Here is a 144,179-nt window from a genome sequence, read left to right on the forward strand (position 1 = left end):
ATTCAGAAATGAAGAAACTGTATGAACTTGCCAGACTAACTCACTCCCCTCCAGTACAGCTCTTTTGGGTGTGGCTTCAACTTCTAAACAAAAAAAAAAAATAAAATGAAGTTATCACCTTACAGTTCAAATACATCCCTAGAACCATTAAGTGTTAAAAGAAAACTGAATGGGAAACTATTCAGGATAAAGTCTTTACATTAGTAGCATTCAGTTAGATGCTTTCAACTGGATTTGGTACTTGCGTATTATCGCAACCACATTCCAAATATGTGCAAGTAAATCCGGCAAAATTTGAAACCGCTTCACTTCTTAAGCTATTTTCTTAAGTAAATGTTGATGTGGTGATACAATAATGTAAAAGGATGCTGGCAACAGTAAGAAATGATATTTTGGCTGGGTCACATCAAGTCTACATTGACTGTAATGATGAACTGTGTCCTGACTGCTATCTCCGAATAGATGGCATTTCCCTGCAGATTTAAGCACGTGAAGCGTACACCATTGTATGAAATATTTCTCATACAAATACATTTCAAGTTAAAATCACTTTAGGCAACTTGCAGCGGACAACACTGAGTATATTCAGTCCTCCTGGAGTCATGCTAACCAGGCACAGTATAGGCATAAATGCACCAACACAGTAGAGACTCATATCTGATTTTATGTATTTTTCATGACCACTAAGAACACGAACTGCTGCATAGTCAACGTATGTCGAATTCTTTCAGTCCTGTCAAATTCCTGTGCACCTCTACAGATATACTAGCTGTCACTTGTGAAAATGGAAATGTTTTTGTACTGTGATGTTTCACACGACAGAAATTATTAACCTGCTATGACAGCTTCGGTACGCGATTGCAGACGGTTGGCTTCCCCTTTCATTGAACCGTTTTTAATATACCAGTAAATGTCAAAGGGGACTCATTTGTTGAAACTTAAAAGGGTACTAACATTTTAAAACCGCATCACTGAAAGGGGAACATGACCGTCTGTAATCATGTACTGAAGATATCACATTTGGAATGCGGTTGCGATAATACGCAAGTACCCTGGATTTTATAAACCACAATAAAGGCAGTGAATATTAATTTCATAATGTCATATAAACAGATTATGATCTCAGTAACCATTCAAGCAAGACACATGGTGCCAGCAGGCTTTTCTTCATATAACTGTGAGCTTTCATGAAGCTATGCAGCTCTGTTATTGAATGTCAACATATGAAAATTGTTGCAAGACAAACCGTATACAAATGTTCAATATCCATTTAGCTACATTAGAAAGAGGTCAAATATCAATGCAATTTTGTTTGCCATCATGTATGCTTCAAAATAAAATCTCAAACAGTGTATGTAGCATGGTTTTGGAATTAATGCAAATATGAACAAGCAATATCTGATGCCTAGAGGCACAGAAGAAGTAAACTGCAGAAGAACCTAGAGGTGCACTCAGCTGTGTTGGCAGGCATCCTTTACATTCAAATAGCAAAACCAGTCTCTTCTTGATAATAGAAGGGCTGACTGAAAGGTGAATATGTAAAAACACCTTGCTTGCACTGATGTACAAGCTTCTCAGTTTTTTGGCACCGAAAAGAACCTGTAGTAGTATGAGAATCTTTGCTGCCATGCTGGGATCTCAAGAGATAACAGCTCTTTTCATGAGCGACTGTGCACTCTTCTTCCCAACTTGAAAGGGCAAACAAGTGCTCAAGTGGCTTCACTGTAAAGTGGCCATAACAGACCACCTATCCTTACCAAATATGCCCCAGTTGGGCAGGTGCAAGGATGGTCTTCCACTAACTGCAGTCAGCTCAGGGTTCAAGAGCACTTTTATCCTACCCCAAAGACTACGCAGTCTACCTTTGCCTCTGTGCCAGCAACCTTTCTGGAAACATTTAGGGTAGTCTAGTATCCTATTAATGCTACAGGTAGAGGTAAAATCAAGAAACTTTGTGTTTTAGAAAAAGTCATTAATTAAGGTATAAAATTAGACCCCCCCCAGCTGAAAGGAGTTGCACTTGCATCCTCTTCAGATGCTAATCAACTTCCATATTAAAACAGGAGTAAGGGATGCATAAAAATGTTAATTTAGTATCCTCATAATATTAAAGGCACTGCCAAGGCAGACATAATAGCAATACTTGTTCCTGCCACACATGCAGTGCTTTCCACAGAATTCCAAACCATTTAGAACACAAAAAAAGACTGTAGACAGTGACTGATGTGTGATGTTCACCTTGATAGTCTTTCAGCCCTTAATGGGGACCATCTGCTCTCACAATGTGGTTCACCTCACAACTAAACAGTATGTACACAACTTAAAAGTTGAGGGTGCAAGTCCTCACTTTCTAAAGTGATCGGTTAACCAAGTCAGAGGATGGATCCTGCATACACCTCAGTTTGCCTGCCCATGGCTCCTACAGGTTTACTAAGCAAGCTCTGAAGGGGGTCCTTGCAGCAGAGACTTTCAAGACCGCCACTATGCCTCCCTTCATGTGACCCGAAATACAACTGAAGAGCATGTGTTTATTTAAAGACTACCAGTTTTGCTACTTTTTAGTTACTGTCCTGAAAGATCCTCTTTTGAGCAGCCATCACCTCAAGCAGGAGGGGATCACAATTACAGGACACCAATGTAAAACATCTCTGCACAGTTGTCTAAAAGGTTAAAATGATTACTTGAGGGCCTTATGTCCAAGGTGGCCTCGGAGCTCTTCATGAATCAATCCACAAAGCTTCCTGTCATTTGATTCAAGCCACAGAATAATTCTCATGCAATTATACTACAAGTGTAAAGACTTCATAACTTCAGCATGCCATGATCTGGAAAGACCATAAAAGTAAAACACCTTCTTTAATAACCATAATGTTTAACTGGCCAGGTGAGGGCACTCTTTAAAGGCAGCTTCTGCCAGTACTCCATCTTCAAAAAGCATCTTGAAACGCAGCATTAAGTGGCCACATGGACTTCTATATACACCTTCTCAAAGTGATATAAACAGGATATTTGGTCTTGAACTATGACTGGTTTTGTTTTTCTGTCACAAATGCAAGCTGTAGCTCTCCACAGATCCAGGAGTCCAGGACCATTTCTCATATACAATTACACTACTGCAAAAATCCTCAAGCACACATGGTCAGTGATGTAATAAGAGCTCAATTACCTGCTGCCTCCTTTTCCTTTGGAGATTATCCTGTGTGTGGCACCCTACAAAGAAGTTCTGGTAATATGATGCACATATATATATATTTTGGTGCCCTTCTGTCTTTATGCACCATATTTGGCTGCCAAAGACTTGTGTGGTGGTGCGGGAAGGTAAAATGAGGCATAGTATATTTTTGGTTAGTTTAATAAACAATTATTTTAGATATTGTTCCCCTACTTGAAAAAAAATGCAGGATTTTGTCCTACGTTTAGAGGGCCATTCCTGGTTCTCCTCACCCACAACATCACTGTATTTGGTAGGTTAAATAATGGAAAAGATAGATGAGACAAGTACTTTTATCCAACATATTCTATTCCAAAAGGGCAGCAGTGGTTTGTAAAGCTAACCATCCACAGGCTCACATCTGATGCACTACTTTATCCCAGCATAGCTTTCAACCTTCCATCTCCAAAATGTGAGTGACAAGACAAAATGACCTTTTTGGAGGTGTGGGGTTACCTTTAAATATCTAGTAGGTCTGTATTGTAGATTTATTCTGATGAAGTTCCCAATGTCAGGAACAAAAGTGCTCAAATATCTACATTTGAATTAAAAATTTGTTTGAACACAACTGGATTCTTTGTTGTTACCTGTTGTCCTACTGGCTTCACTGCACAGAATTTATCTGTGTTTTTGGAGTTTGTGAATATTCTGAGAGTTGTTTGATTTTTGTTACAAAATCAGGAAAGAAGCAGCTTAATTAAAAAGCTTACTACATGGTTAAATGTTAATTTATACTTGCAGAAAAGTCTGATAAATAATGAATATGGATTTAGTATTACTCACCATGAATATTTGTTAAAAATATTTGAATTGTGACAGATCATTTCAATATGGAACAGCATGAACTGTTGAACTCAAAAATGAGCAACAGTCCTCATGAGGTAAAATTGAGAGGTTACAAGACAATTGCTCAAGACTTCCTTATGCAGTAGTTTCTGTTAACACCATCCATTCCCATGTTCAGATCATGGTGCTGGACCAAGACAGTTGGGAGCATGGAAATGTCCAACTCCAATCCTGGAGGTGTGCAGTAGTGTGGACCACTGCAACACAAAGGTGGTAATCCAACTGTTGGGAGATGAAAAACCCTGATAAGTTGCCTGGAAATCTGCAACAGACTACTGCCTATGAAGAGCAAATGGGATTGGTCAAGTCAGATGGGCCAACTGTCGGCAGACGAGGGTACAACTTGTAATATCACATCAGTATGTGGTAGTATGATTCTGTGTGTGTGTGTGTGTGTGTGTGTGTGTGTGTGTGTGTGTGTGTGTCTCGGCTTTTCCCGGTTAGGGGTCGCCACAGCGGAACTCCGGTCCACTAATGATTGGTAGTGGATTTTTACACGCACAGTTACCAGCCCTGACACACAGCCCTGACACACAACCTTCAACGAAGGTACGCCCATTCACGCATGTCTCCATGCAGAAGACGCTCTAGCTGAGAATCGAACCGGACAGCATCTTACTGTGAGGCGACAACGCTACCACAGCACCACCACCACTACTATAGTTTATTTGTATCACTGTAAACACAAGCAAACATTAAGAGGATGGTTAAAGCATACTTCAGTTTCTCAGCGTTTATATTTAGTGGGATAGTATATAGTTATGTTTTATCATTATAAAGTCCCTCTCCTGCACTAAACCAGTACATAAATAAAGGGAAAGAGCAATAGACTGGTATATGAAGTTAAGTTATTCATTGGTGGTAGAGAATACCTCAAGCAGTTTTCAATTTTAGTAAATGATCTCAAGTTTTGTACTAAAGCAGACTTCTGTTTGCAGAGCCTAAAGTTAACTTGATTGTCAATCAGAAAGAAACATTTGCTCAAATCTCTCATGGGATAAAGGCTCTTCCTTAGTGCTTGAAATAAAAAGCAATCCGCAGTGACAGTTTAGCTTGCCAAACTGAAGCTTCATCTTAGACAATGCTTTAAATCCAGGGAGAAAGTGAACAGGTCTACAGCCTAATTTATACCCTGCAGTCTTCAAAATCTAGACATCCAGCAAAAAGTTGGGCATCAAGATAATTATAAGTTATGATTAACCTTAATGAGAGTGACTCATTTAGACTAGAAGCTAGTTTAAAAATGAATACATGAACATAGCCTCGTATTAAAATAAAACTGAATTCAGCTGCTCTTGAAACTATGCATTCAGGCCACAGAAATAAGCAAAAGGTGTAATGCAAGATTCTAAATAAAAAGGCACTGGAATAAGGAGTTACCTGAAGATTCAATCCATTAGAACTCTTAAGACTGGTGCACCATTAACAGTTTTTTTTTTTGGGGGGGGGGGGCTTTTCAATTGCACCAGCTCCTTCCTGTGATCTTCCCATGTGTCACTCATTCCTAGTTTCTAAACTCTACTGAAAATGGGCTCCTACACAGACATCCATGGCAATCAAACAAATTACTTAGACAGGGGGATTCACAACCATCTCCAGAACGACTGAGCCGAGGTGACTAGAACAAAATCTGGAAAAAAGGGGTCCTGGAAGTAGTCATGCCTATCCTCTTCAAAGTGAGGATCACCTTAGAATACCCCTCTACAGCTGAAGGCCATAGACAACTGTGCCCTCATCTGGTGCTACCTGTTCATGAGGATCACATTCTAGAAATCCTACTAATCAAGAGGACAACTACAGTACTGAGCTCAGTTGGAATCTAAAACTGTACCCACACTTCCGTCCGATTCAAGTCAGCAGCTCACCTGGAAGGAATCGAATGATTTGGGGTAAGACTTTAGCAAATAAACCTTTACATAGCGAATGTCACGGAAGATTGCTGAGAAAACTATAGAACAGCAGGGAGTCTGCCTATCCACCAAAATTACTTCCAAGGCTGCATGACTGAGCTCAGTTGTGAAGTCTAACCCTCCATGGACAAGTATGCTCCCCATAAGCCTTTGTGCAGAAAACCTTCCTAAGCCATGAGATATAGTAGTGTGGCTTATGACAAGAAAATAAAGGTCAATTTCACAGTGACCCTTGCTGGAATTTAGGGAGGAAAACACCTGGGACCTTGAAGTTGAGAATTTAGGGGTTTGCAGAAGGTATATGGATATCAGCACCTGAGGGAAGAAACGAGTGAAAAGCTGACATAGTAGGGTCAATGCCAAGGTTGCTAGCTACAAATCCCAAGAATGCTCAATAGTGTCCACTGTAGGATTCTGAAGGCAAAGTAAGGATAGTCAGCACACGCGTTGTGCACATCTATGATGCCTGGGGCTGCATAGACTTACATGAGGTTGCATCTCACCAACAGCTGCAAATACTTCTTTCCTCCTCATTTGGGCTACCAGGACAAATGTATCCACATTTATTTCTATTAGCCACACATACCACCTGTGCTGTGAATCAGTCACTGGATCTTTGTACATCTTCAAAATCTTGGTGTTGGTATACTTGCCCACAAACAACTTTGGCTCCTCTTACCTAAAGGAGCTGTGCGCCATAATTCCTGATACAGGCCCTGTGATCAGCCTCCCAGAGAATGCTGATGTCACCACAAGGGCATGCATATAAACTTTGCCATAACAGTGTGTATTGGGCCCAACAGACGTGTAATTTTCATCCTTGGTTGCTAAGAATATGCTCTACATTTGCTTGTTTCTGCAGGTCCTTAACATCTTTCTGAACTACAGTGGTGGGCCTGACCATCTCAAGGTATATGCCTAAGCTCACTCTTACTGTTTTGGTTTCAACTTCACTATGTTGAGGAGGATTCAGGAATTTTACATACTGAAGATATACACACATGCAATGGTTCTGAGAAGATTTTACACTTTCTGGTCCATGTTGTCTTACAACCATCAGCCCCCTTCTTGCAGTCTATGCAGCCTCGTTCCTTCCATGCTCAGCCAGAGTGCCCAACCACTTCATTCCCACAGAATAGAACAGAATGTGAGGCTGTCATCTAGGCAGCTCTTATTCACATTTTATGTCCCAAGCATGCCTATATCATCCAAGTAAAAGGTGTGCAATGGTGGTGCAAGTGTCCCGATCCCACAGACAGCCTGCCTACTTAATTCTGCACTGCATCAGTGGTTGAACAGCACAGCTGTGCCAAGGAAAACACCCATCCCCCCACTTGGGGCAGAAGAGCTGACAAGGCACTCAAGTCTTCCCTCCAACCAGGTTTCTTTAAAGCCTGAGCCATTAAACACACACAAGTCATCAATGCAGCAGTCAGAGATCCATCCTTCTATGCCAAAGAGCCAGGTCCGATTCATTTACACTTATGTTTTAAAACCAAACGCATTTTGTTTTTGCGGTTAGCGTTACTATTCTGTTGCCTTTAGAGGAACATTACCTTCCACTCTTTACACAAGACAGTTTTACTGGGCAGTTGTGTCCAGTTAAAAGAACACAATGGCAAATCTTCTGAAACTTTAGGGAAAAAACGGTTTCCTCTACAGCTGCATTTTTTAATTTGAAGTGCACACACACACACACACACACACACACACACACACACACACACACACACACACACACACACACACACACACACACACTCGCTTTGCCTGGGTCGTGTGGTCTATCCTACAAAATCTTGCATTTCTACACAAATATGCTACTTTGGGTATCTGAAAAATGGCAACCCTAAGCCCTTAATTAGTATAGGGCACTTTTGTGATCCACTTCATTGTCATGAAGGTGCTTTATTACAGATACAAGCACTCCATAGCATACACTGAGAAAGGAAGAAAGCCACCCTGCCTAGCCTTCATGTGGCCCTATCAAGGAAAATAAGGGTGTTTATGTTTCAAAAAGAAGCCAGAAATGTGACAACTGATCACCTCCTTAGGTGACATTAAACCCAAAGGGTCATATCCAGACAATGTTTAGCGATAGACAAGGACCAAATTCCACCGTTTATGAATGCCAAGTTCCAGGCCATAATGGCAAAGTAGTGCACAATAGTGCAGTGGTTAGCTTTGTCACCTCAGACCAGGAGGCTCTTAGTTTTGATTCTCACCTGGGTGCCTTCTGTGCAGTCTGCATGCCCTCCTGCATCTGTGTGGGATTCCTCCAGGTGCTCTGGTTTCCTCCCACATTCCAAAGACATGCGTGTGGAGCGTTTCTCCCCAGGCCTCCAAGAACACATTCCAAAGTGGAATAAAAGGAAATGGCTAGCAGATCCTATTCAGATGTTCTCCTGACAGAAACCAGTCATCTGTCAAGGAGAGAAAGTAAGTCGAAGTGGGACCCTTTCCAATAAGGCCCAAGTGACGGAAAAGGTAGTGCTCCAGAGGCAAAGGGGTGGGACAGTAAGAAAGTTTTAAGCATCGCTAACTTGGAGAGTGCAAGGAAAGAAGAGCATAAGACGCGGACATGTGGCACCCACAGAGGTAAAGAAACTATCGACGAGATTGTTATGGGCAGCAGATGTCAGAAAAATTAGGTAAAAATGTTTCCAATGGAGCGGTTTAGCAAGTATCTAAGACTGACCAGCCTGGATGGGATGACGCACTTGAGCCTTCATGATCCCCACAAAGTGTGCTTGCCGCCAACATTGTACAAGTGACAAAAATGCAAATTGACAGTTGGGGGGGGGGGGCATGAAGACATTCCCAGAGCAAATTCCTGCGTCTTGGGCTGTTGGCAATCGAGCATCTGAACCACTGCAGAGAAGGGCACAAAAAAGGAAAAGAAAAACATGCAGAAACCCAAGCCTCCCTCTAAAAATATAAATGGTAGTCTGGCAAAGCTCCTGAGACCCACTTGTACGCCAGGACAGTGCCAGCACCCTAAAGGAACAAATATGGAGCATTAGCAAGTCCTCCTGCAGTCATCTCTAATCGAATTCAAAGTCACCCAGACAAGTTAAATGACAAACACCCTTTGAAATTGTGGGAAGGCAAAATCCCAGCATTTTGGGGGTAGGGTGCTTCTACCCTGCTCTCAAAAGCTGCAACCACTAAAAAAAGGTCACAGTCCTCAACTGTAGGCAATGACATTTCAGAAACCTTGGAGGATACAAAGGAATACATCAGCTACCCAATGCAGAACAGGTTCCAAGGGAAAGCATGCATTTCCACAGTTCGACTGCCATCCACCTGAACTGCTGTCATACTTCTCACACACACACACACACACACACACACACACACACACACACACACACACACACACACACACACTTGTGCCAACAGTTGTTCACTGGACAGTATTGTACTGCTATAAAGTTAGAACAAATGTAGGATTTTTTTTAATTTAGCTCCGCACAGTTGGTTTCATCCTGAGCATGTTTTTGTGCTGCCTGATGCAAAACTGAAGCTCTGTCAGTGGTTAAACTGTCTCACACTGCTTATTCTTGGGGGGAAGTCATGGTTACTGACTAGCACCGACAGCAGAGAAAGTCAAACACAATCTGTTTTCATATGCAAACATCTGTTTATTTTTTTTTTCTCTGACAAGTTTTAAGTTATACAAATGGCACATACAAAAAAAAGTTTTGCTCAAAAAATGAAGAAAAAAGCAACAGTCTGATCATTAATGCCAAACAGGGGGCAGAAGCTTCGCTAACAGTGCAACAGCAGACATTTGGGGCTTACAGTTCTCATACGCCAAAAATAAACCCACATACTACCAAGACAACAGTATCTGGGTTGGGGGACAGAGTACATAGGGTATGAAGAGTCTCAAAAATCCAGTTTGCTTCACTGTCGCACTTAATCATGGCCTGCATTACAGATGAGGATTATACTAGAACCTGCAACATATTTGGGGGTGGGGAAAAGGGGGAGCAGAACACAAAAGTCAGGGATTCCAGTTTTCTAACAGGTTCCTAACAAAGTGGTTGGCACAGTACCCCTTTGAGGTTACTCCACTTAAATTCTACAGAAAGAATTTCACAATGTCTACAGTCCAACTAATCCCACCCATGAGACTTCCACAAGTGTGCTACTGTGACCCTGGACAGAGCTTAACAATGGCCATTGCTGCCATGTACCCTGAGGGTCAATAACCCCCCAAAAAATCTCATGGCTACAGTTTTACCAATTAGCAGGTACCAATTTACACAAAGCCACTGCATACATGCCAAAAGTTCAGGAGCAACAACCAGAGCATAATACTGGCTGTTCTGATTCCCCCCTCAAAAAATAAAATTAAAAAGTGAATACAGAGAAAGGTTTACTCCCAAGAACTTCTGTGAAGTAGAACCAAATTAGCAAGCCATGGAGCCTTTAAATCACAAAGGGTACGGCCTGCCTTACGTAGGCACATCCCACCACGAGAAATATCTAAAATCTGTGCAAATCCTCCAGAAGAGGACAGGATAAGGATATCCACTAGCCCAGCTAGTATAAAAATTCAAAAAATGGTAACATCTCAACAAAATATGGTTAACATCCCAAACTGCAAACACAGAGGAGTCGCACAGGCTCACTGTGTCCCCCAACATTCAGAAAGTATAGGGTCTCTGATAATATTGCATCTAGGTTGTTAAATACTCCCATTTCCCAGTTCATTTTCTTCCACGGGTCACTTCTGTAACAGAACTGCCGACTCAGCACTATACAAACGCACATTTGCATATGTACATACTACACTGGTATACAAGCCTGCAGTTAAAGTGTGGTTATTTGCTGCACCAGTTTTCTTGCAGAAAAGGAAAAAAAACTGTCAAACACAATGAATGAACTCAAGTCTGAACCAACACTTTTGTTCACATTAAGTACTTTTAAAACAGACAAGCTCAATGCAATGGTTACCCTCACAGGGGTCATTTTTTGGCCATGTTCCCCTAATAAATGCACATTACCCAGTCTTTGCCAATACACTGCCTAGAAAATTCCATTACAGCATATTTGTATGCAAACACCCCTGCCATGAAAAAACATTTTTCATTTGGTCCCGATGTCTATATTATTAATCTTTACACCAAACACCCTTTACAACCATGTCTTTATGACATTATGGTCCCAAATTTCTACATGTAGAAGTTTACCTTCAGACAGAAATGAGATACAGTAAACAAAACCAATATACACCCATCTGATGAGCAAATCGTCAACCACAACCCTTTTCTAACCCTGCAATGTTATCACAAAACAAGAGGAAAAGATGTGCAGCATTGACATGAAGCAGCAATAAACTACACAGAGTTACTGTATGAATGTGTTCAATACAAGAGAGCAAACAGTCGAGCAATAAAAACTATTAACTGCTTCTACAGAAGTAAAGGCACAGCACAAGAAATGCAGTGCCTACTACGTTAACTATGATTTGGCAAGTATTGTCTTTGGCGACTTTATGAAAGCACCCTGAAGTTAGGCAACTTAACACTGCATTTATGCCCCCCCCCCCTCTTATTTTTGTGTAGACTTTGCAACATGGGCCAGATAAGCCTTTTGACAATACAGTTGCTTCCAACACACGAGTTCTTAATACTGCTTCTTAAAAGAACATTGCAGATATGATCAAATAAAATTTAGACTATGAAGTGCAACATATATTACCCCCCCAACCATTTCCACCATTGTGGGGTATTTCCTCTATGCATTCAGTACAAGCTGCAGTGTTAACACTTAACACAAACCTGGAGACATTAAGAAACCAATCAAACTAGCATTTCTGACGCTACAGACTCTTGGTCAAAAAGGAATTTAGGTACAACCTAAAGAGGTACTGCTCCTTTATAGAGGATGTTAACACTACTACACATTTTAAGGGAATATATATGTGCCATTAAAACAGGCCAGCATAATGTTCTGTTAATTTGCAGGAACTACTACAGCTAGAATTTGGCACCAGTCTAACTCTCCACTAAAAGGAAACAGACTGGGTATGAACATTCATATATTTCTGGTTAACTTGTTTTAAAATTGTGAGCACTGGTCAGAAGACTAGAGCCATAAAGACAAACATTGCTGACATCTGACAACAACTTTTGTAACAGTCTATTTTTTCAACAAGGCAAAACTTCAAAAAACAATTACATCCTCCAAGATGAATCTGCGCTCAATTTAAAACAGAAAGTCTAACCAGATTTTGTTTCACAAAATTCCAGGGCTTAACTGGCAGCTGTGCAAAGGTGACCCCAAAATGGTCCTCAACTCCACAAACAAAAAACATTTGACTTTTTAGATGACAGTGGCACACTTTGAGCTTTGTTATTTACTTTAAGAGGTATAGACATTCACAGGCCAGAAGTCCTACTGTCCATGGCAGGCATGTACCCAATGGCAGATTATTTTCTTTCTTATGCCTAAAGAAATTAACAGCTGGAAAAGACAAAAAGTGCATTAATATTCCCAGAGTGTGGAGCTATCCATGTCATCAGCAGAGGCTTTCAGCACGCCAGCGTGGTCACCCTTCAGGTATTTTCCATTGACTTTAATTGCTACTTTATTGTAATCACAGAATTCCAAGAAGAAATCGACTGGTGTGGAGCTGCTGCTCGTCACAGAGGAGTCATTCCCTACCATCCAGTACTTGCCTGTGGAATCTGAGGGAAGAAAAAAAGCAGCAAGTTACTTCATCTCAGAGGGTCACTTAACTGCTAGGTAATGTACGAGCCTGCCATAACTAAACAAAAAAACTTCACACACGACCTTGGGATAGCCGGAGCCAACACACACACAGCCTTGGGACAGCTGGCGCCAACACAGCCTTGGGACAGCTGGCGCCAACACAGCCTTGGGACAGCTGGCGCCAACACAGCCTTGGGACAGCTGGCGCCAACACAGCCTTGGGACAGCTGGCGCCAACACAGCCTTGGGACAGCTGGCGCCAACACAGCCTTGGGACAGCTGGCGCCACACACATACACACACACACACACACACACACACACACACACCCACCCTTGGGACAGCTGGAGCCAGCGCACACACACACAACCTTGGGACAGCTGGAGCCAGCGCGCGCACACACACAACCTTGGGACAGCTGGAGCCAGCGCACACACACACAACCTTGGGACAGCTGGAGCCAGCGCGCGCACACACACAACCTTGGGACAGCTGGAGCCAGCGCGCGCACACACACAACCTTGGGACAGCTGGAGCCAGCGCACACACACACAACCTTGGGACAGCTGGAGCCAACACACACACACACAACCTTGGGACAGCTGGAGGCAACACACACACACAACCTTGGGACAGCTGGAGGCAACACACACACACAACCTTGGGACAGCTGGAGGCAACACACACACACAACCTTGGGACAGCTGGAGGCAACACACACACACACAACCTTGGGACAGCTGGAGGCAACACACACACACACAACCTTGGGACAGCTGGAGGCAACACACACACACAACCTTGGGACAGCTGGAGCCAACACACACACACACACACACACACACACACACACACACACACACACAACCTTGGGACAGCTGGAGCCAACACACACACACAACCTTGGGACAGCTGGAGCCAACACACACACACACACACACACACACACACACACACACACACACACACACACACACACAACCTTGGGACAGCTGGAGGCAACACACACACACAACCTTGGGACAGCTGGAGGCAACACACACACACAACCTTGGGACAGCTGGAGCCAACACACACACACAACCTTGGGACAGCTGGAGCCAACACACACACACACACACACAACCTTGGGACAGCTGGAGCCAACACACACACACACACAACCTTGGGACAGCTGGAGCCAACACACACACACAACCTTGGGACAGCTGGAGCCAACACACACACACACACACACAACCTTGGGACAGCTGGAGCCAACACACACACACACAACCTTGGGACAGCTGGAGCCAACACACACACACACAACCTTGGGACAGCTGGAGCCAACACACACACACACAACCTTGGGACAGCTGGAGCCAACACACACACACACAACCTTGGGACAGCTGGAGCCAACACACACACAACCTTGGGACAGCTGGAGCCAACACACACACACACACACACAACCTTGGGACAGCTGGAGCCAACACACACACACACACACATACACACACACAACCTTGGGACAGCTGGAGCCAACACACACACACACACACACACACACACACACACACACACACACACACACACAACCTTGGGACAGCTGGAGCCAACACACACACACACACACACACACACACACACAGCTGGAGCCACACACACACACACAACCTTGGGACAGCTGGAGCCAACACACACACACACAACCTTGGGACAGCTGGAGCCAACACACACACAACCTTGGGACAGCTGGAGCCAACACACACACAACCTTGGGACAGCTGGAGCCAACACACACACACAACCTTGGGACAGCTGGAGCTAACACACACGCACACAACCTTGGGACAGCTGGAGCTAACACACACACACACACGCAACCTTGGGACAGCTGGAGCTAACACACACAACCTTGGGACAGCTGGAGCCAACACACGCACACAACCTTGGGACAGCTGGAGCTAACACACACACACACACAACCTTGGGACAGCTGGAGCCAACACACGCACACAACCTTGGGACAGCTGGAGCCAACACACGCACAGAACCTTGGGACAGCTGGAGCTAACGCACACACACAACCTTGGGACAGCTGGAGCTAGCAAAGTATACGAAACAGCAAGAGTTAAGTACGCAAAGTATGCAATTCCAGTGATACTGCTCTTAGGACATTCTGGTTTGACATTAATAGACTACCAGGTGACTTTTTAATTGTCTAGACACTCTTAAATGCATCTAAAATTGCTACAATTGCTTATTCCCTTTGATACAAAGTCCAAGCTACAGCAGTTTTAACACTGCATACCCTCTCTTACAAAGTTGTTTCACAGATGTGAACCACTTGGGCACAGGAATTAAAAGTTCTCCTGTGAGCAATGACCAAAGGAAAAAAAAAATCTAGCATCTGGAAATGGGGTTAGAGGGTCCACTAGATATAGCAGACTTTGTGGCCAACTACACCCAAGACCACTGGGCTGCAGCTGATGACTGAACAGGCATATTTTTCATGGGATGGGTCAGTCCCCTCCACTTTCTAAGGTAAGATGCATCACTATCAGTTGACCGGTCACAAATGACCAGGCTTCAGCATGTCTGCCTGCAACTGATCAGACATGAGGTCAACCATCCAAATTAACTGCCCACAGTGCAGAGAACTTACCAGAAGTGCGTCATGCTCTGGTACAATGCAGTACCATGAAATAAATAAAAACGTGTTTTTAATGTGCTGTTCCATCTTCAACTGCCTTTGCTCCAAAACCGTATCATTCACAAGTAGTCATAACAGCCAACTTGAGTTATGGTGGTAACACATGAATCCACACAGGCTGTAGGCACTACATAGCTTTAAAGGTGACTAACTCTAAACAGGAGACAGGACACCCCTGCCCCTTTTATTTAGTCTAATTTCTTCATTGCAGAAAATGCTGCATAAGGTGACAAAACCAGGTCTGAAATGCATTTTAGTCAGAGACTTATTGCAATAGTAGAATATGTACATTTTGGTGGTGGGAAACCTCTTCCAAAACAAATGAGATTTCATTAAAGTGGCTCTGGCAAAAAAGACTTAAAAGTAGCAAATAATGTACAACTCCCCACCATAGCTCTCAACCAGAGTGGAAGAAATCTGGACAAAGCTTGACAAAATGGGAGAACAAAGGCTCAAAAATACAGACCTATTTTAAATATTGCTCTTCTAAACTTAGAAAGTTGATAGAGCAACAGGGGTTCTCTGTTAACATGCATTCTTCTGAAGGATTTGATGTCCGAAACGTAATGTATGTTAGTGACTTCAATCCTGAAATCTTCCCAGTGATTTACCAGAAAACCACAAATTTTGAGGAACAGACCAAAAATAGGAGGCAAAAATCTGGGCAGTTGAGAGGCATGCTCCACCACCCAATATACAAGTGAGGCAAGTAATCACAGCTCAAAGTTTTAGTCAACTGAATTCAAATACTAGAAGCTTTCACAAGCAGTCTGTGGACTTCTGTTCCATGGCTATGTGGTGGAAGTTAGAATGTGGTTCAGGACACAAATTTTGTTACCAGCTGGCACTAGAGTTGGACTGCTAGTCATACGGCTACTTTCCACAACGTGAATAGGTAACATGCAGATTTGCTTGTTGCACTTGACACAAGACTATTATAGGTTCAGTTGTCAAGCTCATGTCTTGCTGACATTTTCTATTTGGTTAAGAAAATTAGGACTGACCTGACCAGAAGGTAATGCCAAAATCCAGGAAAAAATTATGCAGTTTGTCCCTTTCTCTTACGGACATTTACTTCACTCCCCTAGCACTGTACTTATTACGTTTTCAAAAGGAACTGATCATAAAATGCCTTTACAGGCCAGACGCAAGTCTACTGTACGTACCTTATAAACAAAACAGGACCACTCCTGTAATGCTTGCAAACATTTCAACGTCTTTCAATACTGGGATTTTTCTACACTGATTCAAGTTTTCATGTGGCTTGTTTGAAAGCTAGGTGTACTGCATTCAATACAAATTCAGATCAGTGAGGAATAAACTAGCACAGTGATCTCTCTAGAGAGATTACATATGCCCGATTTCAATGTTAGATAAAAAATTAAGAGGCAAGACGTTACAACAGGTAGTTTAATTTTATTTATGTAAGTCTTGGACAAGTCTTTCCCCTTGACATCCTTATCCAAAGCAATCTTCCAAATTCACACTACTGACCATTCAGTTCCGCCATACCTGCATGGAACTAGCAGCCTTCATCACTCCATATCCGAATCTCCTCTTGGAAGGCAGTATCTTATCCGAGCTATAAGGTATGCTCCAAGAAATCCATCAGAAGTGTTACCACCCATCAGCAGCTTGCTGATCCTCAGCACCATCCACCTGCATCTCAGTCCCAATTTTTTTTTTTTTTTTTTTTTGGGAGAGTGGGATGGATATGCAACAGGTGGCAGACTGATCCTACCCCTCAAACAGGCACATTCCCTAAGCTTTAAAAAATACACCACAGTGCTGGTAAGGTTAATTTTGAGTACCACTATACGGTGCCTTTTTTCTGTGTACCTTATTGTTAGATTTTTTTTTTTTAAATCCACCTTGAATTTACTTACACCTAAGACACATACAGCATCACATAACTCCTCAGATTTATTTGGGGCACTAAGGATATTAGCCTATTTATATAAAGCTTCCACTGGTGAAATTCCAAGGAAAAATGACAAGAGTTGAATCAGACTGTTGTAAAAGATTAAATATAGATGTTAATTATAAAAAAGACAAACCATAGATGCTTCAGAGAAACGACCTAGGTTTGTCAGCACAATAATAATATTGCATTTCCCACTGGGGCTTGTACTATTGTTCCAAACTATTTTGGCCAACATCAGTTAATATTTGGGCATTTTTATTTGCCACAGTAGTTTCCCCAGTCATCTGTGTAGTTGAGCCTTTCAATAAAGCTATTTTGTTCATTGATCTTCGCAGGAACACTTTCGAGCTCTGTAGAGACCACAGTTGGTCTGTAAGATCATGGACTTCATAAACACCTTCAAGTCTTGAACCACCTTCCTAGTTTCTTGCTTTAAGGGGGGGGGGTCTTTTTTTCAAAAAACAGTTGCCACCACCTATCCCAGCAGATCTGCAAAGGATAAACCCTGGAATTTGTGATGTGCATTTTCAGAACTCTAAACCAGTTTTCAGTGGTGGTCCAGATTAGCCACAAAGCAATTTACAAGATCAGCAAGTTCTGTTGAGACTCCAGAGATTAACAAACTTCTGATTTTTTTTCCTAATCTTATTTTTTTTTTCTGAAATTTGAAAAGGTCTTAACACTACAGGAATGGAATGTTCCATTGGCACTTTCATCCCTCATCTAGTAGGCAGGTGAACCCCAATGGGTGAACATCCCTCATCTAGTAGGCAGGTGAACCCCAATGGGTTCACAATCCCATTCCTGTTGGGCATGCACAATATCCCGTTGTCTATTGCAGCTGTCCTTAGCCAATGACTCAATACAAAATTTTGAGTGCCAAATGAAGGTATATGCTTGGATCTCGTTTTCCCTATGCTTGTTAGTTCACATTACAGCTTGAGCATATTCTTATATCAAATGCAAAGTTAAGGGGGTACTAGAATGAGCCAGAGGTGTGGAGGGTGCACTCCTCCCCTCTGTGTATACTTCGGATCTACACCTTTGCCTGACAGTTGTGCATTCAGCGACTTTTGATAAAGATTCTTGAAGCTAAGCATTTGTTGACCATGTTCTGCACTAGTTAAACATATCTAAGCCCATAAATAAATACGTAAATATGTATTACAAGACATCAGTACTCAACCTTCAAGACAGTAGATTCATAGAAAACAACTCAAAAGGTTTTAATCTAGTCCCCATCACTGTACTAGTAATGGAGAATTAGACCTTATTCCATAAAAAGGAATACATTTTCTGCTTATTCCCCTTCAAACATAGCTGCAAAGATCCCCTACAATGTTTATACCAATCTGGTCTCCCTTACAGGGCAACTGAGAGGAGAGGTTGAGTTGTCAGCCAGATAGTGTACCAACATGCTACAAACACAGAAGCATGCATGTGCCCCGGCTTTGGGAGTGTTGCTTGCCTGATTACACCTGACTATCTTTACAAGGCAATAAAAAGCACAACTCTTATTCCCGCATTAGGGAAAAGATCCCCTTCTTCACAGGGCAAGTAGAAATACGCTAGCTTCTTACTATTTTATTCTACATGGTCCATGGTGGTCATCAAGACAGGCTACCACAGTACAGTAGTGGGCAGATCAGTACGCACAGTTCAGTAATTTACTGCAGGCTGATGCATTATCCTCCAGCTTGGCCATTACTCGACACAAAACGTACACTAAAATTATAGCAGCTTATCTCGATCTGTTGCTACAGTTGGGACAAAAAAAAAAGAGTCAGGTACCCAAAACTGGAAACAAAAAGCCGCCACAGGAAACTATACATCTGCTAAGCAGTCTGCACTTTCCTTCAAATTTATTTGCATCCCAAATTAATTCCATCCTTGAAGACTAGTACATGAATTCTCAATCTCCAATGAGCAATGAAATCAAAGTTGCATCACATTCCGATAAAGACCGATTGCTATGATGTAAACCTACTTCATAAAGGAAGGTCATCTCACAGCCCTCTCCAGCACCACAACATAACAAGCATTGCACTGCAAAGTTGCCTTGTGAACATTCTTTGCACACAACCTTTGCTTTGTCAGTTCTCCACAGAAAAGCCACCAGGCCTACACTGTACCATCCTGCACCCTTACAACTTGAAAAATCATTATGGTGTAGTAAATCATGGTGTTCTAAACTTCCTAGTCAAATCTGACGTTTCACTGTGTTCTGCTGACTCCAAAGAAACCTATGTTACTGTGTCACCATAACAAAAGCAAATCTGGAAAATGACAGTGGGTGGTACAGAAAAAAAAATCAGCATAAACAGAAAGCAAGCTACATATCAGAAATCTATTTTGAAAGAAGTTGGAAGAAGGCATTAAATTAAGTCAATAGTCCTGAGGTTTGTGAGAAAATAATTCTGGCAATTCCCTAAACAATTCCCTGAACAAATTAGAAAAGTCTACTGGGCAATGTTTACAGCAAACTGCTGTCAATTAGTTAACAGAAAGAGGTAAGCAACATCTGTCTTACTTTAATGCTACAGTTAATTTTATAAGCTCTGAACTTCTCACACCTGACATCCAACTGACATCTGCAATGCTCAGTGATCAATATGCTAGCATCCATACTATCTGCATCTGGCAATCATCCAGCTGAACAGACTTCAGTCAGTAGGAGAGGTTTCCAAAACCTTAACAGGTATGATGTGTTGAAACACCCAATTTTCAAACTAATAAGGAAAATGTTGCAACACTGATTTAAAGCCTGCAGAGAATGTGTCCTTATGTAATGCAATTAGCTCAACTAAATTAATCTGGGAAAAACTATAATAAACCAGAACATTCATAAGCATACGAGACCTTAGCCAAGCTGGTTACCCACCCATAGATTATGGATCATTCCAGACATACCGAAGGTGCAATTTACATCTTTGGTCTTATTCGGTTACAAATTTAACAAAAATATTAAAAACAGGCATTTCCTAACTACTAGTATAATCTTCATGCTTGTTTCAAGTTAGGTACCTTTACACAGCTGAGATGCTGAATTAGGGCTCTAAAAGAGGAGTGTACATTAACAAAAAATCATATTTAAGCAAACAGGTGTGAAAAAAATGCCCCAATACAGGAAGCTGATCCACACTATATAGTGCAGAGATGGGATCACTTTTACATCACTGGATTGACTAGCTTTGTTCTGTGGCTTGTGTATTGCTGTATGCACTTGTACAACTGTGCAAGTACACAATTGTACTTATGAAGTTATAAAGCTGCATTTATAAAATTAGAATGATGGTTCAGTGGCACACCGATTAGGGGTGCTGGCTCACAGTGTCTGGTTCTCTAGCTCGACTCCCAGCTGGGGAGAGTTCAGGTTTTCTTGTTTTTTATAATCTGTTCCCAGCTGTGACGCCTTCTGGGTAAATTTTGCTAGTACTCAGTGTCCAAGTTTTTCCCACATGCTCTAGTCTCTTTTCACTTTTAGATGTCGGTAGTGGGCTGACAATCCTCATTCACACACAGCCAACCTGCTGCAATATCAAGAACGAGCTATTGTAACTGGGTGAAACCTTAAAATGGTCAGGGAAGATTTACTGGGATAGAACTAAAAAAAAAAAAAAAAATCATACTTTGTGCCTGCACCCTGTCTACAAACTGCCACAACAGGTTACAGGTCATCCCAAGACCCCCATTAATCAGGTAACCTCAGAATTTAAAAGATGGCTACACCTGCCAAAAATCAAAACCAATGTTTGAGAACTATGGCTCAAAGTAAAATGCATCACAGGTAAGGAACATTTGAACAATTTATGAAGATTCCCATCACCACTCATTTTGCTTCCAGCTACAACAGACCATAGGTTACCATTACCACTTTTCCCAAACCATGCATATAAAAAAACAGCTGGGAATGGTGAAACCTGACCACCTTCATACTGCAGTGGTCATAAAACTGCCCCTTTTAACTAATACACTGAACCATCAGTCTCAAGAAATGAGGCTTTCCATGTATGCTTTTATACGCTTGTACTGCCCTTCCAGTTACTACTAGGCTAGGAGGACAGAGCTAGCCCCCCCAATTTAAAAAAAAGAGAGTGTATGTACACACACTCCTATATATTATACATGAATCTATTTGTATGACAATGGCAAGTTCAGTTCCAGCCCAAATTACTTCTAGGAACAACTTAAAAATCATAATGACCATATTGGTGATTAGGCAGAGAAACTTAGCTAAATAAATGGAAAGCACTGGGTGATAAAAAGTTATGTACTCACCATAACATTCCATCAGAGTAGTTCTACTTTATTTGTCTTCAACCTGTGGGTCCTTGGATCCATATCGGATCAGACACGGCTGCATTTTCCAGCTATGGCTCAGAGTGCCATGCTCCTCCCCTTACCCATAATGCCATTCTCCCTTCAGATAGAGTTTGCTGCCTAACAGGCAACAGATACCAGCCCAAACACCTTATCCTCAAACACAATCACCACAAATGAACTTTAACCCTGAAAGAAAGATCTCAGTAATAAATTGTCTGGTACAAAACGAAGTGTCATATCTCAAGGAATAAGGTTTAAGAGAAAGGAGGGGAGGGGGGCGGCGGCGGTTGAAGACCAAGTAGAACTACTCAGATGGAACGTTATGGTGAGTACACAACTTCTTTATCTGAAGTAGTTTACTTCATTTGCTCTTCAACCTGTGGGACAGAGTCCCCAAGCTACCCAACTCTTGGGAGGCCCTCATGGAGGGATATACCGGAGCACTGCAGAGCCAAAGGATGCTCTACTCCTAGAGACCAAATCCAGTTTATAATGAGAAATAAAGGTGTGAGATGAGGTCCAAGTAGCAGCTGAACAGATCTCATCCAAAGAGACCCTAGACCAAAAAGCTGCTGACTTAAGCCATAGAGTGGGTCGAATGAGCCTTCACTATTCCTAGAAGAGACAAGCCTCTATCTGAATAAGCTCGGCCAATGTACTGTGAAATCCATCGAGCAAGTGTCACTTGAGACAGGTTTACCCAAGAAGGGCTTGGCACAAGACACAAAGCTGACAGACTTGCGGAAAGGTTTAGTCCTGTGCAGATAAAACCTCAACCGCCTGTGTACGTCCAGTAAATGTAAATTGTGTTCTCTCTTGTTCTGGTAGTTTATTAATTTACCAGTATTTTTTCCAATCTGATTAATACTGACCTCCGAAGCTACCTTGGGAAGGAAGGATGGGTTTGTGCATAGCAACACGCTATCCTTGTGAAAGATCATGTAAGCGACTTTGATAGAAAGAGCTTGAAGCTCCGACACCTTTCTAGCGGATGTAATGGCAACCAAGAAGGCAGTTTTCCAGGTAAAAAATTGTAGATCGACAGATGCTGCAGGCTCAAAGGGAGGAGAACTCAATGCCTGCAACAAAGTGAGATCCCACAGAGGAATGGGTCCCTTAACCGGGGGGGTCTGAGAAGAAAGGCACCTTTGAGAAAATAAGTTCAGAAGAAGCCAACGAAGACATGTCCACCCAAACATGAAAATAAGAAATGACGGCCAGTTGGACTTTCACCGTTGAGGAACTAGCTCATTGGATGAAAAATGCTAGCTAGAAAATCTGAAAAAACTGCTGAAAGCGGTGCAGTAGAAGGGTCCAAAGACCTCTGAATGGCTCAAATAGAAAAACATTTCTATTTACTGTGATAAACTTTTCTGGTGGATGATTTATGAGCCACTACCAGAATGGATTAACAGGAGATGACAGACTGGGAGTCCTAAGAATCATGGGAACTGGAGCAGCCAAGCAGCGAGCTTCAGACTGCCCAGATCTGGATGAGGAATCCCAGAGGGATGTGAAAGCGGATCCGGGACCGGATCCAAGGTTCCTGGTGGAACAACTAGATGAGACCTGAGCAAGGGAAACCAAACCTGTTGAGGCCAGAATGGGGTAATGAGGATCACAGTGCTCCCCAGCCTTCAGGCCTTCTGCAGAAACTTTGACATGAGTGAAAGAGGAGAATATGCATAGAGACTCCCGAGAGGCCAAGCATGAATCCCATTGTCTCTGGGGGCTTCCCCCGGCAAGGGGGGGGTAACTTGCTGCATTTCACATTGGAAAGATATGTGAAGAGATCACCACAAGGATGATCCCACTCTAGGAAGATCTATTCCACTCCTGAAGACTTCAGAGACCACTCTCAAGGCATCAGGATAGATCTGCTGAGCCTGTCCACTAAGATGTTGGACCGTCTCGGGATGTGAGTTACCACTAGAAAACGGCCAGTGGAGATTGCCCACTCTCACACTCATAGCCTCTCGCCATAAGGGATAAGATCTAATCGCCCCCCCCCCCCAATTTGTTGAGATACAGGACCACTGACATGTTGTCCATCTGAATTGCAATTGTTCCCAGAGGAAGATTAGCATGGAGGGCCTGCAATGTAAGGAGAACTGCTATCATGTCTACAACACCAATGTGCAGATAGGTCTCGGAAGGGGACCACGTGCCTTGGACTGTCTTTCTTGAGCAATGTCCCTGCCCCAAGTAGGGAGGCATCCATGGTTTGGGGTAAAGGAGGTTGAAAAGGACGTCTCTTGAGGAGATCCGGGGACTGAATCCACCACCAAAAGGAGTCCCTGCACACTTTACGTGCCTTGGACTGTCTTTCTTGAGCAATGTCCCTGCCCCAAGTAGGGAGGCATCCATGGTTTGGGGTAAAGGAGGTTGAAAAGGACGTCTCTTGAGGAGATCCGGGGACTGAATCCACCACCAAAAGGAGTCCCTGCACACTTTTGAAATTCACTGGAAAGGACAAAGGGAGGTATAATTGACCACTGAACTGCTAGAGTCAACTGCAGTACCCTCATATGAAGGTGTGCCACATGGAGAAGATTTATTGTGGCCACCATAGAACCTAAAGCTCAACACTGCTTTGGCTGTTGGTAAATGGGTCTGAAGAAAGTGCAGCCTCAAGCTGGGTATCCTGTCTGAGGTGAGGAATATCTTCGATTGTAGTGTGTCCAGCCGTGCCCCAATGAAATCTAGAATCTGAACTGGGTGAAGAGTAGACATTCATATTGACTGTAATGCCCAATTTGTTGGCTAACTATAGGAAGGAGTCCCTGGCCTGACATAGTACATGCTCCAAGGGGGAGGTAAAGAGCCAATCATCCAGGTATGGAAAGACCTGAATGCCATGAAGCCTCAGGTGAGCCGCTACTACTGCCATTACCTTAGTAAACACCCAGGAGGCTGTGGCAAGACCGAAGGGGAAGGCTCGGAATTGGTAATGATTGGCTACCAGCCGGAAGCCAAGGAACCTCCGGGAGCAACTGTGCATCTTCATGTGATAGTATGCATCCTGGAAGTCTATCGAGCACTCAGTCTCTGTCCTGCAGATAAGGCAGAGCAGATTGAATCGTGACCATCCAGAATTTTGTCTTGGTTACTAACAGGTTCAATTGGGACAGATCCAATATTCATAGGAGGTTCCCAGTCTTTTTTGGCACTAAAAAGAACCTGAATAAAGCCTGGATCTGGACTGGTCTGGAAGGACTGGTTGGATTTTCTCAGCAGCGAGTCTACCTGCACTGCTGCTTCCTCCCGCTGCATGGGTGGGATGGCCGGGAGGGTTTTGTTGGAAGGGGGTAGATCCTTGAAGGGGACAAAATATCCTCTGGATAGGACTCGCAGCACCCACTGATCTATAGTGATGAACTCCCATGCTAGTGGTGAAGTGACAGACAATCCCTGACTGCCTCCAGAGATGGACAGCCAGGAAACCCCTCAGGGTTGCTGTCCAGGTTTAATCAGAGAAAGGCTCACAGGACCCGAAATTCCTAGGACCCCATTTGCCCATAAGGTGGCATCTATTGCATCCCCTTCTGCCTCTGGGGGAAGGCAGAGTTCTGAGCATCTCAGGAAAATGCCAGAGACTTGTGAACCACGTCTTTGGGCCTCGCTGGGTCCTGGAAAAGGACCTTTGAGGCAGTGAGAAGTGGACCCCGATGGCAGACTGTGTCTTCGAGTCCTTCTCACTCTGGACCAAAGTCTCCCAACTGTCTTCCCAAAAAGGAAAAAACATCATATGGGGCATTGGTAAAAGATTCCATGAAGGGCTCCGAGAACTGACCTAAGCAGAGCCAGGCATGGTGTCAGATGGCAACACCTGACCCCACCACCAGTGTGGCTCCCTCCGTGGCATTGCAGAGCAAACACATGGAGGTGTTGGCTACAGATTTTAGGGTGACCATTTGTGCATCAAACATCTTCCTGTTCTCTGCAGACATGGACCCTGGTGTAGACTCCGTGGCTTCCTTGACTAGATCTCTCTGGAATCAAATAACGTGCACCATGTAGTTCAGCACACTCATGCAGAAGGTTGCTGAAGCACAGACTTGCTGTCCAAAATGATCCGGGGTCCTCTACTCTCGGTCAGGCGGATGGACCATGGAACTCTCCTGGGTGAGCTCCTTCTTGGTGGCCGCCACCAGCATAGCATCTACAAGGGACCCCTTGTGCCAGTGTAATTTGTCTGCGGGAGAGCTTAAGACCTTGTCCAGGCACTTGGTTATTGGCTCTATGGTGTCCGGCTCCTTCCATAACCTAGATATTGTCAAATTCACAAGTGGACTGGCAGGAGGGGACACCCAAGAGGTAGACTGGCCAAAGCCAAATCCCTCCAGAAACACTAACTCGTCAGAGGTTGGTTTTGGGGTGGACCACCCCCTCTTTGGTAGATTGGGGGAGGGGGGTGATCTTGGGGAACCTTCCCCTTCATCCAGGTCCGTGTCTTCTGTGAGGGACTCTGAAGGAGAGTCAAGGGTCTCCTTTTACATGTATGCTTGTGGGGGGGGTCCTCCAGGGGACTCTGGGGAGGTCTCGCAAGCAGGTTGTTCCAAGGCTGGAACATCCTGGGGCATTACAGCTACAGGTCGTTCCTGAGAGGGCAAGATGGTCGGACTTGGCACTCAAGGCCAGGGGGTCTGGACTTGCTCCAAAGACAAAACAGTCAAGAGGCCGTAACCCTGCGAGAACCCTCTCCACCACGTCGAATGCAGAGGAGGAACGGACCTCCTGGTCTGAACTAGCGGAAATCGCTCCCCCTGATCCGACTGGGGAGTCAAAGCAGAGCCCCTAGGAACAGAGAAGCCGAGGGGGGTGCTTCTCTCTGACAAGTTCAGAGTAGAGAGCACTCCCTCAGATCCAACCCCGAGGCTATGGCTCCAAGAGCTAAGATCTGATCTAGTCTATCAGACACTCAGGGCACTGGCCAGCATCTGGCTACAAGCTACCATCAGCACCAACCCCTTGACTTAGACTGTCCTCTGATCCAACATCTCCAAAACCGCAGGACAGAGAAGGAGTGATAGGTGTAAATACTGGTTGGAAGATGCCTGCTCCGGTGGGAGAAGGCCCTGGCAAGACCCCCATCTGGATTGGAGTGCGGATAAATCTCAGCATCATCTTGTCCATCTCCACTTCAGATAGAGCAGGAGGACGCCGCCGAAGTGGGTTGGGAGAGCTGGTGAGGAGAACTAGGGGGCGACTGGCTAACTAGAACCTCAGGGACCTGAGCAGAGGTGAAACAGGCTTAGCCTTCAGCGGGGGACCGGCCTCCAATGAGCAGTCAGGGGAGCACTTGCAAGGCCAGTCCTTTTGGACCATGTATCCCCATTCCCGTGCCTCTTGGTGGGAGGGCGAGTCCCAGAGGCCAAGGAAGGGGAAGACAAAGCAGCAGCCACTGCTTTCTTAGCGGGGGAAGTTGGGAAGTCCATCCCAGCAGTGGAGGGCAACAGGCCCTTGACAATCAGTTTGGCCCACCTGTGCTTAAGTGTCTGGGGTTAAACCCAGTGCAAACAGGACAGGGGGACTGGAAGTGAGCCACACCCAACAAACCACGCATAATGTGGCCATCTGCCAGGGAAAGCTTATGGCCACACTCTGTGCATCTTTTAAAACCAGGCTTCAGAGCATCCACCCCCCCACCCCACACCCACCCAGAGCTCCACTAGGAATGCCAGTCCAAGGAAAAGAAAGTGTAATAGTACGTCCAGAAGAGAAATGGACCAGGGGTGGAGGGAGTGAATACTGCAACATCGAAGAGAAGGACATCTAGTTATGGCAAGATTTTACACAACTGTACGATGTCCTTCCATCTTACTATTGCAGTATTCATTAGGGAGAGTGCCAAAGCTCAGGAAGACGCTTGGAAGGAGGAAGGACCAGCAGAGCCTTCTAGGAAGCCATGAAGGATGGTCCTAGAAAAAACAGCTCTAGCTCTGGAGATACCATCAGAAGTAGTACTTGGCAAATGTATGCACAGAAGTCCAGGTAGCTGCCTCAAGTATAGAGTTAGTATCCAAACCCTTGAAAAAAATTACCAGAAGAAGCCACAGCCCTAGTAGAATGAACCTTAACAGAATAAATAAGGTTCTTGCCATGAAAGAGCAAAAAGGAATAGCTTTTAAGATCCAAGAAGAAACAGTTTGCTTGGATACAGCTAATTCCAAGGACCTAGGATGAAAGAAGTCAGAGCTGATCAGATTTCCCAACAGTCTTAGCCTTATCCAAATAAAGTCAGAGTTGTCTATGCATATACAATGTGGCAGCACCTTCTCACTGGCAGATTGCGGAGAAGGGGGAAAAAGTGGACAAATGAATAGACTGATTAAGGGACAACTCATTCACCACCTTAGGCATAAAAGGATTAGTATGCAAGGACACCCTGTCTTTTTGAAGCACCAAAAAGAAGAGGACAAGCCATAAGGGCCTGAAGCTCAGACATCCGTCTGGTACAAATAAGGGCTAACAAAATAAGTCTTCCAAGAGCAATGTTGCAAGGAAGCTGAAGCAGCAGACTCCAAAAGGAGCTAGAGTCAGTTTTTCCAAAGATCTCGGGGAGGAGGAACAGGCTTCCTGGAGGGCCTAATATGAAGGACAATTTTTTTAGGACGTTGGCCTCAAATCTAGAGGCTAAGGAGGAGATAAAAGGCAGAAAAACAGAAATATCTGATAAGTGGGCCTTAAAAGAATAAGCCAACCCAGCACGGAGCAATTCACACAGGTAAGAAAACCAAAGAATATCTTCCATTTGGCTAAATGGAATTTTCCTGTATTGAGTTTCCTGGCTTCCTGCAGGACCCTAAGCACATCCTCACAAAAAAGGCGTCAATGTGGAATCAATACCATCACCCAGTGTCAGCTGAACAGTGGACAGGTGGGGACAGATGAGGAATCCCTTATCTTGTGCGAGTAGGTCCACCTCGTGAGATAACTTGTGAGGACTGCCCTTGGCTAAATTCTGAACATGGAGTGAGGGGAAGGGGAGGGAGGGAAAGCATAAAGAAACATCCCCGTCCAAGAAAGGTAGGGCATCCACCTTCCAAAATAGAGGACCTGGGACTCTGGCACAAAATAGAGCAAGTTGGCTCTTCAGAGGGGAGGCAAATAGATCTATTTGAGGAGTACCACCACTAGTAGGCAATGTCAAGAAATGCATCCCTGTGAAGCATCCATACATGGGATTGAGTTAAGGACCTGCTCAGTGTGACTTGAGGGATTGTAAACTGAAGAGCTACTAGATACTAGACAGCAAGATCCCACACTGAGTGCCAACTGGCAAAGATCAGATCGCCCCCCCCCCTTTTACATGTTGCATTATTGTGTTATTGTCTTGTAACTACCTTGAGAGGTCCCGGGGAGGAGAGAGGATGAAAAGCCTAAAGAGCCAGCAAACGAGAGCCCTCATCTCTATGACAACGATGAGCTCTTTGTTGAAGAGGCAGCCACACCCTCTGGACCTTTCGGTAGCCAAAAGCTGCTCCCCATACCACATCTGAAGCTTCTGTGGGCAGCTCCTGAGAGGGAAGAGGAGGATGGAAAAGGAAGCCCTGGATTTAGACACAACTGCTGGATCCACCAGTGAAGTTCCTTCTTGAGACAAGGTAGAAGAGAAACTATAAATTCTAGGGATGCACATGCTGAAGCCAAATTGACTTCAGAAACCACTAGAACTCTCCATGTGGAGTTTGGCCAATGGGAATATAGGGTTGATGGATGCCATGAATCCCACAAGCCCTCAAAACTCCCTGGCTGTAATAGAGGCCAGAGCATGAGTCTGAAGGAAATGAGTGTCAAGGGCTTGGGAGGAGGCAGGGATGCCAGAAAAGGCACAGCATCAATCTTTCACCCCCAGAAATACATGGTCCTAAGAGTTAGAAAAGGCTTTTTGAAATGTATTGTGAATCCCAGACTTTGCAGAAGGGAAATGGCAAAATGAAGATTTTGCAATAGGATTTCTGGAGAGGATGCCTGAAATAGGTCATCCAAGTAAGGAAATAATTCGATCGTCTGAATTCTGCAAAAAGCAAACACTGGAGCAAAGCATTTGATGAATACCCCTGGGGCAGCAAAGGCCAAATGACAAAGCAGAGAAGTGAAAATGTTAGGAAGCAAAAGACACAAACACATCCTGAAAAGGTGACGGAAGGGATATGGAGATAATCATCCTTGAGATCCAGACACACCTTATCAGCCTGAGGAAGTACAAGAGGAAACAAAGCCTGAAGGGACAACATTCAAAAGGAAGGGACCTTCAGAAAAAAAACATTTAGATGACCGGTCTAGAATTGGTCTCCAAGTACCCTCTCTTTCCTGGGTACTAAACATCCTGGAGTAAAACCGCCCTCCCCTTGGAGGCACAAGCACCTCTTGAATAGTACCCAGAGTCAAAAGGTCTCAAAGCATTTCTGGAAAGGAGAGTTGTCCCTGAGGGGGCTGAGGAACACCCATAAAGGGGGGGCTTCCAAACCATGAGATACCCCTGGCAAATAATTGACAGAACCCAGGAATCCCAAGTAATCTGTAGCCAAACAGGAAGAGACAGTTGGCAGGCAAAGAGAAAGAGGCAGGGACTGGATTATCTGGAAAAAGGAGATAAAAGCACTGAAGTCTGATCAGCCTTAGCAGCAGGAGCCCACTTGCCACCCTTTACCCTTTAGGCATGTGAGACTGCCTGCGAAAAAAAGGCTGGCTTATTAGGGTAGTTTCTCTGAAATTTAAAGCACAGGAGAAACATGTTACATGTTTAAGTTGCTTTAAAGCCTTGCCCTTATCCTGAAGGGACTTAAGAACACAGCAGCTTCACCAAACAAGTGTTTATCATCAAGAGTGGCATCTGTTAACTTGGCCTCAATATCATCATCATGCAAAGGCTGAAGCCAAAGCCAAGAATACCTCATCACTGGTGCAAAATCTGCTGCATTATAACACTTCATCTTTATGCCCTATGCACAAATGTAAGGCATACCATACCTTAAAGCAATCTAAAGGCTTTGATATAATGGATGGACATCAGGCCTCCCCTAGCAGGGGATCCCTAATGTAATGAATATTGCAACAGTTAAAACAGAAGGACATCTACTGATTGTATGTCATCTCATTATGCAGTGACAAGAGAGCTATAGCAAATATATGTGGAACACTGACTATCAAGTAGTAATTCGAATGCTTTTGCTAAATCACGGACTATTGCTCCACGCGCCAAGCCATGTTACTTTTAAACTGGAGTTTGTACAGATCTTCCTTTGAAATAGCAGTACATCCACTTTGGAAAATGCTTTGAAAGAGGCTTCATTTATATGATGCAAAATTAAATTGCTGCACTCTTGAATGCGTCATCCTTTGGATGAGATGACAAAGGTCCATCTGCTCGAGTTGGTGTTAGCAATGTTGCCAGACAATTATTTTTAACCACGTACTGAAGTAATGTGCCTTCCTTAAAGATGCAACTGTGTCATTGAATGCAACCTGGTTCAAAATTTGCAAAACTGAAACATTTTAGGGGAACGATTAGTCTCTGCATGTACAATCATATCCATTTTGTTGTCTTCCTAGTATATTAGGGTCTTGTTTTAATCAAGGGAGAGAAGAACTAATACTTTATCTAGGAGAGCTTTCTTGCCATTTGTTTTTTCATACAACCACTAATATCTCCTTTCCATATCTGAAAGTTTCTGAAAAATTTCCTTCCTCTATACTCAAGTTTATACCCACTGTATTGGATTCTCCAGTTTATGTCCTGCAACTTAAATTCCGAGGATAGTCAACTACAAACAGTTTTAATTGGGCTATGGAGGTTAAGATAAAGTGTAGGCATAAACAAAATTACAGGTTGACATCATATTACAGTAAACAAAGCTAGATCTACCTCCTCCACAGACTAAGCACAATAAAACACCCCTCCCAAAAATATAATTTAGCCATGTAATGTCCCAAAAACACTACGCTTAACCCAAGAAACAAAAATACAAGTATAAACACAAAAAACACACACGTCAGTTAAAAAACAGACATTAAAATCCACCATTTGGAGCTCTGGAAAATAAATATTTAGAGTGAGCGAGCGTGCGCAAAATAACCCATTCGGCATATTGTACTGCATCTGACTTGTAAACTTTGCCATGCATTCTATTATTTTTGAATGTGGGGGTAAATACCTTATGCATCCAACACTGAAAACAGACCAAGTGAAATTTAACCTTAGATGCTTGGTTATCACAGTGGTGGGTCAGGAAAACTCTTCAGTACAGGTTAAGGTATGTACAGCCTTGAAATATAAATCACTGTCCCACATCTCTAATAAAACTGTTGCTGTATGCAATGCAGCTCCTGGTAGCTTTCCTATTACAAATCAAAAAGATGAAAAAGATGAAAGAATAATGTGGACGACAATATGGAGGTACTTGAATAAACCTAACAACTGTCCTTATTCTCTATAGTGCAGGGCTTCCTCGGGGGCATTTCTGATGGGGCAGAGCCACATAATACTTAATGTTGAAACTAATACATCAACAGAACACGTATGCAAATCACAACCTACACATCTATGAAACACACTGGCTTATGATGGCAAAGAGTGTAACTTTGCCTTCAAGCAAACCTATACAGAAAAGCATGGAGAATTGCAAATTTCTCCACGATGCAACGGCAACAAAGTTTGTGATAATAGCTTACTTTTCTTTCAAGGTCACCAATGTGACACTAAGAAACCTCGCCACAAAGTATTAACATTTTAACTACTCAGTCAGAATGCTCCATTCTTTTGCACGTACCTTTCAGGTTATAAGCTCCGTCATTGAATTCCAGTCCAAAAACATCGTAGGAGGAGCGGTTAGAATCCAGAGTGCCCGTTACCTTCCTGCACCCAATAAAGCCATGCTCTCCTCTTAGAACAATTATAGGCCTGTTGATCAGTTTCATCAGGAATTGCTCAGTTTCACCTTGAAAATGGACAAGAGAAAAATTAGACTGCAATTCTAATAAGCTAGAAACTACATTTTATCACTTACCACTCCAGTACAGCTGCAATAATGTTAATCTTCAAGTGCAAACCCTTTTATTTCAGACTTTCAAGTGATAATTTCACCCAGTTCCACACAAACTCCTTATACATTTGTGGCTGCTTTATACATACATTACAAATAAGGATTTGTTCTGGGTTATGGAAATGGACTATATAGTATCAGTTTTGGTAAAAAAAAAAAAAATTAAGGCAAACCTAATACTACTATGCTCAACTACCAAACAGGATAAGTTAAATGGAACATGGCAGTTTCATTGGGAGTTTCACAGGGACATAACTTTTACAACCGCATGCACCTGTCCCTACATCACTGGGCCTAGAACGACAGCTCTACTTCCCAAGTACCCCATGCACCTGTCCCTACATCACTGGGCCTAGAACAGCTCTACTTCAAGTAGAGACTCGTTTCAGAGAAGAACATGAACTTGATGTAATTTCCAGTTTTATGGGTGTTCAATTAACAAGCAATACAGTTCACATGCATTCTGTTTTGACTTTTAATATGGTTGATCACAAGTACTAGCCTTGCTACATTTTGTCACTCAGTGTCATCAACTGTTATTTAGAAAATGATACCAGAAGTAAGGTAGAATAATTAAATTATTTCCCCACATCCAGTGATACAAATCTAAGGCTAGGCTACAACTTCTTCACAATCTATGACAAATGCAACTCACTGTGAAAAGCTGCCAAACTCATGACATGTATAGCTATGGCTGTTCTCCATGGTGATTCTATTTTATTACTAGCAAACTAAGCTAGGAGGATTTCAGCTGTAGGACTATATCAACAACAAAGTTAAAGGCCATGTTCTTTGCAGGAAATCGTGCAATAACATTCTCAAACTCTACTTCCAGCTACACACACCCCTTTTCAGTGGTTCAAGAATCCAGCAAAATACTCTACTAAATTACTAAGAATTAATTTACTTGGACATCAAACCTGAGCTGGTTATATTTTTTCAACTACCAACAAAAAAAGCAGGTGGTCTGTATATGGTTGAATCATTTCTCCCAGTGCAAGGTAAACCACTGCAGCAACAGGCTTCCTTTACACTTACTCAGCCTGCTACAATCACTATTAAAGCACAGACCTAGATTTCCAGGGTCGCTACAGGTCACCACAGAATTTTTTTTTTGTCTTTTACTTTGTAGCCTAAACTGGCTTGAATTAATGTATTACTTATTCTATAAGGAGCTTAACTTTGTCCAAAGACTACTAAACTTACACAAACAGCAATACACAGCCAACCCAAAGATGAAAAACTTCCAACAGCACAAAAATCGAATCCCAGGTAAAATGGATAAAGGAATTTAATGTAAAACAATCCACGAAATCCAACTGACAAGATCAGTACAAAACATACAAGAGAACAGGGTTAAGTGCTTTCATCTGGAAATCAGACCATCAGAACCCCGCATAAAATAACTCTGCCCATTATATACACAAATTCATAATTTTTGCACCAAAACTCTTAAAGGGAACTTTTCCAAAATCTAACACATTTGCCTCTACACAAATAAATCTAAAATAATAAATTGACCAATTGGTAAACAAATACATACTGAGATGCACTTAATATAAAAACAAATATATGCATAAATTCATTCCTAAATGTATTGATATTAAATGAAAAATGAAAATACTTCATTGTTTACTCACAAAATCAAACGAATTACATATAAATATATTAATTTACATATATGTATATATTGATTTTAATTTTTAATAATGAACCTTAAATATTATTGGTAAAAATCATCAATAAATATGTTAATAAATATATTACCAATAAATATGATCTTAAATATTATTAATAAACAAAATATAATAAAAATCAAATTAATAAAAATCAAACTTGTAGAAACGGTTTAATACTAATAAAATCATTAATACCTGAGAAACAAGTGGCATTAGTTATAATCTGCCAAATAGCTTCCCTTTTGGCCAAATTGGCTTTCCAGTTCCCACCACTAGGGGAAATTTTGACCCTATCAATTATAATAAACTTAAAAGTGTGGGTATTGTCATAAAGAAAAGTGTGCCTAGCTAAAGCATTCTTTTGATCACCAATTCTAATTTTATACAAATGTTCATAAATGCGCTTTCTGAAAGACCTCTCTGTCTTACCAATATAAAAGACAAAGCATTTAGAACAACAGCAATATACCACACGAAAAGTCTGACAATTGCCACCTTTACTCTTAACATAAACCTTAAGGTCTCCCAACCTAACCCCAATAGTTTCAAAAATGGATGAACATTGCCCACAATGTCCACATTTCTTCGTCATATCAAATGTGAACCTGGGTTTTTTCCTTAACTCAAGTAGGTCCTTAATATTTGGGCCAGTCCTGTACACAAAATTGGGTTGATTACCAAGAGTGTTAACACAGTCGTGGTTGACTTTAAACAACCTCCAACACTCAAAAATAATATTTTTTATGTATTGTACATAAGGGGAAAAAGTCAAAACACACACTCTAGACCCATGATTTGATAGGGTCCCTAGGTCTTTCCTAAGAAGGTCACCTTTTCATAAAATAGGAATGTTTACCCCATTCACATTTAACATATGAAATAACATAATTTAACATGCTATTAGGGTAACCCCTATCCAAAAACAGGGATTTGATGAAATAGAGTTCCTTTAACATAGTAACCTTATTGGATGACATACGGGCAACTCTAATGCATTGCCCTTTAAAAATGTTCTTAAAGGTATGCCGATAGGGGTTACCCTAATAGTATTAAACCATTTCTACAAGTTTGATGATTTTTATTAATTTGATTTTTATTAATTTTTGTTATATTTATTAATATTTAAGATCATATTTATTGGTAATATATTAATAATATTTAAGGTTCATTATTTAAAATCAATATATACATATATGTAAATTAATATATTTATATGTAATTTGTTTGATTTTGTGAGTAAACAATGAAGTATTTTCATTTTTCATTTAATATCAATACATTTAGGAATGAATTTATGCATATATTTGTTTTTATATTAAATGTATCTCAGTATGTATTTGTTTACCAATTGGTCAATTTATTTTAGATTTGTTTGTGTAGAGGCAAATGTATTAGATTTTGGAAAAGTTCCCTTTAAGAGTTTTGGTGCCAGAATTATGAATTTGTGTATATAATGGGCAGAGTTATTTTATTCGGGGTTCTGATGAAGTCTGATTTCCAGATGAAAGCGCTTAACCCTGTTCTCTTGTATGTTTTGTACTGATCTTGTCAGTTGGATTTCGTGGATTGTTTTACATTAAATTCCTTTATCCATTTTACCTGGGATTCGATTTTTGTGCTGTTGGAAGTTTTTCATCTTTAGGTTGGCTGTGTATTGCTGTTTTTTGTCGACTGGTTGCTTGCCACTTTTACAAACTTACACAAATGTTTGGCAAACCCGACACCTGCCTTGACAAGGGCTCCATCATGGAGGTCTAATACATATCCCCCTAGATCCACAAATATGTATGTAGACACATGGAATGTCAACCACAAAGACCAGCTCGATAATGTTACAGTCCAAGGGCCATCTTACAACACGCACTGCATCATTTAACATTTAACCACACCATGGAAATTCAACCAAGTTTTACCAAAACTTACAGCCAACTTAAATCAGCTGGCTATACAACTCAGACTCCCATTAGTAAGAATATAAAAAAACACTTAGTTGCATTTACAGCAGTCCAGATATTGTTGGTTTGTTTGCTAGCAAATATATATGTATGTATGTGTGTGTGAAGTCTGTCAGCTTACTAAACTGCACGCTTTCCTAGATTTGCATATTTTAGTTTATCTGCATATGTACCCGATATGGGCATTTCATGTTAAACTGTGTTCCATTTGCTTTCTATCCAAAAGGTACCGATGAAAATGGACTGTACCACTTGGACACAGATTAAAAGAAAGCCATCTAAAACTGAACACAGCAGTAAGTCTCTGGTAGAAAATGTATTTTACAAGTGCCAATTATCTGGAAGCACCTTTTGCGAAGGATCTTTTTCTCAATGGTATAGAAAAACATGCGTCTGTTCCCCACAGACGCAAGCCCCAAAGACCTAGAACAAAAGACGGTCTCCAACATATGGGGCAACAGAAAAAGCTTATTCAAGGACAGAGACAGCAGGTGAAAGGACAGATACAGCCAAGTCTCAAAAAGTAACCAAGCTTACTCAAAACAAGAACTTGTGTATGCATTCCCACCGCAAAAGGACAATATAAAAAAAATAATTTTATACAAGACTTTGAAATGTTGGAATTCTGCCAAGCTTGACAGCCATCAGAAAATACATTACCAGACTGTCACAAAAAGGCATAATAAATCTCCTCATGCCTCAACATTCAGAGATGCAGAATTAGATTAAAGTGCTGCAAGAGGTGACCAAGCAATTCTGGATCAGCGCAGAGATTACAGCCTAGCAGCTAATGCCCAGAAAATGAGGTGTGGGTATTGCATTGTTGTGGAAGTGGAGGGTTCAAGTAAAGGTTGGCTTGATATTGGAAAAAGGCTTCCTACACCGTGGCAATCTTGCAATTGTGCATATATCTGCAAGAATGTGGGAGTTTGGCATGCACACCCTCCACTTTCACAAACTAAAGCATTGAACCAATTCTACCAAGCAGCCAGTGCAAGTGTGACGCCTTCTGATGTCTGTCCTTTAACACACAGGTGAAGAGATCTTCCCATAAAACAGGAGCACTAATGCACAGTACCCATTTCCTTCTCACCTGAGAAGGGTACATCAGTTCTTCCAATCTGGAAGGGGCTGAAATATGCAAGGCAACAGCAGCTCCTGCATCTTTTATCTATAGAAAGGCTGAACTGCTTTCCTGAGCATGACTGCCCCTTTGCATACTCTCTGGCTGGTTCCCCTAGTGCCTGTGAAGTTAAATCAGTTCCACACCATCTCTGTTGCAGTTTGTGCTTAACCTCTGAGCCATGGAGCCAGCTATGTGCTTAAGTTATTAACTGAAGACTGTGCATACAAGTCACCAGTACTGCAAGGCACAACTGTCAAACTGCCAAGCAGCAGTTGGGCTTAAGCAAAAACCCTACTGTATGCATGAACAGTCTCTCACCTCTAGTACTGATGGGGTGAGTCACACCAAGGACTGGGCACAGCTGCAGACAGATTTAATGTTTAAGCAAAGAGACTAAATCTGTAGAGAAGAATCAGTCTCTGGTCTGTGGGAACTACATACAGTTCGTCCTCCACTTCTTACAAGCTCACTGTGCCCTGTGCAGCGACTGGACCTGTGCAGGCACCTCACTGTGCCCTGTGCAGGCGCCCCATTCCTAAAGTGCACATCAGGGAGGAAGAACACTCACCCTTATGTTTGAAGTTCACTAAACCCAAGACCAAAAGTAGCATCAAACACCACAAGCATGACTACTGTTACCACTCAAGGGATGCTTCTACTGCAGAACCCACATATGCATATTCAACATCAAACCAACCAAATGCAGTAGGTGACCAAAATGTGTTCAGCTGAGTAACAGATTTCACCAGACTAACTGGCTACAGAGTATGGTCATACATGTGACCAACTGAACACCTCTATTTGCCAATAGAGGAGGTGGTCTAAAGGGACATCTAGGACTGTTAATAGACATGCCTAGAGAGCACACAACCACAGCGACACTCGTACAAAGCAGAATCATACAGTTATGGGCTGCAAGCAAAACGCCTGACACTGCAAGTACTTCTGCACTGAAGGACTAAGGAAGGTACACTGTAAATCACGGAAGCACACACTCACTGAAGGTATAGGTTTCTAAGCATACCTCTCAAGTATCCCACAGAGTCAATATTTCTGCCTCATTTTTGCTTTGTTCTTCATAAAATTTGTAGTTTTCTGGCAAATCACCAAGGGCTGAAGCCACGAAATAACATACATTTCCAATGCCCCTATTTATGGTCTTTTGTGCCCCATTATTTCAGGCTGTGTCCAGATTTTTTTCACCAAGGTTGAGAGGTTATGGTTCCAAGTGAAGAACATACCTCATGTCAGGAGGTATACACATCAGCCCTACAAAACAGACTTGATACAAGCTAACATTTCCTAGCTGCTGGAAGCAGCCACTTTCTACTTTAGGCAGTAACACAGTCCTAAGTGGTCCATTGTTCATAGTCTATGGCCAATTCAAATGCCATTTCAACCAGTACTTGGAACACTGAACTGTGGAAGTAAGGGTCAAGGCCCCAACCCTAAGTTGGCATGATCTTTGACAAATTTACAGTAGCAATGTGGGGTGTGATTGTGTAGTTCAGTCCTGTGGTTAAATGTGTTCTAAATTTATGACCTAGGAGTGAGCCTATATATCTGTTCTACAATAAATGCTCCATTAAAGTCTCTGGAGTATCAGCAATCAATAGCACAGGGAGAAGCCACCAACCACAGCAGCATGAAAACTTAACAGCACTGACATTTCCTTATTTCAACACCCAACTGCAGTCTCACACTGCTGCATTACAGCACCACCACAAATTCAAAAAAATAGTCTTAAATAATACTGCTGCAGCAGGTCAAAGTGCCCCCTTGGTCAAGAACTAGATTTGCCCATGAATAAGTTTACACTTCTCCCTCGATTTAATCTCAAAACCTTGCATCTCTGATTTGATCATTTCACTGCTTCTTCACACTTTAATGCAGTTCAGTGGCATATTAATGGAATTTTACAACAAATGGCATCTGTAATTAAACCTATGATAGTTACATCTGAATCAGGAATGTCAAGTTTGAGTCGCACTTGGTACAGTTTTAACTTGCTACATTTTCTAGCTACAGGATCAATGCAGATCCCTCTCCTGCTTCATACTTTCTCTTCCCCAGTGCTCCCATCTATCAACAAGTCTGCTACATTTTAAGCCTGTAAACCAGCACAGAATATGGACTGGGACTGGTGTAGGAATAAAGGGCATCCCAGGGTTTCTCTCTCACCAACTGCTTCTGCGAGGAGGATTGTTTCTGCATTATGATCCAGCCCCTTGAATCTCTTTCCCCTTCCCCCTCTCAGTTTAGAAAACAGAGTTTCATTGCCCTCTTAATGGGACACTTCCCCTCAAGGAGTGCAGAGATGACCCCCCCCCCCCAGGATGACCCCCCCCCCCCCAGGATAGTCATGTCCATCCCTCCCTGATGCTCAGTCACATTCTGCAAGTTCAAACTGTCAACCATTATGCAAAAATGACCATTTACTAGTAGAGTCATTGTGCTTTTAGCAGCAGCAAGCAAGCCTTTTGACATCAGTTATGCAGGGAACATGGGTGCTAAATAAGGGGTGAATTTGCAGTCATTGACGATGCTGTTCTTTAGTTCGAGTAACACTGACTAGCATGCACTAGTGTTGCAGCACAACACCCTGCAGTACATTGGGAGGTGAACACCATGGTACTATTTAGTGCACCCAAGCATTTCCAAACACCTTCCCAGTTAAGTGCCTCATTCAACCAAAAGTCAATAACAGAGCAGTTAATACATTACAATTTCTATGTGAAATACTGGAACAAGCATGCATTAGCAACTACTGATAAATTAAACCTTACCAGGAGTTTCAATTGCAGCAGCCAGCTGTCCATTTTTCTTTGCTGTAACATATTTTCCATTAGCAGCTTTAAGGGTGATTCTTTTGCCAAGCCACTCTATATCAAAATAACAGCTGGCATTCCTTAAAAAAAAAAAAAAAAAAAAAAAAAAAAAAAAAAATTAAAAAAACTGTGCATCTGTATCTGAACAGCTGAATTAGGGAATTAATGACAGTCGTTTACCAGCATCTTTCCTAGAACACAATACCCTTACCCACAGAGATGGCCAAGTACCATGTTTCACAATGTTAATGATCAGCTACTATTTTTCATACTGGACAGGACCCTTTGCCCCCCCCCCCCAGGTCATCAAAATTTACTTTCCCTATTTTGAATAATTCCCCTCCATTCAAAGATGGAACTTCTCATTTTCATCACTGCTTAAGATGCAAGTCACACGTCTTTTTAGTTTCATACTACTTTTTCTGCTGTCACTCTACCTAGGAGGACAGCTACAGTCAGATACAGGTCATGCAAACATGAACACTACGAATACCATACAAGCTTCCTGGTTTATGGTGCATCAGCACAATACAATGGTTGGGGGGGGGGGTGCATTCCAAAGCAACCACTGCTGGAATAAAGTTTGCAAAAAAAAAAAAAGGTGGAGGTTGGAGGATAGACACAAGTTGATCATATACAGCATTTCAGATTGGGAATGGAATTCTTGTTTATACCCTGAAAGACATTCAATAACGCCAACATCCCAGGTCATCCAAACACATCAGAATTCCATAGCATCCCATCATCATGGGTGGAAGACTGAGGTGTACATGGGGAGGGGAAATCTCTTCTCCATTGGGAAGCCTCACCCATAACAATTGCAGGGTTCTACTGGAGAATCTCACCCCCCCACCAATCCCCCGGCATGGCCAACACCTGACTAAAGAGAGCAGAATTTAGACTCCTGCCACACTAGTGCCAATGGACTAAACAGTTATTTCATATGAACACAACAGAGCAAGTTCATCTACTAATATCCACCACTGCTCCCCCTTTCATGCCATCTTATGATCTGCCCTTTGTGTGTGTAGTGTAGTGCATGCCAACTCTGGCTACTCATCAGCTCCCAAAACTATGCTCTATCATACTTACAGAGTGGATGCAGAAGACTGAATGCCTCCATTGGCGGACAGAGTCCAGTACTTCCCATTGCAAGTCCGGAAGGCACACTTCTTGGTATCCCTGTTTATCTCCAACTGGAATGTTTCTTGGTCACTCTCCTCATCCTGATTGGCAGACAAATCCATTCCTAAAAGGAAAAAGGAGATACTGTAAATTATCGGTCATATTTAATCCTATGAAGTGCAACACTCATGGACAGCCAAGTTACCACAGAACCATTGCACTCAAAACCTCTAACACACATGCAACATTACGAACACAAGCAGTTAAAGTCCATGCAAAAAAAAAAAAAAAAAAAAAAAAAGGAAGAGAAACATCCTACTGATCTGCCAGGAACAGTTCCTTATAAAGAATCAACTATAAAAACCTACCTGTTGAAGTGAACACCCTCCCTTAGTCCTTTGCCATTTGATAGACTCTGCAGGCTGAATTTAGAATGACTTTGTGAGAACAGTGTAAAAGTAAAACAGAGCTGCAGATATAAGGGAATGTAAAAGACATATGGGAAACAGCCTGTCTGATGGAGTCCTTTGTAGGAAAAGGATGGTAAGAAATTGCATTACAAATTGTGCAGGATGCTTTTTTTTTTTGCCTTGCATCCATTCAGTGGGGCATACTCCCATGTAAACTTGTACTGCACATCATTACATTAGAAATGTAAATGTTAAATGAATGGAGACGGAAATGCATTAACTAGTACTCTGTTTTGCAGAAAGCAAATGGCCAAGTGTCAAATGACAACAGTTACCAACCAAGATAAGCAACTCTCTTCCATAGGTACTGGGCACTATCTACAGGAACTAGGCCAAATTTGATCCGAATTCCAAATGGCATTTTTGATCCTGGTACTGTGCATTATTGCAGTAGTTAAATTATAAATGCTACCCTTCAACTCAAGGATGAAAATCTGCTTCCATTCTGCTATGCCCCCACGACACAGATGAGAAAGGGGTTGGCTTGCCCAGTTAAAACCCAATTAAAAATTCCCTCAGGACTTCCAGTCTTTAGGATTACAAAAGACCTCATTAAAGCAGACCGCTAGATTAAAATCTCCATGGGCTTTCAAGATGTGCCAATTACATCTAACTGTTCCAAGAAAGAAATCTAGAATATACCCCTGAATTCTACAAATTAAGAAGACAGACAACCCGCAGTGGTGGTGCTGCGGTAGTGTTGTCACCTCACAGTAAGACTCTGTCCAGTTTGATTCTCAGCTAGAGTATCTTCTGCGTGGAGACATGCGTGAATGGGTGTACCTTCGTTGAAGGTTGTAACTCGGCACGTAAAAATCAACTACCAATCATTAGCGGACCAGAGTTCCGCTGTGGCGACCCCTAACCGGGAAAAGCCGAAAGACACAACAACAACATTAAGACAGACAGACAAGTTAAAAGTACAAGACTGAATCCCCCCCAACCTAAAAACCAAATGCACTTTAGCGGTCACCAATACAACAGATGTTCTTCTCTTGGGGTATGGCAAAGGAAAGAGGGGTGATGTTCCCCTTTTCAAGGATGCCATTGCAGCCTGCAAAGGACTAGTTAGTGAACTAAATTCTACTGATTTTGCTAAACAGATATCCCTCAATTACTACAACCATTACCAGCATGGTGTAGAGAAATGCAGCCCTGACCATTACCTAGATGACTCATGTTCAAGTCAAAGAACTTTATCCCCAGAGAGCTGGCTAGGGAGATGGGTGGGGGCAGGTAAAAAAATGCTGCTTGGCCTTATCAAGGGGCAAAGACTAGCCGTACAAGTGGTAATAAATGATGCAGTAGCCTAAAGCCATCTGCATATATCATGTGCACTGCGTACTAAATCATGAGCAGGAAGTTCCAAAAAGCCCATCTGCAGCTATCAGGATGGTACTGTACCAAGACACCCTAATCTTCTTCCACAACTGCTTGCACAAAGCTACTTGTGAAGAAGTAAAATAAGACAACTGTCAAGGAAAGGCAGAGTTGATTGAAGAGGGCTTCAGGATATAGCCGATATACAACTGCTGTGGAACAAAATCATTCACATATTCGTGCCTGCAGGGTGACCAGTCTGCATCCGAATAGTACAACTGCTGTGGAACAAAAACACATTCACATATTCGTAGCTGCAGAGTGACAAGTGTGCATCTGAATAGTACTACAGTATCACCACTATTTGCATCAACTTCCCTCATGCCCCCAGCACTCCGTGCTTTGAGCAAGCACATTTCTCATTTTGTGTGTACGAGTAGAAATGCAGTTAAGAATCCATTTGTGCCATTTCTAAAATTATGTTGTGAAAACTTATGCTACCATTGACCAAAATGATTTCTTCTGTCCTTCTAATTTACACAGAGTGGATGCAAGTTAAGTTTTTGTGGACTGCCTGCTATAATGCACAGCAATGACAGCATCAGGCCCTCTCCTGGCTGCCTTGGACCTTATTGAAAGGAGCAGTTATGGAGATGTCAGACTCCTGAAATCAGGACTGTATCATTCCATTGCAGTCATATAGGCTTGTCTTGAGGGTCGGTCACTGGTTACATTAACTGGCCCACTACTTAACCACCTTTAACCTACTGCAGCTGTGCAAATGGCTTTACAAGACCAGAGTGGTTCCAGAACTTAAGAAGGCTGGGTTTCCGGTCGAAAGCACTTATTAAAGTTGGTTATCCTAAGAACTGTACATTTTTTTTTGTTTTAATGGTTCCAGAAATATCAGGACTGAGGATCAGGGAGAAACAGCCACAGCTGGATACTACATATTTACAACAGTGGTAAATTATTCTCCCCAAAAATAAGTTTGGTTTTAAACTTGCTCTCTAGTAAAACAAAGATTCATCCACAAACAGTTCCACATACTTCATACATCCAATTTCACAATTTCTGAAAAAGTTGCCACCTTTAGACAATATGGCTTGAATCTTCCCCACTGGATTTCAGTCACTGTAATAGGACATTACTATTAGCACTGCTGCCTGATGGCCCTTTATTTTCCTTTATTGACTGGCTTAGTTCCACTAAGCTAAATTGCCTCTTTTCAGGACAGACCCAATGTATTTATACGAAGGGAAACTGGACCAGGGAACTGGGAAGCTCCTATTCATATGTGGTGTTGGATCTTTTACATCCAGATGAGCTAAGCCCCCCCCCCCCCCCCCACGACCAAACTCAAGCAGATGGGGTCTGTTTAAAACGTATAATCCAAGTCTTGGTAGGTTTGCATGTCCTCCTTGGGTTGGTTAGTATTAGATAAAGCTGTTGGGACAGTTGCACCTGGCTAATCTGCTTAATATCTTCTATAAGATGGGTAGTTCCTCATCATGCTGCTGCTTCCACAGCCAATGGGAAGTTCAAGCAATCATTTACATTAATCCACAGTGAAGCTACTGTGCTTTAATAAAGTGGCTTCGAAAAGCTTAAACTGCTACAGGCTTTATCAGCATGGTCCTTTTGACACACAGACACACAGACACACAGACACACAGACACACAGACACACAGACACACAGACACACAGACACACAGACACACAGACACACAGACACACAGACACACAGACACACAGACACACAGACACACAGACACACAGACACACAGACACACAGACACACAGACACACAGACACACAGACACACACTTTTCCAAAAGCTATTGCAGAAATAGATCAAACAGCTTGCAGGAAATCTCTTCATTTACAAGTAGGCACACTCCTTTAAAATATACAAAAAACAGGTCAGAACCAAGAGAACATTGCATATGCTGTAAATTTCTCTACTCAAATGTTCATATTGCTAAACTTCTCTAAACTTTGTCTCCCCAATGCAAAGAGGTTTTGCACCGAAAAACAGCAAAAAAAAAAAAAAAAAACCACACTTTAGTTACCACCTTTTATTCAGTGCCCCTCCCCCCTTAGTTACCACCTTTTATTCAGTGCCCCTCCCCCTTAGAGACAAGAGACTGAAATACCTCTACCAGGATGCTCCAGCCAATTGAAAGCTTTTCTCTTTTTGAAACTTACAAGTTGTTTCAGTAGAGCTACAGTTTATACAGAAATGCATGGAAATGGGCCAGACAGGAAGACTTGGTGGTCCTCATCCGTTAACAGAACCTGCATTTCTATGATCACCGATTACTATTCTAAAGCAAGACAGCACAGCCCTCTAGAAAAATGTGGAGTGTTACTCCTTGCCCTTCTCACTACAAACACCAAATGGAGTTTCATGTTATTCTTCTCAGCTGCCCTAGTTCACAAGTGTATCTTCTGCCTCTCAACCCACCCAACAAAACTTTGTACACCCCTTCTCTATTCTACTACTTATGCCTGTACTGTCATGCATACTCCCTGCATCAATCCTCTTAGTAACTGACCACTTCTTGGTCAGCTCTCCTTGCACATCACTTCACTTGGTTGGCTGTTCTGTTCTTACACACTACTCCCACTGTATCACCTTTACATGCTTACTGCGTTTTGCCTTCAGTCTGGGATCTTCCTTTTCAACTACATTTTCTTTACTCTGAGTCATAGGCAAGTACTATGATAAATGCACTTGCAGGCCATTTTAAGCTTTGCAGTTTTTTTGGTGCTAGAATTAATTCCCATTAGTTTAATATCGGCCTTGTCCATCCCAAGGTTGATAAATTACACCCCCCCCCCCCGTGAAAATAACTGGGATCAAACCACAGATAATTTGAGGGGATACATACAAGCGATAAAGCATTTAGGAGCTGCCTCTGTCCATTTACTAGTCCTGGGGTAAATTTCCTATTGCCCAAACATCCAAGTCGGACTTTAAACAGACTCCCCATCCATATGAAGCTCATTCCCATCCATCTTGTAAACAACTGGGTCAACGTAAATACACAATGTGGTTATCTTAACTTAGTAGTGCAATGTACTAGACAGCTACAGACTCCAAAAGCATCAACTCTACATGATTTATGCTACCACTGCTGTTTGTTGTACTGCTTTTGTTTCACTATACGGAGATATGGTCAGTCTGCAGTTAAATTATAATTTACCTTGCCGAGTAGTGATGCGGTTCAGCATTACTGGTATTACCGTGGACCACCATTACATTTACAGTTATTTAACAAACTGTTGCCTAATATGCTTACTGCAGATTTTAGGGTCCCATGTGTGTTAACATTAACCAAATCACTGTTGTAGCCTTTATTGTAATCTTAAATGTATGTTGCAAACAAGGTCATGAGAATGTTTTATTGCTGCTAACTGCTGGTGTTTTATAAAGAATTACATGTCTAACCCACTTAAGACAAACTCTCCTAAACTACTTTTTGTCTTGCTCTCTAGTCTCTCTGCATACAGAGCGATGGTATCCAGACACGTGAATACAATTGGCTTGGCGGGAACTTGCCCTATCTGCTCTCTGCTAGGTTCTTAATTAATGCAGTGCATGTTATACTATCCATTGGTTTTGATTTTCATAGTTAAAGCTAACCTAGGTGTGTGCACACTAGTTGGGTGCCATAACCTTAGATCCCCCATTATTGCAATCCTTTGTAGCTCTTTGCTCAAACCACTTTCCCCACATACATTACTTTTAAAACGGTTATTAATTTACTGCCTAGTAGACATAACCACTGCTTTCCATCTCCTTCTCAACACGGAAATGGAGCTGGTTTGCACAGGGTTGATTGTGCCGCTGACTCCGTGGCCTCGAGGTTCGACCTGCTCAGTTCTCCCTCCGCTTCACTCTGGACTCACTCTGCTCCCCTACCCCCTCTTTTTTCCACCACATCTACACCATTAACACAAAATTTTCCTCTACACGCTAAACCAAAATCAAACAACTCCATTTCTAAATTGCAATACGAGCCACAAATTGAAATTCTTCACCTCTTGCACTTACCATTCTACTATTCCTACTATCCCAACTCACCACCCCCACACCCAAATTATAGCCTCACTGGACATCTGCAACACCCACCACACCTTTTCAAAGCAAACATCTCATCATCTCTGTTAGTAAGCAGCATCCTATATCTAGCCAAACCCCAACTTTCTCCCACCAATACCAAACTAAACTTACTCACTTTCAGCATATACTTATGATAAAAGCACTCAACTACAAAAACAGTGGTGCATCATTTCCTGGCTTTATCTCAGTGTGGAGATATTCATCCCAATCCTGGCCCAAACTGCCAAAAAACTCAACTCTAAAAATCTGTTCTTCATAACAATTAATGCACAAAACCTCTTAAAATTACTGAATTCCAATCATAGCTAGGTCACCATTCTCCAGATATAGTAGCAATAACTGAAGCCTGGCTAAATCGCATACATCTTGCACAAGAATTCTCCCACCAGGATACAACATTCTTCATAATGACAGACCCTACAAAAAAGGAAGGAGTATAGCCTTAATTTAATAGAGACTCATCAACAATAACAGTCCATCCCAACTTTCAACATCATCGAGGTCCTAGTTACATCCCTCCTCACAAATCCTAGCAAGCAAGCAACTGTATTAACTCACTGCGCTCCTCTAACAAACTTCTAGCTAGTATAACCAAAACTAATAACTTGGCTGGAGATTCCCTGTTTTCTAACACAGTGGGAAAAGACTGGAACCTCCTTCCAAATGAGCTAACACTTTCTTCTTTGCCTCTCTTTAAACAAAGACTAAAAACATACTTTAAAACTCACTGGTTATGTCCATGTTGTAAACCTGACTAACCTTCCCTCTACTAAAGTTACTTCTACACCCTACGAATTTTTCACACATATTTCTTTAATTTCTATGATGAAGAAAGTACAGTTTTGTACCTACCATAAATGTAGATGTTCGAAGATCCACATTGCTGCAGTCCTAACACTTGGGTAGTCCGCTGTCCCTCGGTCAGCCCGAATATCAGAGTATAAGGCTGACGTCGGTCAAGGCGCATTTGACTGACATCAGAACGTCAGGGTACAAATGCGCATGACCGACGTCATATCCTCAGTCTTTTCTTGCCCCAGATGTCAGAAGACCCTAAAAAGAAAGGTCAAAACCCATAGACAACAGCTAAACAACCAACCAGCCCAACACCAAAAATATGTACAATATATACAATATATACAATATACACAAAATACCTCAGATGGATAACCCAACCCACACAACCACCTCAAACTACAGAGGGGAAGGAGGGAGGGATTGGACTGCAGCAATGTGGATCTTGAACATCTACATTTATGGTAGGTACAAAACTGTACTATGTTCTTCATCTCACATTGCTGCAGTCCTAACACTTGGGTAGAATCCCAAAGCAGAGGTAAGGGAGGATGGCTAAACTATAATGAAGCAGGAGCTGCCAAAATGCCCTGCAACACAGCAGTGGCAAAACCAGCCCTAGATTTAGAGTATAATGGAAGGTGGTAATGTCTAGAGAAGGTATGCACTGAACTCCAAGTGGCTGCCTCCAAAATATCCTTAGTTGCCACCCCTCAAAAGCTGTTGAAGTGGCAGTAGCCCTAGTGGAATGAGGCCTAATCCCAGCTGGAATCTCTTTGCCATGATGGGAATAACAGAAAGCAATGCAAAATCCAATCCACTTAGAAATAGTTTGTTTTGACACGGGCTTGCCCTGAGAGCACAAAGCAAAAGAAACTAATAACTGCTGAGATTGTCTGAACCCTTTAGTTCTGTCCAAATAATATCGCAACTGCCTGTGTACATCTAAAGTGTGCAAAATCTTTTCCCCTTTATTTTGGGGATTTGCATAAAAAGTAGGCAAATGAATAGTTTGGTTTAAAGCCACACTAGAAACCACTTTAGGCATAAAGGAAGGATTAGTACGCAAGGCTCAACTGCCATAAGGGCCTGCAATTCAGAAACCCTTCTTGCAGAGGTAATGGCCAACAAAAAAGTAGTCTTCCATGACAAATATTTCAACTCAGCAGTAGCTGCAGGCTCAAAAGGTTGTAGAGTGAGTTTCTCCAACACAAAATTGAGATCCCAAGCAGGAGTAGGAGCCCTTCGTGGGGGTCTTATATTCTTTGCCCCTCTAAGAAATTGCTTGAACAAAGGATGAGAAAACAATGGTGGGTCACAATCGTAATGAGCTGAAATTGCTGCAGCATGAATCTTAATAGAAGAGAAAGACAAACCTTTGTCTAATAACTCAGTAAGATATTGAAGAGCCACACTTAAATCAGGCTCAGAAACATCCAAATCCTTAGCTGCACTCCAAAACAAAAATCTCTTCCATTTATCTGCGTACACTTTCCTTGTACTAGGCCTTCTAGCTTCCAAAATCACATTCAAAACTTGTTGTGGAAGTTGAGACCCTCTATGGTTTAAAACAGAATATGCCAGGCTGTTAGGTGAAGAGAGCGAAGTTTGACATTGAGCAAATGACTGTCCTCCTGGGACAACAGATGTGGAATCAAAGGCAAAGGCCATGGAGGCTTCCGTACCAGACTTCTCAGTAATGGGTACCAGTGCTGTCGAGGCCAATCTGGAGCTATCAAAATCATCCTTGGCTTGTCCTGTCTGACCTTCAGAAGTACCTTTGGGAGGAGAGGCAGAGGTGGAAAGGCATACACATGAAGATTTTTCCAACTGAAAGAAAGAGCATCCACTTTCCAAGCTGTGGGATGAAACCTCTTTGTGCAAAACTTTGGCAGCTGGTGGTTTAGTGGAGAAGCGAACAGATCTATGTCTGGAGTTCCCCAGGACACTGTCAATTTCTGAAATACATGAAGATCCAGTTTCTACTCGTGGGGATCCATGATTTGCCTGCTTAACATATCTGCTAAGGAGTTCTGTGCTCCTGGCAGAAACCTTGCCTGAAGACTTAGTTGTAAACTGAGAGCAGTCTCCCACAAAATCATTGCTTGCCTGCATAGAGGATAAGAATGTGTTCCCCCTTGCTTGTTGATGTACCACATGACAGTTGTGTTGTCTGTTAGAATCAACACCTGCCCTGGAAGAAGTAAATCCTTGAAAGCTATTAATGCAAACTGGACTGCTAACATCTCCTTCAAGTTGATATGTAGATGTTGTAGTCTGACAGGCCACTTGTCTTGTATCCACTTTCCGTTTAGATGAGCTCCCCAAGCTTTGTCCGAGGCATCTGTCGTTAAAATTTGACTCGCCTCTGGCCGGGTCACAGAGAGTCCCTTGTTTAGGTGACATTCCTGAGCCCACCACAAAAATTCCTTTTGAATGCAAGGTATTATTGGAATGACAGTGTCCAGTTCCTGGCAGTGCTGTGTCCATACATTTTTGAGATACCATTGCAACTTCCTCATATGCAGTTTGGCATTGGGAAGCACCAGAATACAAGATGCCATGAACCCTAAGGCTTGAAGGACTGTCCTTGCAGTCAGCCCGGGCTGAAGAGATAGATGATGGAAGTAAAGGGAAAGATTCTTTTGTTTGTCCGGGGTTAGAAAGGCCATCTGGGATGCTGTATTCAGTCTCACACCCAGAAAGCACATGTCTTGAGAGGGTACTAGACTGGACTTTATTTCGTTCACAGAATACCCCAGGCATCTTAGCACTGCTATCACATATTCCAAATGAAGAAGCTCGTCCCTTTCTTGAGCCAGAATCAGGCAATCGTCCAAATAAGGATAGATTTGTATTCCTTTCAGCCTGAAGAAAGCTATCACTGGAGCCAGAACTTTCGTAAATACTCTGGGCGCAGTAGATAAGCCAAAGGGCAATGCAGAGAACTGATAGTGAGAAGTCCCAGTCCGAAAACGCAGATACTTTCTGCAACTTAGTCTGATAGGAACATGAAGGTAAGCCTCCTTGAGATCCAAAGTTACCATCCAGTGATCCTTGCCCAGCAGAGGTAAAAGCTGTTGTAACGTCAACATTTTGAACTTGGGAATGTCCAGATAAGTGTTGAGGATAGATAAATCCAAAATTGGTCTCCACGTGTTCCCCTTTTTTGGCACAAGGAACAGGCGAGAATAAAATCCCAGGCCCCTTTCTGGCATAGGAACCGGCTGTATGGCCCCTATTTGAAGTAACAGAGAAATTTGCTTGTGAGCCTCTATTCTTTGTTGAGGAGGAATGTCTGGCATGCCTTTGAAAGGAGGCAAGGTATGGAAATAAAACTTGTAACCGTGATGAATGATATCCAATACCCATCTGTCTTGGGTAATCAAACTCCAATTTTCTTTGAAAAGTGCCAACCTTCCTCCCAAAGGTGCTGCCAGGCGAGAAGGTTCTGGCAGCTGAAAAGGTAGGTCATTGGGTTTGTTTACGAAAGGACTGACCCCTGCCCTCACCTGAAGACTGTGCAGGAGAACTCCCTGTTCTAGGCCTGAAAGAGCCCTGACCTCTGCCCCTACCACGTCTAGATCTACCCCTAGACTGGGAATCATAAGAAGGATACGTCCACCCCTTAGTAGGCCAATTTCTACTAAACTTTGGAGGCTGAACCTGCAATAATTCTTTAACAGTCTGCATAGACTTAGCCTTGTCTTCCATTTTCTTTAAAACTGCCTCAACAGGGGAACCAAACAAGACATCAGATTGCAAAGGAGCATCCAAAATCCTAGTTTTAACATGGTCAGATAAATTTTGATCCCGCAGCCAGGCATGCCTGCGAAGAACTGACCCAGTGGCAGCCACCCTAGACGAGGCCTGTACAGCATCGAAACCACATTGCAAAGAGTGCTTACCCACTTGTTCAGAAACATGCACTAAATCTTGTAACTCTTTACAATCAATACCTTCCGCCAGAGCATCAACCTTAGATTTCAACTGTGAAAGGAGATAATTTTGATATTTCAACATGTGAAACTGGCAATTCAAAGCTCTCATGGCTAGAGTGGAAGAAGTATAAACTTTCTTTCCCCATCTATCCAAGGCCCTGGCCTCTATCTGCAGGAACCGGATTCTTGACTACAGAAGCCTTAACACCCTTAGGCCCCTGGCTAACAGTTTCTGGGTCGGCCCTAGGACTCTTAAAAAGATACTTATGAGCTTCAGGCATCCTGTAATACCTATCAGGTTTAACAGGAGCAGGAGGCAAAGAATCAGGATTAAGAGAAGCCTCTGCAAACACATCTTCCACCACATTCAGAACAGGAGGTATAGCCAAAGGCCTATGCTGGGGTAAAAACAAAAATTCCCTAAGCCTTTTCCTGGAATCAGAGAAGTCCTGACCTTCCCATTTAAAATGCTCTCTCATGGAGTGAAGGGTCTCTGAAAAAGAAAAATCCTCAGGAGGAGAAGCAGAAGGAGTAGAATCATCCACATCAGAATCAGAATAATGAGCATACTCCTGCAAGTCTTCAGCCGAAGACTCAGACACATCCGAAACCTGCTCCCAATCCCCCAACACTGGTTCAATCCTAGGCCTCTTATCAGGAGGGGGCATAGAGCCTCTAATTAAAGTAATTAAATCTTCTGCCATTTTAAGCATGTGCTTCTTGGGCACAGCACCTGAAGAACTAGGAGTGACACCCACAGAAGCTAAACTAGACCTGCCTCTAGGAGAAGCCTTGGAAGCAGAAAGAGTGGGCCTAGACCCCTTAGGAAGGGAGGGGAGTACAGTTATCTGAGAAGCCCCTACAGCCTGACCTGCCTCCTGGGAGGCCACATCCTGTAAAATCAAAGTTTCTCCCTGGGACTCCAGAGAGGCCTCCATCGGAACCACCGGTTCCACTGACGCCTCTAAAGAACCGGCGTCCGGTTCGGACGACTCCTCTAACCTAGGTTTAACTGCCTTGTCCTTGCGCTTCTTTGAGGAAGCGACGGAGCATCCGACGGCATTTTGTAATTGCACCGCTTCCCAAAGACCAACCTGGCACAATCCAACCTCCGCTTTATAGTGCGTTTATTAAACCTAGCACAAAAGCGGCACCCAACAACGTCGTGCTCAGGTCCCAAACAAGGTATACACAAATTATGGTAATCCCTATGCGGTATCTGTTTCCCACAAGAAATACAGTTATTCACTTTTTCTGACATCCGGTAAACCACTGAGGCAAGAAAAAACCAAAATATTCCCCAACGGGGTACTTAACCAACTCTGACTTCGGTCTGAAACTCCGAATTCGAAAAATTTCAGAACGCCGAACGGCACTCGCAACACTGCTTCTGCATCGGACCATGCGGCAAAAAAGACTGAGGATATGACGTCGGTCATGCGCATTTGTACCCCGACGTTCTGATGTCAGTCAAATGCGCCTTGACCGACGTCAGCCTTATACTCTGATATTCGGGCCGACCGAGGGACAGCGGACTACCCAAGTGTTAGGACTGCAGCAATGTGAGATGAAGAACATCTGAACTGCAGACCACAATGAAACAATTTGGTAGATTCCCATCCTGCTTATTGTTAGTACAACCTAGTACATAATAACACTGTCACTTTTATTGTGTAATCAAATTAATCTCACCATTCTTAATGATTTCTATACTAGTGTAAATATCTTTTTTGATCCCTTTTTTATTATTATTACTGATTTTTTTTTTATACTTATTTGAACTACTTTCATTTATGATGTTTCAACTATGTGTACCATCCTTGTGTACCATCCTTGTTGCTGTATTTTAAGTAATTATCTAACTATTAATGTTGGAGCTTTTCTCCCTGGGCCTCTACTGAAAATTGAAATATATCCAGCTAGACTAGCCCGGTCAACAAATGTAAAATAAATAAATAAAAATAGAATTAATGTCATTTACATTTCCCCAGGTCAAAATATCCCCCACTTGGAAGATTTCCTATGCTGGACAAACCAAAATATCTATGCTGGACAAACCAAAATATCTCAAGAAACTATCATTCAAGGAGACACCAATATTAATTGGCTTAACTTCCAAAGCCTCCACTACCAGCATTAACCTACATAGTTTCACACAGCTCATCACACAGCCCACTTGTGCTTTAAATACCCAAGCTGAATCTACATTAGATTGGATTTTAATATCTCACACCCACTACTTACTCCAACACCAGCACCCCCCAAACACCTTGAGTGACCACCTACCACTCTTTACCCATAGAACCAATACACATCTCCAAACCTCGCTCATACAGAACTTCCAGGAACCTTGCCCACTTCGATCAAAACCAATTCGACAGCATCATACATGCTCAAAACTGGACCCAAAAAAACTTTGCTCTTGGATGCAGCTGTATATTAATGCACTTAGAAAGACAAAATAAACCACTTGGCTCCTCTTCTCACCAAACGAACAAAGTATAATCCTGTCCCCTGGCTAACAAAGAATACTAAAACCCTCCTCTCCAGCGACAGAGCCTGGAAAGAATGGCAGAAATGTAGAACTCTGGCAAATGAACAAAATTATAAACTTCGTAAGACAGGAAAAAAAATGGTCATAACTGATGCTTCTTAATCCACAAAATTAAACAATCCAAAGAAATTCTGGAAATCTGTATCCTCCCTGCTTAATCCAGGAAACATTGAATATCAATTACCATCCCATGACAAAGACCCTCACCAGATTAACACCCATTTCATTGATACCATAAAAACTAATCAAAGATTCATCTACTAATCAGTCTCAAATCCCAAAATACCACACAAAAGGACCCCATATCTACCAGGGCTTCCTCTGACATATCCCATACACTCCCTCCTCGCTTCAACCAGTACCTATAACCCTCATTCTTAAATTGCTAAGCAAAACTCTGCTCACACTCTGCTGATAATTTACCACTTGAATACTTGCATGGTAAGCAATTGCTTTGGTTGCAAGTAAGCCAATTAAAACTGCTTAATTGCGGAATAGATTTTTTTCTATAGTTGGGGGACATACTCCTTTATACAAAGGTGGTACTACACATGATCTCTCAAAACTACCGGCCAATCTCTATACTTTCATCATTAAAAATCTTAGAAAAATGTATTCACCGCATTAATAACCTCCTATCCCCCACTCAACATGGATTCAGTCATGGACATAGCACAATTACAGCTTTACTCTCCTTCACTGATGCTGTGAATAAAGCTCTTGATGCTGGCCTATCAACTTAAGTACTTCTATTTGACCTATCAAAGGCTTTTGTCGCACAGCAAGTTATTACAACGATTAGAAAAACTGGGATGCTCCCAAAGTGTGATAACTTTTCACTTGTTTAGGCAGGTGGAGAACCATCTGTTAAATGGCAAAACCAGAGTATCTAGTCAATAATACAGGTTGCCAGAGTATCTAGTTAATAATACAGGAGTACCACAAGGATTTATTTTAGGGCCCCTACTTTTAACAATTCATAAATGATCTTAATACAGCCTCCCATCAATCTTCACTCATCCAATATGCAGACAATTCAGCTATCATCTCCTTCGCCAACAATTTCTCCAAACTCCAAAAAGATCAAACAAGATGCATTCACAACAGAAACCTGGCCAAATGACGCTCAATTAATGTTGAACTCCAAAAAAACTAAATGGTTACCATTTTCATCTAAAACCTCCAGTTTCAGAATTTAATATTTTTTCAAAAAATAAAGTGAACATGCAACTTCAAACCTTCTAGGAATTACCATTGATAAACACATTCTCAGTACAAAAATCAAACTTGGCAAACTATACAGAAACTCTTACAAAACATGCAAGCACTCTACTTCCCTCTACTTCTCCCCTCCCTCCCATATGGAAGTCTCATTTTCACAAACCTTCATCTCTCAGTAACCAATCACAATCCTGCTACTATAAGACAGCAGGATTTGCCTCCAGCCTGCCCAACTGCTCACACAATTTCAAATTCCTCTTGGCTTGAATTTGGTCAGTCTATTTACACACAAATCAACTCTCACTCAAGTTAATATTTAAAACCTAACAACTGCCCTGCAGTCCATCCCCAACAGAACCCTCCTGTCTACAAATAACTATTAAAATGTAAGCAGACCCAACAAGAGAGCTGGACAATGCCTATATTCCCATTACATTGCCAAAACTATGGAATGCCCTCTCTCCCTCCCTACACTACCCAACTAGAGCTGCTCCAAAAATTCCCCTCATCTAAAAAAAATCCTACCTGCACCTGTGAAACAGTCTAAGCCTCAATTCCTACATATCTCACTTAGATCCTACTCTGAACCAACTTTCCTTTTTTGTATTACTACTCTCCTACATATATACACTCATGTATGCATTATAAATCTATTCTCTGAATGAAAAGTATTTACTTTGTATCTTTACTGTAGGATATCAATACTTCAAACTTCATATTGTACCAACACCCCTGTAGGATATCAATACTTCAAAAACTTCATATTGTACCAACACCCCTGTAGGATATCAATACTTCAAAAACTTCATATTGTACCAACACCCCTGTAGGATATCCAGTGGCGGCTGGTGACTTCAAATCACAGGGGGGCTGCAGGAGACGCTGAATGGGCGGGGTCAAAGGGAAGGGGTGTGGTCAACCATAAAGGGGAGGAGCTATGCACAAAACCACAAAAAAACTAACTTTAATTAAATACGCTGCCCTGGGTGGCAAACCATCATTATGAAAGTCCAATCAAGACAAAAATAAGTGTAGAAGAATAAAAATATTTCAATGCATTGGCTGCATGACAGCTTACTTAATATCTAGATGGAAACAAAAGGTTGTGAGGCATGAAAAAATAAATTACTTTTTAAATACATTACTGGAATGCCAGTCAAAATCAAGTATAAGAAAAACCAGAAGCACTCAACTCAAACTACTTCTCCTTGCACTGCAGTTCTAATTATAATATATTCAGCTTTATTAAAGTACCAAGCAACATGCTGAAAGTAGAAATCTATGTGATGCCCCCACTTGTAAAAATGTTTCTTATCCAAAAAGACCTGCTGCCTGACAACGTTTCATGGGGAAAACATGATAAAAGTAAAAATGAAAAGCAAACAAGAAACAAGCTCAAGATACATTGCTTAAAGGATTACTGTACAGGTTATGGACCACACATGATTGGCATTCTGTTTAGTTTACGGGTAAAGCCTGTAGAGATGACTGGAAGTCTCCAACAAGTGTAATGAGCTTTTTAAAATAATGGAATCCTGTCCTTTAATACCCAAGGCTTATACATTATCTAGTCAAGTATTCTCTGCATGGCAACAACAGAAAGGCTTTCAATGTTGGCAATTCTTTAACAGTATGCTTATTAAAGCTTACTTGCATCTTACGATGTCAGACAAGCTTACCTTATGGTCATTAAAGCATTGCTACTTAAACACAGAGCAACAGGCACTTTGAGTAATAAGCATAAATCAACAGTACAAAAATATGACAGAAACCAGACCATTCTGCAAAATCAAGGACAGATGAAAAGCCACTGTAGTACTTATGCAGTGTGTCCTCCCATCCAAGGTAGATACAACTACTCCTTGCCTTGCTTGGACACATCCAGAGTCACTACATGGGGAGTGGGTGCAACAAGCATGTCACAATTTGAAATCTCTCTGGCTGACTGTGATGGCCCTGACACATTTGTCATACCTCTCAACTTCAAGAGCAAGAAATCTGGACAAAGCCATACACAGAAGTGGGACAAAGGCACAACAAGAAGGACAATTTTTAAATATTGCTCTAATAAACTTAGAAAGATAATAGAATAGGTCTTGCATTAGTATGAATTTTCTGAAGGGTATAAAATCTGAAACTCAAATGTCTGTCATTTTCTAACTTCAGTCTTTAGTGATTTGTCACTAATTTGCCAAAAACACAATTTTATGAAAAATGGACCAAAAATGTGATGCAAAAATATAAAATAGACACACAATACAGCTTCTACCTGTCAAAGAAGGGACACTTTAATATTAGTACTGCTACCTTGAGCAGCTGACAAAATAAAAGAATCTACATGCATTTCAAGTAATCTATAACTTTGATTATTACAGTTATTTCTTAATTGTAAACCCTCCATGTTTTCTTCCAAAATTGCTATTTTATGGAGGGATTATTAGGGGAAGAGCAACATTTTGAGCCAAAATTGGGGACAGTTGAGAGGTTGGCTATGCCTAATTCTATAAAGCAATTTATTTGCATGTACCTCTCAACCTGTTAATGCAGTAAATCTGAACAAGGCCAAATATATTGGGGCACATATAAACAGTACTAAAATTGCTCTTGTATAAATTGAGACAGTTGATAGAACGCTCTTACTTTAACATGCATTTTATGAAGGTTATGAAGTCTGAAACTTATTATTTAGTGACTTCTGGCAAATCATTTAGGAATTAAAACTACAAATTTTATGAACAACAAACCAAAAATAAGAAGCAAAATCTATTCATTCTTTGAAAATCTGGACAGTTGGGAGGTATAGTTCAGCTGGGCCTGTCTGAGTTTGCTGCCCTTCCCCTGACAAAATAATGGTTGAACTGGAGCCTCTGCAGCCATTCCAATTAACCATTACTTGGCTATTTCACTCCATTTACCATAAACACTAATGTGCATACTGCTTTACTTCAATGATTGGACTTCATTTGAAAGTTTTATTTTGTATTTTACAGCACAAACATTAAGTAATCTGTTAAACAAAGCAATGCAGTCTCACAATGAAAACTTAGCATTAAAACTTCTCTGCCCTTGAAACTCACATTCATTGAAACCCACATTCAAAGAAAATACATTTTGCCAGTGGCAGATAAAGATTAATTTTGGGCTGTTTTCGAATCATAGGCCCCTTGCATATGAAACATACATGTGCTCTTTGATACACCTTCCTCATTGTACTAAAATTATATTCCTTGTACAATACAGTACACTTGTTAGAGGGTGTTTTAAATTTGTTTTGAACATTTTTCCAGTAAGCAATGAAACAAAACATATGCACCCATAATGGCAAAACTGCCCAGTTGAGAACATTTATCATAAAAAGTCTACTCAGACTTCCACAGTCCACCATTATTAGTAAATATACACAATTCTACAGTCCACCATTATTAGTAAATATGCACAATTCCACAGTCCACCATTATTAGTAAATATGCACAATTCTACAGTCCACCATTATCAGTAAATATGCAATTCTACAGTGCACCTTTATCAGTAAATATGCACAATTCTACATTCCATATTCAGTGAATTCAGTTCTTGCCATAGCTGTCAACCTTAGCACAAAAACCTGGACGAAGCCAATAATGGGGGAATACAGTCCCAAAAATAGGGACAAATTTAAAATATTCATCTTATAAACTTAGAAAATTGCTAGAAAAAAGGTTGTGCTACTATGTATTCTGAAGAACATGAAGTTTGAAATTCAAATGCCGGTCAATTCTACTGCGGACAGAACAAAAACAATTTTCAGCAGAGACGAGGGATTAAAACTGCAGACACATCTTTGTAAAATGGCAGGGCACCAGAGCAAATCCACACAAACACAGGCAGGAGATGCAGACTCCACACAGAAGCCACCCCAACCAAGAATCAAACCAGAAAACCTATAGCTGTGAGGCAACAATACTACCACTGCACCATCAAATCTGCAAGGAATTAAACATTCAGAAACCTGAAGTCTGAAATTCAAATGCCTGTCAAATTTACTGCGGACAGAACAAAACAATTTTCAGCAGAGACAGGGATTAAAACTGCAGACACATCTTTGTAAAATGGCAGGGCACCAGAGCAAATCCACACAAACACAGGCAGGAGATGCAGACTCCACACAGAAGCCACCCCAACCAAGAATCAAACCAGAAAACCTATAGCTGTGAGGCAACAATACTACCACTGCACCATCAAATACGCAGGGAATTAAACATTCAGAAACCCTTAAGTCTGAAATTCAAATGCCTATCAATTTTATTTAACATTTTTAATCAGGACAGTCTGACTTGGAACAAATAAACAAATTTTCAGCGGAGGCCCAGGAAGAAATAATGCAGACATGTCTTTGTAACATGGGAGGGCACAAAAGCAAACCCACACAAACACAGGGAGAAGATACAGACCCCACAAAGAAGGAACCCCAGCCAAGAATCAAACCCAAGAACCTGCAGCTGTGAGGCAACAATGCTACTACTACACCATCAAATATCAAGCATTACAACATTTACAAACCACAGATATTATGAGGAACAGATCAGATCAAATATGAGGTAAAAATCTGAAATTTTTTTACAAATGGTGGTGGGTAGGGAACTCAAGTCTTTAACACCTGCATACAGGGTACAGGGTTCAAGCCTGAGGCATTCCCTACCACACCACCATAAGCACCTGGGGCATTTTCACACACACACACACACACACACACACACACACACACACACACACACACACACACACACTCCAGTAAAGCACAAGCACCATACACAAACCCAGTAAAGCACAAGCACCATACACAAACTCCAGTAAAGCACAAGCACCATACACAAACTCCAGTAAAGCACAAGCACCATACACAAACTCCAGTAAAGCACAAGCACCATACACAAACTCCAGTAAAGCACAAGCACCATACACAAACTCCAGTAAAGCACAAGCACCATACACAAACTCCAGTAAAGCACAAGCACCATACACAAACTCCAGTAAAGCACAAGCACCATACACAAACTCCAGTAAAGCACAAGCACCATACACAAACTCCAGTAAAGCACAAGCACCATACACAAACTCCAGTAAAGCACAAGCACCATACACAAACTCCAGTAAAGCACAAGCACCATACACAAAGAAAAATAAACATTGTAAATTGAAAGGCACCTTACCTGAATCCTGAATGAATACATCCAGAGTTAACGTCCATAATCCATACATCCTTCCAGCGCAATGCTGAAGACGCGCGAGATCGACATGCTCGTTCCCGACGCCGACGAGATCCGTGAGGCACTGTCCCGAGTCCCTGCTGCTCCTCTTGCAGTCCGGACGCCCCATAATCCTGGCGGGTCTGTGCACTGTAAAGTGCACAGACGCTTCCTGTGTCCCCTATGGGGACGGCTGGAGGCTACCCTGAGCATAGACCGATAAGCGGGACTCGGTCTATGCATGCGCCAAGTCCGCTAATTTTAAAAATATTTTTTTTATTTTTTCATTTCTTTTTCTTTCTTTTTTTCTTTTTGAGGGGGCTGCAGTCCGGCAGCCCTATGCCACGAGCCGCCCCTGAGGATATCAATACTTCAAAAACTTCATATTGTACCAACACCCCTGTAGGATATCAATACTTCAAAAACTTCATATTGTACCAACACCCCTGTCCTGTGTTATGTATATTTTTTGTACTAGTTCTGTATTTTTTGTACGTACTATATTAAATGTATATATTACTTATTAACCTTTTATTTGTTGTATCATTTGTATATTATGGAGCTTTGCTTCCCGGGCCTCCACTGAAAATGGGAGTCAAGCCCAGTGGGATTTGCCAGTCAAATAAATAATTAAATCTTAAAGAGCAGGGGTATCCTCTTTGAAATACCCCGGACCCTCTAAACTGCTGATGTCACAGAAGAGGTTTACGTCCCATTTCCTATACCACTGGACTTTATGTAGTAGGTCCATCAGTACTAGGTCTGAGGAGGCCTTGTAGTAGGTCCATCAGTACTAGGTCTGAGGAGGCCTTGTATGCCAGAGCTAGAGCACCTCTTAGCAGTCTGTAGGATACAGACTATGACAGGACTTGAGCCCATTTGTATTAAAAAAACAGGACTTAGTTTAGGCCTTGTTACCTGTTAGTAAAAGTTATGTTTGTGGGGATTCCAGTTGCAAGTGTCCGAGCAGACATGTCAGAAGGTGCATCATATTCAATGCTAGGCCTAATGGGGGCAGAGTAGAGGGGTACAACTGCATGTCTAGATCTAGAAGCAATCTTTGCTTATAAGCTGCAGAATATAAGGAGAACATGTTGGCTGAAAGTTAAGTCACTGCCTACACAAGTTGACAGATCCTAAATGATTGTAGATTACTTCAAGGATACAGTAATGCATTTCTTGGCATTTAGTTTCAGTCCATGATTCTGGCACCAGTTACTTGTTACAGGGGTATGTGTGAGTAGCTCTCCACACACACACTATTACTACTTCAATTTTCATTTTTTTCTGCCCCCCCCATTTTGCTGAAATGACAATTTGCCTGTATTCACTCTGTTTCATTGAATAATGCATTCAGTTTTACATAAATTGCAGTGTAGTTCCCTAGAACTTTCTTTATATACAAGCAGATTCTGCCCAGGAACTTTCAGTGTTCATTACAGCAGCTTTGTTGACCTGTCCTCTCCAACCTGTCTGCTGATATATTCCATGACTAGTGTAAACAGCAGTGGGCTTTGAGCTAAAGCCTGATGCACACTCCCTGTCACTTTAAATTCTACCAGTATTTCAGGGACTTTGAAACACAGGACTGCCCAAACAGACTTTCTTAGGACCTTGTCAAATGCTTTTTACAAGTCTAGGAATGTCCGGTTGGGCTCTTTCCTCTACCAGCTTATTCGCTCTCTCTCACTGAAAAATAGTTGTGCTGCATCCAGATACAAAATCGGAGCTACTCATCTCCCATCTTAACATTAATATGTGCAGCCTCAACAATAAGCTCCATTACCCAAAAATCTCTCTCCTCTGCAAAAACCTGGCTCAAGAAATCAAACCTTCTTGCAACCAAGAAAACTAAGCCAATTCTTTTTACCTCAACAAAAAAAAAAAAAAAAAAAAAAAAAAAAATTTCATCTGCTTTTACTGTACTTGTGTTTTTACCTACTTCTTTTTACTTTTGCATCATCTTAAAATACTCAATTGTATTTATTACTGCTTGGTGTAACTCATTCTAAGCCTTTTGGTTTAAACACTTGGGCTTCGGACCAGTTAGTTGTTTTGCACTGAGAGGTTTGTGGTCTGCACTGTTGTGGCAGAACAGGTAGCTTACATCCTTCTAGGTTGAGAACTGCTGATTGAGGGCTCAGTGTCTGTTATTCTAAAAGTGTATTAATTCTGGTTTAAGCACTTGGGCTTTCAAGCCAGTTATTTTACATTAAGAGGGTTCGTGGTCTGCACTCTTGTGGGAGGAGAGGCTGGACTCTGCCCTTCTGAGCTGGGAATTTCTGGTTAAAGGCTTATAGTGCATGCATATCTGAACTGTTTCTTACTGAAGTTGGTGCGCCTTGTTTGCCGTGGCATAGACTGGATTCGGGCCTGCTGGATCTAGCTTTGTTTGTGTAACTTGAGCACTAATCCAGACATTCTCTAAAGTATTCAATGGTATTTATTACTGCTTGGTTGTAACTTGATTAAAGTGTAGCTATCATTCAAGTCTTTTGGATTAAGCACTTGGGCTTCAGACCAGTTGTTTTACATTAGGAAGGTTTGTGGCAAGCACTGTGGTGGCAGGACAGGTAGCTTTCATCCTTCTAAGTTGGGAACTGCTGATTGAGAGCCCAGTGTCCAAGTGTATTAGTTCTGGTTTAGGCACTTGGGCTTCAGGCCAGTTATTTTACATTAAGAAGGTTCGTGGACTGCACTCTTGTGGGAGAAGAGGCTGGACTCTGCCCTTCTGAGCTGGGAATTTTCTGGTTAAAGGTTTATAGTGCCTGAATATTTGAACTGTATCTTACTGAAATTGGTTCACCTTGTTTGCTCTATCATAGACTAGATCCAGGCCTACTGAATCTAGCTTTGTTTATATACTTGTTGTTTGTTTGCTTGTTATTTCCTGGAAGCTAATTCACCTAATACGCAACTTCTCAGCTTCTGTGGATCACTAGTGATATCTGCATTGCTTACTGTACTTATTTCCTTGTTTCACTTGAAAGAAAGTTACTGTTTGTCGTTTTGCATTTAGTTACTTGTATCACATTGCACTCAAGTTACCTGGCACTTGCTCACTAAAGCAATTATATAAGTCAGCACTAAAAATTAAAAGCACTACACCCTCACTCCCCACTGGCCCTTGTTTTCAATTAAGGATTTCCCAATATTATTCTAGCATGTCCAAAGGTCAGTTGTCAATCTCCTCTCCGGTCCAGCTGGTGAATCTGGGAATCTTGAGGCAATGTTATAACTGCCTCATGTACACAGACAACCCTCTCCTCCTCCCACATAACACAAATACTTAAGAGAGATGCAGCTATTTAGCCAAACTGGAGGCTGAGCTCTCTCAACTCAGGACTGGCAAGACCAGACAGGAGGAGAAGGCAACTACACACACCACAAAACCAGCCTCACATAATGCTACCACTCCACTGAATCAAACACATAAACACACAAAGACATACTGAGGCTCTGAGTAAAATTTACCTAAACAGCAGAGGCCTCCAAAGCAGACACCCAAACAACTGCTACCTCAAGACACCCCAAAAGCAACACATAAACCACAAAAGCAGTGTGCAAAGCAGTCACAGCCCTTAAGGCCAAATACAACACCAAACATACTTGTCATAGGTGACTCCATAGTCAGACACACTGACGTCCCACTCACCAGGCTGAACAAGGAGAGGGTCACAGTAAGCTGCCTATCGGGCGCTAGAATCCGCCACATAACACAAGCACTGGTCACTCCACAGCAAGTACAAATATGACACAGTCATTGTCCATGCTGGTGTGAACGACCTGAGACGCACCTCCCTGGACTGCATGAAAAGAGACATAGAGGAGCTCTCTGATTATGTAGCCCAGGCAGGTATGACCCTAACCCTGAGCAGTATCCTTCCTTCACCAAGAATGATGCCACAATATAGAGACAAGATGATCAGCTTTAACAATTGGCTTAATGTCTGGTGTCATTCAAAGGGGATCCAGTGTCTGTCTGCCTGGGATGACATGCTTGACAAGCCACGCTGCTTCAAGGGACGGCTTGCACCTGTCACCCTGGGATTCCGGATATTGGCTAAGGCTCTTGCCACCCCATAGTGCCTTTTTAGGCAAGGCTCAAATTCTAAACCTACCACCCTAGAAAACAAAAATGGGAAGAAATTGAGGGTAATGCTGCTCAATGCCAGAAGTCTAAATCTCAAAATGCACGCACTCGAGGCCCTTCTCAGTATGGAGAACATCGATGTCTGTGCTGTAACTGAAACCTGGTTCAAGGCTCCTGAGAGCACCCGGCACTATTAGGTTTTACCTCATATCATGCGTTCCGGCCCCAAAACCCGGACCACTCCACAAAAGGAGGGGTGTATCCATATTCATAAAGGATACTCACACCTCCAGGTTGGTGGCAACGCATGAAGCTTCGGAAACCATCCAGGTGCAACTAACAATAGGCAAAACTGCTCTACAAATTGTAGCATGCTACAGGCCACCCTCTCAAACTCAGGAACCCCACACAGCCTTCCTGAAGACACTGGAGGGTATAAATGTATCTCCAAACACCATCATATTGGGTGACTTCAACTACCCGAATATAGACTGGGAACATTACTCAAGCCCTAACTTTCTAGCCCAACGGTTCCTGGAGTTCATAAATTCAAATGCCATGGAACAGCTAGTCACTGTTCCCACGAGAGGAGAAAATATACTAGATCTCATTGTCACAAACATGGGGACAAAATGCTCCACACCGAAGTATATCCCTCATTGGTGAGATCTGATCATAAACTAATCTCACTGGAAATCCACATCCCGCCCCACCCCAAACAAAAAGACCATAGTGAAGAACTTCTCTAAAGCAAACTTCACACTACTCAAGACTGGTGTGGTATCCTTCAAGGCCCCTGAGTCAGAGGAAACCACAACCCAAGCTGCGGAAGCCCTTACAAATGCCTTCTATGAACACCTCCAGGACTGCATGGATCAGGCAATCCCAAATAAAACCAAGACTCTTTCCACAAAGGGCAAACGTCCAGTCTGGTGGACCCCAGCCATTAACAAACTTTACAATAAGAGGAGAAAGCTATTACATGATAGAACAAAATCCATAAAAGGGAAGTCACCCCTGATCATTATTAGTAAAAATTACGAGCACTCATAAAATCAACTAAGGCCAATTTTGAGAGAAAAATTGCCATGGATTCAAAGGACAATCATAAGGCCTTTTTCAGCTATGTTAGGAACCTGGGTGGAAACTCACAGATATGCTCAGAATTAGTCCAAAATGATACAAAAATCACTGAACCCACAGACATTGCCAACATACTGGCAGACAGGTTCAGTGCAAACTTCACCCCTCTCCCCTAAAGGAGAGATAACTATCCCAGCCGAGTGTAGCCTCCCGGACATCTCAAATGCGCAGGTGAAAGCTGCTCTCTCTAAAGCTAAAAACACAGCATCAATGGGACCGGATGGTGTCCCCGGCTGTGTGCTACACGAGCTAAATGAGGAATTAAACCCGCACATAAGGCAGCTGTTTAATCTCAGCCTTACCACAGGATACGTGCCCAAGCAGTGGCGTACGGCAACTGTGGTCCCACTCCACAAAGGTGGCGCCTCTACGGACCCTGGTAATTACCGCCCCATAAGCTTAACAAGTCTAGTCTGCAAAGCTATGGAGAGGATCATAATGGAGCTCATAAACAAAGATATAGGGGACTTGCAGACATTGGACCCGACCCAGTTTGGCTTTGTCAAGGGAAGATCATGCCTTTTGAACTTGGTCGACTTCTTCGGAATAGTCACCAAGGCCATTGATGAGGGAAAGGCAGTCCATACAGCCTACCTTGACCTTGCAAAGGCTTTCGACACAATACCCCACTCGGGTATTGTAGAAAAACTTACCAGCTTAAATGTAAACCCATATGTCACAAGATGGGTTGCAAACTGGCTTAAGGACAGAACCCACAGGGTTAGAGTTGCTGGCGCTGTGTCAGACTCCAAGCCGGTCACAAGTGGTGTCCCACAGGGCTCGGTCCTTGGCCCCCTATTGTTTGGCATCTACTTCTCAGAAGTACAGGCCAACATGGGAGGACTTTGGCTGACAAAGTTTGCAGATGACTGCAAACTGGGCCATAGTGGAAAGTGCATCGGACACTGATATCCTTCAGAAGGGACTCACGGAAACAGATAGCTGGTGCCAGAGCCATGGCCTGAAGTTAAACGCCAAAAATGTATAGTCATACCCTTCGGGAAAAACAAGGTAACCCCAAGCTACCATATAGGTGGTAATCCACTAAGCACAGAAGAGGTTATCAGGGACCTGGGGACCCAGGTTGACAGTGGCCTTTCTTTGACACTCACATTGCTAAAGTGGTTAGAAAGACCTTCTACATTGCCCACCTGATCATGAAGGGATTCACATCCAGATCTAGTGAGGTCATTGTTCCCCTGTACTCTTCACTTATCAGACCAATGATCGAGTACAATGCCCCATTCGGGATGTATCTCACCCGACATCTGCAGCAATTGGAGAGACCCCAAAAGTTCCTCACCAAAAGGATAAAGGGACTCCAAAATCTGTCATATGCTGCCAGATTGAAGAAACTCCAGCTCTATTCAGTCGCATACCGTCTGCTCAGAGGTGACATGTGCCTGACATACAAGGCCATGTCCAACCCGAATTAATGGACATGCTCCACCTCAAAAATCCAAATCCACCAAAACCACTAGAGCAAGCGACTTAAACCTTAGCACGGATATAAATAGGACGTGCTGGAGGGATAGATTTATCACTCAGAGACTCCCTATGCTGTGGAATAAAATCCCGGTCCATGTGAGGCAGAGCACCTCGCTGACTCTGTTCAAGAGAAATCTAGACCTGTGGATGGGAGATCGTAGGTTTACCCCGGGAATCATCTCTGGGTCACTGCTGGACAGAGGCACAACAAACTAATGGGCACAGTATTTTTTCATATAAGGGGTGGCGTAAGCCACAATAATTTGGGCTAGGCTTATAAATGCCTTAGGGCAGATAGCCTAGTATGAACCTATGAACCTATGAACCTATGAACAATTGCCAAAAATCAATAGCATTTTTTACCATAAAGTCAGCAAATACTGTCACTGAAACCAACTCACACTACACTTCATACACAGTCTGCAATATCACCAGCTTAAACTGCACAGCAGCTTAAACTGCACACCATTACATCTACTCATCAGAAACTAGGCTCCCATTATAGCATCAATGGATTCCTTACAGATACTGCAAAAACAACTAGCCACCACCTTCTTACTGCCCACTCATATGCCGCTCCTACCTTAAACTTAATTACTAAAAGAAACTGGTCTCCTGCTACAATAGCTAAATTTGCCACCAATCTGCCTTACAGGACCCACCACTGTCAGAGCTTAAAGCAATTCAACTGGCTTGAACTACACAAACAACTACAGCTCAAATTCATCATCCAGAAAAGTGCCCTGCACTAATGGACCAACTGTCCAGCAAGGGACCGCCTCGCTAGTAAATTCTTATTACTTGCTCATCTCAAGGTTGAGACTGTGTTCACCGTACATGACACACTCCAAATACTCTCTCGAAGTAGTACACACTCTCTCACTGAAATGAGAATTTTCATACACAACTTCCACCTGTACAAAGTTGCATGTTGGCTTTTTCTTTAGGAACTTCCACGTGTAAAATCTTAATATATAAACTAGACTACCGTCTGTGCATAAATGTAAATAGAAATGTAACTACTGGAACTTAATGCAACTCAGTGTAAGCAAATGGAGCTTTTCTCCCTGGGCTGCCACTGAAAATGGGCATTACCCAGTTGGACTTTAGCTTTCCCTCACACACATTTTGTGTTCTACTTGTGTTATTAATAATGCTTTCCAGGACTTGCATAGTTTGACAGGAGCTTAACTTTGCATTGTCAAATGAACTTTATTTTGGGTTATTCAAGAATTAGCAAACAGGTAATCTGCTCTGGAGTCTGCAAAAATTTGTAGACGCTAACAGTTTATGAAAAATGTATCAGCAGCACAAGTTAGCCTAGGTGTTTTCTAGTTCTAGCAGTGACTTACAGGAAGGATACAAAATCTCTCAGTTCCATTTTGGTAAAAAGTGCAGTGCTCATATGTACAATATCCACAATTATACAATGACTGGCCATTAATATTCTAAAATGAGCACGCTGATTAGCCAGCCCAACCAATGTGCCCGCTGTAAATCAGAGAATATACTAACGGAAAAAGGTCTGGTCGCCTAGACTTTCTTCCGTTGGTATATTCTGTAAGTTTTATTTATTTTTAAACAAAAATCTGTTAGAGAATCAGCATGGAGAAAATACTAGGAAAAATCAGGTATGTTATTTAAAACTAAAGACACGTACCAGATTTTCCTTGCATTTCCTCTATTCCGTCTCTCTCCTACCCCTAAACTGTTAGAATTTTAATTTAAAAAAAAAAAAAAAAAAAAAAAAAAAAAGGAGAAAAATGGAGTGACTGAGACCTTTTCTCTGTTGCTTCCTTTCCAAAGCACTGATGTACTGAGTATGCATGGAAACGCAAGTCCCATACGCATGCATAGTACATCCAAAAAAGGCAGCAGGATATTACCAGCCGCAGACAGACAGTGTGGCGCCAAGACATTTAAGAAAAAAAAAAATCTTTGTAGAATAGCAATAACTGACTCCGTGGTGTTGTATATTAAGATTTACCCACGGTTGGCTTTGTTCAATCACCCGGGCTTCGCTCTTGTGACTAAACCATACCAAAATGTGGGTAAATCTTAATATACCACACAGACCTGGTGTGTTACTGCTTAATTATGCAATATGTCCAGAATTGCAAAGTGGCAACAAATTCCCAACTTCATTAAGGGTTGGAGCATGTGCATATCCCTGGAAAACAGAAATGCATCATTCAAATCTCTCCTGGTCTGTAGAATTAAGTTACTAAATGAGATGAGATGTGACAGCACATCTGAAAGCAGCACAAACTTCTGGAAAAAAAACTGCCCTGTCTAGAAGCTTCCACACACCAGCATTATACAGAGCAATTTTGCCCGCTGAATTACTCGAGATGGAATGCACAGTTCACAGCTTCAGTCATATTTTGAGGATTAACTGTGGAAGGCAACTTGCTGCAACAATCCTGAAATCAGTCATTCAAGACTCAATTAAAACCTGTAGCTCCAAGCCTACAAAAACTAGAAATGCCTGAACTTCAAAACATGGATGGGCATCCTGAAAGCTTTGAATAAAAATTAGTACAAGAGAACATGCGACCTTCAAATATTTCCTTGCCTTTAATAAACTAATGCAATGATCGGTAGCCTGGCTTGGACTGGACTAAGACAGCAAGAGAACTAGAGTCGATTCAATAACCTACCGACAAAAGCATGAGCGGAAGAGGCTCTATGAAAGTTTACACAATGTGCTAGCTCTGGCAACACACTGCTACATCTCTGAACTAGGTTTTAAATTCTAATCTCAGGCTGGGAACAATAATCTGTAAATCTGGTGCTGAGATTACAGTATTAAAGACACTGAATGGAGGGGCTTTCTACTTAACTGTTGCACCCCCCTCCCATGTAGCCACATGAATATAAAAACACAACACATTTCTGGGCTGGTTGAGGCTGCACATGCTTGTTAACTTCTCTCACTTTAGATTAAAAAATATTGCTACAAGTTGTGAACACATTCAGCTAAACGTGGAACTGCTGAGAATCCCAGGTACCACATTAAAACAGCAGCCATCCACAGACTACTGGGTACAACACATTTGGAATTTTTGTTGTCTATTGGCTTTTTCCGGTTAGGGGTTACCACAGTGGAACTCCGGTCCGCTAATGATTGACAGTAGATTTTTACGTGCCGAGCTGCCAGCCCTGACTCACAACCTTCAACGAAGGTACGCTCATTCACGCACATCTCCACACAGAAAATGCTCTAGCTGAGAATCGAACAGGACGTCTTGCTGTGAGGCGACAACGCTACTGCAGCACCAGGTACAATACATTTGGAATATGGATACAAAAAAAACAGCGAGCTACGCAGAACTACTAATGAACTGCTTTTTCAAAAAATGACTTCCTGATCTACAGAACCAGTGAACAGACTTTTACATACTTTTCTGCTGCACATTAAATACAAATTCCAAATCATGCAGCAGTAATACAGACAAAACTTCAGGATATTAGGAGTCAAATGATGCAAGTCTGTGCAGAAAGCAGCATACAAAACTAATTCAAAATGTGTGAATACTTTGCAAAGTCAGCAGCTGCCCGATTTAGCAAGCTGGAAAAGACAGGTTCCCATAAAACAGAAAGTGGGTATATATGGGGGGGGGGGGGGGGTTATTACTACATCTACACAAGGAGGCAGCAACTAAAATTTAAAAATTTCCCCTACCACACTCTGCCCCCACCTCCAAAAGGATACCTTATTTCAAACATGCAGAAAGTCTTCCAGGTCGTGAATACTAACAGATATTCTTACAGTCAAGTTTTCACTGCAGGCAATGAACAACGAACAACCAACCCTCCACCAAATACAGACCCATTTCCTTCCCAAGTAAAATAATGCAGTTTACCACAAGGCGACAAGACTCAATCTTCCTCCAAATGTCCAACTAAGTAAATAGCTGAAATAGGCTTCGGATGATGGGGGGAGGGGGTTGCGTTTTACACCTAAAAACACTAGCTCTCCTTTAAAGTCAGTAGGAAATGAGATGCATTTGTTTTACGAGTGTTCTGTGGAGCTGCAGACAAAAGGCTGCTGATGTTTGTAAGATGGCACACGGCTACTTCCTCAAAGTAAGATTCCAGAAGAGTTAGACAAGGTAAATTGCATAGTGTTGGTTAAACAATTTAATGGCACTGTGCAGACATCCAAGAAAGCTTCTGAACTACTCGTTTCTAACAAGTTTATTAATAAAAAGCATTTTACCGGCAACTAAAATGGATTTGAAAAGCAAGACGCAAATAGCATTTAGAAAGTACACATTCTAAAATTCCAAAAAGCCCCTAGAACAGAATGGCCATTCTGAAAACACCAGCCACATATGTGACTTACTAGACTATTTTAGGCTATAGAAAAGTGAAGACAAGGTTCAGAGTGTGCATGGGTATACTAAAACTGCCCCAACCCATACATCTCGGGCAATATTTCAAGCAGCCATGTGGGAGAGCCACAGGGAAGAAACAGAATAAGCCATGTTTGTGGAACACATGACCGAATAATTGATACAAGAATCTCTGCGTGTAGATCTTTTCCTAGCATTTCTCAAGCTTTACTTTAGGGACAGTTCTATATGCTGTGGTATCTCTGAATAGCAAGGTCTGCAACATTCTCAAACAGGGATGCTCTCTAAAATGCGTTACGACTGGAGTAGACTGCAGGTGACAAAGGCAGCTAATAAAGTGAACTTTCAAGTCTAGAGGAGGGGCAACATTTGGAAATGGAGATATTATTTGAAATGTGTACTTTGTGTTGAAACGTCATCAGGAGTGAAAGCAACAGTACGAAACTTGGAATATAGAACATTTTCTTGCTACACTACTGCTAGCAAGAAGAGTGGCAACATGGTAAAAGCAAGTAAAATAGATCTTAGCAAGTAAAATAGATCTTTACAAGAGATGTTGGGAGCGTGGGCGGCTACCTGGGCCAGACATCAGAAGTAGAAGCGGACTAAAGGATAGTCTGGACAGTAGGGGGGGGGGGGGTCAAAAAACTTTGCAGACTAGAATCACATATGCTAGAATCACATATGCTACAGCTCATATGAGATGGCGAGTTAGACCCGGACATTCAGCTGGCATCTATTGACGAGTACTGGACTGCCTTTTATTTATTTATTTTTTAATAATGGCAACTCCAATAAAATTCGCCCTCTAAAGAGATCAGGAAACCTCACTGAGAAATGCTAAGGTAAGACTCCATAGTTTGGAATAATTTCACTTTTTTTGCTGGATGACAAGTTCTTAATGGCTACTTTTAATTACTTGTTAGAAAAGCACACAGACAATGGACAGTTAGGTGAAAAAAATGCATTTCCTGATGAATAGATGTCCCAAATCTGCTAAGCAAGACACAAGGATGGAGGCCAAATTCCATGGACTCTGATAATGCAGAATGCACAAAGATGATTATAGAGCAACCCAAATCAGAACAGCTAAGGGAGCTCAAAGCCCCAAGGACTGCCAGCCCAGTGACACAGGAATAAATCCCAGGCGATGGTAAGCAACCCAAGTTCCATTAGCAGCTCAGATGACTGATGAGTTTGGCAGGAAGAATGGAGAAAAGTGACTTCTTGGTTGACTTTGCCTGCTGCTTGAGTGGGATGTGAAGGTAGGATGCCGCTTAGGGCTAGGGTCATACCTGCCTAAGACACTTACTCAGAGCTCAATCAGGTTTCTCTTCATACAGTCCAGGGAGGTATGTCATTCACAGCAACAGACAAGTGCATGCATGATGTGACAGATTCTGTCACCAGACAGAACTGACAGTGACCTTCTCCTCGTAGAGCCTGGTGAGGGGGACGTCTGCGTGTCTCAAATGAGTCACCAATGACTTGTATGTTTGGCTTATTGTTATGCCTTGTGGGCTGTGATGGTTTATTGGTTTTGCCTTATGGGCTGTGTTTGAGAGACACTGATGTGTTGTCTGCTGTCATAGAATGTGTGCGTTTTGGAGGTCTCTGCTGTTTAGGTAAGTTTTTATTGAGGACCTCTATATAGGTGGGTATGTGCTGTGCTTGGCTATGTGATGCGAGTGGTCTGGTGTTGTGCTGGCAATCTGTCAGGAGTGCTTACTGTGGAGTGAGCATGGATTCCAGTTTACTGATGCACATGCATTTCTCGCAATTAGAAGAATTATGTGCTAGGAGACTAGGGCTGTCAGAAAACACGAGGCAGTTGCTGCACTGTCTCCATATGCCCATGTTGACCAGGCTGGCAGGAGAAACTGATTGGAATTGTCTAGAGAGAGTGTTCACGAATACTTGGGACAGACTTGTGGAGAGCGGGTTTTGACTTGTCCACAAGAGTGCAGACCACAAAAACCTTCTTAAATGTAAATTCACTAAATTGGTAAAACCGAAACCAAGATGCTTAGAACAGATGAACTGATTAGGCTGTCAACAAGCAGCAATAAATGCAGACTAAAAGCACTTTAACACTAAGAGCACACAGCAAAATAAGGTGATATAGTCGGTAGAACAATTACAGTAAAAGCAGCTGAAGTGTAATTTCGTTTTGTTACTAAGTGGAGGGGAAGGAAACAGAAGATAGTTCAAGATTAAGAAACTAAAGGGGGGATGGCCTTCTCAAATGCTCTCTGTACTCCGTAGACAGAGCTGATGAGATGAGACAAGGGAGGAGTGTCCAAAATCAAAGCAGCAAGGGGGTAGTCCTTCCCAAATGAAATTGTATTCAAGGGGAGCGAGCAAATGAGATGGGAATGGGAGGAGTGGTGCTGCAGTAGCGGTGTCGCCTCACAGTAAGACTGTGTCCGGTTCGACTCTCAGCTAGAGCGTCTTCTGCATGGAGACATGTGTGAATGGTCATTCCTTCGTTGAAGGTCGTGTATCAGGGCCGGCAACCCTGTATGTAAAAATCAACTGCCAATCATTAGCGGACCTTCCACTGTGGCGACCCCTAACCGGGAAAAGCCGAAAGACACAACAACCATCATGGAAGAAACCTGGGGAGAATGGGGACTAGGGCTTACATCTGGTGCACAAGTCACAGGTTTCCAGTAGTGTTAAGCCCCCAACAAGAATTTAGATAAGGATTCCCATTCATTATATAATGCAGAGGGATGCAGAGGGATGCTTAAAATAAGATCTGCAACATTAAAATTTACAGTAGCAGGCCATAGCATTATTAACTACTAAAATTCCGAGTTAACTGTTTATTTCTCTCAATGTTTAGAGTTTAGAATAGATGCCATTCCTGATTCAGGGTAAAAATCAGTATGGATTCAATCTACTTTGCCAGAATCCGCAATGAGCTCAGAACTGCGCCTCTGTAGCTGTATTCTATCAAGTATACAGGATAGTACTTTTAGTCCTGTTAAAAGTCATACTATTGACCTCTAGGTGCCTTTATTGTGCATTGCTCTTATGTATAAGGGGACATGGACAGCTATGGATTTTGGAAAGATGAGAAAGAGGCAAAAGTGACACCTGCAACAGTTTAGAGACCTGGTGGCAAAACACACAGGAAAAGCAAGTGCATTAATTTGATAACTCAGAGATTCAAAGAACAGAGAATTATCAAAAGCAACTTTTCTGTGGGATACACTGCTGCTTGACATTAATAGTGCTACTTCAGAGCTTTACCACTGTAAGCTGTTCCCAAGAGTCTACTTTGCAAATTTTCTTGAGAGCTCCACAAACTCAAGAGAAATGCAATGCTCACAGGGATGCTTTACTACAGGTGTAAAGTAACTACAGAAGTAAAGGACTCACACCCATCCTTGCAGGAGACTTGGGACTCCATACAGCCTTCTGCTCTGCCTCAACAATTCAGGTACCAATCAAAGTAACCTATTTAATAAGCTACATTTCCCCCCAACTATTGAGAATGGAACAAAGGGCTGGGTTTGGGCTGTATTCACCAAGCAATTCTTAGTTTTGATGCAGTATTTCAACAGCACACGTTCTGTGCATCCTAATAAAGACGCTCCATAAGTACATATTGGGGGCGTTTTGAAAGTTAGCTGCAACAACTGCAGTTGTGTTAAACAGAAAACTAAGTTACTTTGTCTATATAAATGTAACGTACATATTCTCTTCTAGTTTTGAAACATTTTAATATTAAACTTCTCAAAACTGATATTGTTGCATGGTAAGTGAGCCAGCAGAACTGTATAATTATAGGCATTATAAAAATAGTCAAGATGCTGCCACAACTAGAATATAAAGTTTATTTCTCCACAAAAGACGGAAACCCACCCTGGACTCTTCTCTGAAGTTACTCTCAGCTATATTTTACTGAAATCATATACAATTACAAAAGTCAGCCAATACTTAAACTGAATGGAAATTCAAGGTCTTCCTGCTGCAGAAAATGGCTTCCAAAGATGTTTGTTTTGACTTTTGGCCCAGACAGGCAGATACACTACATATGAAACCTGAAAAGCAGTTTTATCAAACACAGACACAGTAAGTTAAACAAAGGAGCCAAGTACAGTACTAAGAAAGTAATTTATACTTCATTTAAAGCAGCTATGGCCAGATTTCTTTGTCCCTGCACAGCTCTTGATTGCATAATCAAGGAAAGAAAAAAAGCAATACAACTATTGGAATAGGACCGGGATGACACTGACCCTGTGTCAAGAGTAGTAAAACTATACTAAACAGGTTGAATAGAGGGAGTGTTACAAATCCTTCACATCTGTTAAAAAACAGATCATGCAGTGCCATATTCCTCCACCCAAACTAGTGTTTTTAGAGCAGTTTTTACACAAATACTATAATCAAGCCAGTGGGGCATACTACCAACCTGCCTAGTGTATTATAGCAGTTTTATTTGTTCCTCTATACCATCACCATCAACATTTACAGCCAAATGCACAATCCGCAGACATCTACAACTGCCTGTAGAAACAGGGAAATCAGGTGCACTTAAAAACACAGAAAAGGCAAAAACTGCAACAGTATGCTTTACTGAAGGGGTTGGGTAGCATATTAAGTTTATTGTGGAGTACTTTTGGGCATGGTAAGGTGAAGAGAGACTAGAGAGCCGCTTGACTAACATGCAAGGGATAATGGAAGGGTTCCATGGGATTTTACTTTGAAGGCAGTGGAATATAACTTTCTCATCTGCCTAGTGCAAAACAAAGAAAGTGCTTCCAGTACAGTTTGATGATAGAAAAAGGTTATGAATAATTACCATAATGACAAAGCAATAAGAAGGCAAGGACTTGTGCAGTAGGGCATTAGCAATGATATGACCAACACTCAGGCTGACTTCCAATAGCCTCCTCCATAATGTGCCCAGTGGAAGTCAGATGCCCAAAAAAAGAATGAATACATAATAGGAAAAGATGGATAGAGCAGAGGTCAAGTAGATTACAGAGCAGAGTTAAGTAGATCAAACAGTTTATTATGGCAAGTGTCCAGAGTCCAGTTTTGTATCGGACAGCATCATCTTCAGCAACTTCTGGAAGACAGTTTCTTGCTATTCCTTTTGGTTAGCCACTTGTGGAAAAATGGGTTGCCATTGACAGACGTTATCTAAAGTGGGTCAACAAAATCAGCCACTGTTCTGGTGAACAAGTTGTTGGTGCTGGAAATAAAGTTCTCCAATAAAATATGAAAGTTTACTAAACATCTAGGAACTGCATGCTTAGTTACACTCCGCTCTGCAAAGAGAACAGGAGCCCAGATAAACTGGACTACAAACTAGCTTCTTTTGAGACCTTGTGCACAATGAATGGGTTAAGCCTAAAGAATCACCCACGCCTTACAAAAAAATCAAATAGGAAGGCCTGTCCAATTGAGCCTTGAAATCCTCAACCAAAACAGCAGATAAGAAAAAGGGTTTTCAGGAAATGTTAGCAGAAGCAGGGGGAAGAAAGCCTAATTTTCTCCAGCATAAAGTGATGCAAACATTTCATGGTGGAACAAGATCTTTCAATAGATGGTCCCAATTGCAAAGTCCTTCACAAGGTCTTGTAAGTCTTCAGTGTTACTAAAGGGGAATCTTGTCTTGCTGGAAATCTGGTTTGCAGTTGTACCTTTCACCCTGCTCTAGCTAAGGTACTAGACTTGACACAACCAAACCACAATCATTAATGGAAAGGGAGTTTTGGTAAAGAAATTCACCTCCATGGAACACTCAAAATGCTGAGAAGGGTCTACCACTGACATAATCCTACTGCATTTTGTTACTGCTGAGGTAGCCAAATAGCTCAGAATATAAGCTTAATCTAAAGATCAGAGTTGTTGCCTTAGAGGGGAAGCACTCCAGTAATCATATAAAAGGAATACTATTTTTCTGAAGTACATGTCCAAGGGATACATGCAAGCAATACCTAAACAGGGTTTGCCTGAACATTATTTAACTAGGTCATCACTTCAACACCTTTATATACCAGTGTTCAAACTGCAAAAGGTATACAAGTCCTTGCCTACTTCAGTCCTCACAGCTGCTTTCCAAAAAGAAGTTCAAAAAAATGGGTTGTAGTAGGAGACAACAGGAGCCCCTGCTCTATTTAGGATATTTATCTGGAGTAGCAGGGAAGGCATTTCTGCCAAGAGCATGAAAATAGTTCAGAAAATGAGGTCTACTGCTGAGGTGGTAAATGTGGTGTACACGTTCAGCTAATTTAAGGCTAGTCAGGAGAGAAAGGCCAAGGAGGAGAAACCAACCTAGGAGAACAGCAAGAACGTACCACTATACTAGGCACTGGTGAAGACCTACCTACAACACTGGGGGTACTGCAGTGGATTTACTCAAACTAGTACTATTGTAGAAGTCACAGAAATGAAATCAGTGTGGCATTTCTATACAGACAGCAAATTGCAGACACTAACATGTACTACCTGAAAGACAAAAAACAAATTCTGTAACCAGAGAAATCCTTGGGGCCGATAAGAATAGTTCTTTTTTGCAGGTGCTGCTTAGCAGGAAAACAAATGTAGGTTGTCAGTTGCAGGAGGACCCAGTTTAGGAACAAATCACTTCATGAAAGGGTCATGGGCCCCATGGAGCTTGTGCTAGAGTCATGACGTGCAAGGAGACAGACCAGTCAAGTAAGGGTGGGAACAGCTGAGGACATGTGCATGCACTTTATTGTGCACAAGCGTGTGTGAAAAAACATCAGCTTTCCTGCCTGCTTAACTGGGTTGATAGCACAACTGAAAAAACACAAGATCATATTACTAAACGGGGTTGGGAAAAGCACATTTTGGATCCAAGATGGAAAACTGAAGTAACTGAGTTTACTGGGGTGGAGAATGTTTATTCCCCCCAACCAAAAAAGACCCCTCTCAATGACGAGCAAATAGGCAAAACTGTGGAACACTACCATTAGCATCAACTAGGAAGCAAGACAGCTAAAATGCGTTACTTTATTCATCAAAATAATGGAGTATAATCACCAAGGTCTTCGAAAATACTGATACAGACGTGTGTGAGAGAGCGAGTTAGCAAGAGTGAGTGCGTGACCGATCCTTTCAGTATTCAACTGCACGGAACACCGACATTTCCAGACTCAATGAGGAACATTCCTTGTAATGCAGTACATTTGACAGTTCTCTCTAAACAAGGACACATCAAAATGCAAATTGAACACAGGCTAGCAAGTCAAACTGCAGAGACCTCAGTAACTACTGCCATTCAACCTTGGCATGGCTTTTTTTTTTTTTTTACTGAGCTGAAGTCTTTGATCTTATTCAGAGATGCTGCAGGGAACCCATTCAACAGAAGTGCTTAGTAAAACATTTTAAAGGTGAAGACAAACCCACTGCTGAACAAATTCTCCAAGTGCTACCTTCAGATATTGGCATGGAAGCTGGCAGACATATTAGAAGTCACTCATTCATCTCACTAGAACGGTTGTATTCTCTAGAAAGTACAGTTACCATAAATGTACATATTAGAGTGTATTCACTGTTGCAGTCATCACATGTTGGTTATCCCTGCTGTGGTAGCCCTTGGCTGGCCTGAATACCAAAATCATTTTTTTTTTGTGTCTGCTGCCATCGCCTGTAGTCTTGACGTCAAGTCGTCTCTGCTATAAAGCCAGAGAGCCGACGTCATTACATCAGTTTTTCTTGCCCTAACCAGTCAGAAGCACAAGGAAATAAGGAAAAGTGGTCCTGGTGGCTAAAAGTCACCGTGGGAAGCTTATGCCCCCCTAGGGGAAAATGCTATATGGGGGATGGAGGGAAACCAGGACTAATACACTCAAACATCTACCTTTATGGTAAGTGTACACAACTCTGTTTTTAGTGTTTCACTGTTGCATTCATCACCTGTGGGAGGATTCCCAAAGCTGAGGAGCGGGATGGAAGGATCGGTCCGAGTCCTAGGCATGGGTTAGCAGGCCCTGCAGAACTGCAGAGGCAAACTCTGCCCTAGACTTAGGGGAGGAAAAAAAAAAAAAGGAGGTAGGTGGTAATGCTTTGCAAAGGTATGGACAGAAGCCCAGAAGGCAGCCACCAAGATGGCTCTGGTGGGGACTCTTCTGAGGAAGGCTGTGGAAGTGGAGGATGCCCTAGTGGAATGAGTACTGACAGACTGGGGATTCCCATGTAGTCTGGAACAAAAATGGATACAGCGGGATATCCATTTAGAAATGGTTCGTTTGGAAATGGGCTTCCCCTCTGTCCCAGGGGCAAAGCTGACAAGTTGGCCTGTTTTTGAATGGTTTAGTATGGTCCAGATAGTATCAGAGTTGTCTGTGCACATTTAGCAAGTGTAGAATTCTTTCCCCCTTGTTTTGAGGGTTGGGAAGGTGGGTAGGTGTATGGCCTGGTTGAGGGTCACATCAGATACCACCTTGGGCATAAGGGAGGGGTTAGTCCTCGGGAGACCCCGTCTGCATGGAAAATGAGGAAGGGCTCAACAGCCATGACAGCATGAAATTCTGATACCTCCTGGCTGAGGTGATGCAGCTGGTAGGAAGGCAATCTTCTAGGAGAGGTATTTCAATTCTGTAGAAGCAGCAGGTTTGAAAGAAGGTAAGGTTAGTTTTTCTAGAACATAATTCAGGTCCCAGGGTGGCTTAGGAGGCCTTCTGGGAGGTCTGATACTAGCCCCTCTGAGGAATTGCTTAAATCAAAGGATGAGAGAAGAGGGGTGGGTCCGAATCATAATGGGCAGAAATGGCAGAGGCATGATTTTAATAGAGGAGAAAGAGAGACGCCACTATTGAGCAACTTGGCTAGGTAATCCAAGATAAGAGGGATGGGAAGGATGGGAGGTACTGGCTCCTTTGGACTGGTTCCAGGAGCAGAATCTTTTCCATTTCCCTGCACAGGATTTTCTGGTGCTGGGCCTTTCTGGCCTCTGTGATTATGTCTAGGACCCATTTGCTTAACAGGGACTCCTCATTAGCTTTAAAGGTACAAGTCATGCTGAAAGGTTGAGTGTCCAATTCTGGGTGCAGTATCTTCCCCCTCACCTGGGTCAAGAGGTCTGAGATCAGAGGAAGCTGCACGGGGGGCTGTAAGGTCAGGCTGTACAGTAAGGGGTACCAATGCTGTCAGGGCCAGTCTGGAACAATGAGGATGGCCTTTGGTCTCTCCTCCCTTATTTTGATCAGTACTTTGGGAATAAGGGGCAGAGGAGGGAACACATGCACAAAGAGAGAGCTCCAGGGGAAGGTCAAGGCATCCACCTTCCATGCTAGAAGGTGATACTCCCTGGGTACAGAACTTTTGCAGCTGGTGGTTGAGATGCAAGGCAAAGAGATAGACTTCTGGAGTCTCCCACTCCTTAGTGACTTGCAGAAATATTTCCCTGTGGAGCTGCCATTCGATGGGGTCCAGTAAGTTTCTGCTTAGGTGGTCTGCCAGGGTGTTGACCCCTGGTAGGTAATGGGCAGTTACGTGTAGACCCATGGAGGTAGCTGTAAGCCAGAGGATCATGGCTAACCTGCCCAGGGGGTAAAGATTGGGCCCCCCATTTGTTGATATACCACATTACTGTGGGGTTGTCTTTTTATAAAGGAGAACCCCTGGCATGAGATGGGGTTTGAAAGATGTCAGAGCCTTTTGTACTGCTATCATTTCTGACTGATGTGCAAGTGAAGTTGCTGGGCATCCCAAAGACCTTGGGTGCACCTGCCTGCTAGGTGAGCATCCCAAGCAATTTCTGAGGCATCAGTGGTGATGGTCTTGCTGAAGGGACCCTTGTTCCTGGCACAGGCCTCTGCCCACCAGAGAAGCTCTGCCTTTATACATGCTATCAGAGGGAGAGAGCTCTCTCGGGACTGAATGCTGGCACCAGAGGTTCTTTAAATACTACTGAAGTTCTCATGTGAAGTCTGGTCAGAGGAATGAGAAGGATGCAAGATGTCATGTATCCCAGGGCTTGCAGGAGCTTCCTCACAGTGAGGGGACTTCTGGAAGCCAGCTGGGTAAATTAGAAAGGCAGGAAGCTCTGCTTTTTTGGGGATGGGAAGGCCATTTGGGATGCAATGTCTGGCACAGCTCCCAAGAAAATGATATTCCTGGTGGGGTTTTGCTTTGATTTCTCCCCGATGGTGAACCCTAGGGAAGTTGAGAGCGATTTGACAAAGAAGGTCCTGGAGCAGCTTTTCTTGGACTCTGCCTCAATCGTCCAGGTAAGGGTAAAACTGTATACTCTGTCCGCAGAATGCTATGGCTGGGGCTAAGCATTTGGTGAATAGTTGGGAGCAGTAGAGAAGCCAAAGGGCAGCACAGAGAATTGAATGTGTTGAGAGCCTGCTCTGAAGCACAGGAATTTCCTGCACGATTCCCTGATGGGGACGTGGAGGTAGGCATCTTTTAGGTCTAGGGTCACTAGCCAGGCATTTTGTTAGCATAGGCAGCAGCTGCTGCAAAGTTTGCATTTTGAATCTGGGGACCACCAGGGAGGTGTTCAGAATGGATAGATCCAGGATGGGGCACCAAGTGCCCTCTTTTCTGGGAACAAGGAATAGTCTGGAATAAAAGCCTTTGCCCATTTGATCTGAGGGGATGGGTTCTACTGCCCCCTGGGATATGAGAGTTTGAATCTGTTTCAATGCCTCTGCCCACTGATTTGGAGGCAAGTCTGGGCACCCTCTTGGAATTGGGAGTTCGCTGAAAGAGAATTTGTATCCCTAAAAAATGATCTTTAAGACCCATTGGTCCTTTGTTACAGAAAGCCAATTGTCTGAAGAGGGACAGCCTTCCGCCTAGTTTTTGATGAGTGAAGGGAGGGCAGAGGCGGGAGGAGAGTCATTGTGTTTGCCATAAAAGGTTGGCTTAGAACTCCCTGCCTTAGAGACTGAAGTGGTCCATCGTTTGCTTCTCTGCTGGCCCTGGGATAGGGGCCTGGATGATCTGTATCCACAAACACTAGAAGAAACAGCAATACACCAACACAATCCAAGCACTTAACCAGTTCTTTATTCACGATCTGGTACCTTGGCCTTTCGCCTTCAAAGGATCACAAAAAGTGTATATTATCAAAGGTATATATACACATATATAATTGTATAATGGATTCTAAATTACATAGGCATCTGTAATTAATTAACTAAATACTGAGTTGGTCACATTATTTTAAAGTAACATTCACAATAATTTAGAAGGTAGAAACAGTCAATACAAAAAAAAGTGTCATTAAACAACTAGATGAATAAATACATACTATCATCTACAACGTAGGTAATAATATTAATTTCCAACAAACTAAATGCTCAGTCCTAAATTAAGTCCACCAGGTTTCAGAGTATTATATTTTAAAATCATTTTAGTTTCTAATTCAAGTAGTTTTTGAATATACATCCCCCCACTTTCAAAACAAAAAGGCTTACCCAGAATGCAAAATTTCAAGCTATTTGTGCAACATCAAGCTATTTGTGCAACAGTCACGTTTGTCAAAAAAGTGTTTGGCCACAGGGCTAATTTCATTATGATTTTTAATATCCCTTAGATGTTCCAGGATGCGAATTCGAACCATCCTTTTGGTCTGCCCTATGTACCAAATATTTTTGCATGAGCAACCTAATATGTAAACTACTCCCACTGACCTACAATTAAAATAAAATCTAGGGGAAAACGAAATACCATTAATCCTGTCTAGATTAATGGCCTTCGCACAAATGCTACAGTGACCACAAGGATGTGTACCTACTGGGAGATCTGATCTTTCATCTCCTTTCAAGAAAATATAAGGATGATCTGTCCCTACAGGGCTTAGCTTAGCCCTGTCTACTAGGTGCAGGGAAGGCCCAGTGCTTAGAGGGAAAGTTCCTGCTAAATCTGGGAGGTTAAACCGGAAAGAAATAGTTTACGGTTTAAATAGATGGAAGACAAAGCAAAATCTATGCAAAGCACCTCTTCTGCTTTTTCCCCAAACAAGCACATTAACAAATTTAGACTTTACATGATCAGAGAGGTTGTTCCTTTAGCCATGCATGTCTCCCAACAGATCCTGTCACTGATGCCCTACTACATGATCAGAGAGGTTGTTCCTTTAGCCATGCATGTGTCCCAACAGATCCTGTCACTGATGCCCTACTAGGGTGTCATATCAACATTGTAATGAGTGTTTAGCCACTTGACAAGCACAGTGCAGTAAATCTGCTAACTCTCTTGAATTGACAGTCAGGAAAGGTAGCAATCTTCTGTTTTAGTAGTTCCAAAAGTGTGCTGTTGATATTTTCTTATGAAACTGCAATTGAGTGCTCCGATAGCTAAGGTTACAGAGGTGTATACTTTTTGACCCCATCTGTCCAGAGCTCTGGAGTCCTTGTCAGAAGGAAGAGGATTCTTAGCAGAACTAGTCTTAGCCCTTTTAGATCCCTGTGTAATGACCTCTGGGTCTGCAGCAGGTATTTGTGAGAATCCGGTACTCTGTAGTACCTTGTCAGGTTTACTGGGAGCAGGAGGAAGGGCTTCAGGTCCAGAAATGCTCCAAGTCTTTTCTTAGCCTGTGGGAAGTCCTGAGATTCCCATTGGAAATGTTCCCTGAGGGAGTGAAGGGTTTCCCCAAAGGAAAAAGGTCCTCTGGATGGGAGGCAGAAGGGATGGATTCCTCTGCATATGAATCCTCAAGCAGTTAAGGGATACTGTTCCTCTTCAAAAACAGAGTAGTCAGATTCCTCAGAATCTTGTTCAGTTATAATTTCTGGAGAAGGGTGCCTTTTCCTTTTAGAAGTTGTGGCCTGACTACCCTGGATAAGGGAGAGGAGATCCTCCGCCATTTTAAGCATTTGTGTTTGGGGTGGTGGAGCCAACAAGATGGTGGCTAGAGGCAGATTTCCTAGGAGTGGCATGGCTTCTAGGCCCGAGAGAATCCGGTCTGAGAAACTGTCAGATGCCAAGACATCATTTTTTTGTCTAGATTCAGTAGTGCGAAAGGCCTCCTCGGAAGCCAGTGCCCGCAATGCAGCTCTGGACCCGACAGAGGCAGACTGCACCAAAGGCTCAAAGACTAAGATAATTTCTGTGGCATACTGGACTCCGAAAGGGTCTCAGTAGAGGCCTGCGTGGATATCGAATCGGGCATCAGGGGCTGCGAATCCGCCTCATTGAATAATTGAGAACTGACTACTTGCTTAGCGGCATCAGTCAGAAGGCTTAGCCTTTTGTGGTTTATATTAGCTCTACGTTTTTTTGGAATGTCCACAGATTGTTGGCTGACTGATAGCATATTGGAATAGAAATACAGAACACGAAAATAGCTGTCTACAAAAAAGAGCTCTATGGCAACTGGTTCTTGCATTAAAGAGGGCACAGAACTGGCAATGGGGAGGGGGGGGGTCGTGGTCTGGGCCCCAAACAAGTGACGCGGTAAGAATGAAGTCTTGGTGTGGGACCTGCTTTCCACAGGAGAGACAATTAACTTTTTTGGACATCTGTTAGTGCGAGAAAAAAGGATCCCTAACGGAGTACTTAGCTTTAGACGTTTGCAGCTGAAATTAAACTTCTGTTAGCGACAGACCGGCACTTGTGTGAACTGCTTCTGCTACAGGCTCCACAGCAAGAAAGACTGAATGACATCGGCAAAAAAAAAAAAAAAAACACAAGGACTCTGGTATTCAGGCCGGCTGAGAGAGCTACCACAGGGATAACCCACAGGTGATGACTGCAATAGTGAAACACGAAGAACATCTGTTGTATTCTCTGTTGAAGCGGCACCCCAATGCACAAAATGTAAACTACTGTACCTAGTAGCAATCAGCAAGATACTACTCCTAAATATAAAAATATATCGCACAACATAGCGCTCAAGACTGCTCTGGAGCTTTTTCTGCAAAAACTCCAAAATCTCCAATAACTCCAGAACCACTGCCAACAGGAAGTGGCACATGCTGGTACAAAATATGCTTATTACATCGATATTTATTCCCAAAATAACTTGACAAGCCTATGCATTTCCCCGAGTACAGCACAAACATATACACTACAGTGCTTAAAAGCTGCAGACTGCCAAAATGATGCGATATAGTGCACAGTGCTAAAGTCAGACCCAGTTCAACTATCCTTGGGAGTCCAGCACTTCTGACTGTAAAAGGATTTAAAGGAATTCTGTGATACCAACAGTAAATAGTGGCATCCAGTGAGTTAAGCACTGCAGCAAGTTTAACCCAAGCCAGTAGTCAGGGGGACAAGAGTAATGAACACATGTACAGCAAGGTTGCATCTCACGTTTTCCATAAATTAATATTACTGGAGGTTTAGTTTTAAATGGTAACATAGGGTGAACAAATCACAAGAGAAAGATGTAAATAAAATGCATTTACATCTCACTACACCACACACTCTCACATACCTTTTGCACCAAAGTGAAATTTCAGTGAGAGCAGGTAACCTCTACCTCAAAATTGCACTCAAAATGGTAGCTCCATGAAAGTATCTTGCAAACTTCTGCATTCTAGTAGTGCCTGGACAGGGGGAGTGGAGGGGCTGGCACACTAAGAAGTGGGTTGCACCTCAGCAAACATGAAGTCCACTATTTTCACATGTGATACTTATGCCGCTAATGCATATAGGGTATGGCAACAGACTGCACGTCTTTCATGGTGCAGAGTAAAGGGGCAGAGCATAAAGACAACACAGGCATGCTACAAGCACATGAACTAAGCCCAGAGGGGGACAAACTACTTGTATTTATCAATGGTTCAATTGGCAGCTAAAACGTTTGTGGGGTGGTTATCAGAGTTGCCATGGCAAAACACTTCTCTCTCTAGGAAAGATGTAGATTTATGTACTGCCATGTAGCTCTCCAGTGGAAAGTGTGATGCTGGGTTTATAGAGTTCAAAATCTAGAGTTTCAGTACCTCGAAATTGTGAATGAAGTGTAAAAAATTAGATTAAGGATTTTACTTGCCTTTTTGTAGGGGGCTGGGTCTCCCTGTACTGTTCCTTTCTTAATGTGTAGGTGTTTCATGACCACACTTCAGCAGAGGAATGGAAAGTGTCCCGTTGTGCGCTTATGCATATAGCATGTAATGGTACATTTCCATCTCCTTTGCTGTAGTGTGATCCTGGAGTTGGTATATTTAAGTAGGAGTGTGTGGGGGTTACAGGGGGGCACAGCCCCCCTGCAAAAACATTAGAAAAAAGTGTTTTTTCTTTTGTGCCCCTTCACAATTTCGAGTATATGAATACTCGAGATTTTGGGCTCAGGCTTATGCATTTCGAGTATTCATAAATTCGATCTTGTGAAGGGGAACCACACACACAGTGACACCAGCAGCAGTCCATTTGCTTGAAGTAATGCTCTTTCCACACTGAAGAAACTTCACATTAGGCACCAGAAAGGACAACACAGACAGAGCATCAAACAGTTCCAAGACTGCAGTAAAATGCAACGTGCAGATCTCTTGAACCTGCAAATACACTCACCCTGGTGACTAGAAAAAGGAAAAAGATTCATAAAAAAAGGAAAAAGATTCGTTAAAAAAAAAAAAAAAAAAAAGCAGACGTGCAATTGAGAATACTGGAATGTCAGCCTTCCAATCTAATCGCATCTCTCAATTGTCCAGATTTTGCACTCTTACTTTAGATCAGTTTCTCATCACTGAGGACTGATTTCACTTCACAATGACAGACAAGACAGACTGTATATCCTCGTGTAACATACCACCTTTAATTCTAACAACTTTCCAAGATCACAAGAGCAACATTTAAAAGTTGTTCCTATTTTGGGGCCTTTGCCTCCCTGTTATTTTTGGCTTTGTCCAGATTTCCTGTGCCATGAGGGTGAAAAATATGCAGCCTAGGCATTTTCAACTTTTAGGGCATGTCTGAAAAATTCATTTCATATTATTCCAGTTCAATTATGCATCATGTACCTCTCCTAACGCCCCAAGCAAACCAAATTTAGGAGCCAATGGTAATTTCCTCTCATGCCAAAGATGACCGGATTTTAAAGAATTAAGCGTACTTTTGAAGAAGCCATTTACAAACATGTGAATATCTGTCACCGAAAGCTTAACAAAAGCATTTATATATGTTACCTAGGAAAGGGGGCTGGTTTACTGACCCCTTTCTAAAGTGAAGAAAGCACAGCTGTTAGAAAAAGCTTGGCCATCTACATCCACTATAAGCTAGCAGCACTGTGCAATTTTACACAGATTTTTTTTTCCCTAAACTTCTTCTGTAACATCAACAAAATGGTTTGAAGGGACAGATACAGCTCACAGAGGACCATAAAAACAAACTTGCCATAAAAACTGAGCTCATCCGTGTCCATTCACACTTGGCTCTACGGATGGAAACCAGCTTACCCCAAGACTGCCCCTTGTAATACTAACTGCACGAGTCCCTAAATTATCTGTGGTCTGATCAGTTATTCTCATTAAGGTACCGCCCATGTGATGAGCAAGGCCAATATATTCAAGCACAAAAAGGGCAGATGACTAGGCTTAAAATGGGCAAGGCCAGCTAGCCTAGTACTTGGGTATCTATAAACTAATCATGTATTATATAAAACCATACAAGAAGTTAGGTGGATGGGACATATGCAAGTCATTAAAATACTCAACCTAGTCAATACATGCCCCTTCCTCAAACTATTGCAAACTCTTAAGGTGTCTGAACTTCAGCTATGCTCAACTTCAGACTCCTCTTACATTAGTATTTCTGTTAATCAGCATCCCTCAAACCCTCAGTCACCAAGCACAAAGTCCATCTGGTCAAACCCTAGTCCATTAGCCTACTCCTCTTGCCTTTAATTTTGTGCTTCATACAGTGCTGTCCACATCAGTCTTCAATATGGCTTAGACTTATGGCTAGGCTTGTATAGGCCCTAGGGCCGATAGCCTAGTACCTAGTACCAACCTATGAACAAGCTAAAGATAGTCATCTGAACGTGACCGATACTCTGTGTTCTGTATTTAGTCAGCAATTGCTGGAAGCAGAAGAAAAAAAAATTGCACACATTTGTATTTAGTATTTTAAGACAAGCTTTTGTCACCTTCATTGTAGATATTTCACAGTACTTTGTGTCACATTAGCAGAAAACATCTGCTGCACATTTTTATTTGCCAAGTTTGGGATTTATGAGCAGCACTCACTTGTGCAATTGCACAAGGATGGTATATAATCCAAACAGTGCTCCATCTCCCTGAAGTGCTTGCACTAGTGCAAAACTGGTAGATTGCAAGCACACAGTAGGACTTCAAATTAGGTGAAGTCCAATCCTTAAGGCAAAAGAACCATGTAGAAAACAGGAACTCCGGTCAACAGTATGGATGGTCCTACAGCAGATCAGAGAAATGTACAATCACTCCTGTATATTAAAACTCTTAGCAGTGCAGGCTAAGGGAGATTTCTGGGTAGAAGCAAACTCAAGTCACTTTAGTGTGAAGTAGTGTTGACACCTTTTCAAATGCCCAAACTGCAACACTTTGTGGAACCATCAGATTTTGCAGGACAAAAGACTGCCGCAAGCAGGTGCAAAGGACTAAACTTCACATTTTTTTTGAGAAAATAAAACCTTATTTGTACAGCATTTGAGTTGCTTGTGCTACATATTTCAATACAGTTGTTTTATACATCTATTAAGGAAAGTTTTTTTTTCCTCCCAAAATCTCAGGACACAACTACCCAACAGGGACTATCCTGTGCAAAGGACAAGTGATAAATAACCCTAGTGCCAAGAAACATACTCTGACCGTTATATGCAGACCAGCTAACCCCACACTACCTCTGTGTATTCACACAGTATATAAAAACAGTTCCATATTGGGAAGTTTAAATGCTGTGCTAAGCAATCAGATGTGATATATGCAGTAAAAGATCCATGCATCATTTACTGACCCCCCCCCCATCAAACATCTCTGGTAGTCTGTCCTGTGATGGGGTCATAATCAGCCACAGAATGTGCTAGTCAGTGTGCGTGTGTTTAGTACTGTACCACTGCATTTCAGGTAGCTGAATGAAAACAATGACTACCCTAAGAAAACAAAGTTATGCAAAAGGGTTAGGACTCAAAGGAGACAACCTCCGCAGAATTACCAATCATGCAAGTTTAATGCTGTGGCAAACTGCAATTTTTTTTAATCTAATTTGTACCAGGAATAGAAGTAAATTATCTTATAAAGATGGTTATTCTGCTACAGTCTTCAAATGCCAGTAAAAAATACAGATACCAGAAGATGGACGCAGTTTTATGTCCTTGTGTTATGATGCATGCAATACTGTAAGCAGAAAAAGTGAAAAGACATGCTCTAAAAGTAGGGCTGTCCAAATCTGACCACACACAGACATGCATATCCATGCACTATTCTGAACTGCTGTGTTATCTAAAGGTGGACACTATCCAACCTTCCTGTCAAACATCCACCACCTGTATGTGGCCATTTTAGTTCACCCAAAACACTTCCAAACTGAAGAAAAAAATACACTTCAACGAGACCACAGGAACAGATAATGTTCTGCTGCTTGGCAGTCTCTAGATATATTTAAATCCTAGTTCAAGGAGCAGAAGGTATGAGTAGGCATTCTGTACTTTGAAAGCTGTCAAGCAAAGCTGAATGTATTTTCTTTCCACTAAAACAGCATTGCACCCAAACAGAATATTGTGTTACACAACATCTGAGGCTTTAACTATTTGATAACTGCTCAAATGACAATTAGTTACACAAAGTATAGGAGAGGACTACAAAGGGTTGAGTTTTTCAGACATAACCTGCCATGCAGGTTTAGATATTAGCAGATGGACCAAGTCTTACAATGCCGCCAGCAAGTCAGCTGCATTCACTAGCTCACACTGTGCATGGAGAAGAGTGTGCGCGTGGGGGGGGGGGGGGCAAGAAACAAATGAAAATTAAGATAAATATGCTGCACTTGAAGTGAAAGGAAAGCAATTATTGAATTTGGAATTTTCAGCACCTCCCATCACAAGTAAGTGGCGAAAAATAGGCATCTGACAAAGAGCATTATTGAGGAAAAGTGTCTTCCTCAAAATTTAGTGTGCAACAGCAGTGAATATAAATGTATGCTGAAAGAAAAATCCTCAAAATGCACACCAAGAACTTCACAGTGCATACTAATTGTTTTGTATTGCAAGAGGTCTTCTTGGTTAAAATTTAGCAAATATTACGTTACGCAGTTGGATAAAAAGAAGCAACACATTCTGACCATTACTAGGAAAAATTCAGCTTTAACTGATGGGATGGGGGAGTCTTGGCAAATAAGTAGGGCCCAGGTTAAAAGCTTACTGGAAAGTAAACAATGCAGTCCATTTCCCCCCACAGACAAATGGGCCAGAAGACTCTCCCTGGGTGAACAGTGTTAAGGCACATAAAATATGCAGCTGAATGCTGTAATTAGCACAGTTTGCCAACTACATATCCCACTGCATGACTGTACTGATGGCAGTCTGGCACACAGTACCACAAATGGCAGCTGTCACTACCAAGTCGGAGCACTCTAAAAACACAAGCCTACCATAAATTGGGATCTATACATACACAGATACAAAGACATACATGTGTGTGTGCACACGTGGCATGAAAACTTATGTAAAAGCATGAACTGCCGTGATTACACTTCCTGTTAGCAAGAGACCTAGCTGTAACCGCATTTTCAAAAAAGTGTGCAACAAATGCTATACACTGCTCTAAGCATGATTAGTCCAGTAAGGGAAGGGACATTCGTTCAATTCAAATGGTACCTGAATATCCATCCATATCTGTTTAGACATCAGTCTGTAAGCAACTTATTTAAAATTATAGCAGTATTTTAAAATGGTCCCATATTTCTCCTTACTTGCTGTGTATGCGACACAAGTGCTTTACTGGCTTTCAAAGCTTAAAACACTTGTATCAGCTGATACATGGTGCAAAGTTAGGATTATAATCCATTGCGTGGTTGACATGGATTCCAAGATTCACCTCTTGAGCTTTGCTCTCAAAGTGAAAATTTCTTGGCACCAAGTCCTGAACACAATGTGGTTATGACTGGAGACCCAATCTTAAAGCAATAAAAACAGAGTGCACATATGCCCAGTCACATGGGCAAATTGATTCAACTATGGTAACCACATATGATGGAGTAGAATGTCATGGAGTGGAGGAAACTAAACAAAACCCTACCATCCAGACAAAAAAAAAAAAAAAGTCTATAGAAATTCAATGTGGCCCTTTTCAAAACCTGCCGAATTCAAGACAGACATACTGTACCACCCCCACTACCCCTCAAACCAGCACGGAGATCTTAGAAGATATTCATACAGAATGTGTCGAGAGCAAGCGTGTGACAGATCCTGATCCTTGCAGTTGAAGACTGAAAGGGACATTTGCAGACTCAAAATGAGTAACAATCCCCATAATGCAGTGCATTTCACAGTCTTCTCTAAACAAGGACACATCAAAATGCAACCGAACACAGGTTAACAAGTCAAACCGCAGAGACCTCAGTAACTACTGCCATCAGACCTTAGGCTTTTTCTTTTTTTCACTGGGCTGGAATCTGCTCTTATTCAGATATGCTACAGAAAACCCATTCAACAGAAGCTCTTCCCAATTTAAAATTACATTTTTTTTTTTAAATTAAAGTAAAACATTTTAAGGTGAAGACAAACCCATTACTGAACAAATTCTTTAAGTACTACCTTCAGATATTAGCATAGTGGCGGATATTAGAAGTCACTTGGCTCATTTCACTAGAAAGGAGCTGCATTCTCTGTTGAAACAGCACCCCAATGTACAAAATGTAAACTACTGTACCTAGTAACTACCAGCAAGATATTACTCCTAAAAATAATATACAACATAAGACTGCTCTGGAGCTTTGCTGAGGTGCAGAACCTCCAACTTCTCCAGAACTACTGCAAACAGGAAGTGGCACATGCTGGTACAAGCATTACATTGATATTTATTCACAAAGTAACTGGACAAGTCTGTGCATTCCTGTGTCCAGTACAAACACACTGCAGTACTTAAAAGCTGCAGACTGCCAAAATGAGTGATCTAGTGCAGAGTGCTAAAGTTAGACCCAGTTCAACTATCCTTGGGAGTCCAACACTTCAGACTGTGAAAAGATTTAAAGAAGTTCTGTGGTACTAATAGTAAATGGGGGGATCCAGTGAGTTAAGCACTGCAGGAATTCTTACCCTAGCCTATATGTATTTTTTTTTTTGGGGGGGGGGGCTTTTCCTTGAAACACAGCCTATAGTGTTTCCCCTCGGTGATGGCACATAAGGCAGGGAGACCGTAATGAACACATCTCTGTATATGCAAAGCATAGATGCATCTCACATTTTTCTCAAGTTAATGTCACTGAGGTTTAATTTTCAGTGATAACACAGGGCAAACAAGGCAAACAAATCGCACAAGAGAAAGATGCAAGTTTTGACTGAAGTTCTGATTAGCATTCTTCAACATATACACCATACATTGGTGTAAAAGGCATGTGTGAAAGTTGAACACTTAATGAGAGCAGGTAAATAGAGTTAATGAATTTAACATTTGTTAACTGGGAAAGTCAGACTTGGAACAAAGCCAATTTTCAGCAGAAGCTTGGGGAGAAACGCTCCAAACATGTCTTTATAACATGGGAGAAAACTGAAGAATCCGGAGAAGACCCACACGAACGCAGGGACATGCAGACTCCCCACAGAAGACATCGAACTGGAGAACCTCTTGCTGCAAGGTGACCGCTACACCGTCCAATACTACACTCAAAAGGTAGCTCCATGAGAGTATCATACAAATGTCTGCATTCTAGTAGAACCTGGACAGGGGGAGTGGAGGGGCTGGCACACTAAGAAGTGGGTTGCACCTCAGCAAACATGGAAGTCCACTATTTTCACATGTGATACTTGTGCTGTTAGTGCATATAGGGTATGGCAACAGACTGCACGTCTTTCATGGTGCAGAGTAAAGGGGCAGAGCATAAAGACAACACAGGCATGCTACAAGCACATGAATTAAGCCCAGAAGGGCACAAGCTACTTGTATTTATCAATGGTTCAATAGGCAGCTCTGAAGGTGGCTAAAAGTCTGTGGGGTGATTATCAGAGTTGCCATGGCAAAATGCCTCTCTGGGAGAAATGTAGGTTTCAGTACTGCCATGCAGCTCTCCAGTGGAAAGTGTGATTCTGGGTTTTTCAGCAAGCAGACACACAGACATTAGCAGCAGTCTATGTGCTTGAAATAATGCTCTTTCCACACTGAAGAAACTGCACATTAAGCACACCAGGGAAGGACAAACCAGACCGGGCATCCAACAGTACCACGACTGCAGTAAAATGCAGCTTGCAGAGCTCTTGAAACTGCATGCAAATACACACACCCTGGTGAGTGGTTAGAAAAAGGAAATACAGATCCATTAAAAAAGGAACACAGCACCAAAAAGTAGGCAATTGGGTTTTGGTAAATCAAAGCAAACTGAAGCAATGAAACCCACATCTCAGCTATGTCACCTGACATAACGCTGCTGCCAGCTCACACGACCGACCCCCCCCCTGCCCCCAAAGCCACTACACCAAAACTGCCATTTATTTTTTTACAGGAGGCCAGCTACAGCAACACATTCACATCCACCTCTGTAGAAAAAAAAATGCTTATATTATTGCAACACATGTAAAAGCTGTCTATGAAAAAAAAATTAAAGGGGGTTTCATAGTGCACAGACTGCACAAAGACAGTCTGGAAGTTATGTATGGCACACCTAGATGGCTTCCTTAAGCATACATGCAATTGATAATACTGAGACATCTCAATTGTCCATATTTTGCTCTCATTTTTTGATCTGTTACTCAAAATTTGTGGTTTTCTGGCAATCATTGAGGAATGAAGTCACTACATAATGACAGATGTGGGAATTGTAGACTGCATACCCTCATGTAACATACCACCATTAATTCTAAAAACTTTCCAAGATAAGAGCAATATTTAAAAAATGTTGCTATTTTTGGTCATTTGCCCGCCCATTACTTTTGGCTTGTCCAGATTTCCTGTGCCATGAGGGTGAAAGGTATGCAGTCTATACATGTTCAATTTTCATTATGAAATGAGCTTTTCAGACATGCCCTATTCCGATTTAATGATACATCATGTACCTCCCCTGATTAACATCCCAAGCAAACCAAAATTTACAGGGCAATGGCAATTTCCTCTCATGCAAGTGATAACATGCAATGACCTGGTTTTAAAGAATTAAGCATACTTTTGTCAAAGAATGCATGTGAATCAGTCACTGAAAGCTTAACAAAATTATTTATATTTATCTAAGAAAGTGGGCTGGTTTGCAGACCCCTTCCGACACGTGACAAAAGCATAGCAGTTAGAAAAAGCTTAGCCATCTACATCCGCATCCCCTATAAGCTAGTGGCACTGCAATTTTGTACAGATTTTTTTTTATTTGTGATCAGGATGGATTTCCTCCTGCTGCCTATTCAGGTCACAGGAAAGGCTGTTTCTTTGGTGAAACTGGTGTTGTCTTAAATTCACTAAGAAACAGGAACCAACGAATTAGTCAGCCTAAGCTTTGCTTGAATTTCAGCAACAAAATGTATTTGCATAAACCCCTCTCAAGAGATCATGCTGAGTGAGGAGGACAATGGTGAACACAATTTTAGGATGTTAACATGTGTGTAAGGATCCACTCCAAACACTCAAAAAGACCACAGTACCAAAACTGTACAGGCAAGAATAATGGGCACCTTCCCAATGCAAAGGACACAGAGACACACACAGAGACACCTTTAAACAATTCAACATGCCTGGGAAAACATCCAGACATTTCTCACGTATTTGGAATGCCAAATATGTCCACTGAAACCCAACAGCAGCAGCACTACAGATGTGTGGCCACTTAGACAATAAAGGTATGCTAGTAAATCCTTAAATTCAAAAAAGTTACGTTACACAAAATTTAAGACTGGTAAACAATACCCCCCCCCCCATATGAATTTGGATCTGCAAGCATCAAAATACAATTTTCAAACCTTCTTGCCACCCCCATCATGCACCAGTAAGCTGACCATCAGCAGCTTTCCCCTCCTACTACTCATTAGTATGGATCTGAATGCCTTGGCCATAGGCCGCTTGGGAAGCACAGAGTGCAACCTCCAGCAGTTGATACTAAGTCTAAAGCCATTTACATGACATGCGCTTCCTGGATATTGCACACCTATCTGAAGGCAAGTAGCAAACCGTCAAAATACTGCACATGCTAGTATTTTATTAAAGGGGGAATATATGAAATTATGCCTTCACTGCCAGAAATTCTGTTCTAGCAGTAAACAAATAGCTATGCCAGTCTAAAGAATTCAGATAAGACATGTACTCTTCCAATTCGTTATTAAAAATAAAAAAATCAAGTCCTAATTTGAAGTTTTTAAAAGTCCAGCGGTTTCTAAAAGTGGACAGAAAGGGCCCTCCCAATAGGACTAAACTAGGTTTAAAATGGATGCAAGTAAGGTTTTACACAGATAGGGCAGTAGGAAAAAATGGAAAGTTAAAGGAGGAGATAAAAGAACTCTACAAAAGCTTTAAAAAATAGAGTGAGGGCAGCCGGAATGACAGAAGGCCAAAAGGTTTGAATGTACAATGGAATTGCTGCAATATGCAAAAAGATTGCATAGACCCAAAGTTTTGTGATCGTTATTACATTTCAAGTTTTAAATACTTTGTGCCCGAGCATAACCGTATATACTGCACAGACATGCTGGTCTTCAATTAGAACAGTAGTTTCTTCCATTTAAAGCCATGTACCTTAAGGACATAGACTTTAGAAATGCAGAATTCATTATACTATAAAAGGGCCTCATCAGAAGGCTTACTCTGGAGTTTGAAATGGCCAACACTGCCCAATGGAGGGCTACCCAGATGGTAAGGAGAATGAGAAACAATATGAAGTCAGAACACAGAAGACTATACTACATCAGGAATCAGAAAAGGTGAAGTTTGGGTGACAATGTGAGTGGACAAGCTACTAAAAATATTAGACAGGGTCTGGGTATACAGGATTATACCAGTGAAGCAGACAGTAGAATGAGAAACTGGCAGTGCAATCTGGGCAAGTTGGTTTTCTTAAGATAAACACTGCTAGCATTTACACAGATATTTAAAATGTGCCTCTTAAATGTCACCCAACCTTTTCAATTCAGTAGGTGAACTGGATTTCAGCCAGTCTGTTCTGGGCAAACATGTAATCTAAAGGAATATGGACATCTATCTCAGGTAGAATAACCCACTAAGAAGCAAAATGCAGCCAAACATTTTTGTTGAAGGCATTAGTCCTATTAGGCAATGGTCTCATTAGAAAGACTGCAGGTGGTACTCATACCAACTAGGAGGAATTTGGCCAGGACTCAGAAGTTCCCCCCAACTGGACAAGTCCCCATACTCTTCAGTTAAGTGCCATAGGATCATAAACATCCACCTGAGTTACCACCAACACAGGCATACAGGGCCTTTGCTTAGGCATCTTATCCAGAGTAATCGGGCAGGTAAGAAACTTGTAATTTATAAAAACACTTTGAAGCTGTGCAAATCAATTGCCCAAAGTACAACCACTCCAAACGAGTTCAAAAGATGCTTTTCAAAAAACAACCTCTTCAGATAAAACATTTTAAAAACACCGGGGTTTAAATTCCCCTCCTTCCTGTCACATGGTTACAAACAGCAACATCAATGGATATTCATATGTAACCTGACTAATAAAACCTCACCTCTTTTCTTTATGTTACAGAGATCCGTAAATATTTTAATCAACGATCACAGATCGCATATACAAAACTACCAAAAATAAATCAAATTAAAAACATTTCTTTAATGTTTACTTTAAAAAATACTTCATGGACTAAATATCACATTTAAATGCGTTGACTAAAAACCAAAATACTCTTCAAACTGCCATCACCAATTAAAAAACATATTATAAAATATATTGGAAATGTATATATGTGTGTGTATATGTATATATATATATATATATGAAGCGTAAATAAGCAAGAGAGCTACTACCTATTTAGGCTTCTCAATTTTAAAATACACATAATAGAGCTTTGTTCATTTATTCCCAGGTAATAACAAGCATCCAACCTCAATTGCCAGAAAAGTTTGCATTTCTCTAAAATAAGAGAATCCGGTCCCCCCCCCCCCCTCCCCATGGCATACACATGTTCGTATAGGCGTTCACGGAGTCTTCTGTCAGTCTTCCAATATAAAAGACTGGACAGCATGTGCACCTTGCCAGAGTAAGCAAGTAGTATATATGGCAATCAAATTTATCCCTTGTTTTATATTTCTTCCCCTTAACCTCAAATGTTTGGCCAGTATCCATGTATTTGCACATATTACATTTATACATGCCCATGACATTCACCAACCTATTTGATTTCTTTTCCAAGATGGGGATTCAAATTTTTCCCCGTCTGAAGACAATTCTTGGTTTCTCTTGAAATTTACCCCTCAGTATACCATCATTCATTAGTATAGCCCAGTTCTTTTGGATTATAAAACCCACACTTTTGGCATCTAAAGCTGTATGCAATTATAAAATTGTAGGGGCCAATATCCTGTCTAACAATTGATGTTTCTGTAATCTGTTCATTATGTTGGAAGAATGGGCAAGTATATTCCCCTCTCCCTTTTAAACTGAACTTCATCGATCAAGTCCTGAATTAAGGCTGAGGGGTAACCTCTTTTTAAAAATAGTTCCTTCATAAAACTACATTCTTCCTGGAAGTCGTGGTCTTTGGTGACCATCCTCGCAGCCCTAACCAATTGGCCCTTTACTACAGATTTAGCCCCAACCAATTGGCCCTTTACTACAGATTTATTTTGTGTGAAGGGGTGACGGCTAGAATACTGCAGGTAGGAATTAGAGTAAGTGTCCTTACGGAATATTTTTTCTATATAGCATGCGTTACCAGTGTCCTTAATTAAATCCACATCCAGGTATGCTATTCTATCCTGGGCAAAACATGATGTGAATTTGAGTAAATCTGATATAGAATTAAAAAATTTTACTATCTCCTGTGCAACTTGCATATCGCCCTTGACCAAAATAAAAATATCATCCAAGAATCCTGTATACAATAGGGCCTTCTCTTGGATGTATGTGTTGGTCAGGATATACTCCCTCTCCCAGTGTGCCATAATCGGGCAGGTAGACAAGAGCAAGGAAATTTCTGATTTTAATTCATATCTGTGCAGCCAACTGGATATACACAGAAAATTTGCCAGGAACTTTGAGGCTGGAATGGCAGTGTTACACAGCCTGAAACTCCTCTTCATTAGTCTATATTCAACTTTCACTGTACCTATACTTCCATTAAATGCATTTTTACATCTCCAGGCATATCAAGTGTCTTGTTGTATAGCAGTATTGTCCAAAATAAAGCAGTATATCATATCACTGCAGGTGTGGTCATACTATGCCAAGCATTGGCCCCACACTTGCTATATTTTGAGAGAACAAAGCCCACATTTGAATTCCTGGTAGAGCTCCTTTTACATTCTATTGTACTGCGATTGATTTGTTCATTAAATGCTAGACCTGTCTGTAGGGCAGTTCTTTACTAAACTAGCACTGAGACTAATGTGCCATGCAGGGAGAACCTTTAGATTTGTGGCAGGTCATGGTCCATTCTTATTCAAGAGGTTTCAGGCTCACACACATGCTGTCTTTTCTAGGTGTTGCATTATACCTACACCTCAAAGAACTTTGAAGCTTTAGGGAGAAATTTCTTATGAGCTTTCTTACATTGAGAAACTAAGGGTCATGCTGATGTGGTGTACAGACAACCAGGCAGGTGATGAAACTTTTCATACAAGGCTAGCTGCAAGATTTATTATGCATCTACACTACTCAGATTTACATTCTAAGTGATGTAGGATTAAGAGATTATAAACTGCCTTGTGCTTGTTCATAAACTGGCTTATTATGCTTAGTGCCAATAGGCTGGCAACAGATGGCACAAGGGCAGACTGCTGTGCCATGGTCTCTAGTATCTGGTACACACTGGCAAGCACATCAGGGTGCCCCAGTATTAAAACCTCTGTAGTAGTTTTTACCCTTGACCCTACCCTGCAACAGCAAGGCTTTGTCCTGAGATAAGCCTTGATCCGGAGAACTGCATCACTAATCTAGGAGTTGGGGGCACAGCAAGCTGTTTCTCCACTCAGCAAGGAGGTGGAGGTTGCAACTTAGTGCAGCAATATCTCCCCCCCCCTCCATGAGTACAGCAACTATACAGTTCTGGGTGGATAGTTTGTGGACTGCAGCAATAATAACCAAATTTTTTACAGAACACTTGTGACTATACAAAATACCCCATCACTGTGCAGCTCAGAACGGACCAACCAAATGAAGCACTATGGTATGCAAACAGAACAATACAAAAGATGCAGTGGGAAAGGGGGGGGGGCAGCTCAAAACTATTTGCTTCAATGCCTGACTTAACTAGGTGCCCAAAACAAAAGGTATTTACAGACACGAACAAGATAAGCAGTCAATATATGTACTGAACTCATGTTCCACACCTGTTAGTCATTGGCTTGGCTTTCTGACACTTTTGCTGTAAATGTGGGATATGCTCTGCTGTAAATGTGGGATATGCTCTGCTCAGCAAGCTCAAAGTTGCTGTTAACAGCTCGAATTTAGCAGAATATGAAAGGGCAGAAAGGAGGGGCACAACTTATGATCACATTTCAGTCCAGATGCATTGCTTCACAGAATGTATACATTTCACATGAAATGGGTACCTGAATTGTTTGCTATGGAGTGGAAAAGGATGTCATTGCCAGCTAAGCACAGCTAAAAGCATGCAGTCTGTGTAGTTTGGCTAGAAGCCATCAGTAAAAAATTACATATACATACATGGGATTTACACATGTGCACAACCTACTGAAATGGCACTGTTTGTAAGCTCCCCCACTGCAGTCCACAATGTCATTAGACAAATAAAATCAAACCCTTTAGTCTGCAACAGCACACTAAAACAGCTTCATCCACAGAACATACAGACTGCTGCCCATTAGGAGTCACTACATTTTCAATAAGATGCTAGAAAAATAAATGGAAAAAAATCAAACGTTAAAGTTTACTTTTATACCCCACCATTTACAGGCATTATGGGGAGCTCAGACTCCACACGGCCAAACCAAGAACACCACTAGGGCTTCATTTTGGGGAGGCCCCTCTACCACTCTCACCCCCTGTACCCGACCATATGACCTGTGTACACACTACTGCACAGCTACAAAAAACTAGTTGGTAAATTAAATTATCTACACTTCAAACTACTATGTCAGCAGACAAAGCAGTGGAAATACAGGTAGTACCAGCCTATCTGCAGTATGATAGGGAGTTCTGCAATGCAGGCAGAATGAAATCTGAAGCTGCAGATTTATTGACAAAAGCTGCTATGCAGATCGTACTTGTAGCTTTTTTTTAAATGACACCAGAGTTACTTCAACCACCCTGATATCAAAATCGTATGCAAAAGCACACACCAGAGCTTGGCTTTTGCAAGCTATGAACAGCATAGATTTTATGCTACAATTCTGCAGCACCTCAACAAGTATCAGTATTTCTCTAGAGGACACCAACCTTTCTCTATGCGAAACCAACAGATGCCACGACCAGCAAGTTATGCCCCAATCTCACTAACCCCTTTGGTCCCAGCAACTTCTCACACTAGCTTACAGGTTTCGGCAAACTGAAATGCAGCACCCATAACATTATCTTATCAACCTCTACTAAAAAACAAAAAACGAAACAAAAGTTCAAAATCGATTGTTAGATACAGTACCACTCTATCAAACGTCTGCTTGTAATGGCAATGCGTAGGATGAAAAGACCATTCTAGACATAATAGGTTAAACCTTGTCCCTGGACAGCTAGCCAAATGGCACTTTACACTTTATTCTGGCACCAGCCATCTGAAGGCTTTTTGTGGGCTGAAAATTCATGCAACAAAAACATTTTATACAAGAAGCTGCCTGCAAACTCTACTTACTGAACTTGGACTTTAAAGACCAAGAACAAAAACTTACAATTCTAAGTTATTTTTTTTCAGAGACTAAAGTTAAATTGATTTGTAGTTTAGAAAGTTTGGCTAGCATAGCACAAGCTTTAAATCAACTCAAGTGGATAGTTAAGGCTAGTAACTGGATAGTTAAGGCTAGTAACCTCGCTGAAGACGCTTTTCACAGCATGTGCCCACTTAATTCCACATCTACCACTCTCAAAACTCCATGTGCATTAACATATCACCATCAGTTACAACTAGAGTCTGTACTTCTTTCTAAAGACAGAGGCAAAAAAACTTAATGTCTAGTTACGTGGGCTCGTATGCAAACCCACAAGTGTAACTAGTCTACAAATATGCAAACCCACAAGTGTAACTAGTCTACTAGTGAAATATTTTTTTGCTGCAACTCTGGCAAAGAGCAGTCTATATGAAAGAGCAAACTATGTTCCTTCAGATTTAACTTGCAACTTCTCAGCTTCCAAAATTAAACGAGATATTCTTTTTGTCCTTTATGCCCCACACAGTCACAACAGCAATCTTTTATGCAAGAGAGGAGATTGCTCAGATTCTTGAGCCTATGAAACTCTTTCGCATTTTTAAACTGCTACTAGCACAAATCTTTGCACTAAATATTTTGAAGCACACCATTTTAGCACGACTGCTCTGAGACTTTTGGGTCAAACAAGTAGGAAGCCAATATCAAAAGATTAAATGCATCTGTATTGTCAAAATACTGAATGCGTTAAGACACTTTTGCTCATCTTAGTGCATTAATTTATTGTACATTGGTGGTGAAGTGTTCCAATAGCCATTCCTTCAAAATAGTGGCAGAATCAAACATGTCCAAACACAAACAGGTGACAGGATGCTCAACTGTAAAGCATTTAAAATGGGTAAATAGTGTGGTAAACATTAGCTTAAGAATGTGCCATTTGCACAGTCTAATGAACAAAGCCCCGTTAAGTTTGTGGTAGTATTTCATTCTAATGTGTTTTCCCCTGTTAGCAGCAATAAAAATGCTTTAATCTCAATATTGCTACAAGGGGGTGGGGTTTGAAGGGATTCTCATAAGACATTTAAAAGCAAAAATAAGTACACTGCAGATTCATTACTGGCTGAGGGCACTCTGGTCAAGTGATTGTACAAACACAAACGGGTATTTCACTGGTGCAGTGAAACCCTGAAGGGCTCAGTAAAAGAACCGGTTAAATGCATCAGATACTTTTGTTTTCTGCCCCCTGCCTTAATTTGACATGTGAGCATGCGACTGCCTTTATCCGAGAGCTTGGGGGGGGGGGGGCTCTCCCAGACTCAGCTGAAGTGATGGACATACTTAAGCCAGAGAATTAATTTGATTAATAGAAAAAGGAAAAGCCTGAAAACAAAATACACAATGAAAACAAATTCTCTTGAGTTGTTATAACTTTACTCTAAATTTGTAAAGTATTGGGGCGGGGGCCACTTCACCACATTGGGGCTAAATGGAGGCTTGCCACTCTTATCAAACATACTCTGTGTGTTTGTCTTTTCCCGGTTAGGAGTCGCCACAGCGGAACTCCGGTCCGCTAATGAATGGTAGTAGATTTTTATGGTGCTGAGTTGCCAGCCCGACACCCAACCTTCAGCAAAGGCACGCATGTCTTTCGGAGGCCACTCGACCCCAGGGAGGACATGCAGACTCCATACAGAAGGCGCTCCAGCCGGAGAACCTCTTTCTGTGAGGCAACAACGCTACCGCTGTACCACCGTGGCTTTTGTGTACTTTAGGCAAATTCAGTGTTTGGAAATACAGTGAAAGGAAGCTCAAATTCTTGCTTTAGCCTTGAGATTGTACCCAGAGGATATTAAGCAGGATTATGCATGCACTCCAACATACGTTTTAATATCTCTGTATTTTTTCTCCTTTTGTACAATATGGGAGCATCTCAAAGAAAGAAATCACAAATTGCAAAATCCCTCCGTGAGACCTAGAAGAGTTCAGCAATCAAGAATCCCAGATATACACATCAGTTGAGGGAATTCCTGAGTTAGCCGAATTTAACAAAATAAAGAAAAAAACTGCCCAAGCTATTCCATTTATGAGGTGACAACTTCAGAATAAAAGCAGACAAATTGAGAAGCTGAACTCAAACCCTCCATCCCTGCCCAAACCTGCACGCAAACACACTGAAGGCTGCAATGGTTCTCCCTCATATAGAGAAAGATCTTGAAACAACAATTCTGTTGGTTTAGCTGTTAACAGTTTTCATCTTCAAAATGATCTACACTAGGGCTGTGGCTGCCTATTTGATATGCACACTCTCCGGTTAGCCTCCTACGAACATATACTTGTCAACTCTAAGGGCTTTTCATCCAGAAAAAAAAGAAGGTCATTGCCCCACTGTACTCATCCCTCGGACACACAGAATACAACACCCTGTTTGGTATGCATCTCTCAAGACATCTGCAACAACTGGAAAGGCCGCACCAATACCTCACTAAAAGAATCACTGGCCTACAGCAGATGCCCTATGCTGACCATCTAAAAAAACTCCAGCTATACTCTTGTCAAATAGGTCTACTCAAGAGGCGATCTCTGCTTTCAAACCCAGAGCTGTTGGACATGCTACACTAGAAATCCTGATCCCTCAGAGCCACATGCTCCAGGGATCTAAACCTTGTCATCACAATGAACAAAACATGCTGGAGGTATAGGTTCCTGATCCAGAGACTCCCCAGACTCTGGAATAGACTGCTAGACCATGTCGAGCAGAGCACCTCTTTGGCCCTCTTCAAAAGGAACCTTGATGACAGGATGGGAGATGGGAAATTCACCCCGGGGATCACGTTAGTTGCCCTGCTAGACAGGGATCCAGGGAAGTAAATATTGTGGGAGGAAATAGCCAGGGAATTGTTATGGCTAGGCTTGTATAGACCCTAGGCCAATAGCCTAGTACCAACCTATGAATATGAACTCCCTCAATAATTATCTATAATATATACCCACAAATGAAGTAACATTCAAAAACTTCACTTTAAGAAGCATCTTCAACAATTTGTTCATCACAGATTTTCAGAAATGCCACAAGCACCACAAACTGACTCCAGTTTTATTATAAAATGCATTTTCCCCATATACAAAATTAATTTGTACAATTTCCTTCTCAATTCAGGGGACAGCTCCAAAAGCAAGGAAATTTATCAAATCACAGCCTTAACACACAAAACATCTTAGATGACATCAGCCTATACTTAACAGTCTGGATATGGGAAGCACAATCAGGAAATGCTTCCTTTCCAAAGCTCAACATGGACTGTCAAGTCACAAATCAAAGAACAGCCTACCCAAATCAGCTTCCAATACACAGGATCAGAAATTTCTCAGAAGTCTGAAGGTTAGGCTTCTTGACCAAGAGTCCCACATTTCTCTCTGATTAATACTAGCTTCTTCAGACACAGTTTGCATAGGGCATGCTCTTTATGCTGTTGTACCCAGAAGACATCTCTAAAAAAATACGAATTTGATCTCTCAATGCAAACATTCTATTAGAATTCTGACGATACTACATAAAAATAGTCACTCAGACTTCATTTAGAACTCACCATGTACCAACAGTTACACCATACACTGTCTGCTATCAAACACCAGTTGATACTTGTGTAGCACCAGAGTAATTTCCTCTTTAACCCTACAGCCTACTCAGTGTATAAACAAGCTCACTAAGCTACCCACCACAAAAAAAACTCATTTTGCTTTGCAGCATTTCCATCTACAAATCATACACACTTGTTAAACACACCTTTAATGTCATAACAATTTGTTGCCGTCTGCACATTTTAATGTCAGATAAAAAAAAAAATGCTCCTCCGACAATGACAATCCAAGTTGGCTTTTAAGACAACTTCTGATCACACCTCCTAGCTGATATACTTAAAGCAGCAACTCATCCACACACAAAAAGTCATGCAACCATGATCTTTTTCCCCCCCCCGAGCCATCACAAAGGGACCCCCCCACTATTGCCATCTGGCATTTGATTCTTGCTGACACCAAAACTGCTAGCATCCTCTTAAAACTACTCTGCAAGTTTGTATTATTCAACATCTGCAAATGTTTTGAAAGTTGGAAAATTCAAGCAGATCTTCCTCTCTCTTTCATATCCACTTCATAGCAAATGTCTGAAAAGCACAAAAAGGATATCTTGGTCATAGTTATGAGTTTTGAAGTCCAGTAAATGTTGAAGTCCAGTTCTGCAGTAACAACCCTGACAGAAAGTCATCTTTAGACACTAACCCACTTAACACAGTAAAACCCCACCAATGTGGTCATCCATTGGGATCCCTGAAGACAGCAGCACCACTCCTTGAGGAGGTGCATAAATTCTTTGAAAAGTTAAGTGGGGGAGTAATGATACAGTTAAGTCTCCCAACCTTGCCCTCCTCCTAAAAGCAGTGAGGGCTAAAGACTAAAAAGTGAAAAGGTCTCAAGAGATCTTTGACACCCCCCCCAGGTTTAAAAAAAACCTTAAGCTGCAGGCATTCCATAACTTTATCAGCATAAAATTAGCTTTAATGCACAACCTAAAGTTTTCCTGACAAAGCTAGTCACTGGCTTTGGGATGCTTTGCACCTAACCAGTATGCATTACACATACGTTCCTCAAACCTTTCCTCACTATTCGGGGACACTTCATATCATCTGGAGCTCATGCATGCATGCAAAATGGAAGTCAGAACAATAAGTGCTAGAGAACTTTAACGTCCTCTGGTTGTTGTCCACATGCCGCATAATTTTTCTACACAACTCCCAGTGAGCCGCTCTGCTCTGGTACTGTTACATATGCTGCCCTAGCTTTCCTCAGCTACACACAAAACTTTTAATAAGCTTAGCTAAACTGCAGCTTAATACACTTATGTACCAACGCACCTTACCTTGCTGTATATAGCTTTGCCTAACACTGTTGTACCACTATCAGATACAGCTACAAACACACAACCAGTGCTTAACCTTTCCTCATTCGCAGTACAGATACATCAGTTCAACCTCAATCCACAGTCATACTGTAAGACTACCAAAGTGAAAGCCAAAACGATATTTCTACAGCAAATACTAAACTGCAGCCACAACTACAATGAAATCACCTCAGCAAACTTTTGCAATCTATAACCAACTAGTTACCACAACATACATAACTCATCTCAAAACAGCAGTCCACCATAAAAATATCCATGCCATCTGCCGTTTTGATTTTTCAATCCAAAATATTAAAGTGTATCATATTAGGATTTCCAAACCAAGGTTTCACAGCCTATTGCTGACAAACATCGGTTTGCAGTTCACTGTACTCAGAATATTCAAGCAGAGTTAAACAGCTAACATGCATTTTATGTATAAATGCTGGCTGTTCAAAAGGGCCCACCTAAAATACAAATGTCACTACCACATTCCTGAGAATGCTCGTTTCTTTGGAAAAGGCTGTAGGTCTATGCATTAGATTGCCAGCTGGGACTCTGCACATGGCAGTACAACAAAAGCATGGACATTGACCTATATGGATGGAAACATAACGGCCGCAACACAGACTGTTTCAGATATCCATTCACCTCAGCTCTCAAAAACAGACCTGACAATTTAGATCATAGCACACACTTTAATCATTAATCTATAAAAAATGTATCTGAAAGAATTGCAAATCGACTGCACTAACTCCAGAGTGTGTTGGTTCAACTCAAAGTGCTGGGAAACTAAATAGGGCAACAAGGGTGAGAAGTCAAAGAAAAATTAAGCAAGTGGTGATTTGTACAAAGAAAAAAATATTGAACATTGGGCATTGCATTAAAGCATCTACGAACTGACAAACCTGTAACAAAAGAAATACATTTTCTCCTTTCCAAAGTATGCACACAGGACTCTACTGATGAAGGTAAAATGCAAGACGGGCCAATTGTTAACATGCACACTATCAAATTCTCTTTCACACTATACAGCAGAAAATCTATTTCAAGATAAAGAAACACTTGTACGCAGCAAAGCAACAGTGGATGCTTCACACCGATTTTACTCAGACATACTACAGTGGCTTCAGACAAAGCCCAGATCTATGCAGCCCCCCCCCCCGCCCCCAATTAAGCAAGGTTAATGTATCATTTTACCCAATTCAGAAAGCACTGTATGACTACACAGTACTTTGCTGAAGGCAGACACTCTCCTTGTACAAATAGCTCATCCTTCTACAAAACCAGCAACACTATTTCCAAGCATTAATAGTTCAGTGTCTAAAAACCAAGATTCTATGTTGTCACCCCCCCCCCCCTTCTGAATAGCTTTAGTGTGTTTTTGTCTGGGGGAAAGAACCATTTCTTCCCTCCCCCACTAAACCTCCCACATCTGGTTTTCAACCATTACAAAAGCAGGCTTTTCTGCTGTTTCACTGCAGCTTTCGGAATTAAATTTTTCATGGTAACAATTGCGCCCTTGTTCTGTGCATCACCACATTTATTTGCAGATCCAATTAACCAAGCATAGTTGTCCAAAACAACCGTCAAATGCTGTGGATAAGAGAACACTAGCAGTACAGCATTTCAGTCACCAGTCCTACATTGCATGATAGCAAATTTTGGACACAGTTTAAACTGTTTTATTTACACAAGGAGAAAAAAACTGCAGAGTCAATGAAAGCAAAACAAATCAACTTGAGGACATACTGCAACTGTGTTTAGCTTTACACCCTGTCCAGTGTTAAGACTTATTTATTCTCTGGTTAAGTAGATATAGATAAATAAATAAAATAAAAAGAATACTTCCTTGTCTTTCATCAAAAGTGGTACAATTATTTTGCCACCTTAAATGGGAAAAATTACCCTTTTGTCATCCCAGAGTAAAGGGGGTTGCAACTGTCATACATAAAAGTAAGGCAGTCTGTCCAGAACACCAAAAGCATCAATGTCCTGAAGGCCACTCAACTATAAGCTGAAAAGATGCAACACAAAGCTTTTTCACATATATTTTATACTATATTGAATATGTGGAATGAGATCTTTAAATGAAGCTCTTGGCTGTATTTAAATTATTACCTGGACAAATGCCAAAGCAATCATGGCAAGCTGGTTACACAACCATGTTGGAATATTGAAATTAGTATTGTTCAGATGCAAAGGAATACTTGAATATTTCAAATATTCAAAGCCCTAGCCAGGAAAGTATGATGAACCAAGCTTCCCTCCACAATTCCCAGATTACCACCTGAACACACAGTAGGTTACTGCCTTAGTTGTTTCAAGGTATTGCTCATCTCCCTAAGCAAACAGGAAATGACATATCTAGCAAATAAAGCTTTCCCAGTTCTGCTATGACCTGCCCACCTATAACTCCCAATAGGGATGGACAGCCTTTTCCAGAAAGCATAAAGGGTCATGTCCAGCAGCTATGCAAAGCCAAGTCTTACTCTCAGTTGCTGTTCGGGTCTAGTCCTCAAAGAGGCTTAAATGTCTGCCTTGGAGATCAGACATCCAAACATTAAGTCATTGGCAATGGCAACCCTTGGTGCTTAGAGTTCAGACTGTAATGTGGGAAGGGGGCGAAAATCAAATACCCTTACAATTCTACAGCACAAGGCAATAGCATACACCTTTACGGTCAGCAAATGGGACCACTGCAGACATGAAGACAAAGACATCCTGCGTATTCAGAGTTTTGTCCTACAATAATCCTCCACGCCTCAAACTTTACAGTTTTGTTGCAAACCCGTGTGAACTAGAACTATTAATCTACCTCGACTCACAGCAGTCATCTTCCTTTACTTTCATGTTTGCTCTTTGCTCCAGAATTTCACCTACAAGGCCGAGAGGTATACCCGTGAAACGACATTCAGTCCAACAAAAAATACACAACCAGTAGCACAAATGGTCGGGGAAAAACACAAACGTGTGCGGGCTACAATAAAACACTAATACCGTTTATTACTTAACTAGATATTTTTAATTAGAGCTACAGCATTAAAAATGGAATACATACAGATAAAGGGAAACATATTTTCTAATAGCAAGAAAGATGTAAATTATCAAACACACTAAATCCTAAAATTCGTTATCACACATCACATATCTATTATCAACAGTATGTATTTTATCTCCGCAGTTTTGCAACTGCTAAAAAATATACAAGGATACTTTTAGTATCGACTACACACACACGGTAACGGGGATAAAAATAAATAAATAAAATATGTCCAATACTGGTCCTCCCTCATAAAATAAATAAATAAAAAAACATGCAGGACAGAGAACAGAACGGATATGAACGCGTGTCAGTCCCTCTCGTGTTAAGAATCGTTACTGGGCACGTTTGAACTCGATTTGACGAGCTTTGAAGTGGCAATAAAACTCAGTACCGCTTCTCGGCAAAACGCTCCCCTTCAGCGGATACCGTTACCTTCCTACCCCACCCAACATTTTAAACTACAGTTGCCAACAGGAAAAAAAAAGGGGGGAGGCATATTTGCTTTTAAGCTAAAACGCAAATGCGATACATAACAGGAAAGACCACAGCTAAAAACCGCTCTCTCAGGCAGTTTTCACAGCAAGCTGCACCAAATATGCATGGGTGCGTTTTTTTTTGGGGGGGGGGGGCGCTCACACGGCCACAACAAAAGCATTAAAATTATATACTTCTATTCTTTTCTCACCTTGCCGAGTAGACACATTCCTGTCATTACCAGCCTTGAGCACCGCTTGAGGATAACTCTGCTCCAGTACGAAAAGCTCGTCCTTGCCAGCTTTGGTGCTCTTGCCCGCCTTTAAAGTGCCACTGGGACCCGAAGGGGCTAAATATTTGCCCTCACAGTCCCTGAAAGCTACTTTGCCAGATCGGAATTCCAAAGTATAGCCAGTGCCCTTCTCGGGCTTCTCTACCAGTTTGCCATCGTTCCTCAGGAACCGATTATCAGAGGTCTGCACGCTATAACGCTGGTCCTGGAACACCAGGGTGATGAGAGAGTCCACTCCCCAGGGGATGTCTCTGTCCACTGCAATCTCGTCCTGCTTGGAGCTCAGGTGGGCGTAGCGTTTTCTGGTCACGCTATAGATGTTAACCTGAGGATGCATAGCAATGTGAACACTCCATTTCTCTGCCACCGAGATGGTCTGCGCAAAGCAGGAGATGCGGTCCTCCGTGCCGCCGAAATAGCGCTTGTGGGTCTCAGACTGCAAGGACCAGCGCCCGTCGTCGTGGGCGATGATGATAAAGCGGCAGTCCGGTCCCGGAGTCTCACTGTCTCCACTTACGTTACCATCTTTATCCGCTGCCAAGTACCTGCCCAGGTGGCTCTTTAGGAAGACCACGTTGGAGTCATCCCCATCTGGCTCCAAGGTCCATATCTGTTTCTTCTTCATGCTGGTGGCCGAGGCATTGATCTTGAACCCGAAGGTCTCGGCGGTGAGGTATTTGTTGCCGCAGTTGATGAGCCCAAATTGGATCTGGATGGTCTCTGCTGTGCCGTTAGCTGTCATGTTTACAGACTATTATTTTTATCTTCTTTTATCACTGATTTGCAAAGGCCCGGGAAGGTGTGGTTTTTGCCTTTCTTTAGATCTCCAAACCTCTGCTGCTCATCAACACAAATGAAGTAGCTCACACTGTGCAACCTCAGGCAGCTTGCTTCACAAAGCCCAGCTGCTGCCTATATAGAGTGGAGATGATGTCAGTACCAGGGCCACGCCTCTAGCTGAGCGAAGGATAGAGGAGCGGGCTTGAATTTTGTTAAGAGACCTAGGGCGGAGGCAGTACACCTTAAGTATATTCTGCAAATAAGCAGCATTTAATACATTATCTGTTGTGGCATTTATACATGGGAAGAAAAACAGCGGTTTTCGACACCGTGCCATATTTTAACCCCCACCCCATTATCTTATAAGGTATTATAGTTCTGTTACACATACCTTTTAAATGGATGTGGGGCACTATAGCTTTCAAAACCCATTCGTATTGCAGTCAGATGCCAGTATTACACATTGCGGAATGATAATTTAAAACATAAAACTGTAGTAATTTATTATTATTATTATTGATATTATTATTAATGCAGTCATTAAGTGTATCACCTGACTCTACAACAGTTTCATACTTTAGTAATGTGAATCTAACCATCTCATATCTCTCAACTGTCCATATTTTTGCCGCATATTTTTGGTCTGTTTCTCATTAAAATTTGTGGTTTTCTAGCAAATCTCTGAGGATTTAAGTCACAAAATAATGACATACATTTAAATTACATACTTCACATTCTTCAGAAAATGCATACTGACGCAAATACTGCTCTTCTAGAGTAAGTTTTTAAGGGCAGTATTTGAAATCTGTCCTTAATTTTGGGTCTTTGTCCCTCCATTATTTTAGGCTTTGTCCATATTTCTTGCCCTAAGAGGTTGAGAGGTATGAACCAACCATACCCAGAAAACGAGACCACCTACTTCAGAGCTCTTTGGTTGGTGTTGCCCTCATAAATAGGAGCACAGTAGCTGTGCAGGTGAGTGCTGCATAAAACGTTGCTCTGCTCTATATTGTGTATCCAGAGGAAGTGAGTCTGTTGCGTGTGCTGCATGCCATTTTTGTGTAGGTAAAAGTGTCATAAAACGCATAGCATGCATTCATATGTACCATATGCCAAGAGAAGGGCACCACATCTGTAGACTGTGGTTATGCTGTGGCATTCATTCACACCAAGACCCACATGTGATGGATAAAATGCCTGTGCTCTGTGTGACAATCATGTCTGCAGGTGCAGTAGTCATTTGTGTGTGTGTGTGATGTTACCAGGGCCAGCCTTTGGTCAACTGGTTCCCTAGGCAAAAGGGCTACACAGCCCCCCCACACCACCTGCTGCCCCCATCCTGGTCTACCTACACCATCCATATTATGTTTTTCTTCCTTTTTCTCACAGTTTGTCTTACTCTTCAATTTATTTATTTATTTTTATTAATTCAACACATTTTTAAGAAACTATTCTTAACTACAAAAAAAAAATAAACAAATAAATACTGGAAATATGATCTGCTAGAGCTGCTCCCTAGGCAGCCGCCTAGCTGGCCTATGCCTAAGGCCAGCTATTGGTATTATGAGGGGCACTGGCATGGTATGCACAGGGACAGCAGTAGTTTGTAAGATGGGCATGGCACAGTTCATTAGACGTGTACTGCCGTATTTGACAGCTTCTGTGATACACGCTTTTTGGGTACATACATGAAGTGTGCAGGCCCTGTTATAAACAATGGCATAGACTTGATTTCAGACTATAGACTTTACTCCATGTGAGGTATTTGCCACTTGATAAGTGATATTATCTCACTCATACTCATATTTACACCTCCCCCGACACAAAAACACACATGCAGAGTTAAGAATGATCCTGTAGCTACATACATTAGCATACCTCTCAACCTTTTAACTCAAGAAATTTGGACAAAGCCTAAAATAATGGGGCAGCAAAGGCCCCAAAATAAGGACAGACTTTAAATATTACTCTTATGAACTTAGAAAGTTGATAGAGTAAAAGGTTTGCATTAACATGATTTTCTGAAGGATATAAAGTCTGAAACTTAAATGTCTGTCATTATTTAATGACGTCATTTCTCAGTGATTTCCCTAATAAATAAATAAATACATAAATAAAATTTTATAAGGAAAAGAACAAAAATATGAGGTCAAAATCTGGACAGCTTGCGACAACCTGGACAGTTGGGGGGTATGTATATTAGTTTGTTAAAAGTTGATTTTTTTCTATACAGTTCCATAGCAACTGTATTCAAGAGCCACACAGGACAGATATTTATCTATCCATATATCTATATCTATCTATCTATCTATATGTATATATAAATAGATAGCTATATACATGCATACATATGTATATATAGTGGACTGTAGTATTGCATCACAGTGATGAGATACTTGATCAATGTATATGCAAAAGATAAGAGGTTGAGGCCACTGAGCCACTAAGCAATACTTCCTTTACGGCTGATAAAATAAGATCATTGTCTGATACAGCACCACTCTTATAGCATGTCTTATCATAAAGATGGAGCCCCCTCCTTTTGGTTGTACTGTTGTACTGTGCAACACTGCCTAATCATCAAGGTCCTTAGGCTGTGAACAATATTGTACACTTGCTTAGTATGATATAAGCCAGAGACATTTCTTCGTAAGGCTGTGCACATGTAGTCAAGTAAGACTTTTTAATTCAATGCTAAAAGACAATTGCAGTTGCTTTTGGTAGTGTTCTGGAGGGGAATAAATATTTTGTGGCTATCACCTTTACTCTCTGTCATCATTTTTGTATGGTTATGCTTGGTGCTGAACAGTAAGCACACTATGCCTTTTAAGTGCGATTGACAATGGGGGTGTGCCTGGCATATCATGTGATGGTGTCCATTCTGAATGGAATAGGTGTTGTTGAGCACAACATTTAGGCCCAGTTGCATCTGACCTGGTTCATTATCTTCTTTGGACGTCTCTCCCTTCCTTTTATGAGAATTTCAATGCACTAGCTTATAGCACTACTATCTCTGCACATGGAGGCTTTTGGTTTTAATCCCACTCCAGGACTGTTTCCTACCATTCACATTAACAACAGGATACTGTGCTACAGAGATGTGAAACTACTGTCACACCCATCAACCTTAAATGTTATCAGTTTATATTTGTGTTGATGTAAAGTACTTTCTCCAATTTGTAAAACAGTGTTCATTCATTAACTGAAACTGTTTGGCTATTGTCTAAGATTACATGTAATTATTAATGTGGAAACTGAAAGCTGTTACACATGTAAGTTATATGAAACATCTTAGAAAATAGCATGAATGGAATCAAAAGCCTTTCATACTGATTTTGCAAAAAAAACCAAAAAAACACTGATCTTTTATTTATTTGTATTTACTTATTTATATTTTGTTAACTAGGTTTTCTAGCTGGACTGAGGACCATTTTTAGTGTAGGCTCAGGGGGAGAAAAGCTCCACAAAAATTCATAGTGTACATTAAGAATGCTGTGACACCCGTGTACTGGCCCAGCAATCAAGGAGCCTTGGTCCTCACCACTAACACCAGTGAGGGGCATCCACATTGGGAAGGATAAAAAATATGCCCACAGCAAAGTACAATTTCCCTTAAGAGCACACAGAGATCACAGTCAGTCTGGGGCTGGTTTCTCCCTTTCTCTCTAGATCTCCATTAAGACTCCCCACTGGCACAGCTATAGGGTTCAGATCTCAGCCTAGTGATCAAGCTAAAACCTCCAGCACCCTCTCTGTCCAACCAGTGCTTCATGTCCCTGCCCAAGTAGCTGACACACACACACACACTTTGGGATAGGAGTTATATACAAACACACAGACACTCCTGGGGAAGTCTGGCACAGGTTCTCCAGCTATGACCCTTCCTGCCAGGCTATAAGGTAGTAATCACTGCCACCAACCACTAATATCAACTACTAATAAGGCCCTTATCAAAGGATGTCCAATTATTACTGTGCAATATTATTATGCAAATGGTAAGTGTAATGAACAGTAAGGCTTATTTGAAGTGGCCTGGACAGTATCACTATATACATGTAATGTACTCTAGAGCTTAAATTATCTCTACATAAAACAGCCATAGTTGAAAGGTTTAAAAATATTTAATAATAAATAATAAAAAACAAGGCAATACTTCTTACTACACAGTGCTAGTCAAGAGTTCAGAGATCACAGGAAAATGCTTAAAATAATACAGTAGAATAGTTCTGACATCAATAAAGAAAACAACTAGTCTAATCTTCCTATTTCCTAGCTATATCTAAGAGCAAACACAGTTCTAAAATGAAGTTACATATAGAGCAAAGCAGTGCTGGTGATGTTGAATGTCCTGAAGACAAATGCAAAATGCTCTGATTCTCTCTCTCTCAGTCCTTAAATTGATAACACAGTACTACTGACTCATTGCAGATTACATCATTCTTAACAATTTTCTGGTTTCCTAGGCTAACAGAAACTCTACATTTACATTGCTTTGATATTGCACTTGGTCAGAAAACTACATTAATTAAAGACATTATATATGTAAAATGTAGCAATTAACTCTGGTCTCAAAACAATAGAAAAAATCTGCTGGTTTAGACATCACGGCTTTGTGTTTGAGATCAAACATTTATACAAGGCTTGACTTATCAGCTTTCTTCCAGCAGAGTGCACTGTTGTTACAGTTTTGACATTCAACATTTAACACCATTTTCTTCCATTTAAGAGAACAAGCCTGTAGCTTATATTAATATTTACAAATGACAGAATTATCTACAAAATTCTATCTGGCTAGTCTGGCAGATTTCACATATCTTCACATATCTAACCCCCCAGAGAACTCAAGCTAGTTTTTCAAGTGACCCTTGAGAAACATTGCTTGAGAGGGTTAAGTCTAGCTGTGTATACCTTACCCCATTCCTTGTCTTGACAGCCCATCTGTGTTGGCATTGCTACTCCCACTGCGGTGCTGCACTAACATATCATATGCTTGCAAACCTAGGCTCCATCTTAGCAACTTGTCATTTTGCTGGCTGGCTCTGTTTAACCATGTTAGGAGATTGTGATCTGTCTCTACAGTGAATTTTCTTTCATACAGATAAGGCTGAAGTTTCTGAAATGCCCACACTATGGCTAGACATTCCTTTTCTACAGCTGCATCGCACTTCTCCCTGGGTTGGAGCCTACAACTGAGATAAACCACTGGGTGCTCTTCTCCCTCTGAAGAAATTTGGCTAAGTACAGCCCCCACCCCTTAGTTCAAAGCATCCACCTATACAACAAATTATTTGCTGTAATCTGGACTGGCTAACACAGGGGGCCTTCCCAAAGCTTCTTTAAGCTTCTGGAATGCCTGCTCACATGCTGGGGTCCACACTACCTTACCTGGCCTGTTCATCCTTGTCAGGTCTGTGAGGGGAGCAGCTATGGTACTATAACTGGGGACGAACTTTCTGTAGTACCCCACAGTCCCCAAGAATCCTCTCACCTGATTTTTTGTAACAGGTGCAGGCCATGCGTGAATGGCTTCTACTTTGGTAGGTTCTGGCTTCATCTTACCACTCCCCACACTATGTCCCAAGTAGGATACCTCTGCCATACAAACCTGACATTTGCTGGGCTTAATGGTCAACCCTGCCCTCTGTAGTCTGCCCAGCACCTCTCTGATATGTTGAAGGTGCCCTTGCCAGGAATGGCTGCAGATGTCAATACCATCTAGGTAAGCAAGGGCAAACCCTCCTGCTCCTGCTTGGATAGGATCTACCAGCCTCTGGAAAGTTGCTGTGGCATTTTTCATCCCAAAGGGCATCTTTGTGAACTCATACAAGCCTAAAGTAGTCACAAAGGCTGACCTCTCTCTAGCACTGGGAGTCAAGGGCACCTGCTAGTAACCCTTGGTAAGATCAATGGTGGTAAGATACTTAGCTCCACCCAGCTGCTCTAGGGTCTCATCTGTCCTAGGCATGGGGTAAGCATCTGACTCTGTGTGAGTATTTCAATTCCTGTAGTCCACACAGAACCTGGTGCTGCCATCCTTTTTTGACACCAGCACCACTGGGGAGGCCCAGGGATTGTTGGACTCTTGAATTACCCCTAGTTTCAACATTTCCTGTATCTCCTACCTCAGAGTCTGTTTGACTCTGTCTCAGGCACCATATAAGGGGCCTGCCTAATAGACCTTTGGGGTCCTGTATCCACCAGGTGCTGCACCAGGTGGGTGCACCCTGGTTTCCCAGTGAACATGTCCCCATACTCCTGTAAAACTGCTTGGATTTCTGGAACCTGTGTTGGGGATAGCTGCTGGGATATTGCTACCCCTTACACCGAGGTGTCAGTCTGAGCCTCACTGAGGAGATCAGTTCCCAGATCTCCCTCAGACTCCTCCTGCAGTACACTGCAAATATTCAGCACAAGGGCCTCCCTATCATGGTAAGGTTTCATCATGTTAACATGGTAGAATATGTGCTACTGCCTCCTGCCTAGCAGTTCCACCATGTAGCTAACATCACTTACATTTCTTACCACCTTGTAGGGTCCCTCTCAAGCTGCTTGCAGCTTGCTGTGTCTGACAGGAATGAGAACCATTACCTGCTGCCCCACAGCATACTTTCTAGCTCGAGCATTCCTGTCATACCATACCTTTTTCTGTTGTTGGGCTTCTGCCAGGTTCTTCTGGGCCAAGCCCATGAGTTCCCTGAGCCTCGTCCTGAAGTTTAGGACATATGCCACAACAGACACCTTGTGAGATTCAGACTCACCTTCCCACTTATCATGAATTAAATCTAGAGGTCCCCACAACCTATGCCTATACAGCAACTCAAAGGTGAAAAACCTGTGGATTCCTGGGGAACCTCTGTGCAAGCAAACAACAGATGAGGCAAATATTTGTCCCACTACCTCTTAAACTGGTCTGCAAATGCCCATAGCATGGACTTGATTGTTGAGTTTAACCCCTCAACAAGACCATTAGTCTGGGGATGGTAGGCGGTGGTCTTCAGGTGCTTCACCCCACAGTACTTCCACAGACAAGCCAGCAGGTCTGACATGAAATCGGCACCTCTGTCAGTCAGTATTTCTTTTGGGAAACCTACCCTGCTGAAAATCTCTAACAAAGCATCTGCCACTTTTTCTGCCTCAATGGAGGACAAAGCCACTGCCTCAGGGTATCTTGCAGCATAATCTACTACCACTAGGATATACTTTTTCCCAGAGGCCCCACAATATCCATAGCTACCCAATGAAATGGCATCTCAATCACAGGCAAAGGCATCAAAAGAGCTCTCACCTTGTCTCCTGCCTTGCCTACCTTTTGTCACTGCTCACAAGTTCTGTAGTACCCTGTGACATCTCTGGAAATCCCAGGCCAATAAAAGATCTGCATAATATGTCTCTTTGTCCGTTTTATGCCCATATGACCTGTAAAGGGAATATCATGGGCTATGGGTAGAAGCGCCAGATGGTAGGGTCTAGGTACTACCAACTGCTGTATTCTCTCACCCTCTAGCCCTCCCTCAGGGGTCTACTCTATATACAGTAACCCTTGGTCCCTCCTTCCCTTGAGAATCAGGTGCCTCACTAGCTACCTGCCTCAGGCCTTGCGATGTAGGGTCTGAGAGCTGACCCTGTCTCAACTCTCTCTTTGTAACCCTTCCCAGCTCCCCTTCCACAGGAAGCCTGGCATCCTCTGACAGCGGTGCCTCACTGTCAGCCTGCGTACTACTACTCACCTCTACCTTTACAGTCACTCTGTCCAACGGATCATTAGTACCCACAAGCAGCTGTGGCTCACCTTCAGTCTCACTGCTACAGAGTAGCCCCTTCCTGAAGTAACCACCTCATCCATCCTGTCTGCAGCTATGCAGTCTGTCTGGGTCTCCCCCAGGCTACCAGACCCACATGCATGTCTCGAAGCCTGACTATGTGTAACTGCATAAGTACATGGTACTGCCTCATCAGAATCCTTCCCTATTAGGACATCTGCAGGATGGTAGTTTGCTACCTCTGTTTTCTCAAGACAACCTACTATTGGCATTTTGACTTTCTCACTTACTATCTCTCTCACCTTTTGTTGCACATCTTGCCTAAGTGGACATCTGTATGCCACATGGCCCCACTGGTTGCATTCATAACATGTAACCCTAGGTCCTGCACGTGTACCCGGACTAGTGGCTTCTCCTGCTACTGGCAGATTCTGTTGGGGCAGTCTGGGCTGTCCACCATGGGTTCCTTTAGAACCTTGAGCAGTACTGGGGTCCCTTTCCTGTGCAGGTATGCCCTGCTTGCTGGGTATAGGTCTCCCTTTTTCCCCAACTCATCTGAAGTAGCACATTGTCTATTAGCTAACCAGATCATAATGTCTTTAGACAGTGCTAATGGCTTGTTCCCTCACCAAAAGGTCTGCCAGCCCTTCAAAGGTGATGACCTAACATCCACTCACCCATCTATGAAAATAAGTGCTCAGTTCAGCAACATAGTCACACACATTTTCATCTGCCTTGTGTCTATGCTCACAAAACATTTTCCTACAAATTTCAGGTGTTAGCTTAAAGAATTCTAACAAACAGTTCTTAACAGCAGTATAATTAAAACAGTCAACATAATACATTTTGGACAAAATAGTTACAGCTTTATCATGGAGTAAGGGGGTCAGGAACTGTACCCAGAGCCTTTGGTCATCATCATACTGTTTACACACCCTCTCAAAAATATGAATGAAACTATCAACATTTTCCCCCTCTGTAAACTGTGGAAGAAATTTACTGACCTTTTGTGCTTCTGTGGTCCAATTACTCCCTTCCCCATTACCTCCATGACTCCGGCGAAGAGTCAGCATCTCCTTTTCATGCTGCATCTGCCACTCCTTTTCCACATCTTCCATTTCCAAATGCCTGGCTTCCAACTCAAGTCTCTTTAGCTCCAGATGGATTTTTAAGTCTTCTGCAGATATGTTGAGCTGTCCATTCTCTGAGTGTTGTACATCTCCACGGCCAGTATGATTATTCTCCTGATTGCTGTTTCCTGATGCAGCTGTGACCAAAGCAGCAATCATGTCTGCCTTAGTCAGGTTTCCCTGCACCAGCCATTTAGCTTGGCACATCTCAGCCAAATGGCTCCTTGTCAGCTTTCTGTACTCCTCTGCTGACATGCTTGCCTGTTCTCCCTGACTAACTAAGCTCACAAAAGAAATAAAACAGTTGTGATCTGAACTCTGAATATTCACTGTGTGGCTGATTTAGAGTACAAAACCACCTTCAGTGATCACTGTACACAAGCTACAGGAATTCACTATCCCACCACCGCCACCACTTAATATGTGATGCCTGTGCACTGGCCCAACAATCAAGGAGCCTCAATCCTCACCACTAACACCAGTGAGGGGCATCCACATTGGGAAGGATAACAGATACACACACAGTAAAGTACAATTTCCATTAAGAGCACACATAGATCACAGTCAGTCTGGGGCTGGTTTCTCCTTTTCTCCCCAGATCCACAATAAGACTCCCGACTGGCACAGCTATAGGGTCCAGATCTCAGCCTAGTGGTCAAGCTAAAACCTTCAGCACCCTCTCTGTCCAACCAGTGCTTTGTGTCCATGCCAAGTAGCTGACACACACACACACACACACACACACACACACACACACACACACACACACACACACACACACACACACACTTTGGGATATGAGTTATATACAAACACACAGACACTCCTGGGGAAGGCTGGCACAGGTTCTCCAGCTATGCCCCATTCCTGCCAGGCTATAAGGTAGTAATCACTGCCACCAACTACTAATATCAGCTACTAATAAGGCCCTTATCAAAGGGTGTCCAATTATTACTGTGCAATATTATTATCCAAATGGCAAGGGTAATGAACAGCAAGACTTATTTGAAGTGGCTTGGACAGTATCACTATACATATGTAATGTACTCTAGAGCTTAAATTATCTCTTCATAAAACAGCCACAGTTGAAAGGTTTAAAAATATTTAATAATAAATAAAACAAAAACACAAGACAATACTTCTTACTACACAGTGCTAGTCAAGAGTTTAGAGATCACAGGAAAATGCTTAAAATAATGCAGTAGAATAGTTCTGACATCAATACAGAAAACAACTAGTCTAATCTTCCAATTTCCTAGTTATATCTAAGAGCAAACACAGTTCTAAAATAAACTTACATATAGAGCAAAGCAGTGTTGATGATGTTGGATGTTCTGAAGACAAATACAAAATGCTCTGATTCTCTCTCTCTCTCTCTCCTTAAATTGATAACACAGTACCACTGACTCATTACAGATTACATAATTCTTAACAATTTTCTGTTTCCCCAGGCTAACAGAAACTCTACATTTACATTGCTTTGATCTTGCACCTGGTCAGGAAACCACAGTAATTAAATACATTATATATGTAAAATCTAGCAATTAACTCTGGTCTCAAAACAATAGAAATAATCTGCTGGTTTAGACATCATGGTGCCGAGTTTGAGATCAAACATTTATACAAGACTTGACTTATCAGCTTTCTTCCAGCAGAATGCACTGTTGTTACATTTTTGACATTCAACATTTAATACCATTTTCTTCTTTTTAAGAGAATTAATATTTACAAATGACAGAATTATCTACAAAATTCTATCTGGCTAGGCTGGCAGCCTTCACATATATTCGTAAATGCATAAAACATAGAGGCATTATAACATTATATAGCATCATAACACAGACTGAACTGAGGGACAGACTATTGTCTTGCAAGATTAGATTAAAAAATGGCAAGGACAAGTCTAATATAACTAATATAGTATTATAATATTTTAAACAAGGATTTGACATTCCATGGAGAGGAAATAAGTTACTGGTAACATTACATAGGATTTAGTTTCCAAACCTAGTCCTGGAGCATGATGGATTTTTTTATATTAGAAGATAACAAGTGGTTAAACCTGGGTTAATCATGAAGTATTATGTTTCTGATTTTAGACCTGCTATTTGGAAGTAGAACTGGGTAGATTACAGGAAGCTGATAAATACAGTTTTAAAAACAAAATAATCAATCGCGTATGGTACATTCAGTAAAGGAAGGGGGTACGTCTGAAGATGTATATGGGAATGAATAGCTGTAAGAGAAAGTGGTTAAACATTGAGAAACTGAAATGTCTGACTTGGATCAACAACAATAATACAGAGTGGTATCAAATCTAACAAAAGGGTAAACATAAATAACAGAGGTGGGAGGACAGAAAAGGGGTGCATGAAGAATTAAGGAAGAAAGTGAACAGTATATTAAACAAGGCCAATTCAAAATAGTTCAAAGGAAAGCAAGATATGACACTGGGCTGAAGAATAAGAAAAGAAAGCCAAGATACCAAATAAGCAGTCTGAAATGCTGAAAACCATTTCTGCCTCACTATTCAGTAAATAGAATGGTAGGTTCCATTTGTGGAAGAATACTAAGGCTGAGCAGGGCTAAGTGGAATATGGAAGACTAAACAGTGAAGAAACAGAGCAAGCTGGTGGTGCCAAGAGCGGTTAAGGCCCTAGTCCAGACACGTTTATCTAGAGTGTTGAAGAAGCTATCAGTGATACTGAAGTCTGCACTAATTAGGCTACATAACATGTCTCTGGAGATGGAAATTTTCCACTGGATTGGTAAAAGGCTTTAGTAGTTACCTATACCTTAGAGAGGATTCCAACAGGACAAGAAATTCTAGGCCAGTAAGCCTCATGTCAGTCCTGGGGAAGAAAATGAAAGAATTCTCTGAAGTAGGCTGGTGAAAGTCCTATCAGAAAATGGAATATTAAGTGAGTATGGGTTCATAAAAGGGAGGCTGTGTCACTCAGACTTCTTTATACAACTGGTTAGCAGAAGATACTAGCGAAAATGATATTTTAGCTATTAACAAGCCCTTTGACATAGATTCCCACAGATGGTTAATGGAGAAAGTCAGAGGATTAAGTGTAGTTTGCCGAAAAATGATAATGAAGGCTGGGAGGGGGAGTTGTTGAGGACAGATAAACATGGTTGAGTTTGGGAGTGTAGCCAGAGGCGATGAAGGATTGGTTCTTTGGCCAGTGCTATTTAACATGTGTGTGGCGGATATCACAAATGGGATTGAAATAGAGAATTGTGATTAAGTCTATGATCATAACTGACTTGTAGTGCATGTAGTGCCATGATTAATTTCTGTCATCAGGGAAAAGACAAATTTGTTAAGCACCTTTCTGATGTCTCATGCTAGAGCATAAAGAGCAGCTATCGGCTACCAGGAAAGAAGGATGGGAAACTGTTAAACCCTTCATTCAGACTTTAAAAAAATACTCTGACTGAAAGGCTCAGCAGTACAAATGAATGGTTTAACAATATCCTGCTCCTGTTTTGTGCTAGCTGCTTTCTAAGTGGTGGAGAAATGTGTTACAGCTTTATAAGCTGTAGCACTTACTACTAGTACAGTACTTTTCTCTACCTTTTGTAGTATAAGAGAGGCAGGCATAGCTCCATGTTCTACAAAGAATTATGACTGGGTCTGTCTGATCATAATCCAGTTTGTTATGTGTTCTTGACATGGATGTCAAGATTCACTTCTCAAATTTCACTCTCAAGGTGACTTTCTTGACATTCAAATCTAGAACACATAACATCCTTGCTATTAGCAGAGACTGAATCATAATTCTTGATTTCAATAAATTCACCTCAAGAATGGAGTGAAGTGAAACCATATAGGTGAATCTTGTCACCCATGTCAAAAACAAACTAGTTATGGTGAGAGAGCCCCTATTATAATTATTTGCAGTACATGTTATCTGCTCCATGTACTATCAGTTACAGAAAAAAGTGTAGAATCACAAAGTGCTTTACAGCTTTGAGCACTGTATAACACTGAATTACATAGACGGGGAGCAGAAATGAAGTATCCCGTTGATGAACAAATACTTTAAACATTGTTAGATACTTCAGTCTGCCACGTTCTATTCAGAATAATGCAGTCAATGCAAACAGTGTCACTTTGGTGTGAAAAATACGTTTAATAACGCAACCAGGTATATGTTGGGCCCACAGTGGTGGAGGTTTTAGCCCTGTGTAGTGCAGTTAGGATGTGTTCCATTCTAATCTTAGTAGGAGAAAGGAATTTAGTAATTTATGGAACTTCAGTGACTGTTTCTGGTGTGAAGTTGGTACTAAATATATCTGCAAGTATATTAGCAATGTTTTTAGGGTCAGATTGGATGATACTCCTATGAGTTAATTCAGAGCATTGCTGCCTGATATTTCTTAACTGATCAATGAACTTAAAAAAGAAGGATTTAACACTATCTTTGGCTTCAGATGCTAATTTTTATTTCTGTTCTGCAAAGAGTTTTGTTATGGTAACTTTTGGATTTTTACTGATCATTTTAATACAGTTTTTAAATGGGGACATTTTGATTTTATTGTAGGCTTTAATTATATTTCTCTTCTATTGCACACTCCCTACCAGGATAATTTATTTTTATGTTTGCTAATATATTTATTATTTTACTAGGACTGCTTCATTTATAATGTTTGTCAGATGGGAGTAAAATGAATTCACATAAGTGACAGAGGAGACTGCATGGGAGCCAGAAATCTTGCAGATAAGTTTTGGGAGCTCATCATATGGTTTTAATAAATTTGTCTTTTTAAATTTCTTTAATTATATGCTTTAAAGGAAGAAAATCCTCATTTGTGAATGGAATTGATCAGAGATGAGGACACAATAAGAGTGATGTAAGTTGTTGTGATGTTTACAAGGGTGTGGCCAACAAGATTTTAGACCCCTACTGGGTTGGTTAGTCATTTATATGAGGGAGTTAACATTTAGTAAGTCTAGGAATGTGTGGGTGCATTTAACTTTTGTGATAAAAATGGTGCTGTTAACTAATGGATAGTTGAAATCACTCATCAAAAAGTTTTTTTTTCATTTATAGGCACACCTCCCAACTGTCCAGATTTTCGCAGAATGTTCAAATTTTTGCCTAATATTTTTGCCAGTTTCTCAAAAAATTTGTGGTTTTCCAGAAAATCATTTAAGGTTGAAGTCACTAAATAATGACATGCATTTGAGTTTCACACTTCATATCTTTTAGAAAATGCCTGCTAACACAAATCCTGCTGTTATAGCAACTTTCTAAGTTTATACAAGTAATATTTCAAATCTGTCCCTATTTTTGGGCTTTTGTCCCCCCCCCCATTATTTTAGGCTTTGTCTAGATTTCTTATTTATTTAATTTATTTATTTTACATTTGTTTACTGGGAAAGTCCGACTGGGCAAGGCCCATTTTCAGCAGAGACCCAGGGAGAAAATCTCCACATAAAGAAAATACAGCATAGATATATGTAACACACGTATTCAATTAAAAAAAGTGTAAAACAAACTTACAATATTCAAATAAATGCACATGCAAAATTTGTACAACAGTAATTCAGAACATATGGGTATAGTACAAATTAATACAGAAATCAGAGTAACAACAGAAATATTATACATAGATAATTCAAGTTAGCATCGACAATACAAATAATACACTGTGTATATCAACAGACATTGAGTAGATTACTAGGAAGAGAGAGATTGAGAAACAGGAGAACTCAGATATGGATGGAAGTGATCAGCCAGGGGCATTACATGAGCATTGCCATGTATCTAATAAATACAATTTGAGTAGTTTCTTAAAATTAGTTATGTTGTTAGCAGATCTGACATTGTGGGGTAAAGAGTTCCAGACTTTAGAAATGAAGCAAGAATAAAGGAATTGTCCTGCAGAATTATTGGCTTTAGAGACATGTAGTAAACATTTATTAGTTGAATGAAGTGAGTGAGTGTTAGAGAAGGGAAGTAATAGGTATCGAAGAGCTGGTATCTTTTAAGGGTTATAGAGTAGCTTGTGGGCCATGATCAACTGGTTATAAGCTAGAAGATGTGGAAATTCCAGCCAGGAAAGTTGTTTTAGAGACAGACAGTGATGAGATCTATAAGCTGAACTAGTGGCAAACTTAGCAATTTTGTTGTAACAAGTATTTCATTTTTCTAAGTTAGTTTTTTACAGGTTGCTAAGGATGGGACAGGCATATCTTATGCTAAGTTGAGAGTTATGTATAAAGGTAGTCCAGTAACCACATTCAGAAATCTTTCATTGTCATTTAAGGATGTGGAAGGTGATTTATACCAAGTTACAAACTGATAATATGTCTTGTTTAGGGTAATTTGAAATTCAATAAGTTTTTTTTGTGTGTCACTGTTAGCTTGAATAGTGGTTGCAGCAAGAGTTATTGCATCATGGTTTTCTGACCATAGGAAATATGTTAAGGAAGAAGAGTGGAGTTTGTTGGCCAGTGGCGGGCACAGATCCAGTTTTAAGACCTTAAGAATAAAGTTTGTTAACAGAAATATGGTCCCTGCTGAAATGAAGTTTCCCTGCATTCTCCAGTATGAGGAAGTGTTATTCTCTGGCCTTTGATAGTGAAATAAAATGACAAATATTGTTCAAAGTTACAAATTGTTACTTGAATAAAGCACTTAGCAGTATCAAACCTAGAAACTTTGAAAGGTATTGGTGTGTTACCATCTAGACTGACTGCACTTGCAACATTCCAGGGCATCATACAACACGGAGAGGTTAAATAACGTCTTAATTGCTTTTTGTTTTCATTTTTTACAGCAAAGCAAACAGCCCTCATTCGTAACTTTAGTCAGACACTCATTTCGCTGTCTTTGTATTTATACTTTATAATACCTGGCAGTTAGTTATTGCTGTTGGCTTCGTATTGAATTTCATGTTACTCTTTCCTTTGAACCCTTAAGGAATTCCACAATCGAAATCCCTGTACAGTATAGGTTTACTGGTGCCTGTTTACAAAGTGGCAGCTATTGTGTTAATATGAAAGGATTTATCAACAAAATCATATTCAAGACTGGTCTTTCATTGTTTACCACTTTGCAGTAAATTAATCTGAAGAGAAAATAAAAACAGTCGACCAGTGGCCACTTTAAGGTTTTTCCTGGTTGAGGTTGACTCTGTTTTTGTGCCAGCTTCGTACAGTTGTATACAAATGACATGAAAGGAGTTTGACAAGTGAAACATCTAGTCAGCTCATTTCTTAAGTGAGTAAACATTTTTTTTCACCTTGCATCAATAATCTTTACCAAGCTCTCTGTCATTTTATAACTTCATTTTCTCCCCATGACAGCCAGTATCTAAAAACAAGACTCTCATTTTCCTTCTGATTATATGTATTGTATATGTTAGTAATAACAAAAATGTATAACTTAAGATAAGAGAGATTTCATGTCTTGTCCCCCAAGACTAGGAAGCTACTGCAAAAAGAAGACATGTTTGAAGCCTTTTAGGACAAGAAGCCACAGTCCCAAAGTCCAGATGGTAACTAGCGACAGCAGGTGGGTAAGGTGGTATTAATAAACTAATGCACAGGATGGAGATTAAAGCAACACAACTTAAGGCAGAACCATAGAGAGGTCAAAGGTTGAAATGATACAGAGACAGGCTGAATTCATATAGTGTGAGAGGGACAGACAGCATGAGCTGATCGTGATGGAAGAAAAAGAGTCAGTGCACAAACATAAGAGAAAAACACCACACATTTCTTCAGCGATATATGAGCGTTATGAGTAAAAGCCGTATTGAGAATGCCAAAATAAGTCCTAAATATTTGTCTTATTATAAACAGAGATAATTTTGCTAGTTTTTAAAGTGTCACTATAACAGGGATACAGGATTTGGATTGTAATTTCCCCTATTTGTTTGGAAAGCAAAGTATGTTTTAGGGGAACTGTCTGATATGACTGGCTAGGTTAAAGTCAAGACCATGTGACCCCTTTAAATGTTATTTGTCTTTTCGGCTTTTTTTGGTTAGGGTTCGCCACAGTGGAACTCTGGTCCGCTAATGATTGGCAGTAGATTTTTATGGTGCCGAGTTGCCAGCCCAATGCCCAACCTTCAGCGAAGGCATACCCATTCGCGCATGTCTTTCGGAGGCCACTCGATCGCGGGGAGGACATGCAAACTCCACACAGAAGGCACTCCAGCTGAGAATCGAACAGGAGAACCTCTTGCTGTGAGGCAACAATGCATGTGACCCCTTTAAATAAACATCTGAAACAAATTGGAAAACATTTAAAGAAATTAATAAAATGGCTGGTAAAACTAACAGAGACTTGGTAGCAGAATTAGGTGTATTTTGTGAGAGACATGTAAGTAGGGCAAAGGCCACAATCTAACTGCTGGAATACAGCTGGTCAAATTCATATTTGAACATATGTTTTCCTAGATAAAGGAAGGTTTTAGATGTATTGAGTTTTGGATGATAGGTAACAAGAGATTTTTTTTAAGTGATAGTGTTTTGATTGTTTACAGGGAAGATATATTTCAAAGGTTTAGTTAGCAGATAAGAAGTATGCCGCCATTAGTAAGATGGGCATGAAAGGCAATGTCTAAATGTCCAGCAGTGCACCCAGATACAATGACTGATTCACAAAGAACTCAGTATTCTGGGATACTAAGCTAAAATCTTTTAACTATAATCACACAGAGAACTTCTCCACCAAACTATCTACTAAGCATGGCTAGGGACTTAAAAGTGAGGAGTACTGGAAACAAAACAAGACATGCCTTTATTGGTGGGTTATATATCTACTGTAGTAGTGAAGTGTGTACTGCACAAAGACAGGTTTTCACCCACGTGGTGGAAAAGCAGACTAACGAGACAAGGCAAAAACAATATCAGACGTTGTTAAGTCTTCAATAGGGAGTGAGGATCACCTTTTGAACAGGTAGTTCACGTCACTGAGAAGACAGTGTGTGTGTGTGTGTGTGTGTGTGTGTGTGTGTGTGTGTGTGTGTGTGTGTGTGTGTGTGTGTGTGTGTGGGAGGGGGGGCACCTCATTTCAAGCACCACTGCCTGAAATTTTCCTGTATTGAGAAGACAGTCTGGAGAGTCAGTAAGTGGCAGTGTTTGATGACATTCCTACATGTGTCCTTACAGACAATAATAGAGACAACATGGATCTCAGCATGTGAACAGCACACACAATCAGTCTTGAAGATACTTACAGGGTTGGGGACACAAACTCTCCCCAAGGCTGTACCTATTCAGAGTTGATTGGAATTGTGGTAGATTCAGGAGTAGAGCTGTGTGCCAAACATGAGACTGAATCTCAGTCATAACAATCAGAAAGTGATGAGCTCCTTTTTGACGGGGAGCTGGAGAAATGCCCAGCTGAGATTAGAAGACAAGGGAGTAAGCAGAGGGGGCATCTGACTATTAAACTGCAAATAAGTTATTATTCTGACACATGCTGCACTGGGAATGACTGCTAAGGGTATACAAGAAGGAAAAGTGGCTCAGTAGGTGATCATCCCAAGGGCTTACAGTTAGGTACTTCTAACACTGGCCCGTAATACAACCTCATGTACTAGACTTACAGCGTGTGCACCAATCATTCTGACTCATACCACACTCACACACTTACATGGAGAGTGCCTAGCTTACACAGTGAGTGCCAGCTTTCTGAATCACATCCCAAACCATACTTACACAATATGTAACAAAATTACACAAGCTTTTCAATTCACACACAATATTTTTATTAGTACTTTTCTTGCCATCCCATTGAATACAGAGAAAAGCAGCAGTCCAAGACAGATTATTGTTCTGCCTTGTACAAACATGTATAATATGCATACTGATTTATAGGTGGGTCGTTATGTCTAATAAGATAAATCAGTAAATACCATGTGAAATGCAAAGAAAATATTAATATTAGGTAATATATATTTATTCTGTTTTCCACAAAAGTGAGTTAAAAGAAGACTGCTTCAAAAGCATGATTTTGAAATACTGTATTTAACTAAATTTTGCTGTTGTTACCACTTTCTGTCTGTGAGACACCATTTAAATCCTGTGACTGTCATCAGAGAAGACAACGTAGAGCATTTTTAAACTTTCTTGCTTCGGAATCCTTCAGTCTTCCAGTGAGTTTAGATTTGTATGGTTTCTCAGTCTCCTACACCCACCCCCTATATGCTGACCATCAAGGGACTTAGAGGTAAGATTTCTGTCTTACAGGTTTATTTATGATCCTCACCTCCCAGACTTATGTATGCATGAATGTATTTATTTATTTATATATGTATGTGTGTATGTATTAACTGGGTGTAGAGTGGAATGATCCACAGACTCTTTTCAGCTATGACCTGAGATCAGTGCATAATACAACATTGTAAGCAAATATTTTTGTAGAGTGCAGGCAGCAACAAATTACAGACATAAAGCAGAGAACAGCAAAGGTATATGCAAGTAGCAAAATTTTCATTCATATACATTCTGTTTCAAAGGCAGTATAAGCATTATAACATACGCTTACATTTATTTAATGCACAACAGGTAATCCTTTTTACTTACAGACAATTGCAGTGTAACATTTAGAGAATAATTTAGTTTTTTGTCCCCATCTTAAGTCTTAAGTTTGGTCAGTAAATCTTTTGTTTTTATTTGTTCTTTCCATTATTTCTGGTGCATTTTCATTCATGCTGTTTGCAGAGATGTTTCTTTAATTTGGCTTAAAATAATGCAATCTTTTTGGTTTCAAACTTCTGTGGTGAACTGTTCCCAGAGTGCAGGCCCCATATTACTGAGGGCTATCTCACCTAAGACTGAAACAATTTAGGGTTTAATACGTGTGAGAGTGTGTGTCCAGCATTACTCTTGAGTGAATATATTTTAAATTGCAGTCTGACGACCGTGCCCTGGCCCAGCAATCAAGGAGCCTCAATCCTCACCACTTACATCAGGGAGGTTGTCTCATAGAAGAAAAAAGGATAACTAATACACACAGTAAAGTATAATTTCCCTTAAGTGCACACATAGATCACAGTCAGTCTGGGGCTGGTTGTTCCCTTGCTCACCAGGTCCCCAATAAGACTCCCCACTGGCACAGCTATAGGGTCCAGGTCTCAGTGTAGCTGGGCAAGCCAAAACCTCCAGTACCCTCTCTGTCCAACCAATGCTTCATGTCCCTGCCCAAGTAGCTGACACAACACACACACACACACACACACACACACACACACACACACACACACACACACACACACACACACACACACACACTTTGAGATAAATATTTATACAACTTCACAGACACTCCTGGGAAAGGCTGACACAGATTCTCCAGCTGTGCCCCTCTGCCCAGACTATATGGTAGTAATGACTGCCACCACCCAGCTAATAATATCAGCTACTAAAAGGCCCTTAAAAGGGTGTTCAGTTATTACTGTGCAATATTTGTATTCAATGGTAATGTGACTAGTCAGTCTAGGCTTACTTTAGAGTGGCCTATTACAATAACCTCTATAAATATGCAATGTACTCTAGAGCTTGTCTCTACACAAATCAGCCACAGGTAGAAGGTTTTAAAAATATTTAATAATAAATAATTAAAACATAAAACAAAACTATTACACCACAGAGATATCTAAGAGTTCAAAGATCACACAGAAACCTAAAATAATACAGTAGGACAGGTCTGATTTCACAGAGAAATACATAATTAATCTTTACTAGCTTTAACTATTCCTACAAGAAATCACAGTGCTAAAACTACATGTGAGCACATGGCAGAGTGCTGAAAAGTTGGATATCAAAATCAAAATGCTCTCTAGTCACTTGTGAGAAATGGTATTTAAACATTACTAACAAACATGTCTCTAAGACCCTCCCAAAATGACATCATTTTTGACACTTAGGTTTTCCCAGTGTTCATATTGCATCATCTTAACACCTGGCCTGAGTTCTCAGGCCACAAACTGCATTATTTAGCAATCTAACACCTCCTCAGAAACTTACAACAATACAAGGCATTTCACATGTATATTCTAACAGAAACTAGAGCAATAAAGCACCTTCCGTATGTAAATTCTGGTCATAAACTTTAGCCTTAAAACAATGGGCATGAAACCTTCATCCAGCCGCACTGGAGTCGAATTCTAATATGAAAGGATCACAACATGCTTCACTGGGCCAGTAGAGTGCAATGTTGTCACTTATTTTGCAGTTCCACATTTCACAGTATTCTTTACACTCAAGAAACATGCCTGTATTTTACATTTATTATCAAGAAAACATGCCTGTGTTTTACATTTATTTACAAATGCCAGAATTATATATCAAATTCTATTTGACTAGGCTGGCAGCCTTCACCCATCTCTCCCCAATCGTCACATGCAGTTTAAGAGAACAGTGGTTGACAATGATGTAAATATATTTTTGAATAGGATTGTAACAAGAAATAATGTAGCTCTTGCTAACATTAGAAGCTAGCAAAGTTTCTGTAGTAGGGTGTAATGATAGGTTCTGTGTTCTACCAGAAAAATAAATATTCAAACCTTGTTCACAGTGCTTTGCCACATTCTTGTATTGGCGGCAGACTGAAAGGCTATTAAAGTAGGCCATATTTTAGCTATGGCAAATGAACAGTTTTTACCAAGGGTTTGCTTGTATCAGGTATAAGTAGTTTTGAATCTTAACTGAAATAGACAACCAACTGCTGTTTTGGTATGATTTTTTTTAAGGGACAGTAGAATTTAGAGAAATTAAACATGGAAAAAAATACCAACAAACATAAAAAAGAACATAAGAACATTTATTAAAAAATGTGAAATTAGTGCTTTTATTGCAGGCTTTTTCAGACTAGGGTTAAGGGATAATTTCTTCCCTGAGATCTAGTATAAAAAAGAAATGAAAACTACTTACAGTTAAGAGTTCTAGAGCAATAGAAGGATCACCTGAGCTGAGTAACAGCAGATTATCAGTGTACATGCTGAAGTTCTGAGTGAGCAAGCCTTAGCTTATCTCAGTAAAGATAAGGAAACAACATTGGTCCTACTGCTGAACTTGTTGGACTCCACAAGACAAGAATTCAGTGTCTGCACTTCTGATGGCTTCCATTAGAAAAGTAGATTTGGAAACAAGATTTGCTGCTTGGGTCAATGGTATTTTTCAACTGTTTGCAATGATGAGGAATAGTGAGCTTATTCAAATGCATATGTCCTGCCTGTAAAATACTGCAGATAAACACTCCATTATTTAAGTTGTTATAACTCTTTTCTGAGACTATGTAGATGGCTGTCATAGTGATGAAGCTATTTTGGAAGCCATGCTGTGTTGTCTGTAGAGAGTTGCCATGCTGCGTTGTCCATAAGGAGTCTATATTTTTATTTTCTTGAGGATATTGGCAATGGGGGTCAATGGTGGCAACTGGTCTAAAGACTTTGTTGTGGGGAGTAGTTTAGGCAAGGCGATGACAAAAACATGTTGGGATTATTCATGTTGTAAGTTAATGACTGAAGAAATAGACTACAGGTTTTGAGATGTGTTTAGTAATATTTTAAAGACTGCAAGGTGACATTTACTAAGCATATCACAAGTTTTTTTGTCAATTTTTCTAACATTTTACAGATCAGTTTTGCTTGTGTCTCTTGAAAGTGAAATGCTGGAAGAGTTTTGCAATGGGTGCTGTTAGAAATGTGGGGTTTAGGACCCATGTATGTAGGGGGTACAGTATTATTTAGGGTAGTGTGGCTATCAGTGGATGTAACCCTGAATGTTATAAAGTTTTTATACTCATTAATAAATAAGCTAGCAAGAATTAAAGAGCTGAAGGATTTGTCTTTTATCTGACCTGTCAATTATTGTATAGCTTTTCAAACATGTTTTGGAGATGATGTTAAAGCATTTTGTTTGTCCCTGAAATATGTTGAGTAGCTGCCTTTGTGACAATGTTACACATTTTTCTGAGTTGTAATAAAGTTTAGTGTACTCTGTTGGTTTTCAGACTTATTTTCCAACTCCTGCAGAATGCACGCACCTGTTTGATTAGGATTATGATAGCTGTGTTAAACCAAGCGCATTTTCTATTTCTAACATAACTGTGCTTAATGGGGAAGAGGTAGTCTTGAACTGCGGGAAATGAGTGTTAATAACAGACATGGCAAGTTCTTGATTGTATTCTTGGTAGAGTGAATTCCCAGTCTATAGGGCACAAGTGCTTGAGAAGGTCATATTCTATGGTTTCAGGAAAAGATCTACCACATAACATCCTGTTGAGAGAGTGGCCTTGTTTTGGATGATCAGATCGATGCATTAGGAGGTAGTAACTTATATTATTAGATAAGATTAATAGCTGGATGTAGCGATGAGATACATTTGTCACACAATCATGCAATCACAGTTTCATAGGAACTGGAAGGGCATGGAAATCATGAGCCATATGCACCTTGCTAATACCTACATTGTGGTGTACCACTCACTTCTAGAAGGGCAAAACAGGTCATGCCTGGAATGAATTTATGGATGTCCACCCAATAATAATGGTTCATTCTGAAGGATGTGAGGGTATCACTTTGTTTTACATGCATGGGAAGTTTGTTCCTGAGACAGTGTAAATATTGTGTACTATACCTGTCCCACTAGTATGTTTTATTCATAATCCATGGGAATTTAAATCTTAAGATATAGTGTTTGTGGAGCTAATTATTTTATGAAGATCAAAACACCAGGCAAATTCCATCCAACACAGAAACCTTTAACTAATAAGACTGAGTGCTTTTGTCTGTTCAGAATACAGATTTCTTCAGATTAATAAACGTAGCAAGACATAGTTGCTTACATTAGTGAACAGTCACATGATGTGTTATGTAAATGCAACTACTTTATATTCATTTGCTTATATTTAAACAAACAAGTTACAGAGGTAGTGTCATTAATACCTGGTGGATGGTCAGCATTCAAAGTCATTTTCCAAAACAACTCCCTCCTTAGTAACAAATAAGATCAATCCGCTCCTCAGATGTTACATTTAACTTTTTCCAGTATTATAAAAAATCCAAACTTTTTAAAATCAGGGCATACTTCCATGTCTAGTTAAGGCAGTGTTCTTATCCTGCATTTAATAACATAAATGTGCTGACAATTGTTCTTCTTTGAGACCTTTCTCACTTTTTTCTATACAAAAGGCAAAACAGGATAAACAGGTTGCTATATATACCACTCCCTTGGGGATGCAATTGTACCAAACTTTGCAAGAAAATATCCTAGGTTTACCTCCAACAGACACAAAAGTGCCTGCATTAATAAACCTAAATTGCTTGCTTGCCCCACACTTAACATTCCAAGTACAATAAGTGTTTTTTTTCCAACTGTGGGCGTTTTTGGTTCAAAAAGCTGTTTCAAATTACAATCAGATTTAACAAGCTGTGGTCTTAAGCCAAGTCTGTTACTTATGTCTGCACTCAACTTTATAATAGGCCAATGTTGTCTAATATTATTTTGTAATACTATCATCACATCAGTGGAAATTTCTAGAAAGAGTGCTTTAGACTATTCTTGCCCTGTGCTTTCATCCTTTATCCTATTCATGCCAAACAAAAAGACAGGTACAAAATCGGTAGGTTTCCTAGTAGTCAAAATACCTCTCAACTCTCTAGATTTTCAAAAAAATGGCCAGATTTTTGCCTCATATTTCTTATCTGTTCCTTATAACATTTTTAGATTTCTGGCAAATCATTGAGGATTGAAGTCATAAAATAATGATAGATATTTGAGTTTCAGACTTCATACTTTTTAGAAAATTCATGCTAATACAAACCCTGTTATTCTATCAACTTTCTAAGTTTATATGAGCAATATTTAAAAACTATCCATATTTTTGGGCCTTTCTCTCACCATAATTTATAGCTTTGCCCAGATTTATTGCATTAATATGTTGACAGGTATGGTAGCCACCTCTGTAGTAATAGCATCTTCCAAACTGGTTGTATTCCCCATAGCTACAGCATTTTTCAAAAAATTACACTACTTAATATACAAGTCATAATTTGATATTATCCTAGAAAGCCTTACAAACTGCCCTTTCACTACATTCCTTTTAGCCAGAGTGGGTGATTGCTAGTGAAATGTAGGTAGGAGTTGCTTTTTTCTGTACACATTAGAAGATATTCCTCTTTCATCCTGATGTTTGATAAGTTCCACATCCAAAAAAACAATAAGATTCTAAGAAGAATTATATATGAACATTACATAAGTGGCAGATGTGTTTAAATAATTCTTATAAGCAGTTCATCCACAGTACCAGTCCACACAATAAAAATGTCATAAAAAATCTGGTATATATTTTAATGAAACTAGCCACTTGTGATGATAAAACCTTTGTGTCCTTTTCCCATTTGTAAAGGACAAGGTTGGCAAAACATCAGGGCTGATGTGGTCCTCATTGCTACTCCTGATACCTGTTTAAATAACTCACCATCAAAGAAAAAGAAGTCGTTTTCAGGGACTATTTCTGGAGTCACATACTGAATCCACATACTTTCCCTGCAAAAACTGGGATCCATAAAGCATGTCTCTAAACCAAGCTAGACCTATATCATGGGGGACTACTGAATACAGGGTGTATATATCAGCTGTGACAAATACATCTGGTGGATGTTGAACTTCATAGTGATTTATTTGTCTTGTGAGGATGCAAGAAATCAAAGAGGTGGGCTCCTTCGTGTCATGAAATGTAAGGCATAGAATCAAGGAGGTGGGCTCCTTCACGTCATGAAATGCAAGGCATAGAATCAAGGAGGTGGGCCCCTTCATGTCATGAAATGCAAGGCATAGAATCAAGGAGGTGGGCTCCTTCATGTCATGAAATGCAAGGCATAGAATCAAGGAGGTGGGCTCCTTCACGTCATGAAATGCAAGGCATAGAATCAAGGAGGTGGGCTCCTTCACGTCATGAAATGCAAGGCATAGAATCAAGGAGGTGGGCTCCTTCATGTCATGAAATGCAAGGCATAGAATCAAGGAGGTGGGCTCCTTCATGTCATGAAATGCAAGGCATAGAATCAAGGAGGTGGGCTCCTTCACGTCATGAAATGCAAGGCATAGAATCAAGGAGGTGGGCTCCTTCATGTCATGAAATGCAAGGCATAGAATCAAGGAGGTGGGCTCCTTCACGTCATGAAATGCAAGGCATAGAATCAAGGAGGTGGGCTCCTTCACGTCATGAAATGCAAGGCATAGAATCAAGGAGGTGGGCTCCTTCACGTCATGAAATGCAAGGCATAGAATCAAGGAGGTGGGCTCCTTCACGTCATGAAATGCAAGGCATAGAATCAAGGAGGTGGGCTCCTTCACGTCATGAAATGCAAGGCATAGAATCAAGGAGGTGGGCTCCTTCATGTCATGAAATGCAAGGCATAGAATCAAGGAGGTGGGCTCCTTCATGTCATGAAATGCAAGGCATAGAATCAAGGAGGTGGGCTCCTTCACGTCATGAAATGCAAGGCATAGAATCAAGGAGGTGGGCTCCTTCACGTCATGAAATGCAAGGCATAGAATCAAGGAGGTGGGCTCCTTCATGTCATGAAATGCAAGGCATAGAATCAAGGAGGTGGGCTCCTTCACGTCATGAAATGCAAGGCATAGAATCAAGGAGGTGGGCTCCTTCATGTCATGAAATGCAAGGCATAGAATCAAGGAGGTGGGCTCCTTCACGTCATGAAATGCAAGGCATAGAATCAAGGAGGTGGGCTCCTTCACGTCATGAAATGCAAGGCATAGAATCAAGGAGGTGGGCTCCTTCACGCCATGAAATGCAAGGCATAGAATCAAGGAGGTGGGCTCCTTCACGTCATGAAATGCAAGGCATAGAATCAAGGAGGTGGGCTCCTTCATGTCATGAAATGCAAGGCATAGAATCAAGGAGGTGGGCTCCTTCACGTCATGAAATGCAAGGCATAGAATCAAGGAGGTGGGCTCCTTCATGTCATGAAATGCAAGGCATAGAATCAAGGAGGTGGGCTCCTTCATGTCATGAAATGCAAGGCATAGAATCAAGGAGGTGGGCTCCTTCATGTCATGAAATGCAAGGCATAGAATCAAGGAGGTGGGCTCCTTCATGTCATGAAATGCAAGGCATAGAATCAAGGAGGTGGGCTCCTTCATGTCATGAAATGCAAGGCATAGAATCAAGGAGGTGGGCTCCTTCATGTCATGAAATGCAAGGCATAGATCACCAAGTAAGAGTGTTTAAGAGGCCGAGTATAAGGACAGTGCTTCACCTCAATCTTAGTTGTCAGAGTACTTTACACCAGTAACATCTTCTGTTGGGAAACACAGGGATCTTTCTAGCTGGATGTTGTTCTTGGACAGGTACATAGGAATAGGTCATTGCCTCCTATAATTGGTCTGATTAGTGCTGAGTACATTGGGACCATCATTTCTTTTGACCTGGATGAGATACCTGTAGAACTCAGTTGTGCTAGATTGAAGGATTTTCTGACTACTGAGGCTATAAGGCAAAGTAGAAGGAGGGCAACTCTAGTGCAAAGATACCCAATAATCATATGTGCTTGAAGTGGCTACTGGCTGTGCTGTCAGGAATATGCCTAATAAGGAGTTGTTACCTTTGATGATATTAGTCTAAGCAGGTCATTTAACTATTTGTTCTAGAGGCATAACGTGTTAGTATTTTTAACTGGAGATGCTGTTGTTCTGCAGCATTTCCATGAAAATCTCCAAGAATTATGGTGTTCCTTTTGGACCTCTTGTAAAACATATCTATTAGGGTTTGTTCTAGAAGAGAAAAGCTGGATGGGGTAGCACACTTTTAATTCCAATGTGGGGACTGGGGATACTACTCAGAATTAGGGGCACTGCAATCCATTTAGGTGTGCTGTGCCATTCTCCGAATTGGATGTTCTTATTTCTTTAATATACTACTTCTTAACAAAAATAAAATTATTTTATAACAGCACATATTCTTATTCTAGATCTTTCATCTATAAATAGGTTATAGTTGTGTTTGATATAGTGTGAATAACAGAAATTGTCCTTTAACTGTGTTTCAGTTATTGCCACATACCAGATTTCTCTATAAACAGCAGAGTCTTTTGTTGGGTCCATTTATTATTAAGATTATCAATATTAAGCAATACAATTGTGAGACCTTTAGCCAGATTCATATGGGGCCCTTGATCTGTTTTATTGTTGAATATTGGACCTGTATTTGTCTGAATATCTCCATATCTCACTATTTGAGAGGGGATGTTTAATTTTGTTAATGTTTTGAGGGTATTGCCCAGTTTAAGATAGTCCTAGAAAAGATGAATATGGATTATATGGTGTTTGTTCAGAATGTAAGGGGCAATTACAAGCCTTTGTCCAAACTAACTTGGTGGTTTGAATGAGAAGTTTGGAAAACATCAGTGTTTGGTAGTCTAACTATGGAGATGTTATATAAAGAGTATTAGACAACGTAAGAAAGTTAGACAACTTCCAAGAAAGCTTCTAATAAGAAAATAAGTTGAGTATGAAGCATAAGTAAGATACAGAGAAGCAGGTAACTACACACCTAAGTCTGGCATATTAAAGGTAAGCTATATTACAACAAAATAAAACAAATAGTAACCATGACATAATGCAGCAAACTCAGTTTATTAAAACACTTCTAGCACCTTGTTATAAATACTTTCAATTATTACTAAAGTTGAGCTGTCATTTGTAGGAGCTGTCATCAAAAGTAAGTGTCATACAAAAGTAAGTATCAAAAAGTGTACAGCTAAGGGAAGTTTGTGGGTTTGTTGGATGGTGAAACACAAAAGTAAGTTTTGAGGAAGTGTACAGCAGTAGGAAGTTTGTGGGATGATGAAGCAGAAAGGCTCTTGACCATGCAGAGGAAATGTAAGTGCAGTTAGAGAATAGCAGTGATTGGCTTCGCTGACAGCAAGGACTACCAAAAGAGAATGAGTGGTGTGATGAAGAGCAATACAAGGTGAAGGTGAGGTGTACTTTCTTTGCTTCTGCTGCTGTGAAAGATGAGAAGGGGAACAGTTGAGAATAAAGCTAGGGAAGGTGGGGCCTTACTGCACTTACCCGACTTGTCTACTAAGACATGAAGGCAGATAGTAGTGTGTTTGCCCTTTCTGATACCAAAGGCAGGAAAGGATTTAGCTGAGAAAACAATATTAAGGGCAATAGGACTGTAATATACTTGCCTCTGTTGCCATTGAAGAAAGGAAGAATTGCAGGTGAGAAAGAGATACTAGGGAACAGGGGTCTGCACTATGCTTGCCTGTGCCATCACCAAAGTAAAAAAGGGGTACAGCTGGGACGAAAATACTAAAGAAGATTGGACTGTTCTATATTTTGCGGCCAGCTAAGACATGAAAGTAGGAAGCTGAGAGACTACAGTACTAGTGAACCTGAAATGTAATGTTTGCCATTGCTGCTACTAAAAGCATGAAAGGGTAGAAGAGAGTAATACTAGGCAAGATGAGGCTTACAATGATTGATTGTCATTCCTGCCATCAATAGATTTAAAGCAGAGAGAGCAAACCTAAGAGATGGGGCTGCACTGTGCTCATGTCTACTGACACATAAGGCAATAGTTGGGAAGATGGAGTTAATTACTGGTTGCATCTGTTGTCACAGAAGGATAAGAGTAATCAAATAACGGGTGCTACCAGTGGTGGGACTTTGTAACCTCAATGGGTAACGCAGTGATCTGCTCAAACAGAATCAGAGCAGATAATGTTTGGCTGAGGTAGAATATACCTATTTATTGCTTGTATGCTAGATCAAATGATGGGGTATTATTGAATCTAGATGAGTTGAGTGGAGCAGGGTAAACACAAAATGATGCGGTGAGGTGAGCGGGATAGGGGTAGGTAGGGGAGTAATATGAAGCTGAGTGTAACAATATGGAAATGAGCAGACAGATCCTGAGCAAGTTTAAAAAAAAATCTGTTGCTGCCAACCAGTATCAAAGGTAAAGTCCATCTTATTCCGTAAGTACAGTGTTGATTTTCCTGACTAAAACACCAAAGGGTCTAATTTGAAATAAGTTATGCTCAAAAATAGAAAACACACATTCTGGAAATTATATTTACTACAATTTACTACAACAGATGGCAGGGGATAGTACTGGTAAACCCACATCCAAACTATTTAGCTAAGAGAGCAGTTTATGGGAATGAGAAGAAAAGCAGTGCGTGTACTAATGAACCTTGCTGGGGTGGGGATGGAATAAGTATTTTCCTTTCTTACGTTTGAGCCACGTTGTTGTCAGTTCTTAGACCAGGACTCACAGACATCAGATGTGTAACTCAGAGTTCACTGGTAACTAGTACATGTAGCAGCCTTGTGCAATGTGTAGGCAATCCTAAGGCAACACAACACATTGTCACCTTATACTGCCCTTTACCACACCGCACATTGCTCTCTCACTGGTGCTTACTGACAGCGAATTCAGTCACTGCTGTGCTCCAACTGCTTTGACATTTCCTCTTCATGGTTAACAGCCATTCAGCGTACTGCTTTTTGAGTTTTATTTGTTGCGGATGGCTAATTGTGGAGTGTTGGAATCTGCTTTAAAAGGCATTAAAGCTTTGAACTGTTCTGTTTTATATTTTTGAACTGGCTAGCATTTGAAATGTTCATGGACTTATAGCTGATGGTTTCTTGGCAGATTATTTGAGTCAAGTGTTATTGTTTGGATGGGCAGGTATTTGAAACTTAGTGTAATACGGACATGTTAAGAATTTTAATTCTGTGATATCATACTGTTTTATCATATTTATGTGGCTACCACTTGCTATATTTTGCTTTATAAATTTATGATTATCATGAATTTTTTTATTGTAAATTGATCTCATTCAATTAGTTAATATTCATTTTGATATTATTGTAATTGCTATTATTCTCTGTCTGGGTTTGTGAAGTGCTTAGGAATTTAAGAACTATAATAAACTTGAATGCCTAATATAGTCTGATTACCTGAGCGACCTCATGCAGCAAAGTTCACCTGTTCAGCACCTGTCTATGAATCCCAGTCTTATTTTTATACCATACTTGTAATAGCAAATCAGCACTACTTCCAGTAGTCACACCTGGCTCAGGAGTACAAATATGTCTCTTTCAGAGATATTGGATCACATGTCAATTTCAAACTTTGAAATGTGCTCATCTCTGCCACTCCTTGGAATGCAATAATATGACTGATAGTGAGCATTTCTTGTATATTATAAAAGTCTGTGTATAATATTTATTCATCATAACTTTATTTAAATGTCTTTTGTCATGTTAATTTTTGACTGCTATTCTTGAATATGTATTATGTATGTTAATATATTTACTTCTCATTTGTTGATTGTTGTTTAAGTTCATTGATTATTTGTTTATTTTTAGCTGCTGTTGCATTTGCCACGTGGCCAAGGAAGTGGTTGAACAGGGTGTTTTACTACTCCAAGCAACAAATAAACAAACAAGAAAACAAAAGCCGTATTAGCAGTCAGAAGCAGCACTTACCAGCAAGATTACAGGGAGCTCTTGAGAGCAGAGCAGCTTTCTACGGAGGAGCTCTTGAGAGCAGAGCAGCTTTCTACGGAGGAGCTCTTGAGAGCAGAGCAGCTTTCTACGGACAAGTGAAGTCTAACTGCTGTTCTCTTTTTCTGCTTGTCTCAAATACCCGCCATTGAATTTACTGTTGGGGGTATTGTGATGCATACTGTTAAGAATGTAGCAAGCTACTGATGGTAGACCAACTTTCTGGGTTCTGCAAAGTATAACTCATTTTATTTGTCTGTTGGATTCAGAAATCTACTGTTAAGCTTCCTTTTTGGGTGGCTGGTGGTGACATACACTATTAAGATTGCAGCAAGCCCTTTAGAGCAGACCAGTTTTATAGGGAACTGCAATATCTACCTTTACTGGCATTGTGGTTTGAGGCCAGTAACAAGGCAGAGGAAAGGCAGAGTCTGTGTCACCATGAGACAACCTGCTGAGCTCTCTGTCCTCTAATGTATTATGCAATTATATTACTGAGACATGTGCAAGCTTCCTATCGTCTAGTGTGCTTGTGAAATGTGAGACGTGCGAGCTTCCTATCATCTAGTGCACTTGTGAAATGTGAGACATGTGAGCTTCCTATCTTCTAGTGCATTTTTGAAATGTGAGACATGCACGAGCTTCCTATCTTCTAGTGCATTTGTGAAATGTGAGACGTGCAAGTTTCCTATCTTCTAGTGCATTTGTGAAATGTGAGACGTTCAAGCTTCCTATCTTCTAGTTCATTTGTGAAATATGAGATGTGTGCGAGCTTCCTATCTTCTAGTGCATTTGTGAAATGTGAGACGTGCGAGCTTCCTATCTTCTAGTGCATTTGTGAAATGTGAGACGTGCGAGTTTCCTATCTTCTAGTTGATTTGTGAAATGTGAGATGTGCGAGCTTCCTATCTTCTAGTGCATTTGTGAAATGTGAGATGTGCGAGCCTCCTATCTTCTAGTGCATTTGTGAAATGTGAGACATGTGTGAGCTTCCTATCTTCTAGTGCATTTGTGAAATGTGAGACTTGCAAGCTTCCTATCTTCTAGTTCATTTG

At 41.3% G+C, this 144,179-nt stretch overlaps 1 protein-coding gene across 1 annotated transcript; it reads right to left on the minus strand.

The window, feature by feature from the left end:
* Positions 1 to 9,590: 9,590 nt before the first annotated feature.
* FSCN1 (fascin actin-bundling protein 1) lies at positions 9,591 to 111,841 on the minus strand. Its single transcript, XM_044089427.1, has 5 exons — positions 110,852 to 111,841; positions 41,370 to 41,526; positions 40,236 to 40,357; positions 32,417 to 32,584; positions 9,591 to 12,668 (listed from the first exon to the last, which is right to left on the minus strand). Exons 1-5 carry the CDS (start codon positions 111,672 to 111,674, stop codon positions 12,466 to 12,468), a joined length of 1,473 nt encoding a protein of 490 aa, XP_043945362.1. The 5' UTR covers positions 111,675 to 111,841; the 3' UTR covers positions 9,591 to 12,465.
* Positions 111,842 to 144,179: the final 32,338 nt, after the last annotated feature.

Source organism: Protopterus annectens, chromosome 12.part0 (assembly GCF_019279795.1).
Source record: "Protopterus annectens isolate FY-2018-M chromosome 12.part0, PAN1.0, whole genome shotgun sequence".
NCBI classification, from domain to species: domain Eukaryota; kingdom Metazoa; phylum Chordata; order Ceratodontiformes; family Protopteridae; genus Protopterus; species Protopterus annectens.

Coding starts and splice junctions, on each gene's coding strand:
- FSCN1 (XM_044089427.1), bottom strand. CDS start 111,674: ATGACAGCTAACGGCACAGCAGAGACCATCCAGATCCAATTTGGGCTC. Junction 40,358..41,369: donor CAGTCTTCTGCATCCACTCT/GTAAGTATGATA, acceptor TTTTTTTTTAAG/GAATGCCAGCTGTTATTTTG. Junction 32,585..40,235: donor TGCTGCAATTGAAACTCCTG/GTAAGGTTTAAT, acceptor TCCATTTTCAAG/GTGAAACTGAGCAATTCCTG.